Source organism: Schistocerca nitens, chromosome 8 (assembly GCF_023898315.1).
Source record: "Schistocerca nitens isolate TAMUIC-IGC-003100 chromosome 8, iqSchNite1.1, whole genome shotgun sequence".
Taxonomy (NCBI): Eukaryota; Metazoa; Arthropoda; class Insecta; order Orthoptera; family Acrididae; genus Schistocerca; species Schistocerca nitens.
In genome coordinates, this window is record NC_064621.1 from 396,781,896 (window position 1) to 396,926,074 (window position 144,179).

At 40.9% G+C, this 144,179-nt stretch overlaps 1 protein-coding gene across 5 annotated transcripts; it reads left to right on the forward strand.

Moving 5' to 3' along the window:
- Positions 1–5,333: 5,333 nt before the first annotated feature.
- Positions 5,334–117,131, forward strand: LOC126198437 (uncharacterized). 5 transcript variants are annotated; one of them, XM_049934752.1, is made up of 14 exons: positions 5,334–5,491; positions 9,987–10,062; positions 43,187–43,231; positions 44,528–44,574; positions 44,677–44,766; positions 47,235–47,441; positions 63,067–63,142; positions 80,208–80,318; positions 94,161–94,333; positions 94,407–94,508; positions 104,181–104,324; positions 107,384–108,190; positions 115,577–115,682; positions 116,969–117,131. In XM_049934752.1, exons 2-14 carry the CDS (start codon positions 9,999–10,001, stop codon positions 117,037–117,039), a joined length of 2,043 nt encoding a protein of 680 aa, XP_049790709.1. In that variant the 5' UTR covers positions 5,334–5,491; positions 9,987–9,998; the 3' UTR covers positions 117,040–117,131. The 5 variants fall into 5 exon arrangements, with proteins under 5 accessions (XP_049790709.1, XP_049790708.1, XP_049790710.1 ...); XM_049934751.1 differs by lacking the exon at positions 63,067–63,142 and adding an exon at positions 66,151–66,235; XM_049934753.1 differs by lacking the exon at positions 63,067–63,142 and adding an exon at positions 66,151–66,226.
- The last annotated feature ends 27,048 nt before the right edge of the window (positions 117,132–144,179 follow it).

Below are 144,179 nucleotides of genomic sequence, written 5' to 3' on the forward strand. Positions count from 1 at the left end.
TTTATATCGCGATGTTTAACATATTCCCAATTTTAATGAATTTTTCTTTACATAACGACTTTGTGAATATATCTGCAACATTTTCATTTGAATCTACTTTAACAATATCAATGAGTCCCTGTAAATAATACTCATTCACAAAATGGTAATGCACTTCTATGTACTTTGAATTCTTTGTAAAATTACCAAACTTCGCTATATTTAATGCTCCTGAATTATCTTCATATATGACAATAGATTTTTCAAATTTAACATTAAAAATGTCTAAAATATCATGTATAAGTTTCACCTCGCTTACAGCTTCAGACAATGCTACATATTCTGCGAAAGTTGAAGCCTTTGTAACACTCGCTTGTTTTCTTGACTTCCAAAATACAACATTACCAAATAATCTAATTACATAACCAGAAGTTGACTTTCTATCCACACTATCACCTGCCCAATCTGAATCCACAAAACAATCTAATATCTCAGCACTTTCATTCCTACAATAGTTTAATTTCAAATCTTTAGTTAAATATAAATATTTCAAAATTCTCAAAGCATATTTAAAATGAGTACTACTGTAACAACTTTGGAATCTGCTCAAGTAATTCACACTATAGCTAATATCTGGTCTAGTACCCGAACTTACGTACAAGAGTGCACCTATCAAGTTTCTATATCTAACGTCATTACAATCTTCATACGCTGGTTCTAACTTTAAATTTACTTCCATTGGAGTTTTGTACAAGATCGAATCTTCAATTTTATATTTTGCAGCTAACGAATCAATATACTTTTCTTGACTCAAACTCATAACTCTTGTTTCACAATCATAATTAATATCGATCCCAAGATATCTTTTTACCTCACCTAAATCTTTCATATTAAATCGTTTTGACAATAAGTTCTTAATCTTAACAATTTTTTCTTTTTTCACACAGCAAATGAGCAAATCGTCGACAAAAATAATCAAATAAATCAAGACATCTCCATCTCGCAATACAAACCTAAACTTCTTAAAAACTCATCAAGACAATTGTACCAAGCTCGTGAGCTTTCTCGCAAACCATACAATGCTTTATACAATTTACAGACTCTATCCGTACCATCATCATATCCTCTTGGCTGCTTTACATAAACTTCAGATAAAACTTTACAATTTAGAAACGCAGTCTCTACGTCCATTTGTTCTATAACCAAACCTTCTTGACAACAAAATCTTTAATGTTTGCATATTGGTTACTGGAGAATAAATATCCTCGACGACTTCTTTTTGTTGAAACCCCCTGACAACTAATCTTGCTTTGTAAACACTTTCAGATTTCTTTGTGAAAACCCACTTTACATCAATGGCTTCTTTATCAACTGGTTTATCTACTAATTCCCATGTTTTGTTTTTGTTCAAACAATCAATTTTCTTATTCATCGCTTTTTCCCAATAGTTTGATTCGGCGCTGTTAATCGCCTCCTCAAAGCTTTCCGGACTATTTGCACTGCAAAAGTTTACATAAATAAAGTTGCTGTAAACATAATCATTTAATATTTTTGGTTTTCTTTCTCTAGATGATCTCCTCAACCCAAGTACTTTCTCTGGTTCATGATTATCAGAAAGCTTTTCATTTTTCTCAATTTCCTTCTGTTTTTCTATTAGTTCAGTTTCATTTTCTATACTTTCGTGTTCAGAATCACTAAAATATTCACTTACTGAATCATAATCTTTAAACCCAATACATTTAACACCACTTTCAACAATGTCCACATGTCGAGCAACAACTATCTTATTATTTATTAGCACTGTGTAGCCTACTTCACAATAACTCATTAAAACCCCCAGATCGGCTTTCCTATCCCATTTTGACTTCCTCAGTTGCTCAGGTACTCTTACAAAAACTCTACTCCCATACAATTTCAAATGATTAACATTAGGTCTTTTCCCCAGTAATATCTCATAAGGAGTTTTCTTTTCAATGGTGTTAGCTAAAGTTCTGTTTTTGAGGTAAGCTGCTGCACAAACCACTTCAGGCCAAAATCTCTTGTCTACTCGCACTTCGGCTAGCAGACACCGAGACATGTCCATGATGGATCTGTTATACCTTTCAGCAGTACCATTAAGCTCATGCACATAAGGTGGACAAGCATTCAATACAATTCCTTTTTGTCTCACAAATTCATAGACATTTTGATTTAAATATTCCTTCCCATTGTCACATCTTATCTTTTTAACAGTTTTCCCAGTGAGATTCTCAACTTCATTAATATACTCTACAAAACAATTGTATACTTGATCTTTAGATTTTATGGTGTAAACACGAGCTGCCTTACTGCAATCATCAATGAAAGAATGAAAATATCTTTCCCCATGCATTCCAGTAGTTGAGTGAGGCCCATTTAGATCTGTGTGAACAATTTCTAAGATTTCTTTTGCTTTGGTTCTATTATTTTTAAAAGGAACATTATGCATTTTGTTTTCGATACAGATTTTACATTTCATAAATTCTGATTCTAGTTCTGAAGGAACCACATCTAACAATTGATGTTTACATAAAGTATTTAGATAATTGAAATTAACATGTCCCAAAATGCGATGCCATTTTTCCTTTGTTGTCATATTATTGTCTTTACTCATAACATTAACATTAACTTCTCCTTTATTAATAGTACTACTCATTTTATACAACCGACTCTCTTTCCATGCAATCGCAATCAATCCATTAGCTTTATCAAAAATTTTAGCATTATTCCCTCCCGATACAATTTTATGATTATCTGTGATTTTGGCATAACTGATCAAGTTTTTGTCTATGTCTTTTACAAAGAAAACATCTCGCATATTAATTGGAACCATTTTGATCATAGACAGGAAAATTACTAATTACATTACCAACTTTAGTAGCTTGCAAAATTTTTCCATCAGCAATTTTTACATTTATAGGTTTTTTTAAAGTTATACTCTTAGAAAAATATTCCTCATTATTAATAACATGATCAGTACAGCCACTGTCTAATAACCAATTGATTTGAATTTGATTGTTGTTACTTGACTCTACTGTTCTATTTTGACCTATCATAGAATTAACCTCTGTTATAAAACTACTCATACCATGATCACTCTGATGGTAACCTTGCTTGCTGTGATGCCGACCGCTGCTAAAACCATGCTGCTCTCCTCGACCACGTTGCCTGCTGCCATAACCTCCACGCTGCATGTTGCCGTAATTTCCACGCTGTACATTGCTATAGCCTCCACGCTGCATATTTCCATTACCTCTGTCGCTACTTTGAAAATGTACTCCACGATGCCATGTGCCTCTGTTACTTGTTCTTCCCTGGTTACAATCACGTTTGAAGTGACCTGCTTTGCCGCATCGATAACATACTTGCTCCTGATTTCTTGAATTCAATTTTCTTTCTGTGTGAAATACATTTGATTTTACCTCTTAATTTCCAGTTTTTGCATTCAATAATTGAATCTTACTTTTAACGTATTCAACTGTCTGGTCCTCTTCCTTCAAGACGTCCACTAAGTCCCCAATATAGCTCATTGACTCTGGTAACGTTCGCAGCATATAATTTAACTTCTCCTTTTCCGTTACTTTAGCGCCTGCAGATTTTAGCTCATTTACTGTTTTTTCAAATGCACTGAAAAATGTCCCCGTATCACTGTAATCACTTAACCTCAATTTGTCCAACTTGTTTCTGCATAATATTTGAAGGGCTGTAGACTCTTTCGAATATAATTCATCAAATTTCTTCATGATCTCGAAAGCACTTTCTCTGTCACTCACGAATTCTAGTTGCTTATTTGTGATTGCACCATAAATATAGTTGATAGCCTTCAAGTCCTCTTCATCCCACGTTTCGTTGTCTGAGCTCACTTTTGCCCTCGTAATCACTGTATGACATTTCTTCATTTTTAGGTACATGATTATCCGCTGCTTCCAGTTCCCATAGTCCTCGCCATCAAATACAGGAATAGTTATATCAGCCATGTCGAACTTTCTGAATAACACGCGACGGCCACAATATAATATTTAACTTCTACTTTTCTTTTCAACAACCACGCTCTGCTACCATGTTTTGAATCACGTTCACACTTTTACTTATAAAATACTTTATTAAAATATACATAGGTTCACTTCATAAAAGACACACGAAGACTATCTATTGCGCCTCATACTCACGCATATATACACAAACATAGCTGTCACCACAATCGATACTTCTCGAACATACTCGATATAACTTATTCTAGAACGATGTTCTGGAACTTTCTCATATCCGATATAAATGTATTACATAATTCCAACAAAAACTCACACTGTTGTATGATACTACAGTAATCTTAATAATCAGTGATCCTGAATTACTGCGACAGGGTTTGCATCTTACTGGCAACTTCATAGGAAAGTTGTTTAGCAAGAAAACTTCCTACTGAGATTTTGCACTATAAAACAGTGGGTTGAATTTTTAAAATACGGTATTTCATACATTGGCAAAAACTACATAAACAATGGTATTGTTTAGATCTTGCGCTAATAACAGATTCATTAATCTAACTAGCTTGAGTCACAATGACAGTTTCCGATTGTCTGCTCCAATGAAATACTTAATAAATACTTCTGTAACTCCAGGATCGTGAAACATGTTTACAAGTCCTTGTGTTACTGACAGATTCAACCCGCTGAAAGAAATGATTGATAAAAATACAAAGCTACTCATAAACTGCTGTGATTGGATCCGAACTTCTCGATAGAACTACATCAAGTTGCGCCACTTAAAGATCAAATTTAGCTGCAGGTTAATGAAAGGATCCAGTGTCCGCGACGTTTTGTGCAGCCTTTAGCGATAAATGCAATATTCAGGCCAATCTATCTGCATAGTCCTCTGCAGTCAGAAAGATATATATTATTAGTCAGTTAGGATAGTAAGAACTTGAATACTTCTTTCTTGAAAGATTACTCTTAACCTGGGGAGAACTTAACCATGCTTTTAGCTGTGGGATACATTTTCGAGGAATTTTTTGTGAACTCCTTCTTTACCGTAAACTTTAGGTCCTAAAAATGCATAAGCGGCCTAGGCATTTTGACACATTTTGATACGAAGACTGTGACAATGTACAGGAGATTACAAACTTCAGTAATTAACATACAGGTCTGAATTCGCCCGAAATGAATCAAACAGCTCCTTGTCCTAAAAGTGAACTACAACTAAGCTTTCACTGTCTGCCACCAGGAAGCGCTACGAGTTGCAAACCCAAAGTCCAGCAGAGCGCAACCGATCGGCACCTGGATTTGCTACCCCGGAATACAAGTGTAAATATATTCCAAAGTTGTCGCAGACTTTTACAAAGATATTTACTTGTCCGCAGCCGTGGTGCCGCTTGGTAGCCATGATGGCCGCGGTAATGTAACAGAGGAGTTTGGTTACAGTGACAAGTTGTGGTACCTATTTTCACTTGATTGTTGAGTGGAAAGATTTATTTAATTGGGACCATTTGTCAAAACAGGTAAGCCTTTGTTTCCAGAAATATACAGTGTTACTAAAATGCATTCATTTCTATGTATAACAATATTGAGATCAGTGAAAACAAACTTGTCAGTGTTATTGTTATCGTTCCATGCTTACTATACGTTAATTTTCCCGCATCATCCCACTTCTCAAATCTTTTTCTGTTATTAGAAAACGGAACTGGACCTATATGCTTCTGCAGAGGTCTGAAGCTACGTATTCAGTAAGAAATGTCATGCCGTCACGTTAATTAAGGATAGCTCCTATCTAGTAACATTCCAGAACCTATTCGGTCATGCTGTGTTGTGTGACCGAGCATTTCGTAATGACCTCTTCTGACACATCTATGTGGAGGTCTGTCCTTCAGCAGTACCCATTCTTTCCTAGACTCCGCCAAATGCATTTGTTTGGATTTACTTGCATTTCAATAAAATGGTCGTGGCTGGTTAACGTCGATGGAACTTCCCTGAAGCATTTTGGACAGCGTCATGCCCTTAACTAGTTTAGAGTTTGGTTGACACATTTAGTTTGTTCCTTTTAAAAAGCGGCAGATTCTACACATGCTTGTGGAAGAGCATTTGTCTAATGTGACCCTGAAGTATGGGTCAAGTGAAGTGTTCGAATCCAGTTGATATTGTTTTTGGTTGATTTTGGGAATGTTGTGGTCGTTTTATGTTATATTTTTTGTCATTTGGATTAGTGGCGTGTGTTTATTTTTAGTTTGTCCCCACCCAGAAACCCCCTATTTCCACCGCTTGTTTCGATAGTTTGATTATATTTTTGGAGGAATATGTGTTTGATGGTTTTACGATCTATTTTTGTGTTTGTTGTCTTGTTTATCTAATGATGTCATAGTCTCGATTTGGAGTTATTGTGAATGGTCGTTTCCGCCATATTGGTGACGTCATTAGTCAAACCAGACGGGTGGAATCGGACGTTTCCATTATCAGTATCTCTCTGTTGTGTAGTCCCAGGATTTTGCAATGAATGTCATTATTTTCTAAAATATACTGCACTGGCCGTCTGTGGTTTCATCTTGGCCTTGTAGGCCTGCTTCCAACACCGTTTAACAGTGATATTCAGCTGGCATGATTTTGGTGAATATTTGCCATGAGCATCCTTCGGATTGTGAAAAAAACTGTCATCAGTGAGTTGGACAGTTGACCGATCACTGTTTAATAGTGACTGGAGAACCATCTCCTATGTAAAAAGCTAGATATGAGTTGGTTGTAACAGTCCAGTATACATGCAGTCTTTTGAATCGTCCTGCATAAATTCTGCTTTCAGACTTTCCCTACATCTAAAAAGATTTCAGCTGTCGACATTCATACATTGAAGTTCCTAAGTGATATATTCAGTGTTCTTCAGTTGTCTTTATCAGCCAACCAGAAAATTTACCAAGTAAACTTACAGGTCATTGGTTTGTAGCATTCATGAGGTTACTCGTGACCTTCAGTATAAGTATCACCTTTCCTCCATTTCACTTGTCAGGGAAGTATTAGGTTAGTTAGCAAGCTTGTATATTCGAGTCGGGCTTGGTGTTCCAGTGCTAGTGCCCATGCCTGGAAACCAAAATGAAGCGGGATCAAATCCTGCTTGTGTAATGGAAATTTTTCATTCTGCATTTCAGTTATTCTTTCTTACACAATTGAATGAAGATCTACGAGGGAAGACAAATGGTTCAGCTTCCATGTTAAAACACCCATTGAAAGAAATGCACCAGTTGAGTCAAACGAAACATAATAATAATAATTATTGTTATTATTATTACAACCTACTGTTTATAGTAGCTTACCTGCACTCCTATTTTTTTATTCATTATTAAACCTACTGCTGCGTTACCCCTATTTGATTTTGTATTTATATCCCTGTATTCACCTGACCAAAAGTCTTGTTCCTCCTGCCGCCGAACTTCACTAATTCCCACTATATCTAACTTTAACCTATCCATTTCCCATTTTAAATTTTCGAACCTACCTGCCTGATTAAGGGATCTGACATTCCAAGCTCTAATTTGTAGAACGCCAGTTTACTTTCTCCTGATAACAGTGTCCACCTGAGTAGTCTCCGCCCGGAGATCCCAATGGGAGACTATTTTATCTCCTGAATATTTTACGCCATCATCATTTAACCATATAGCAAAGCTGCATGCCCTCGGGAAAAATTATGGCTGTAGTTCCTCCTTGCTTTCAGCCATCCGCAGTACCAGCACAGCAAGGCCATTTTGGTTAGTGTTACAAGGCCAGATCAGTCAATCATCCAGACTGTTGCCCCTGATACTACTAAAAAGGCTGCTGCCCCTCTTCAGGAACCACATGTTTGTCTGACCTCTCAACAGATACCCCTCTGTTGTTGTTGCACCTACGGTACAGCTATTTGTATCACTGAGGCACGCAAGCCTCCCCACCAATGGCAAGGCCCATGGTTCATGGGGGGGGGGGGGAGGAGGGGGGTGTACAATGGTTTTGGCAGGAAAAATGTTTGCTCACCCCAAAGTTGTGGTAAAGGTCTCTGCTTTACATAGTTCATCTGCTGACAGGCCTTGTGTTGTAGCATAGGGTTCCTATGTGTATTTCCAGTAAAAGTTAGGTATTGGACTCCTATCTGTGTAGTTCAGAGAAACAAGTGCTGAAACACATTATGCATGTTGCTTGCATAGTGAAGCAGCTGGTTTGAAATCACTTGTGTTGTTGTGCATAGCATGTTCGGCAACTGGATGCTCAAGTTTGTGGATTGCCACGATTTGGTGGTGGTCATTCCTGTGAACAGTTGGTTACTTGTCTTGCCCAAATGGAATACTGTATAGTAATTGCAAAATAGCTGATTTACAACATGGCTGCTTTCGCGCATGGCCCAGCCTTTTATAGGCTGGGAAATAGTTGTGACTGGACTGTGATAGGAAGTGGTGGGTGGGTGTATGGGACAGGACTATCACTTGTGTTGACCACAAGGGAATAATCCATGGGGTGCAGGATTACAATGGGAATAGGAAAGAATATTCTGATATTCTGGAGGTTGAGTGGGTGGCGGAGCACTAATTTGGGCGATGTGGGTAGGATTCTGGGTAGAATATGCCTCATCTCATGACATGATGAGAGTTAGTTGAAGTGCTTGTGAGTGGTGTGGTTGTGCTTTTCAAGTCAAGCTTGATACTGGATGATCAGAGGAACGGTGTTACGAGGCTGGTTAACAGGTTTATTGGTGTCAAGAGAAGGAGATGGCACAGGTGATCTGTTTATGGATGAGGTAGATAGGATATTATCTATCAGTAAAGGATCTGGTAAGATTATCAGTATATTTCAACAACTCCTGCTTTCCACTGCAGATGCAATGTCCATGGGTGGTGAGGCTGTAAGGAAGTAACTTTTTGACATGAAGTGGGTGGCAGCTGTCAAAGTGGAGGTACTGTTGGTGGTAGATGCACTTGATATGAACAGTGGATCTATAAATATGCCTCAGAATCCTCCTGCCCTAAGTCTCCACTAACCTGTTTCGTACTGCCTCACATTACCTTTTACAACCTCTCTTCTCTCCACACCACTCCTTACCTGTTCAGATTCTCCCTCTCCACCTCTCTCCCCCTTCCTCTCCCTTTCCCCCTCTACCCTCCCTCCCTATCCCCTCCCCATCCCCCCTCTCCCCCTCCATCTCCCTTTCCCCCTCTACCTTCCCTCCCTATCCCCCTCCCCATCCCCCCTCTCCCCCTCCGTCTCCCTTTCCCCCTCTACCCTCCCTCCCTATCCCCCTCCCCCTCCCCATCCCCCCTATCCCCCTCCCCATTCGTACCCCCTCCCCCTTTTCCTCCCCTCTTCTCTCCCTCCCTCCCCCTCCCTATCCCCCTTGCCCTCTCCCTCCACCTTGCCCTCGCCTCTTCTCTCCCTCCCTCGCCTCTTCTCTCCCTCCCTCGCCTTTTCTCTCCCTTTCTTCAGTTCTCTTCCCTCTTAACTCCTTTGTATTGTTGTGCAGCCACTGAGTCATCTGTCAAAAGACCTGCCTAACACCACCCCTCAACTCTCTCCTCGCTTCATATGTCGTTCCCCACTCCCTCCCCACCTCCATCCGAAAGGCAGCTGTTCTTAGTAATTGCTAATCAACAGTTAGTCTCACCTCAGGTCTGTACATTTGGGTGGCTGTGTGGTAGTATGAGAGAATGTGTGTACATTCATTAGAGAAAGAACAAGAATGCGAAAGCTACTGCAAATAATCTTTTCTGTTGCATGTGCTAGACTGGTACCTGAACTTGGTCTTTGTCTTGCCAGGCAATATTTTAACCAGATTATCTAAACACGGCTGATCTGGCATACAGTTTTGATTATTTTGGAAGTTTCAGTTTTGTTCTTATCTGTCAAAATATTGTTTGTAATCTAACTTGTCTATGCACTTAGAACCAAAACTAGGGATGTAAAATTGGAGGTCAGTTAATATTTGCCTTTATTGTCTTTTCTTCTTGATACTTGAATGTGTTGCATATTTATGGAATCATATTTTTGCAGTTTCAGCTTAGAATGGCTCTACCACCCAATTATAAACAAATTGCTGTTGTCTCTCCAGTCCAGTCTTCAGGGTCACGTAAGTACTGACTATGTGTTTAATGTTATCACATTGTGAAAGTGATTTGTTTTTAATTCACGATGATTGATACATTTAGAGGTACAATACTTAGCCTTCTTTTGAATTTCTATAGACCTTTGTCATACCATAGTATCAAACTTACAAACAATTAACAGGATTTAATGTGTTTTAAGGATGAGTTTATACTCCTGTAAATGTCTTAAGAAATATATACCCGTTTTTAATTCAGCAAACCTGCAACTTTAATAAAATTGGTTGCTTGCTCAGCATTTTCACTTCTTCAGGTGAATGTTTAATGTTTCATACATATTTGAACCCCCTGTGGGTCCGGGGGCTATAATAGGCCCTAGGTATTTCTGCCTGTCGTAAGAGGCGACTAAAAGGAGTCTCACACGTTTCGGTCTTTATGTGATGGTCCCCTGTAGGGTTTGACCTCCATTTTTTAAAATTTTCCCGAAGAGCGAGGCAATTGAGGAAGGATGCCTTACATTGTGCATCTTGTCCATCGTACGCTGAGACCTATCGCATCTTTCGTCGACGTGGGTCTGCACTTCTGCTCATTCTGCAACTGTTGGGTGAGGTCACCCTCCTGGGTGCATATATTTCCATCAATTGTGCAGGATTGTTTTCTATGCTTACGATGATAATGGACTTGTCTGCACCTAATATCCAGCACGGTAGCCAGTCCATTGTGGTTGGGCTGCCATGCACTTTGTTGGTTGTAGCTCCCTGACCACACAGGGATTGCTCTGCTGCGCCGTTAACTTCTCACGTATGCTGAGGAGTAGATGCCCGTCACCCTGGGGCATCAGGACTCCCACAAATGGCCATCCTGCCAGGTGGCCTTTGCTGCGGCTGGGTGGCACTTTTGGGGAGAGCCCCTGCTTGGAGTGGGTGGCATCAGGGCGGATGACACGTGATGAAGAGTAGTACATCATCTCTTGCTGGTGGTCAAACACCAGCAGTCTCTAAGCGTTCACGGGCTCAGTTCAACGCACAGAAGTATGACCCCAAATCGTTCTCCTCCCTGTCCACACCATGGGAGGAACTTCAGGCTAATATTTCACAATGACCTTATTTTGCAGTCTGACGATGAGCTGCACGCCAGTTTAGAGTGGCGAGGCGTACATTTCGTTCGGCGTGTTCACTGGGGTCCGAAGGATAATCACATTGCCACCGGTGCCTTCATCTTGGCCTTCGAGGGAGATACATTACCCGAGAAGGTCAAGGTGATGGTCTGCTGCTGTGATGTAAAGCCTTATATCCGTCCCCCAATGCGGTGCTTTACATGCTGGAATTTCGGCATTATGTCTCCCCGCTGTACTTCCAGTGTCACATGTGGAGATTGTGGACACCCATCACACCCCAATACTCCGTGTGCCCCGCCTCCCATCTGTGTCAATTGCGGAGAGCACCATTTGCCTTGCTTGCCTGACTGCAGGATTCTCCAGAAAGAAAGGGAAATCATGGAGTACAAGACCCTGGACAGACTGATCTACACTGAGGCTAAGAGGAAATTTGAACGCCTACATCCTGTACGTACGACATTGTCTTACACTGCTGCTACAGCAGTTCTAGCACCATCAGCTTCGCCAACCCCAGTCACTTCTCAGAGCTGAAAGACTACACCTGCCCCCTTGATGGTGGGGGCTCCTTCCTCCCCGTTGCTCCTGCACCACCTACTTCGGGAGCAACCCCCAACCATTGGGGATATCAGTCCCCACTTCTGCGCCAGAGAAGCGTAAGTCTTCTTTGGTTCCTCTCACTAGGAAAAGGTCCCTTGGGTCACTCCATTCCCAGGTTTCTGCTAGTGGGAGAGATGACACCCGCCAGTGTCTGAAGAGCCCAAAAGCAGTTGGTCATAGGGCTTTACGCTTACCCGCAGTCCCGGAGACTGAGCCAGTGAAGTCGTCCCAGCCAGGAAAACCCAAGGAGCAGCGAGAGAAATAAAAAAAGAAAATCCCCAAGACCAAGGGAACTGCGGTGGCACCCACACCACCGCTACCTACAAGCTCTGCGCCTGCGGATGAGGTGGAGATTCTGGAGTCTGCTAAGGACCTAGATCTCACCGGACCCTCAGACACAATGGATGTAGACTGCTCAGGCAATAAGTCTGTGGCAGCAGGTGACCCTGGGGCCTAAACTGCTTCATTGAATGTTCCATGCCTTCCCAGTCTCACGATAATATCATCCTCCAGTGGAATTGCAGCAGTTTTTTCCACTGCCTGGCTGAGCTATGACAACTGTTAAGCTTTACACCTGCTTTCTGCATTGCCCTCCAGGAATATTGGTTCCTGGCAGTGCGGACCCCTGCCCTCCGCACCTATATGGGATATTACAGGAACTGTAGCGACTATAATTGAGTGTCAGGTGGAGTTTGCGTTTATGTTCTAAACTCAGTCTGTAGTGAAACGCTGCCCCTTCAAACCCCTCTTCAAGCTGTGGCTGTCAGAATAAGGACGACGCATGAAATAACTGTCTGCAATGTATATTTTCCTCCAGATGGTGCAGTGCCTCTGAACGTATTTCCTGTACTGATTGATCAACTCCCTAAACCTTTCATACTTTTGGGAGATTATAATGCTCATAACCCGTTGTGGGGTGGCACCATGTTTACTGGCCGAGGCAGAGACATCGAAACTTCACTGTCTCAGTTCGACCTCTGCCTCTTAAATACTGGGGCCACCACACGTTTCAGTGTGGCTCATGGTAGTTACTCGGCCATTTATTTATCAATTTGCAGGCCAGAACTTCTCCCATCTATCCACTGGAGAGCACACGACGACCTGTGTGGTAGTGACCACTTCCCCATCTTCCTGTCACTGCCCCGGCATCAGGCCCATGGACACTTGCCCAAATGGGCTTTAAACCAGGTGGCCTGGGGAAACTTTCACCTCTGCTATCGCCATTGAATCTCGTCCACATGGGTACATCGATGTGATGGTTTGAGCAGGTGACTACAACAATCCTTTCTGCAGCAGAAAACGTGATCCCCACTCTTCAGGGGTGCCCCCGGCAAAAGGCAGTCCCTTGGTGGTAGCCGAAAGTTGCTGAAGCAATTACGGAGTGTCGGCGAGCTCTACAGCGGCTTAAGCGGCACCCTTCCGTGGAGCACCTCATAGCCTTTAAACGGATCCGTGCCCGCGTTTGTCAACTTATCAGACGACGGAAGCAGGAGTGTTGGGAGATTTTTGTCTCGACCATTGTGTGCCATACGTCACCTTCCCAAGTCTGGGCAAGGGTCAAACATGTTTTCAGGTACCAGAACGCAACAGGTGTTCCGAGCGTTAACATAAATGGCGTATTATCTACCGACACAAATGCGATTGCCGAGCACTATCCTCGAGCGTCTGCGTTGGAGAATTACCCTCCGGCCTTTCGCACTCTCGAACGGCGGCTGGAAGGGAAAGTCCTCGTGTTCACTACATGCCACAGTGAATAACGCTCCATATACAGAGTGGGAGCTCCTCAGTGCCTTTGCACATTGCCCCGATATTGCCTCTGGGCCAGATCGGATCCACAGTCAGACGATTTAACATCTCTCATCTGACTACAAGCAACATCTCGTCATCTTCAACTGGGTCTGGTGTGAAGGTATCTCTTCATCGCAATGTCGAGAGAGCACCACGATTCCAGTGCTCAAACCTGGTAAAAACCTGCTTGATGTGGATAGCTATCAGCCCATCAGGCTCACCAATGTTCTTTGTAAGCTGCTTGATAGTGTGATGTGTTGGCGGTTGGGTTGCGTCCTGGAGTCATGTGGCCTACTGGCTCAATGTCAGGGCAGCTTCCACCAGGGTAGCTCTACCACTGATAATCTTGTGTCCCTCGAGCCTACGATCCGAATAGCCTTTTCCAGATGCCAACATCTGGTTGCCGTCTTTTTCGATTTACGAAAAGTGTATGACACAACCTGGCGACATCATATCTTTGGCACATTATATGAGTGGGGTCTCAGAGTCCTGCTCCCAATTTTTATCCAAAATTTCCTGTCGCTTCGTATATTCCGTATCCAAGTTGGTGCCATGGCTTCCTCACCTCCGTCAGCTTAAGTGGAAGTGCTGGCAGCACCTCAATGCCCTCCACAGCCTGAGCAACACCAACTGGGCTGCAGATCGCTCTACGCTGCTGCAGCTCTACAGAGCCCTTGTTCAATCCCGTGTTGACTATGGGAATCTGGTTTATGGTTCAGCGGCACCCTCAGTGTTGCGTTTACTCGACCCAGTGCACCACTGTGGCATTAGCCTAACGACAGGAGCTTTTAGGATGAGTCTGGTGACCAGCGTCCTTGTGGAGGCCGGAGTCCCTCCATTGCAGGTTAGGAGTGCACAAGTGCTGGCCAGTTACGTTGCACACATTCATTAGTTCTCCTGTGCATCCGAATCACCGTCTCCTTCTCTCACCCACAGCGGTTCATCTCCCGCATCGGCAGCCAAGGTCAGGGCTTCCAATTGCAGTTTGTGTCGGATCCCTTCTTTCCGAACTGGAGTCCTTGCCTTTACCACCTATACTTGAGGTCCATTCATGTACACCTCCAAGATGTACACTTATGCCGTGGCTTCATTTGGACATTTCACTTGGCCCTAAGGACTCAGTTAACCCCCGGCTCTCCGCTGCCACTTCCTCTGGATTCTTGACGTGTACAGAGGTCAAGAAGTGGTTTACACTGACGACCCAATGGCTGATGCTCACTTCGGCTTCACGTATGTCCATGGAGGACATATTGAATAGCATTCCTTGCCTGCTGGCTGCAGTGTTTTCACTGCTGAGCTGGTGGCTATATCTCGTGCTCTTGAGCACATCCATTCATGCCCTGGGGAGTCGTTTCTTTTGTGTACTCACTCCTTGAGCAGCCTACAAGCTATCGACTAGTGATACCCTCTTAAGCCTTTGGTAGCGACCATCCAGGAGTCCATCTATGCCCTGGAACTGTCTAGTTATTCAGTGGTGTTTGTCTGGACCCCAGGTCACATCGGAACACCAGGTAACGAACTTGCCGATAGGCTGGCCAAACAGGCTACACGGAAACCGCTTATGGAGATTGGCATTCCACTAACTGACCTGCATTTGTTTTGACGCCGCCAGGTTTTTCGGCTTTGGGAGACGGAATTACACAGTCTCAGTATGCACAACAAACTGCGTGCCATTAAGGAGACTACAAATGTGTGGCAGTCCTCCACATGGGCCTCTCAGAGAGACTCTGTGGTTTTCTGCCACATTGGCCATGCTTGGGCAACCCACGGCTACCTCCTGCGCCATGAAGACCCGCCTGAGTGTCGATGTAGTACCTGGTTGACAGTGGCCCACGTTCTGGTGCGCTGTCTCACTTTGATTGCCCTGCGACGGAATATTCTGTTACCGGACTAGCTGCTGCTAATTTTATCTGACAACGCCTCATTGGCTGAGTTAGCTTTACATTTCATTTGTGAGGTTGGGTTTTATCATTTGATCTAAGTTTTAGCGTGTGTGCTTTGTCCCTGTGTCCTCCACCCTAGTGCTTTTAGGGTGGAGGTTTTAATGTGTTGCAGAGTAGCTGGCTTTTACTTTTTATTCTCATGGTCAACGAGCTATTGTAATTTGTTTTGTCGTTTTAATCTCTTCTACCTGTTTCTTGCAATTCTGTGCATTTCTTCTCGTATTTTGTCCATTTAAGTGTTTGTTACCCTTCCGTCATTCTTGTGGTTTTTTTTCTTTCCCTCCGTTTTGTGTTGTCAGTCTCGCTTATTTTATTGTCACCCTTGTGGCATTGTTTTATTCAGAACAATGGACCGATGACCTAGCAGTTTGGTCCCCCCCCTCCCTCGTCGCCGGCCGCTGGTGGCCGAGCGGTTCTGGCGCTACAGTCTGGAACCGCGCGACCGCCACGGTCGCAGGTTCGAATCCTGCCTTGGGCATGGATGTGTGTGTTGTCCTTAGGTTAGTTAGGTTTAAGTAGTTCTAAGTTCTAGGGGACTTATGACCTCATCAGTTGAGTCCCATAGTGCTCAGAGCCATTTGAACCCCCCCTCGTCGTCCTCTTCCTCCTCCTCCTTCTTCTTCTTCTTGTTTTTAAAGCCAACCAACCAACTTATTTGAATTGACAAAATTAAAATATGAGTCATTACAGAGCAACATTTACACACTTCAGATGTATGCTGCAGGAAACATTCCACTCTTGCGGTAACTAATACTTTTTGTGATGGTAAGGACATCTTGTAAAAGAGTTCAAGTGAAATAATTGCCAACTGTCAGTGGATGATTGCTTATTAGTAGTGGACCATATCATACTCAAGGCAAATGCTGAAGAAAAATAAAGGAAATTTCAACTAAGTATCAAAAGATCTTCTGACAAATCAAGGCAAAGAGGTATACCCATAATTTTTGTTGGTTGTGTTGCAAGTTAAAATTGTCCATGACTTTGTAATTAAAGGCAGTTGTCTGTGACTTAGTAATTAAAGACATTGCGATCCAAGAACTGTATGTTAACAAAAAAAGTTGTGAGCAGTCGAATTTGAGATAGTTTCTGTGTTGGGAAGAAGATTACTCCTATCACAAAGGTGAATGTAAAAATTTTTTTGGTCATGTGACGGAATGTCATCACACCTTGTACTAACAGTCACAGCCAAACATGTGCATTACAGCCAGATCTTGGGTATGTAAAGTCTAGGTCATGCCACATGCCAGTGACAAGGGCACTTGAATTTTTGTGTGCCGTAGCGTCAAGGTTTTATGGAATGTACCATATTTAAGGGAAACCATCACTATCATTTATTTATTCAGGGAAACTACATATTGATGGCACGGGTAATCATCAACTGTAACAGACTCTAACAGAGCCAGAAATATTGAATTTAATGGTACCACCACCGTGCTTTGACCAATGAGGCCATCAGAATGGAATTAAAGTATGTACTGCAACATGACTTAGTTATTTTCATTACATTACATTTGTTGGTTTTATCAGGTAAGTTACAGATAAGTATCCCATCGCCAAGTGATATGGGGTGGAATGAGCATGTGAGAACTGTGGTAGGGAAGGCGAATGGTCGACTTCGGTTTATTGGAAGAATTTTAGGAAAGAGTGGTTCACCTGCAAAGGAGATCGCATGTAGGACGCTGGTGTGGCCTATTCTGGAGTACTGCTCGAGTGTTTGGGATCCATACCATGTCAGATTAAAGGAAGACATTGAAGCAATTCAGAGGCAGGTTGCCAGTTTGTTACTGATAGGTTCGAACAATACGTGTTACTGAGATGCTCTGGGAAATCAAATGGGAATCCCTGGAGGGAAGGCAAAGTTCTTTTCGAGAAACACCATTGGGAAAAATTAGAGAACCGACATTTGAAGCTAACTCCCAAATATTTCTACTGCTGCCAACATACATTGCACATAAGGACCAAGAACACGCGGAATGAGAAATTTGTGGGTGGAACAGGAAAGGACAACCAGTTAATTAATGCTAAAGAGCAGCAAAATTTTCCCTCATGTACCATCATTTTCAATCATTTATTCTTTGGGGTGTTTTTGTGTGTCACACAAACAGTATATTTACTCCTGTTCTGAATAATTTTTTTCTAATTTTGGCTGATATCACTATCAGGTTGTGGAGGTGACTATAAGTTATGTCACTGATATTAATTTATGTAATAAGAAACAACAGACTTCAGTCATCAAATAGGTTCTCTCATGCAAATCTTCTTCCAGAAATTACTATCCCATCAATGAAATAATGTAATTGATATAATAGAGGGAAACATTCCACGTGGGAAAAATATGTCTGCTTGTGAGATGTCTGCTTGTGTCTGTATATGTGTGGATGGATATGTGTGTGTGTGTGCGAGTGTATACCCGTCCTTTTTTCCCCCTAAGGTAAGTCTTTCCACTCCCGGGATTGGAATGACTCCTTACCCTCTCCCTTAAAACCCACATCCTTTCGTCCTTCCCTCTCCTTCCCTCTTTCCTGATGAGGCAACAGTTTGTTGCAAAAGCTTGAATTTTGTGTGTGTGTTTGTGTTTGTTTGTGTGTCTATCGACCTGCCAGCGCTTTCGTTCGGTAAGAAATAATGTAATTGGATAGATACAGAAATCTACTAACCAAAGGGTGGCGGAGGAAACACACACAAAGGTTAAAGAAATGTGCAAGCTTTCGAAGCAAGTGGTTCCTTCTTCTGGCAGAAGGGTTGGACAGGAAGGAAGATGGATGAAGAAAAAGCCTGGCGAGGATTGGGAAGGGGGGGGGGGGGAATTCGTGAAAGTTGCCCATATTCCCTGGCGCGAAGTTCTGGGTGACTTTTCAAAACTCTCCCCCATTTCCTACACCTCAGAAGCCCTTTTCCTTCATCCCTCCTTCTTCTTCTTCTTCAACCCTTCTGCCAAAAGGAGCCACTGGCTCCGAAATCTTGCATGTTTCATTAACCATTGTTCCCCCTGTGGGTCCGGGGTTAGACTAGGTCCAAGGTATTCCTGCCTGTCGTAAGAGGTGACTAAAAGGAGTCCCTCCCCCTCAAGGGGGTAGTTTGCGCCTGCGTCCGGAGACGGACGGTTCAATGACTTACATTTGTGGTCATCTTGGTTTTTCGCTCATTCTGGTTTCTTCCTTCCTTTGTTTGTTTCCTTTCTTTGTCCTTCTCCCTCTCTCACTGTCTTCCTTATTTTTTACCTTGCCTTCTTCTGCTTGCCTTGTACACCCTATGGTCTCCGCCTTGGCATTTGGGACAATCTGTCCTTTCTCTCCCTCTTTCCCTTTTTCTTCCTATTCTTCTTTCCTCCCTGTGCGTGCCTGAAGGTCGATCCACGTGTTCGCACGCCTAGCCAGTGACTGGGTAAAGCGTAATTCCCCGCCCTGGGTAGACAAGTAGGGCCCTTTCGTACCCCCTGGTAAAGGCCAGGCCCAGGGAGGGGTGATTGCCCAAGCTGACACCTTCCGACCATGCCTATTGGTCCCTCCGTCCGTTTCTCGGGAGGTGTGACCTGAGGTGTAAACATTCACCTAAGGCGGGAGCACCCTCCGAGAGGGTCCCCACTAGGAAGGAGCGCGCCATCGGAGACGCTGGCAATCGTGGGGGATTCAACCGCAATGGATTTCTCTTCTTCTCTCTCGACTTTTGCCCAAAACCGGAATCTTGATCAGCCACCAGTGACAAAAGTACTACCGCCTGCCCCAAAGTTCCTCATAGTTTCTAGATCTGAGGACGGAAAGGATTTTTCATCTGTTAACCCTTTCGTTATTCAGAAGGGCGTAGATGCAATAGCCAGAGCTGTCAAGTCTTGTACCAGGATGCGTAACGATACCTTGTTGTTGGAAACTGAGAGTGCCTTTCAGGCACAGAAACTCCTTCGGGCCACACTCCTGCACACATTCCCTGTCCGGGTGGAGGCTCACCGCACTTTGAATTTGTCACGTGGTGTGGTATCTACTAGATCACTCGATGCATTGACTGAAGAGGAGATTCAGTCTTTCCTCGCTGAGCAGGGCGTGATGGCTGTCCGTAGGGTCATGAAAAAGGTCGACAATGACCTTGTACCGACCTTGGCACTTTTCTTGACCTTTGATAGTGTTCAGCTGCAGTCACGCGTCAAAGCAGGCTATGAGGTTATTTCTGTTCGCCCCTGTGTCCCGACACCTACGCGCTGCTACCAGTGTCAGTGTTTTAACCACACCCGCCAGTCTTGTTCTAATGCGGCTAAATGCGTCACTTGTGGCAGGGACACACATGAGGGTGACTGTCCACCTCCGTCTCCTCGTTGTGTGAACTGTCAGAGTGACCATGCAGCATCATCTCGCGACTTTTCCCATCTACAAAGATGAACACTGTATGCAGGAAATTCGGGTCAAAGAGAAAGTGTCCACCTCGGCTGCTCGCAAGCCTTTTGCTAGTAGGAAGCCCACACAGCTCCCAGCGGGGAAATACAGTACCGTCCTCGCCTCTCCTCGGCCTATCAGGGAGGTATTGACGCAGACATGCGATCTGACCTTTAGCGCTATGGTCGTCCGTTCAGCCAGTGCTAAAATCAATGTCTCCTCTTCCTCCCGTCACCCCTACGACACAAGCACCTTCATCAGCTTCTCCCAAGACTAAGACCCAGAAGTCAGATGCACAGGCCTTCAAGAAGGAACGGTCCCGTGAAGACTTCTTACGTACCCCGAACTCCCAGCCATCGACCAGTACTTCGACTAAACGACCTTCCAAGAAGGCTCGTAGGAAGAAAAGTTCTCCTTCTCCGCCATGGCGCGTTTCTTCTCCTGCGCCACCCAGTGGTTGCCGCCCCAGGCCATCATCCGTTTCGCCTGGCCGCAGCGCTGGTAGCCGAACATCTGGCCGTTCACCGGTGGAGGAAGCTCCCCCTCCTGACCATCTTAACATGGTGGCAGACGAACCTATTGAAAAAATGGACGATGACTCTCCGCCTATTGATAGCGGCAGCAGTGCTTGCTCGAAGCCAGGCCCTCAGTGGCCTTCGAGGTGACCCGTTCTTGCTTCTCCTTTTTCTTCTCACGATGGCACTTCTTCATTGGAATATTTGCGGCATTCGCTCCAACCGAGAGGACTTAAAGTTGCTGCTACGCTTGCACTGTCTGCTCGTAGTAGCTCTCCAGGAAATGAAGCTACGCCCATGCGGTCGTATTGACTTGGCACACTATAACTCTGTGCGTTTTGACCTACCCCCTATGGCAGATATTCCGGCTCATGGAGGGATTATGTTACTGGTCCGGGATGATATCTACTACGATCCCATCACATTGCACAACGATCTGCAGGCAGTTGCCGTCCGAATTACTCTCCCCACTTTCACATTTTCCATTTGTACTGTTTACACTTTGTCGTCGTCTGCCGTTACTAGGGCAGACATGATACAAATTATTGGTCAGCTACTGCACCATTTTTGTTGACTGGAGACTTCAACTCCCACCATCCCCTTTGGTGCTCTCCAGCATCCTGCCCGAGAGGCTTCCTGTTAGCAGTCCTTTTCAACCACCTCAATCTTGTCCGCCTCAATACTGGCGCCCCTACTTTTCTTTCGGACACAACTCACACCTATTTCCATTTAGACCTCTCTATATGTACTAACCAACTTGCACATCGGTTTGAGTGGTACGCTCTTTCTGATACGTATTCGAGCGCCCACTTCCCTTGTGTTATCCATCTCCTGCATCATACCTCATCTCCATGCTCAACTAGTCGGAACATCTCCAAAGCAGACTGGAGGCTCTTCTCTTCCAGGGCGACATTTCAGGATCAAAACTTAGCAAGCTGTGATAGTCAGGTCGCACACCTCATGGAAGTCATTCTCACTGCTGCTGAATCTTCCATCCCTCATACTACTTCTTATCCACGTCGCATACCGGTCCCCTGGTGGACCACAGCGTGTAGAGACACTATACATGCTCGTCGATGTACTTTACGCATGTTTAAACGATTTCGAATTTTTATTAATTACAAACGATTATGTGCACAGTGTCGTCGTGTTATTAAAGAAATCGGGAAAGCCAGCTGGGCTGCTTTCACACGCTCCTTAACAGTTTTACTCCTCCTCCTGTTGTCTTGGGTAGCCTGCGCCGGCTATATGGCACTAAGGTCCACTCACCAGTTTCTGGCTTGACGGTCGCGAATGACATCCTTGTGGCCCCTGAGGATGTCTCCAGTGCCTTCAGCCGATTTTTCGCAGAGGTTTTGAGCTCCACTCATTACCACCCTGCCTTCCTCCCCCGAAAATAAGGCCACCTAACTTTCGCTTCTCGAATCATGAGTTATAATGCCTCATTCACCATGCGGGAACTCGAAAGAGCACTTGCCTGGTCATGGTCCTCCACTCTGGGGCCTGATTCTATTCATATTCAGATGCTGAAGAACCTTTCTCCTGCAGGTAAAGGTTTTCTTCTTCGTACTTATAATCGAATCTGGATTGAGGGTCATGTTCCCACATGCTGGCGCGAATCTATTTTTGTCCTGATTCCTAACCCGGGGGAGGACAAGCACTTGCCTACCAATTATCGACCCATTTCCCTTACCAGCTCTGTCTGTAAGGTGATGGAACGAATGGTTAACTCTCGTTTGGTTTGGCTGCTCGAATCTCGACGCCTCCTTACCAATGTACAATGTGGATTTCTTAGGCGCTGCTCTGCTGTTGACCATCTGTTTACCTTGTCGACCTTCATTATGAATAACTTCTTGCGGAAGTGCCAGACAGTGGCTGTGTTCTTTGATTTGGAGAAGGCTTATGACACCTGTTGGAGGACGGGCATTCTCTGCACCATGTATACATGGGGCCTTCGCAGTCGCCTCCCTCTTTTTATTCATGTATTTTTAATGGATCGACAGTTCAGGGTACGTGTGGGTTCTGCCCTGTCCGTCGCCTTTCGCCAGGAGAATGGGGTGCCATAGCGATCAGTCCAATAATGAATTGCCTACCAGCTGATATATCAGGCTCCCTTTTTGTGTACGATTTTACCATCTACTGCAGTGCGCAGCATACATGTTTCCTGGACCGCTGTCTTCAGCGTTGTCTTGACCGTCTTTACTCCTGGAGTGTCGCCAATGGCTTCCGTTTTTCTGCCGAGAAGACGGTCTGTATTAACTACAAAGAGTTTCTCCCACCGTCCTTACATCTCGGTCCCATTGCTCTCCCATTCGTGGAGACAACAAAATTTTTACGTCTTACATTTAGCAGGAAACTTAGTTGGTCTCCACATGTCTCGTATTTGGCTGCCCGTTGTACCCATTCCCTAAATGTCCTCCGTGTTCCCAGCGGTACGTCGTGGGGAGTGGATCGAACCGCCCTACTTCGCCTATATTGGTCGATCGTCCGCTCAAAGCTGGATTATGGGAGCTTTGTATACTCCTTTGCATGGCCGTCCATCTTACGCCGCCTCAACTCTATACAACATCTGGGGTTACGTCAGAGCGTTCTATACTAGTCCCGTTGAGAGTCTTCATGCTGAAGCCGGTGAATTGCCACTAACCTACCGGCGCGATATACTGCTTTGTGGGCATGCCTGTCGGCTATTATCAATGCCCGACCACCCGTCTTATCGTTCCTTTTTTGACGACCATCAATACGGGTTGTATGTATCTGCCCTGCTACCCCCTGGAATTCACTTTTGTCGCCTCCTTCAGCAACTTGATTTTCCACTCCCTGCAACCTTTAGAGTGGGCGAGAGCCAAACGCCACCTTGGCTCCAGGCTCAGGTTCGCGTTCACCTTGACCTCTGCTCACTCCCAAAGGCGGCTACCCCAGCTTCGGTATACCGCTCGTGGTTTGTCGAACTTCGTTCGAAGTTCATTAATATGATCTTCATTTATACAGTTTGCTCTAAGACCAATGACGGTGCGGGTGTTCTTTTATTGTCGGGGCACACAGTTTCACGTACCGGCTCCATGGCCATTGTTCGGTCTTCACAGCTGAGCTATTCGCCCTCTATCAGGCTGTTCTTTACATCCGCCGCCACCGACATTCTGCTTATGCCATCTGCTCAGATTCCCTGAGCGCCATCCAGAGCCTCAGTGATCCGTATCCGGATCACCCTTTAGTGCACCGGATCCAACTCTGGCGGATGACGGTTCTCCGGTTACCTTTATGTGGGTTCCTGGCCATGTTGGTATCCCTGGGAACGAAGCTGCAGATGCCGCAGCCAAGGCTGCGGTCCTCCAGCCTCGGACAGCTTCTTGTTGTGTGCCTTCATCTGATTTTAGCAGGGTCATTTGTCAGCGCATTTTATCGCTGTGGCATGCCGATTGGTCTACACTTACTAAAACAAGATTCGGGCCTTGAAACCTCTCCCCATGGCTTGGATGACCTCTTCATGCCCTTCTCGGTGGGAGGAGGTCGATTTGGCCCGGTTACGGATTGGACACTGCCGGTTCAGCCACCGCCATCTGCTGACAGCTGCGCAGGCTGAGGGTACGCCACATTTTAATGTCCTGTCTGAATTTTAATACACTGCGCATTGATCTTGGCCTGCCTTGTACTCTGGATGAAATTTTAGCGGATGACCCAGGACCAGCTGCTCGCGTTCTTAGTTTTATCCACTTGACAAACCTGTCTAAGGACATTTGATTATGCTGTTTTCTTTTAATCCCTTGCCTGTTAATGTGCCTTTTATAGTGTTATCCTTTCTAGTTGCTGTTTTAACATTGTGCCTCGCAGTGCATTCATAATTTAGTCTGGGCGCTAATGACCCCTGTAGTTGTGCAGAAGAAAAAAGTGTATTTCCTCCTGTCCCCACCTGTTGATTAATTTTTTTATTTATCTGATTATATTCTCAAAAATTGATTGTTTTTGTTTTGTATCCTATCAGATTTGTATGGAAACAGATGGCAGTTATAAAGAGGTGAGGGATATGAAAGGTAAGCAGTGGCTGGGAAGGGAGTGAAATAGGGGTATAGCCTATCTCCGATGTTATTCAATCTGTGTGTGTTGAGCAAGCAGTAAAGGAAGCAAAAGAAAAATTTGGAGTAGGAATCAAAGTCCAGGGAGAAGAAATAAAAACCTTGATGTTTGCCGATGAATTGTAATTCTGTCAGACACAGCAAAGGACTTGGAAGAACAGCTTGCGGTGGCCCGGTGTAATGTTAAGCTCTCTCTATACAGCTTAAGTGTTTTCGTGGACTTACTTGTTGAAGAATGCTGGTACTGCTTTCTTGCAGTGCCGATGTCTTCTGCTAGCACAAGACACTTCTCCAAAGATTTCACTGCTAGGAAGAGGAAATTTTCACTCTCTCGCTCTCTCTCTTCTTATTTAAAAAATGCGCTACTCTTGGAATATCATTCAATGCACCAGAACATATTTATTTCCGCTTTGTACAAAAAAACAACTAAACTTTATGACGTAAGCCCACACATTACTGGGCACCCAGAATCAGTTAATTACACATTTTTGAACACAATTAATACATAAGCTTTTATTATGGCTGACTATCCACGTTCAGTCCACGTACTCTCAACAGCACGTTCAGTCCACGTACTCTCAACAGCAGTTCAACGTCTAATAAACATTCACTATTTCGAGTGTCTCCATTTGTTTTTTAACAGTACAATGCTACATTACTCTTTGCAGCCGGCCATGGAGCTTCCGGGCCGTATTTGCTTATTCTTGGCAGGTCGCGCTGAACGCTTGCCAGCGCCGACGAATGATCTCCCTTCCAGTTTCGCCTGCACAAACAATAAATGGGTGCAGTATCCCTTGCTCATTCTTACGCCCTGCTTTAAAATAACACGTGTTTGAAATGGCTGGAACACAAGTGTCTCCAGACTTCGTAAAATTCTGGAGGCACTACAAGTTGAAAGGAATGGACAGTGTCTTGAAAGGAAGATATAAGGTGAACATCAACGAAAGCAAAATGAGGTTAATGGAATGTAGTCAAATTAAATTTGTGATCCTGAGGGAATTAGTTTAGAGAATGAGACACTTAAATTAATAGATGAGTTTTACTGTTTGAGCAGCGAAATAACTGATGATGATCTGAGTAGAGGATATAAAATGTGGAGTGGCAATGGCAAGCAAAGCATTCCTGAAGAAGAGAAACTTGTTAACATCGAGTATAGATTTAAGTGTTAGGAAGGGTTTTCTGAAAGTGTTTGTATGGAACTGAAATATCGACAATAACAGTGTGGGCAAGAAGAGATAGAAGCTTTTGAAATGTGGTGCTACAGAATAATTCTGAAGATTAGATAGGTAGATCACGTAACTAATGAGGAGGTACTGAATAGAATTGAGGAGAAGAGAAATTTGTGGCATAACTTGACTGGAAAGAGGGATCGGTTGGTAGGACACAGTCTGAGGCATCAAGGGATCACCAATTCACTATTGGAGGGAAGCGTGTAGGGCAAAAATCATAGAGGGAGGCAAAGAGATGAATACGCTTAGCAAATTCAGAAGGGCGTAGGTGCATTAGTTACTCGGAGATTAAGAGCCTTGCACAGGATAGAGTAGCGTGGAGAGCTGCATCAAACCAGTCTTCGGACTGAAGATCACAACAACAAATGCAAATTATGAACTTGGCATTCAGATGAATGTTGCACATTGTTTGGAACAATATTTTACTGATGTTCTCTTTTTATTCTGCTGTTGCTGTCTACACTGTAAAACAAAGAGACTGAGGAAACGTCATTAAACTGTAATTGAAATACTCATCTCTTGTAAAGGTCCTTTAACGAGATGGATGAAATAGAATCATACTGTTGCACTAAGGATCTAAGAATCAAACAATGGAAAATCCAGGATGGAATGTAACAATATTGTGAAAAGGAGAGTTGCTACTCACCATATAGCGGAGATGCTAAATCTCAGATAAGTACAACAAAAAGACTGTCACAAGACCGAATCCTCAGTTGCCTGAGACTGCAGTCGTGTGTGTGTTAGTTTCGTGTGTGTGTGTGTGTGTGTGTGTGTGTGTGTGTGTGTGTGTGTCATCTAATTTTGATGAAGGCCTTACTGGCCGAAAGCTATGTTTGTGATAGTCTTCTTGTTGTGCCTATCTGCGACTCAGCATCTCTGCTATATGGTGAGTAGCAACTTTCCTTTTCACAATATTGTTGTAAGGATCTAAGAAGATATTCTTGATAGGTCTCTGTAATGTAAGAAGATTTTTTGTCAAGTTGTTATTTGGTATGAAGAAGCAGCATGTCAAATAAAAACAGTATGGAAAAGATAATTTAATGACATGCAGTATTGATACTATGAGTAAATAATACAGCATCTTGCATTAAGGATCTCAATTTGGATTTTATTTATTTGTTTGTGCCAGATGAAGTCACATTGATTACTCATTAAGCAAGCTGAAAAGGAAGGATTAGGCAGACAAGTTAAGTGAGGCTACAATTGTAGACTTGCAGGGTAGTAGATAAAATAGACAGCAACCTTCTTAGTTTCATATATATACTTTTTTTTTTTCCTGCCACAGTGATAAGTTTGTGAGGTTGCTTCAAAGGTTTACCGAGTTTCTCTTAAAGAGATAATCATCCAGGAGATGGGTCACCATTTAGTAGATAACAGTATTTTTAATTTAATAATTCTTCTGTTGAATGGCAGTGTGAGAACATCTTTTTACAGTAAATGTTATACTTAAACAGTATAACAAGTTACAATTTTTTATTCTCTCTCAACACGTGTTGAATTCTTTGCTTCATCATCAGAAGGCAATGATATTGCTGTTCAGAAAGTACACAACGAAGATGTTTGAAACTGCAGATATTTCAGTGGCTTTGGTTTCTTAGGAGTTGTTCGCCTGAGCTAAACACTGGAAATGCCTCCTGGTGAGGGAACAAATCCTCCAATATGCATCAGAAAATAGTGGCTAGTTGTATTCTGTCTTTATTTGTATTTTGAATGTTATGCAGTAATTGAGTGTATCTTCATGTAAATAAATTAGATGTTATATTTAGTGACAAAGAAACTGTATTCATCAGAACTATTTATATAATTTATTTAAATTTATGTATTGCAGGAGATCTAGGGGTTAAGTGATAGACGTAGTGTTGCCACTAATGTGTTATAAATGTCTTTTGGGATCATTACACTTTTAAAGTACTAAATCCAATATCTGAGTTTCAGCATAAAGTTGGAGTATAGGGTACAGCATAATCTTATGTGCTAAATTTTTTTATAGACTGTTTTATAATGTCTGAACTGGCTTTGGAAGATCATGTGTATAATTAGTGTATGGTAGAAAGCAGATGTGTTACTTCATTATACACCACTTATCACAATATTTGTTCCAGTTGATTTATATACTCTGACATTTAAACACTGCTCATCATGATGTATGGACTTACATATTATGCTTATGAACATCCATAATACAGTTCATATTTCAATAGAACATACACGTTTCACCATATTTAAGTTGTGATATTACATCATGATTTTAAATTCCAGATAAGGGAAGCAAAGGTAATATGCTGGGTGATTATTTGGTTTTGGCTGGTGTATTACATGTTGTTGTGATTCTGTACATGATAAATTGTGATAGTTTTATATGACAGCTGGTGCTCAAGTGCAACATATTTCTTCAGTACCAATATGATTTAGAATGCCCTAACATCAGTAAACAGCTCAAGTAATATACTTACCCAAAACGTGCTACACACACTGATAGTGTGATGTACAGAAAATCACTGCAGATGCGCACGCTTCAGACAATCCTACTGCTTAAAGGGAAGATCTAAAGAAGTGGAAATCCTTCAGTACAGTTGAATCAAAAACAATTAAAAAGGGCAAAATTACATCAGATATTAGAGGTTTCTGTTAAAAAATGAAAAAGGTTCTCCTTAGGTATCCAACATGTTTGCAAGAAAGTACTTTCCTCCATGGGTCTCACCACTCATCGGTGAATTCGCACTTGGCTACCACGGGGCCCCAGCCTGTGTAGCATCTCTTCCCTTTCCATGCTGCATGTCTATCCTTCTCCTATTCTTTTTCCCCTCCCTTGAGAAACATATCTGAGGTATTTTCAAGAATGATTTCTGAAGTGTTGGTAGCAAGGCATCAAAACAGTCCTTCGTCTGTTTTTTTTTGGTTGTTTCTTTGTTCTCCATCTCTTCCCCATCTGCTGATTCAGCTTCTGAGGTCTCTTTTTGTTTCTTCATCCTCTGTGTGTGCTCCTGAAGGTTTGCCAACACGTTTGACATGTAACGGGTGACTGGGTGGTATGTAATTCCGAGCCCTGGGTCGACAAGTTGGGAACACACATACCCCATGGTACAGACCAGGCCCAGGAAGGGGTGACTGCCTGAGCTGTTACCTTCCCAATTGCCGAAAGATCCCTTTGTCTGGAGTTAAAGATATATGGACTTAGTGTGAACAGTCATCTAAGGCAGGTGAGGCCCATCTAAGGAGGCCCCCCCCAGTCGGAAGGAGTGTGTCATTGAAGGTGCTGGCAGTCCTGGGAGATACTTTCACAATGAGCCAGTCATCTTCATCTCAGTTACATCTAATAAACACAAATGAAAATAAGCTAAAGATTCAGTGACTCCCAGCCTCACTTCGGTTCCTTGTGTGGGGTCATGTACCGAAGGAGGTCAGTCTTTTGCTACATTTAAACCTTTTATTATTCAAAAAGGTGTTGATGCAATTACAGGCCCTATGAAGTACTGCTATAACTTATATAATGAAACTTTGCTTATGGAGACCAATTGTAATTTTCAAGCCCAACGACTGCTAACAGCTTCACTCCTAACAGCTTCACTCCTAACAGCTTCACTCCTAACAGCTTCACTCCTAACAGCTTCACTCCTAACAGCTTCACTCCTAACAGCTTCACTCCTAACAGCTTCACTCCTAACAGCTTCACTCCTAACAGCTTCACTCCTAACAGCTTCACTCCTAACAGCTTCACTCCTTCTTAGATATCCTGTTCATGTCAAGGCCCATTTTGCACTGAATTATTCATCTAGTGTTATTTACACTTCACTGGTAGATGGTAAGACCAAGGGGGAGATCCAACATTATCTCTCTGGTCAGGACATCACTGCAGTCAATCGGCTAATGGAAAAGGTTGATAGAAACTGAGCGCTTACACACACTCTTTTTCTCACATTTGATTGAGTTGTGCTTACATTGGAGATAAGGCAGTCTATAAAGTCATCATAGTCTGACCATACATTCCGAACACAATGCTTTGCTACCAGTGTCAGTGTTATAACCACTCTTTCATGTCCTGTCAAAACAGTGCGAAATGTATTACTTGTTATAGAGGTGTTCATGGGGGCAACTGCCCCCACCCTTCTCCCCTCTGTATCAGTTGTAATGCCAACCATGCCACCTCATCCCATGAGTGTCCTGTGTATCTCGATGAGCAGTCTGTTCAGCAGATCTGGATGAAGAAAAAAGTACCTTACCCTTCATTCACAAGTTGTTTGCTAGTCCAAAGCCCAGCATTTTACCATCTGGCACTTTTAGTACCATTCTTGCTATGCCTCGCTCTACGAAGGACATGGCCGTGCATACTTGTGACCTCCAACTCAATACTGCAGTTGTGAAATCACCCAATATTATGGTAGTGTCCCTATCTCCTCCTCGTACAGCTGCACAACAGGCCACCAGATCTTCATGCCCAGTATTTCGTTTTAGGGGGGAGTCGTGCTGCTCATTCAGGATGAGGTCCATAGCCAGACCATCTCATTGAACATCTGGCTGCAAGCTGTTGCAGTCCGCATCTTCCTTCCTTGTTTCACCCTTTCTCTTTGTAACATATACATCCCTCCGTCACTTGGTGTCACCAGGGCAGACTTACTGCAGCTTATTGGTCAGCTCCCTCATCCCTTTTTGCTGCTTGGTGGCTTTAATGCCGACAGTCCCCTTTGGGACTCTTTGAGAACCTGTCTGTGGGGTTCCCTGTTAGTTGACCTTCTCAGTCAACTCAGCCTCATCTGTCTTAACACTGGAGCACCCAGGTTCCTGTCAGACTCCATTACACACACTTATTTCCATTTAGACCTCTCATTTTGCAGTGCCCAGCTTGCCTGTCATCTTGAAAAGTTTATTCTCTCCAACATATACTCGACCAAGCATTTTCCATGTGCTATCTGTTTGTTGACTCCTACCCCATCTGTGTGTTAACCCATTTGGGAACTTTCTAAGGGCACTGGAGATTTTACTCCTCCCGGGCGACCTTAGATGAATAATGATAATCAGGTAGAGTACCTTAACGAATGTTATCTTTCCTGCCACAGAATGTTAATACAACGCAGTTCTTGTTTACCACGGTGTGTCGCAGTCCCCTGGTGGACTGACATATGCTGTGACGCAGTTTGCGCATGGAGATGTGCCCTCCATGTTTTTAACTGTTGTCCTATGATGACGAACTGTATTCATTATAAAAAGTTGTGTGCACAGTGTCTTCGCATTTTTGAGGATATCAAAACGGGTAGCTGGCTTCCTGTACTAATTTTTTTAACAGTTTCACTCCCTCTTCTGTTGTCCTGGGCAACCTCTATTGGCTCTCTAGGACCAGGGTTTGTTCCCTGATTTCTGGCTGGACTGTAGCAGTCGATATCATTGTGGACCCTGTTGCTATCTCCAACACCTTGGGCCGCTATTTTGCGGAGATATTGAGCTCTATGGTATCATTCTCCCCTCAGAATCGTGAATTCTGCTGTGCCGTCTTTATTATGATGGAGCTTGACCATGCTCTTACCTCATCGTGATCTTTCACCCCAGTGCTGGGTGATGTTCAGTCAGATGTTGCAGAGCCTCTCATGTGGGCAAGCACTTTGTCCTTCATACATACAATCGCTTTTGGGCATATGGTATATTTCCCAGGCGCTGGCGTGAAACCACTGTCATACCCATGCCTAAGCCCGGTAAGGACAAACACCTTCCTTTTAGCTACCACCCCATTTCCTACACTGGCTGTTTTTTCAAAGCGATGGAACACATGATTCATGGGTGGCTAGTATGATAGCTCAAGTTTTGGAATCTACTAACCACTGCACAATGTGGATTTCGTGCACACCGTTCTGCAATTGACCATCTTGCAAATTTGTGAACCCATGTCACTACAGAAATACCAGACTGTGGCTGTATTTTTTGATTTGGAGGAAGCCTATGACACCTGCTGGAGGACTGGTATCATCTGTACTTTATGCACGTGGGGATTCAGAGGTCACCTGCTCCATTGCCTTCACGAATTAAAAAAAAAAAAGAGAAAAAAAAGAGGGAGTTTGGCCTTGTTGGGCACTTTTATTCAGGAGAATAGGGTGTCTCAAGACTCCATCATGTCATCATCCTCTTTGCTGTAGCTATTAACCTTATTGTGGTATTGTGGCCTGTCACCCAGCAGGCATTTCTGGCTCCCCTTTCATTGACGACTTTGTGGTCTGTTGCAGTTCTCCATGGACTAGTATCCATGAGCGGCATCTTCAGCAATGTTTTGATCTCTTGACTCGTGGAGCATCCGCAATGGCTTTCACTTTTCCCCTGAGAAAACCATTTGTTTGAATTTTTGGCGGAGAATGGGTTTTATCTACTGTCTTTACATTGTGAGCCTGTTACTCTTCCGTTCTCCGACACTACGAAGTTCATTGGGCTCATGCTTGATAGGAAGCTTTCTTGGTCTTTCCATGTGTCTTAACTGGCCACACGCTGTACCGGGTCCCTCAGTGTCTTACGTGTCCTAAGCGGTACTTTCTGGTGAGTGGATCCGACCACTCTCCTCTATTTATACCGATCCCTTGTCCGCAGTCCACCATTGTGGAATACGTTTAGTCAATGGAGGCGTTTACACAAGGCTGGTTGAGAGTCTTTATGCAGAAAATGCTGATCTAACACTGTCATACCGTCATGATATCCTCCTCAGCAGATCCACATGCCGTTTGTCTCCCATGCCTGACCACCTGTCTCATGCCATCTTTTTCGATGACTCCCTTGACCGCCAGTATGGGGCGCGCCCTTCTTCTCTGTTACCTCCCATAGTGGTTTGGCAGCTTAACTTCACGCTGCATGTCCCATTCTCAATAGGTGTGGATCCTGACTACCTTGGCTCCATGCAGCGGTCCATTTTCATCTTGGACATCATTCGCTTGCCAAGGATACTACTCTGGATTCGACCTCTTGCTGTAAGTTTCTTGAGCTTTGCACGCAACTTAGCACTAGCACCTCCGTGTACACTGGTGGCTCTCAAACTGACCATGGTGTTGGGTGTGCCTTCGGCATTGGCACCGACTGTTTTTGGTATTGGCTTCAATAACAGTGCTTGATTTTTACAGTAGAGTTCTTCGCCCTCATATCAGGCCACGCAATACATCCAACAACATGGGCTTTTTAATTGTGTTATATGCTCTGATTCTCTCAGTGCCCTTCCAGAGCCCCTCTGTGATGTACACTGACCATCCCGTAGTGAAGTGAGTCCCAGAAAGCTTCCACTTTCTCACCATTGAGGGAACACTGTAATATTCATGTGGCTTCCTGCCCATGCTCCAGTCTTCCTACCTCGGCCTGCTAGCGCTTCCATCCCTTCAAATTATCTCTGTGTTGCCACCTGTCAGCAGACTGTGTCAGTTTGGCATCACCACTGGTCTTCTCTTCATCGGAATAAGCTCCGGTGACTTAAACCTCTTCCCATGGCTTGACTGACACTCCCTTTTGGCCGTCATGTCACAAGATCGTTTTAAGTATGTTACGTATTGGGCACTATCTTTTTAACCATCTCCATTTGTTGAGTTGTGCTCCCCACCACTTGTCAACATTTGGTGGTTCAGCATTCCCTGACCCAGTGCCCTTTTTTTAACTGCTTATGTTACAGTGTATATTAGCCGTCTGATTTATTGGCTATTTCTTTGATTAGGGACCTCTGCTGTCTCTATGGTGTATTTTGTTGACTTCTCCAAGGGGAAAGTCCTTCTTTTTAGCTCTTGATCGTTTTATCAACTGGGCTTAGTGTATAGTCGCTTTTAACTTCTTTTACCTATTGGTGTTCTAAGATAATTCGCAGGTACATAACAGAAGAGATTCTATCTCCTCTCAAATTGTGTCAGAGTATATCACAAGGCCGTTCCGATCTATTGCAAGGCACGAGCAATCATCTGGGCCCTAAGACGGCAGCTGGTGAAACCAGCACAAGTACTGTTACATAGTCAATGAAGTGTGTTTCTGAGTTTCACAGATGCGTGTAGTACTGCACCTGCTAGGGCACCCTAGTCAGTTTGGAAATTTTGCGAACATACATACTTGGGGGAAAAAAGGTTCAGAGAACTGACTGAAGAAGGAAGACATCCAAAGGGTGAAGAGAATCACAGGACAACCTGTATCAACTGACGAAGAAATAAAAGTATGGCTCCTGTAGGAGTGGCAGCATTCCTGGACCAAAGCAACAGCGGAAAAATAACTTCACCGTTTCCACTTGAAGAAAGGGAAGTGGCCCAATTTAAAACACAAGCAGCCCACTTTGATAGTTAATTACTATTCAACAAACATGGAGCATACCTGTGCTGTCTCACAAGGATAAACCAGAGATCAACCAATATGCTCTGATGCCCTGTTATGCATGTGGCTGTAAGGGACTTCGGCTCATGTGATGTGGGTGTGTAATACAATCAGTGGAGACAGATGATGTCATGAATTTCTTCCCATATAAAACTGTGCTTTTGATGTTGGGAGGTGAAAAGTTATGGCACATATGCAGTCAAAGTCGTAGAGTTTCCTGGAATTGTCAGAAAATGACCTGGAAGAAACAAGTGGCAGCAGTTGTGGAAAAAACCAGGGCAGGTGCTGCAAGAGTTGGCCACAATGCAAATCGTAGAGTGAAGAGATGAAACAGTTGTGGGACTGATGTAGAATAAAAAGATTACCAACACAAGAGGTCACTGTGTTTGAGAGTACTTGGGCATAGTGCTTCTGCTGGCTACAGCAATTACCTCTTGTGGAATGCCACCGTATTACGGTTCTGGAGACTTCAAGTGGCTTTGGCATGTATGGTCACAGGGAGTGTTATGGAGTGGCAATGTAGAACTTTATTAAAGACAAGAGGGCTACACCAATCGCATATGTGGTAAGATGAAAGACATTAGCTTACCTGCATATAGATCAGACACAGTCTCTTGGACTCTACTTTTTGTGTGCCTGAAGGCAAGTTGGGGGGGATTGGCGAAGCCCTTAGATACCTTTTATAATAATACAGTAAAGTCCTGGTTAACCAAACTTAAGTCAATCGAAACTTGGGTTCTATATATATATAATAATTTTAAAAAAAAACTATACTGGCAGAAACAGTTCTAGGCAACCGTGTGCTGGGTGGTTGTTAACAAGGAGGGAATACACCTGGCCTTAAGTTGCTTCCCCAACCACCAACTTACCAGTCCAAACAAAGCTACACTGCCAACAATAGTGCAGTTTAGTGGTTGTTCCTTTCCATTGCATGTGTATTTTTGTGCTGTACTATAAAAAGTGATGTGCAGTATACTGTATATTAATGTTCTGTAATCATAAAACACTGTTTTTCACTTTAATAAATAACATTAGTATGCATGAGTAGGAAGTATCAAAAAGATAGACTATGGCAGATAGTGCCAAATGAATTGGCGTACAGTGAACAGGGGCCCATTATAGGTACTATAGAGCAAAAATGATCTCTTTCTTTGCTCACATTGTGAGGACATCAGAAACCAGATTACCAAGAAAAATCATAGAGAAACTTTGGGACATGAAGCAACAAGTAGGATGGATAAGGAAATTGGCGAAGATATTAAAGAGTTAGAATTAACCCTGGACAATTTTCAAAACAAAACGGAGAATTTAAGGAAACTGAAAAACATAAAATTAAGATTTAAACCAAAAATAGGCAAACAACAAACAATAAAAAGGACATTTACAGGTGAGGAACAACACAAAAGATCAGAGCAAATGAAAAGATACTGGGCAATACAGAAAGAAAGCCTATTGAAAAAGGTGACCAGGAAACTATTGACTGAAGTGGTCCAGTGAAGCTGGGAAAGCAGAATCAGAAGAAGAAAAAATATACGACCTCTCAACAAAGAGATTCTTTAAAATTTGTTTGATGTTCATAGCTTTCAAAAATACATACAGTACATACTATTGTGGTACATATTAGATATTCATAGCTTAACCAAAAAAAATTGGTATCAAAAATGGCTTCCATCACTTAATTTCAGTTAACTGGCGTTCAGGTGTGTGTGTGTGTGTGTGTGTGTGTGTGTGAGAGAGAGAGAGAGAGAGAGAGAGAGAGAGAGAGAACAGTAATTCTATTTTGGTAATCATAGTATCATCAGTTTTTATTGCACGTTTTCTAAAATTATTCCCCACTTAGCATTTATATTATTTTTCTTACATTTATTAATTTTATATTAACTGCTTATAAGTTGTCAGAAAAAAATTCTGGCTTTAAACATGTTTCTTGGGAACCAGGGAAGGTTTTTTTTCTATGAACAGAGGAAAATGTCTCATCTGTAATTAGTTTCCTGCCAAATCCAATAAAGCAAGTCTTCTTGTATGATGGAAACTACTTCTATTATCCGTTGTCGCAGGTCAGCTTTTCCCGGAAGCAGAGCAATGAACACTCTGTCTTTAAAACAACCCTGTACCCAGCAGTCCACTGAGTTAAATCAGGTGATCTTGGTGATCAGGGTGTTGTTCCACCATGTCTAATCCAAGTTGTCCAATCCCTAACCCACTGTCCTGTGGGATACACAGCCACTTTTGTTGAAGCAATTGTACAAATTATCAACAGTTTGTCTTTGAGGTAGTGACTTGTGACATTTAATCTTGAATTGTCTTTGAACTGTAGTAGCAAATTTGGATTCATGAAACCATAAAAAATGCAGTACACACTCTGCACCATTATTCGACTCCATGATGAGTGGAAATATCTGGAACTAGCTGTTTTCGGTGGGCGTAAAACTCAAAAAATGTATTGCATTCATTGCTGTGTCAAACCTTTGTGTAAATGATTTATCCTTTTCACAGATAAAGGTTACTTTTGTATATGTCATTTCGAAAAACACTGATTAGCCTGTTGGGTCCAGCATATAAAGTTGATAATGAAATATTGGAAAAAATGTAACGTTGGAATTGATATAATTTTGTTACATAAACATGATGTATTTCGAAAATATTAATGCTTTGCACATAATGGTTTCTTTTTGCACCAAATTTTGGTAAATCAGAAAATTTAGTTCGAGCTACTGATGTATGTGTTGATTTTGAAAAGGCTATACGGACTGCCCAAAGTTTTTATAGAAACTTGAACTTACAAATAATGCTAAATATGCATCAGTTAGAGGCACTAAAAGCTTATAATCTGTTACAAGCCCTTTCGTGACGTTATTTGACGGGCAATAGTATGCTATTAAATTAAATTGGAACAAGATATAAGAATGTAGGCTTCCGCAATCATAGGCAATCATATTAGAAGGCCAATTAAAAGTTTTACAACAGTGACGTCAGACATCGATAGTCTGTAATAAATAGAAGCACCAATCCCCATGCAAAACCAGTCATGCCCTGAGGAAGGCCATCGCGATTTGGCCGAAACGTCTGTTTTAGTTTATTATTGTTGTTAGTTTTTAGCAATGACACGGCATAATACCCAGAAGAATTTTAATCACTATAAATTGGAACAAGTATACCATCACTCTGATTTGAACAAATGTCCTCCAAATGTTGCGCTGTTAGCTGGATCTTGTATTTGATAATCAAAAGAACAAAAAGAAGAAAAATATATATCAGAACAAAAACCACAATCATAGCTTCCATAGTAGAGGACACTTAGGGAATCCCGTGATAGCCAGGTAGTTAAACAAGTGCCACATGGTCCTCTAGGATGTGAAGTAAATTGTTATTCGTGATAGATATAAAAAAAATGAATTCCATCCCCTTCAGTATAGATGCCAGACTGAGATTCAATGGAAGAATCTTAAGGAAATGCAACTGACCGATTCTTGAGTATTGTTCATCGATCTGCAACCTTTACTAGGTAGGACTGATGGGGTGTGTGTGTGGGGGGGGGGGGGGGGTCAGAGAGAGAGGGGGGGGAGAGACAGAGAGAGAGGGGGGGGGGAGACTCCAACAAAAAGTAGCCATTTCATTATGGGATCATCCAGTCAGCGCAAGAACGTTATGGAGAAGCTCAACGAACTCCAGTGCAGACCCTATGACAGAGGTGTTGTGCACCACAAAGAGTTTTACTATTGAAATTTCAAGAGATTACTTTCTGGAATGAGTTGTATAACATATTATTTCCTCCCATGTACATCTCACCAAATAATCATAACGAAAAAATTCGAGAAATTAGAGCAAATACAGAGGCTTACCAACATTCATTTTCCCCACATGAGTGGAACAGGGAAGAGGGGATCAGTTACTACTACCAGAAGTACCCTCCGCCACACGCCGTCAGGTGGCTTGCGTAATATTGATGTAGGTGTAAACGTATGTGCTGCAATACATTGCACACTATGAGTGGAAATCAAAAATTACTAAAATTCTGTAATATGATATACCATATGGATGTGAAAACTGAACCCTCTCTTCAGTGAAAAATTGAATATACAGACAGTGGGAAATGAAAAATTGCTCTGTGATACACACATAAGAACGACAGTATAAGAGCTTAATGTATTAATGCCAAATGATAAAAGGTTGGTATGGAACAATAAAATTTACTTCTACTATTTTATTTTAATTTGTAAGGAGATAGTTACTTCCTTTGGGTTAGAGGACTGTTCAAAAAATAGAAGACTGTTTGTTATATTACAGCTGTTTTTCTACACTTTCGATGAGCATTTGGTGCCCTATGTCTCAGTTAGTAAAAATAGGAGAGAATCAGTCCACTAGAGTTTTTTTTTATTCAGTAGCGGCCATTTGTACTGATCACATTATGTTCTGTACAGTAACATTAGGCGAGTCAGTGGTGATGCAGAATTTTACTGTGTGCTCAACTTTGTGTAAGGCATTTCCTTGACATCCAGCAAATTGAATGAGAGAGCTCAAGCTTTTCTTAAACTACGTTCCTGGTGAATAAAGTATTCAACACTCTAATGTTAGTCACTGCCCTCTTCCTGCCTCAGAGGGTTGGAACCTGTATCACATTGCAGGTATCTTTTTCTGTTTCATTTAATGCCTACAAGTGAAGCAGTGCATGATGACAGCTGAGTTGCTTGCCTACTTCAAATGAGTATAATGTTGACATTAGTAATTCCTTTGTTCTGCAATTTTCATAGGCTCTCCAACACATCACGTTCTACACTTGCAAGCAGTTACACACACACACACACACAACAGGCTGGATTGAATTTTTTATATGTATATGTTTCTGTGTTTTTATATGTATGTTTTCATCATATAGCCATATGTATACATGATGATATTGAAATCCCAACATTAGCCAAATCCGGGCATTGAAATAAATTCAGTGGCTACAAGTGGAAATTTGTGCTGAACCAGGACTTGAACCCGGATGTCATGAATTATGGAAGTGGTCGCCTTAACCACTTTGGCCATCTGAACACACTTCCTGTTCAACTCAAATTCCAAAGTTGTCGTGTACTTCATACGTAGCAATCCCTGTCCATTACCCTCATTGCTTGTAGCCTGATGCTGATTCCTGCAAGTAGGTGGATGAAGAGTGCATTTGTATTGCATGATCATTAATGCCATCAAGGCATATATATTTTTTTATAGTGTGATGTCTGTTCTTTCAGGTTTGAGTCCTGGTCTGGCAAGTTAAGTCCTGGTCCGCCACAAATCTTCAATTGTCACTATTCAATTTATTTCAGTGCATGGTTGTGGCCAATTCGGAATTTCATTCCTCATAGATTGTATTTAATGCAGCATTTCAGTTCTGTTAGAGAGATCTGTATACATTGGATGCCATATTATTGATGTGTTCTGTTGATGTTTCTGGAAATTGCTGTTGATCTTTCTGGAAATTGTGGTGGTGTATGTTGTGGTATAGTTCAGTAAGGAACCTTTGGTAAAATAAATTGCCTTTATATTGTATTTCCTTTTGCACAGTGTCATTTTCTTTAAGTGTGTGTTTTGCCTTTAACTTATTGATTTCAAACAGTGCTTTTATTAGTACTGTGAAAATTTTCATCTTAGCTGTCTGTCAGTTGTAACGTCTGAATCCTAGTTGTGCCCTTTGGGTCTCTTGTTCATGGTTTTGAGGAAGGAGTTCATCAAAATTATGAAAACTATAGCGAAAGGCATTTATTTTTTAATTGCGCATATGTAAGCTGTGTTCCAGGTATTAGTTTTAGAAGTAGGTGAGTATAAACTCCTATTTTGTCTCAAATGGGGTATCATTCTTTGTAGTGTACCTGTAGTAGTTTTTCACCTCAATTTACTGTAAAACCGTAACATGTTTTTGCGGAATTTATGTTCCTAACTAATTTACCAGAAGAATGTTCTGTGTTTGTTAGTGCTTACCTGTGGTTTGTTTTTGTGCTTTATAGTGTACAGGTAGCATGTCAAAACTGAACAAAATGTTCCATTGAATCATGTATTATTAGTCTTGCATACTTCTAGTTGCATTGTAGAATGGCATGCAGTGTAGTTTCATGGCATATCTAACAGCGCCAGCTTAATTAGTTCCAGTGTGGAAGGAATGTGTAGAATTTATCTGTTTTCTTCATGTACAGTCTATAAAAATAAGAAAATGTCAATTTGCAATTCAGTGCAACAGTGGTGTTGGATTCTTATTTTTAAATTAAAGTATATTATATCAGTGTGACCTGAAACAGGCCATTTTATTCACGTATCTGTGGAGCTCTGTGTCGCCCCCCTCCCCCCCCCTCCCCAACCCCACCCCCCCCACCCCCTCCGCATTTGTCCTGTTCATTTTCTAATTTCAGTATTTTAAAACTGAAACATTGACCATCGACAAGAATTTTGATAGTCACAGGCATTTGTCACTCCAGAGAGTGAATTTTCTTGTGTGCTGTGTTATCTACATCTCATTGATAACATACATGAAAATACATGAAAGCATGTCCCTATTTAAGGACACTACTGACCATTTGTGTTCATAATGCACTTTTATGAGGAAGTACACTGTGTGCATTAAAAACAATTTGGGCCGAAAAAATATGAAGTTTAGTCCTGGCTGGAATATCAACAATTGCGAAAGGATGACCCATTAAGCTGCAGACAAGCTCAACAAAAAGGCTTACAAACTAAGCATCTGGCCAACAAGGAAAGGACTTTTGAAGCCTTCTTCAAAAAAGAAAATGTGAAGTATTATTTATTAGTCTCTTTAAATACCGTGCACAGGTAATTAGATCTGCTGTACAGAAGACACGTCAAGTTGGAAAAGGTTATAAAGATTTAAAAAAGATCTTTTTACATTGTTATTAGAAAGTTACACTTTATAGATTAACAGTGATGCAAGTACATCTAATAAAAATACATGTAACACTACAACATTTATTACGACATTAGTTGTCTACATTTTTCTATTGTTTGAAGTGTAAAACTGTCTCAATGAGTTCTTCAGAGGTATAGTGGTGTGTTTCTCCTACAATATTATGGAGTAATATTTTCAAAGAACCAAGGTCCATGTTTAATATGTTCCTACCTTGTAGATTGTTATATATTTTTAGCCCTGTGTGCAGTGGTGTTTGAGCTTAAAGTTTTAAGTGATATGAGAGAAGTTGAAGTTCTCCTTGTGATGAGTACCATAGCTATGGTTAAAGCGGTACTTCTCAAGTTTTTATTGGTAACAAGGAAAACATACATGCATTCTCACGAGGAGGCACATCTCTTGCAAGCATGACCGCTTTATCCAGCTGCTCTGGCCAGACTGCAACTGTTGATTTAAGCAGCAATTGAGAGTGGGGCAGAGAAGGAGGGGAGGAATAGTAGAGTTCAGGCCATCTGGAGTCTTTCTCTGCCACCAGCTTTCCTGAATTGCACAGATGGGAGTTATCCTTACAACACATTCTCCGCACCCGAAATTATCCCATCCTCAGCCTATGATAACTTACTGTCCCTGCACCCTCCACCCAAAAATTTCCACTCCCTCTATCCTGTGACCTCCTCCTAAAGTCGTACCCCCTCATCCTCATTGTGTGACACTCTCTGCCAGTGCACCCGTTAATCTTTTTCCCTTCTCTGCTCCTCTCCTCTACCGCTCCTCGAAGTCTGCTGACATGGCACCAGACAGCCTTTTCCTGCCACCATATAGTCTCTGCATACTCCACATGACAACACTGACATCTCTGTCCCCAACCATACCCTGCTGTCTCACCCCTTCCCAGTCCCACTCCGAATTGCTGCTCCCGTTTGATGCAACACAGTTCCATTCTGGCTGGAGTGGCCGGAGATAGTGGTCGTGTGTGTATGTGGTGTGCCTGCTTGTGTGATGTGTGTATGTTTTTTCCTTTCTCTTCAGGAGAAGGCTTTAGCTGAAAGCTTATTTTGTAACAGTCTTTTTATTGTGCCTGTCTGCAACTTAATGCACATGCCATTTTTATGGTGGTAGTAATATATCCTTTTCACAATTGTTAATACATGATGTGTAATATACCTATCGCTGAAGTAAGCTGCTACATTGAGATGGTCAGGGTAATGGCAAGGTCCTCCTTTTCAAATACTCTTCTTAGATAATGCAGAGATGACTTGTATTCTTCTACACTTACTAACCATCTCCCTTTCTTCGTTTTTTGGAGGAGTGACCAGCCGCAGGACAGAAATGTTTGGAATAATTTAGCAGCCAACTATTTAGAATCCGTTAACCCCAGAATTTGCTCTCCACATTACAGGGCACAGAATAGCCAATGTTAAGGCTGGTCATTAATCAGCAGTTCTGGTATACCAAAACATATTGTAAGCAAAATTTCTACGTATATAATGGTTTCAGACACTCTGAAACTGTTACTCTTACTCAGCACTTTAACAGCCATAACATTTTTACAGTTTCTGTGAATGTTGCCCTCTTCCATCTTGTATGTATGTAAACACAAGTCTTTGCCAAACATTTGGTGAAAGTGTTTTCCTTTATTCATTATTTCTTTACGATTTAACTCGTGGTTCTGTGCACAGTACAAACAAAATTGGACGAAACATAGAGTTACAACTCATTTCACCAAAAATGGTGTGGAGAATGGTGTTTACCCAGGCTGCTTAGGGCTTTTGTAGTTCATTGCTACATTTTGAAACTACTAATCTTGTTAGTGCACAGCTGTGACTTATACAGTGTTTCATGTTGTTATGCAAGACTGGTTTTTCCTTTTTAATTATGCTTTGCTTGGGTTGAATCTTAGGCAAAAAAGCAAATATACAATTTTTAAGTACATTTGTACCTTAAAAATTACCAGTTTTGTTGAATATGAAGTGTTGCAGATAACTGGAGAGAGGGGGTCTAGGAATCTGTGAAATATGATAGCCATTGATTCATTACTGCCTTTAGTTTGTAAAGCCTGCATGAAAAAGATTTACAGCTTCTTCTTTCCCAATGTATTTAGTTATTTCATGAACACAGACCAGGTTTGCAAAAGAATGGCCCAGCCTATTGTATGTAGTTTGCATTGTATCATTAGGTGAGAATGATGTGCCCACTCATTACTTGTGAACTTAACATATTTCAAAAAGAGGCTTCTGCATCTGTACACACCTAACATTGTTTTCTTTAGCTAATGAATTACTTCCTTCCTGTAGCTCAGTTTGTTATGAAATGCTTTTTTGTATTTCTTAGATTTGCTGTCAGCTGGACCTCCTATGAATTTAAACATTTTGAGAGGTAAGTTTTGGTTTGCTGTTGCTTTTTCTTGTCAGTGAGAAAAATTAACCATTGCCAGTGGTAGTAATGGCTGCACTTTATGTTAATTTATTTGCAATTAATGTTTAACATGAAAATCTGTCAGCTATCATTACTCAATGAAAAAGGAAATGAAAAAATAAAAGGCTTCGGTGTTGGGTGTGAGTTTGTCTTCCAGTAAATAATGTTATGCCTGCATTAGGTGTGGTGTTGGGGATTTCTTTGCTTCCTTTCTTTCCTTTCTATGTATAACTGTACAAGGTGTAGAAAGTGTTTAACTTAAATGGGACATTGTATTATCATCATCTTCTCAAACTATTGTTTAGCACGTGCTGTTTCGTATGTTGTGATTGTCATATTTTTACATTAATTTGAAATTTGCACTTTGTGCGTTTTTCCAAAAACAGTAACTGAAAGAGATTGTTAATCTTGAAGAAATGAGGCAGTTTAGGTTTAGTTTCAATCTGTTGCTGAAAGATGCCAGTAATGTAAATGACTAGCAGTCATAATAATTACTATTCTTTTTTCACACTGACACATGCTTCACTGTTTCATTTACTTTACATGTTGCTAAAAAGTAACAAAAAAGTATGTTTACAGATGTATGAGGTAATCACTAACAGGTGGAAAGTTTCCTAATGTATTTCTCATACTGCTGCTGTTAAGAAGACGTGATATTATTGAAAAATATTTGATTGTTGTTATTAGTGACAAACGTACAGCATGTGCATATTAATGAAAACTGTGATAAGGTTATTTGTGGATTTCTGAGGGAGAAATATTGTCCTTGTTAGTATAGTACAGATAAAACTTATTCCGAAAGAGGCCAACACTGCAAGATTTCAATGATCAGGTAATAAACACATTTTCAGTTGAGAATTGCTGACATTCTCTCTGCATGTGCAAGAATGTTTTTAGTTTTTAACATCTGCATGTATCTTCTTTCTTCTAATGTGTAAATATGATGTAAGTTTGGACATTTAATTTCCCTGCAAGTATAATGTGATGAAAATTAAATTAAACTTATGGCCTTCATCTTAGATAAACTCCTCATGTACATTTGAAATGTTGTGACAGTGCATTGGAGTTCACCTATGAGAATAAATTGTTATTAAAAATGAATATAGTATTGTGCTATGTTAATTTCTGCAGGTATGTTACTATATTTTGGAGATCTAATGACAACATTGTTTTCTATTCAGGCATGTGTATCAGATTTTTGTAACATTTTCTAGAAACAAATGGTAATTGTCCATTTTCCTTTTTGTCTAATTACAGAGCGGCTGAGACCAACTAGTGCTTCAAATTCTTCATCTAGTTCTGGGGTAAGAAAGAAACTATAATACTTCAAATTAATGGAGCATTATTTTCTCTTATGGTGTGATTATCAATGAAGATGCTGTTTTAAATGGAAGTTACTTTTTCAGAAAGATGCATCTGCGAATCAGAGTCCATTCATCACAACACCTCATGGGCATCCAGGATTTAACCCACAGAAAGTTGGAAAAGGAGCTGGTGTAAGTGATCTGCAAGATTTCTTTTGGTTTATTGTTCAATTGCAGTATATAATGGAATACAGCTTGGTGTAAACATTTTATTACCAAACAATATGATGCTATGGGGACAAAGGAAGATTATAAGAGAATTTAAAACTCCAGTGTCTGTGTGCGTTAAAGTGCTTAGTTTTTTCCATAACTCATAGACAGAAGACCAGGTGATGTTGACACAGTGGTTAAGGTACCCCGTCGTCATAGCCAAGGCTACAAACATGCTTATGTGATAGCTTGTGTGATGCTTGACTCCGGGGTTACAGCTTTGAATCCTATAATTGGAATGGAGAGCAAAGATCTAGGTTTAAAGTTCTTGATCATCGGGCTATGTGGTAATGCCCTGCATTAAATTCTGAATCTCTCCATGGTGTCTCGTGAGTGTGGGTGCGTGTTGCTGTTGATAAATGATGACTGTGGTGGTGGTGGTGGTGGTGGTGGTGGTGGCGATGGCTTCTGTATCAGGTGGGGTAGTTTGCTTGGTTGCCCACTTGTGTTATTTGAGAGGTGTAAGATATATTCTCATGTTGAGATTCACCCTCTCTCTCATCTATTTCACAATCAAGAACGCAAATATGGTACTAGACTCCACGTACACTACATTCATCCATTCCCTGTGCTAAACAGACAAACCCAATGTGTGTGAATAAAGAAAGCCTTTCTGAGTTAGGCTACTGAACTCCAAGGGGTGTCATAGCCATCAAAACACATGAAATTCTCAGGTACATTCTATTGTTAAAACATTTAAACATTGTCTAGAGTTTCATTGAATTGTATCGAGCAGATGGGAGGCCAGTTTCTTTAGTAATGTAACAACAGTTTCCTTCCCTGTTTGTTCCTGTTGGCTTTCTGATTCTGTAAGGTCATCAGTGTTGATAGGACTTTAAACTATTAGTATTGCTTCCTGTTAGGCAAGTACTACAATCATTTTAGATCATCTTCGTTGCTCCTCCTCTTAAAACAAGTGTCCTGTTTTAAGTCGGTTTACAATCATTGGGACATTTAACATGAGGAGAAAAAGGAAATAAGTAAAAAGTTTTTGACTATCGCTATTTGTGTTTTCAGTTTTTATGCAAATTGCTGCAATAGAGACTTGTATTTATATTGCATTGCTTTACATTATTGAGTAATTAACATTGTCTTCTGGAGTAAAAAGAGCCAACCAATCAAACGAATTACTGGGTTGTAATTGTGTTATTTAAATTACAGGTTTCTTGATATTCATGGAGCATATACAGGACTAAAACATTTAAGATGAGTTAATTGAGTAATGCATTACCTGTAAAATGAACTAGTCTGGGTGTGAGATCTGCTCCAGAACCAAGTTTTAACTTGTCATATTTTTTCCAGTCTCATTGTTTGAGGTGTAGCAGTGTTCAGAGCTTTTATTCTGTCACAAGTTTATCAATGCTGGACAACAATGCAAAGATACAAAACCATTCACTGATAGGAGTGTGGTGACAGCCTGAAACACTAGTAAACAGTTTCTTTCTCCCCCCCCCCCTCCTCCTCCTCCTCCTCCTCCTCCTCCTCCTCCTCCTTTCCCCTTGAAAGCGGTATTGAGAATGTAGGCCATTGAAAAGCAATACATGACATGATCTTTCAGTCTTTCATATCAGGAAAGGAACAGTGGGGATTGGGAGATACATGTAGCAGGTTTTGACAGTTTTTGAATTGATGCAGTGAAATGAAATGGAAAGGAATATGGCAGAAATAGCTCAGGGATGCCTGAGCACCTCCAGATTGGCTTTGATTAGAAAATCCACTGAGCTGTAGAGGTGTTGAGCTCAAGGATCAAGTGAGAGGTGTTGGCAGGACCGAACAATGAGGAAAACTCAATTAGCGGGTAGGTGACATTGGGCGTGCAGGGTTGTTATGCTGGGTCCATTTGTATTATAATGAACTGTTTAATCATAGCTGTGGGGGTTGGCAGAGGAGTAATGATCCCGGTGGATTCTTACCAAGTGGCTGGGAATGATAGCTTTGTGACAAATGAGGGTGCTGGTGTCCACCATTGTTGATGAATCTGAAACAGAAGTTGGTTATACTTTGATTGGCTTTCATCTCAGAGTGGAATACTGAAGTCTACAAACATTTCTTATGTACACTGACACATTTTGTAAATATAATGATGACTGTAAGGTCACATACTAGAGGCACAAATGTTTGCCATGTGATTAAGAAATTTATAAATCAGAATGGAAATAACAACTGAGGCTTTCTACAAGACATTGATTAGAAAATTTACTGGCCATGTTTCAAAATGTTTATAGTTGAAAGAAAAATTAGATTTAATTCTTTGAATTGAATGGAAATAACGGCTGAGGCTTCCTACAAGACATTGTCTGCTTAGAAAACTTTTTGTTCATAGTTGAAAGAAAAATTAGATTTAATTCTTTGAATTGAAAACTTGTTTTATATGTCATCTTCTTTCTTAGGGTGACACAAGAGTACCAAAGCCACCTAAACCTCCAGAGAAGCCATTGATGCCATATATGAGGTACAGTCGAAAAGTATGGGATCAGGTAAAAGCTCAGAACCCTGAGCTGAAACTATGGGAGATCGGAAAAATTATTGGTCAGATGTGGCGAGACCTTCCAGAAGAGGAAAAAACTGAATTTGTTGAAGAATATGAGGCTGAGAAGGTACAGTATGCTTATTAATAGTTACCCACTGTGTGAAAACAGCCACATTGTCAGCATTGAGAAGTGGAAGTAGTACATTTTGCTTGTTAGTGGTAATTTTCTCAACTTCAGTGTTAGAGTAGTTAAAAATAAGTGGATTTACTAATTCAGTGAAGACCAGTCAGTTGCCATTCGTGCTATTGCTGTTACACAAGAATGGATATTAATTTCTATATATCTGCTATATTAATTGAGGGCTCAGGTGTAAAACATAGTAAATGACATTTTAATGTTTTGAAGTTATTAGCTATAAAATCTATGAAAAATATAATTTGCATTTGCACTGTTCCATTGTTTCTTCATATTTTATATCAAATATTTGAACATTAAAGAATTCACCTGTAAGGTTACAAAATCAAAACTTTTTTAAAATTAGAAAAAAGGAACAGTACACAAGATATTAACAAAAATTATATAGTTGATACCATCTTATTCATGGCCGTAAAATGTAGATACAGTATTTTTCATGATATTGCAAATATTCACTTACCACAGGAAAATTTGGCATTAAAAATTATGGATAATAATTTAAGATAACATATTAACTAGACAGTATAATGTAATTAAATTTACTAAGTTTGACTTGAAAACATTAATACTGGTATTCAGATTTCACTTTCATTGCTCTCATCATTTGCTTTGGATTTCTTAGCTACTTTCAATATCTTGTAAGTATTGGAAACAAGGCAAGAACATCATTCAGTTTGATTGCCTCAGTGGGTCATGGACCTCTGCATACCATGTATAACATGTTAACTACAGCAGATGTCATTGTGTACATGCGAGATTAGTGACACTTCTTACCTAATATTCCTCCTTACAACCACTTTCATGTCTTATTTTCTGTCTCTTGGCAAAATGGATTTTAATCAGAGTCATCAAACTCTTAATCAATGCTTAATAGCCGTTCTAACACTTCAGTATTGTTCACATTCATCTTCCCTCCAAACTTCAACTTCTTCCTAGTAGTCATTTTGGCGCACATACCATGTTATACATGCAGTGGTTTCTAGTTACCAGGAAAGGATAAACTGTATTCTTCTGCCATCTGCAGTTATTTTTGAAAACTTACTCTTATGTTTAACTCTAAATGCAAGATACTGCATCATTATCCTGCATAAGTCATTCTTGCCCAAAATGTCAGCTACATTTTACACCCGAGCCCCTCAGCTTAGACAGTTTAAATACAGGTAACAAAATTGGTAAAAACTGTACTACACACCAATTGATGGTCCAACCAGTGAAACTGTGTGTGTGTGTGTGTGTGTGTGTGTGTGTGTGTGTGTGTGTGTGTACAGAGGGGGAGAGAGCTGTTGTGTTTGGGAGAGGGTTGTTGTGTTTTATGTCATTCTTTTTCCCTTGGCAGTGTCACAGTAATGCATTTATTTGTTTCCATTTGGGAAAATTATTTCCAAGAATGGCTGTAGATATGAGGTGGAATCCAAAATTTTTGGGACTGGTACTGCCATCTGGAAAGTAGGAGTAGTAGATCTTTGCACCGCTAGGTGGCAAGAGCTGCACATGTGATGAGTCAGTGTGCAGAGTGGCATTCAGCTGCGTGTCCACAGTGATTTCCGTAATACTCTGTGTTTGGTGTGCAGCGATTTTCGATGGATCCATTCAAGACCTTGCGGATGGAGTGGGTATTGGTTATGGGACATGTCAATGAACGTTTACTGATGAATTCGGCATGCATCATGTCACCGCAAAATTTGTGCCAAGAATCTTGACTGCCAATCAGAAGGCACAGCGTGTTAAAGTGTGCATGGACTTTTGTCAGACCGCAACTGATGATCCAACCTTCTTGTCATTGGTTATCACCGTCAACGAGAGCTGGATTTACTGTTATGACCCAGAGACAAAGCAGCAATCATCCCATGGAGGAGCCCGGGCTCTCCAAGACCCAAAAAAGCGAGACAGATGAAGAACAAAGTGAAGACCATGATCATCGTTTTCTTTGATACCAAGGGAATTGTGCACAAAGAATTTGTCCCACCCAACCAAACAGTGAATTCTGCATACTACTGTGCTGTTTTGTGACGGCTCCTTGAAAACTTGCAGCGACGATGGCCCGAACTTTGGCGTCAAGGGAACTGGCTGTTGCATCACGACAACGCACCCTGTCACACGTCCTTGGTCACCAGGACCTTTCTGGCAAAAAACAACAGGGCGGTTGTACCCCACCCACCGTACTCGCCAGATTTGGCACCTTGCAACTTCGCTCTATTCACAAAACTGAAACTTCAGTTGAAAGGCAGCCGATTCAACACTCAAGAAAGGATTCAAGAAGCATCGCTGGCGGTGATAAACACCGTCAAAGAACCGGACTCCCAGACAACGTTGGACCAGTGGCAGAAGTACAAGGACCAGTGTGTACGTGCGGATTGGAACTACTTCAAGGGTGACGGTGACTGTTGTGTTGACAAGAGGTGCCGACACAGTGTTTTTTGAGGGGGCCGAACTGCACGCTATAAGCGCACGAAGGATGGCGTGAAGTCTGAAACAGGATACGTAATGAATGCTATAAAGAAAAGTACGTAGCTGCTATAATACTTAACTTTAATCCATCTTTTGTGGTACAGCGCTCTTGACGATACAAGTGAGACTCTTAAGATACATGCAATGTGACAAATGGCGCCTTGCTAGGTCGTAGCCATTAACTTAGCTGAAGGCTATTCTAACTGTCTCTCGGCAAATGAGAGAAAGGCTTCGTCAGTGTAGTCGCTAGCAACGTCGTCGTACAACTGGGCGAGTGCTAGTACGTCTCTCTAGACCTGCCGTGTGGTGGCGCTCGGTCTGATAACTGACAGTGGCGACACGCGGGTCTGACATGTTCCAATGGACCGCGGCCGATTTAAAGCTACCACCTAGCAAGTGTGGTGTCTGGCGGTGACACCACATTCCTCCCCCGCAAATCGGCGAACGGTCGTGTGATAAGGCTTCCGCCCGCCGTGGGGAGGACCCCATGTTGACGTATGCGATGAGGTGGGGAGCCTAACAACAGGCGAGGCTGTGCCACCCGCACCCGGCCATTCGGTCCGAGGGGAGCTAGGAAACGCCTGGAAACCTAGTCCAGGGTGCACGACAACATGCGGTGTATGCGCCCGTAATGAGACAGGAGGGGCCGAAGGGTCGACCTCCATTGCGTCGGGGGATCCGACGCGCGATGACGACATCTGGTCCGGAGCGGGCAAGAGTTCCATGGCGGAGGACAGCTGGTCACCGGAAGCGACCGGCGGCGCGTGACCCAGGGAGGCGCTCGGCGGCTGCAGCGAAGCGTCCACTGCGGGCGGCGCCGGCGGGAGAACAGGCGGTGGCGGCGGCGGCTGCGGCGCGTCGCCATGGGGCAAAATGGAAGGCAGCGTCGGTAACACCTGGGGATGAGGCGAGCCAGTAGATGGGTCCCCAGGGCGTTGACCGGAAGCACCGTCGCTGAAAGCAGACGGGGAGCGGCAGAACCCAGGCAACGACAGAGGTGCAGCTGATTGAGATGCCGACGCACCTCACCAGAGGCCCCCAAAACCAAATACATCGCGCGGCCGAGGCAGCGAAGAATGCGCTCTGCGAGCCAACGCCGTGAACCTCGATAGTTGCGATAGAAGACAACGGCGCCAGGAGCAAAAGCAGGAGTCTGCCGCTGCACAGGAACCTGATGCGGCTGATGCAGCAAAGACATCAAGGTTCGATGAGGACGACCGTGGAGCAACTCAGCTGGCGAGCGACCATCGCGGGGCTGAGAGCGATATGAGGACAAAAACAGCAATAACGCGTCCTCCCGAGAATGCGACCCTTTCAACTTCAACATCTGTGACTTGAAAGTCCGGACCAATCGTTCAGCGGCACCGTTCGACTGAGGCGAAAACGGCGCGGACGTCAGATGTTGAATACCTTTGGCCATGCAGAAGGACTGAAATTCTGCGGACATGAATTGTGGGCCATTGTCGGAAACAATAGTCTGTGGAAGACCTTCAATGCAAAAGATAGCAGGTAACCCTTGGATGGTGGCAGAAGACGTCGTGGAAGACATCCGGACAACAAAAGGAAAATTACTGAAAGAATCGACCACAACCAACCATTGAGCATTCCAGAAGGGACCAGCAAAATCGATGTGTAAGCGTTGCCAAGGGGAAGTGGCTTTCGGCCAAGCAAAGAATTTCCGCAGCGGTGCGGATTGTTGTTCGGCACACGCCATGCAAGAAGAGCACATATTCGTAATCGCAGCGTCGATTCCGAACCAAGTACAGTGCTGACGAGCAAGTTGTTTTGTTCGCACTATACCCCAATGTCCTTGGTGAAGAAGCCGTAAGACAGAGAACTGTAACGAACGTGGGACCACGACTCGGGACTGATCATTATCAGAACGCAACAACAAAACACCACGTCATACAAAAAGTCTCTCGTTGTGAGCAAAAAATCGGCGAACCAACGGATCCTCGATCCGTGACTTCGACAAGGGCCATTGCGTAGCAACAAAACGCAAAACGGTAGCAAGGACAGGGTCAGAAGCTGTGGCTGTAGCCACACGACGAAAATCAATCGGAAACGTTTCGACCACATTATCGGTTTCCGCATCAATGAACATGCAAGCAAGTTCGGAAGAATCGAATGCTTTATCCTCAGCAACAGGCAAACGGGACAACGCATCAGCGTTTCCGTGCTTAGCAGTGGACCGATACAAGATATTGTAGCAGTGGGCGACCTCATAATGCAATGCGTGGGAACATTGCGCTTGGAAAAAGTTCGGTTGCGCGTTTACCTTCAGTTCCAAAGGTGCTTTATAGTTCGTAGCGCAACCAAGGCCCGGTGCAAAAATGTCTGCAAATTCCTCACATAGACGAGAAACACTGGCGGAAGGCACAGTCTCGTTCACTGATAGGACCTGATTTACGATTGACAAGTTAAACAACTGAAATAAATCTAAACCAAACAAGTTCACTGCAGAAGAAGAACGAAGGACGTAAAATGACACAAGTTTTGTTTGTCCCTTGTATGTTGCAAGAAGAGTGCACTGTCCTAACACAGGGATCTGCTGTCCTGAATAACTAGTGAGCTGAACATTTGCGGCACGCAATGGCGGTTTGCCCAGTTGTTTGTAAGTGTCGCAATTGAGTAATGAAACTGCAGCTCCGGTATCGAGCTGGAATGGTATCACTTTGCCTTCAAAGTCCAAGTCTACAAAAAGTTTATTGTCCTGCTGACGACAAGAGCGACTTTCACGTGCAATTTGAACTGAGACAGGTACAGAAGCACTTGCGACTTGACGGGATTTCCGGCGATGTCGACGCACACTGTTTGTGGGACGAACACAGTCACTGTTAGAGAGAGTGGCACTGGGCAGAGTGGAATTAACTACATGAATGTCCATGGGCAAAGGTTCACGAGCCTGAGTATTCTTGGTTCGATTCCGATTCCGGCGCGAAGCAAAGGGCCTGGAATGGATGCGAGTGGCCGATCTGAGCTTTTTCTGGCGAACACTTTGAACATGTCCTTTCTTATGACAATAAAAGCAAATAGCTTGGCGTGACGGGCAATTGTCACGCGAATGTCTAGTTGCACACCGCGGGCATGATTTCACTGCATTTGCTTGCTTACGTGGCACACGTGTTTGAGAGCTAGGCCGCAGCTGCGCGGACGTGCGAGAGGGCTGTTTAGTGGTCCGTGCAGCACGCCCGACGGGCCGGTTAATGTGACACACTGCTGGCGAAGTTTCAAATGATTCCTGAGCAAAGTCAAGTGTGTCTTGCCTATCCAATATGTCTATCACTTGTTGAAGGGAGGGATTGACTAGTTTCAAAATCTGTTCCCGTATGCGAACATCAGAAACGTTCTGTGCTGTGGCATCACGTACCATTGTATCTGAATAAGGAAGTCCACATTCACACTCAAAAGCACACTCCCTAGTAAGTCCTTGCAATATTGCAACCCACTCCCTATCAGTCTGACCGGCCGTACGTTTTGTACGAAAGGACGTATACCTTTTTGCAACGACATTTACTGTTTCCTTGAAATAGGCATCTAAAGCAGACAAAATTTCGTCATAGGATAGAGGTGCTACGTCGCGTCGGGGAAACAATTTCACTATCACACGGTACGTTTGCACCCCTACACAAGACAATAAGTGAGGCTGCTGCTCGTTACCTTGAATTCTGTAGGCGGCGAGATGGAATCCAAATTGGCGTGACCACTCCGTCCAGGTTTCGTTGGCTGCATCATACGGTCGAAATGGGGGTGCAACTGCATGTTGTGGCTGCGGTAGCGATGAAGCGGTGGCGGCCGCATCGGTGTGCATTGCACGCTGACACTGGACGAGCTGTCCAAGGCCATCCAATAACGCCTGCGTCTGCTGATTCTGCAAGCGATAAAATTCGGACAGTACGTCGGGAGATTGCGGCGAAGCCATGACACAAGCAAATTAATACAAACACTAAATCCTCTTTTAAGCCTCGTCGCCACTTGTTGTGTCGACAAGAGGTGCCGACACAGTGTTTTTTGAGGGGGCCGAACTGCACGCTATAAGCGCACGAAGGATGGCGTGAAGTCTGAAACAGGATACGTAATGAATGCTATAAAGAAAAGTACGTAGCTGCTATAATACTTAACTTTAATCCATCTTTTGTGGTACAGCGCTCTTGACGATACAAGTGAGACTCTTAAGATACATGCAATGTGACAAATGGCGCCTTGCTAGGTCGTAGCCATTAACTTAGCTGAAGGCTATTCTAACTGTCTCTCGGCAAATGAGAGAAAGGCTTCGTCAGTGTAGTCGCTAGCAATGTCGTCGTACAACTGGGCGAGTGCTAGTACGTCTCTCTAGACCTGCCGTGTGGTGGCGCTCGGTCTGATAACTGACAGTGGCGACACGCGGGTCCGACATGTTCCAATGGACCGCGGCCGATTTAAAGCTACCACCTAGCAAGTGTGGTGTCTGGCGGTGACACCACAGTGACCATTAGTCCAAAGGTAAAGTTTCAACAGATGACAGCACCATTCCTGAAAATTTTGGATAGCACGTCGTATATTGATAAACTAGTAGATTTAAGAACAAACATTAGCCCCGTTGTTTACTTCCTCAGATGACATTCCAGAAATTTTTCCAAAATTTGTCGGTTTTGTACTGAATTAATCTCATGGTTTTCTTTGTTTGTGAGCTCAGCATGAAACCAAGTTACAATATGATAGTGCTTATGCCATGGGAGAGACGTGTTTTGCTTAACTACGGCTTGTGTGAAGATGTGTATAGGTACTGGAAATATTTAGCATCGATTTTGGGCAAAATTCATGTCTATTTTTGTGAATATTTGTTGCATTTATTTCCTTTTTGAATGATTAGATGCACAAATTTAAACAGTTGTCTCGCTACGTAAGTGAAGACAAACAAATTATTAGTTCTTTGGAATTGACTGTTTAAAAAAAATGCTGATTGGAAAATTGAATGTTCAGTTTTCCAAAAACTTCAACACTTTTTTCTTCCATAAAGGCCTTTGTTTTCTTCATTTGGCTGCACTTAAGCTTTCAAAAATGATTGGTCCGTTGGAAGGCAGCAGCATTTTCCCGCCAGTTAAGTGAATGCGTGTCCGATATATGGTGTTTCCAGACATTATTTGTCTTCTCCTGTCCAATTTGAAGATCAAAAACATCTGCAGACTACTAATTTCGACCTTTTGTGGGCATTCATAGACCTACGATCCATGCTTGGCAATGCTACAGATAGAACTGACAAGTCACTTAGTGTAGTAGCAGAACCGAGTGTACAGCAACTTGATTTTAATGTTACGGGAAGAATTTCGGCGCTGTCGAAAAATGTTACAGATTTTGTTTGCCAATTGCTGTTGTGTTGAGGGTGGGTGCTGTAGGCCGTTGTTGCGGATGGCCATGAGTGTAAACGGATGAGAATTTTGACCACCACAGAGGAAAGAGCAGTGCGGGAAAACAAACCCCCACCTCCATTTCACTGGGCAGTATCCTACAGCAGAACTGACACGTTGTAACAGGGATTGCCAATCTCTTCTGGTGTTGTAAGAATTGTAATCAAAATCCATGTTTGACCAGGATTAGTCGCTTCACTTATTTCAAAATAAGAAAAGAAAGCAGCACATAGCATTCGAGGACAGCTACGGTGCAATTGTTTGTTAATGTCAGCAGAGTTTTGTTAACGATGTACTTCAGGCCCTACCTCTAGCGGTATTCGATGCAACTACAGTTCAAAACATCAGCCACGTAATTTGCCACATTAAAATTGCCTGCATTATACTATCTTTTGAGCTTTAGCGAACAAACAAATGTACTCATGTCTTTCATTTAAAATGCTAAGTCCCATGGCTAAGTACCACGTTGCATTATGCAACGTGGAACTTAACCATACCATTCAACCGTCCACAGCTGGCATGGTACTGGGTCGTTGAATGCATTGATACATCTTTACGCCCGTACATTTTATTTTGCAAGTATGTTGCACACATTATGTTTCCAATTGATGTACAATGCCAGTAACTGCCTACATTTTCGATATTGTATGCGGAAGATAAAGCTATTTCAAACTATCTCTGATAAATAGCTGATTTGGATATAATTTGCTGTGAAACAATGTGTATTAAGTACTTTCGCGTTTTCGCATTTTGATGTAGAATTCACATCTATTTCGCATTTATTACAAAATGTGAATTTTTCTGGTCCCTAGTTATATAACTGGATGTTACTATTTTCCTTGGGGTGGGGGTGGGGGAAGTTCATATAAAGTCACATGTGTACCATATCTTACGTAGTTACTTTATATATTGATATGTCAAAAATGTGTGTTCAGTCAAGTTGACATGAATCAAAAAGATCCAAAACAAAGGACATTATTCTGTTATTAAGTGATATCATTTTCCGTAATAAAGTTGTGTTTCGTAGTCTACCACTTATTTGAAGGCTTATCTGACTGACTGACTGACTGACTGAAAATATTTCAGAGTTCAGAAGATAAACTTATCTTTAATTTTTCAAAGCCAAGACCATTATTCCATGTTTTATTATTTCTTTCAGCAAATATTCTAAGAAGGGACAAAAATCTTGAAAGAAAGTCTGTTACTCTTCAGTTGTCACCTGCTCCCCCGGAGTATCTAAGTTCATACACAACAGCTAAAAATTGTCATTCTTCAATCATCTCTATTCTTTTTATGATCAAAGTGGTTACAGGAAGTACTGACAAGAATATTCTATATTGCAGTGTAACTGTGAATAAGCCTGCTCCTTTATATGCTTCAAATCTCTGAAAGAAAGGTTGGAAGCTTTTATAAGGTCCAACTTATGCCACAACGTGTTCTTGTATATGATGAGATCTTCCAAATTGTCGCTGAACGTTCATAATTCGCATATTTTTGACTTGATGGTTCAGTGCCAAAGGTCCAAGATTAATTTCCCATTTAATTCTAGGATTTCTCTTGTCTTTTGCCTCTGTTGGTGATTTTCTGTATATGAAAAATATACTGTGCTCTGGGGTTCATGTTATAACAATAACTGTTTAGGTAAATGCGTTGAAAACATAACACTTCCAACAAGATCATGCCTAGTTAAGGCTCTGGGTATAAAAATCAGTCTTAGAATTGAGGATGTTGACTTGCATATAGCACTGCTGTCATTAATTTATCATCAAATTGAAGGGAAGAGAATTCTGTTGAAGTGTGTCACTGCTGTCAGCTAGAAGACGCTGAGCTTAAGGGCTTTTTGTCTTCCTTTATACTAACCATTTTCAGTGCTCATTTAGAAAGTCCATTCTTATTCAGTGAATCATCTTTAATAACAAAAAGCATTTCTTTATGTTTCGTCATTTGAAGAGACAGTCACATCTCAGAAATTTATTTCAGTGGTGTCATAAAGGATGTTAGGACCTATTTTGGACCTTCTATGTATACAGTGAACACTTACAGAGAGACCATGCAGCAATTGGATTTTTGTATTTTCTTATGTTTATGATACTTGAACCTCAGAACTCACATATCAGTCATCAACCAAGCGAGGTGGTGCAGTGGTTAGCACACTGGACTCTCATACGTGAGGCCGGCCGCGGTGGTCTAGCGGTTCTGGCGCTGCCGTCCGGAACCGCGGGACTGCTACGGTCGCAGGTTCGAGTCCTGCCTCGGGCATGGGTGTGTGTGATGTCCTTGGGTTAGTTAGGTTTAAGTAGTTCTAAGTTCTAGGGGACTTATGACCTAAGATGTTGAGTCCCATAGTGCTCAGAGCCATTTGAACCAACTCATACGTGAGGACGGGGTTCAAACTCATGTCTGACCATCCTGATTTGGGTTTTCTGTGATTCCCCTAAATTGCTTCAGGCAAATGCTGGGATGGTTCTTTTGAAAGGGCACAGCCAACTTCCTTCCCCCATCCAATGGGACTGATGACCTCACTGTTTGGTCCCCTCCCCCAATTCAACGAACCAGCCAATCAGTCGTCAAAAGCAGTTCAGTACAGGGAGAAATCTCAGACTGAGACTGACAAAGGGAAAACACCAACATTGTTGTTGTTGTTGTTGTTGTTGTTGTTGTTGTTGTTGTTTTTTTTTTTTTTTACTCGGTAATTGTTTGTGAGAAAGTGGATGGTCATTAGTGATTTATTTCTCCTCCTGAGCATATGAGAAAGAGCAGTGTAATTCAGATCGTAACAAAACCTTCACTTCGCGGAATTATTATGTACAAAGTTTTCTACTTTGTGTAGAGGATTAGAGGTGATTCTACATGTAACACGTATATGTCCAAATTAATGGAGCATGCTGAATGGAAGATCAGAAAACTAAGGAAAGATAATCTCTCACCTCGTAGGCAAAACATTGAATAGTAGGCCACATAAACTCGGTGATTGGACAGAGCATCTCTCTCTGGTTATCACTGTTAGCATTCAACCGCGATTCTTATACATATTTTAACAACGCGTATCAAGAGACAATGCTCTCATCATCAGGTTGTAAAATCTATGTCATGAAATTAAACGGACTAAAAAGACAAAATATCATCACCAATAGTTGGGAAGTCCATAGAGTAAAACAGAATTAAAAGTATATTGGACTGTGGGTCCTCGTCTTACATTGAAGTTGTTGACACAAGTCAATGGCCGTCCCTTAGCTACCAAATATGCTGTCGACTGCGGCGGCTCGGGAGCTGTTGTGGACTGACGTGCCTAGGTGTTGTGGTGTGGTTACAGCCGTGTGCTTGACGGTAACGCTATGCTATTGGGCGCCTCATTTCCTTATTGCATTGGTCTGCCATCGTTAGCCTCTCGCAACTCCGTCATTGACATGCTACAAGTTTAAAGTCGCATGCCTGCCCTAAAATAATTCTAAAAACCCGCTAAAAAATCTCATTTCTTTAAAGTTATCTTGTACATTTAGGATATTGCTTTGTTTCTTTTCATGGATAGCTATCTCGATTTCATATATATGGTTCGCAACAGCTGATTTGTCATAATTCCCTAACCTGAACACATCTTTATGTTCTTTATACCGGATCGCGAATGATCTTCCTGTCTGCCCTATATATTTTGCATCACAAATTCTGCACTGAATCTTATAAACTCCCGATCTTTCAAACTTATTTCTCTTCTCGCCAATATCGTGCTTAAGGCTATACCTCACTAGGTTATTAGTCTGAAAAGCTATTTTGACATTGTATGGCTTAAAAATATTTGCTATCTTTTGTGAGACTTTTCCATAGTATGGCATCGTGATATTTTTCACTTTCTCTCTCCATCAGGTTTATTCTTTTTGCGCTTATTACTTTTCCGTAACAGTTTTTTAACCATATCTATTCTGTAACCGTTATTCATCGCTATTCTCTTAACGGTATTAATTTCAGTCTCCCTATCTTTTTCACTCATAGGTATATTGACTGTCCTATGCACGAGACTACGGAAAGCAGCTTCTTTATAAGACTGCGGATGGCATGAATCATTCGGGATCACGGCATCAGTCGTAGTTTGTTTTCTATAAACGGAGAACGCATGTTTGTTGCCCTGCTTTTTTATATTCAGGTCCAGGAACTGTAAACAATTGTCAGTTTCATACTCCACGGTAAATTTTATTTTATTATGTGCGTCGTTGAACTTTTTTACTATTTCCTCAATGTCCAGCATATAAAATAACGAAAATGTTGGACCAAATTCTGAAAAAGACTTACGTGTATAATAATAATTATTTGGTGCGTGGTAGTATGACCATGATAGGGGAAATTAAAGATACGCCGGTCACTGACATTTCCCATTTGGTTTCGTTGGATGTTAAGAACTTATGCTCCAGTGTTCCGGTTAACGAAACTATAGAAATCATTAAGAGAAATTTCCTGAAATACGATAAAATTTCAACGCAAGTGACAATTGAATTTATTGAACTCCTACAGCTCATTACAAGTTTTAATTATTTTACGTTTAATAACAAATTTTATATTCAGGACGATGGGTTAGCCATGGGGTCCAGTATTTCAGGAACTATGTCAGACATTTTTATCAATGACCTTGAAGATAAAGTTGTAAATTCTGACGATAACATTATGGATAAAGTTGTTTATTACAAACGTTATGTAGACGACACTCTGTTACTTGTCGATGGTTCCCGTGAGGACATTGAGGAAATAGTAAAAAAGTTCAACGACGCACATAATAAAATAAAATTTACCGTGGAGTATGAAACTGACAATTGTTTACAGTTCCTGGACCTGAATATAAAAAAGCAGGGCAACAAACATGCATTCTCCGTTTATAGAAAACAAACTACGACTGATGCCGTGATCCCGAATGATTCATGCCATCCGCAGTCTTATAAAGAAGCTGCTTTCCGTAGTCTCGTGCATAGGGCAGTCAATATACCTCTGAGTGAAAAAGATAGGGAGACTGAAATTAATACCGTTAAGAGAATAGCGATGAATAACGGTTACAGAATAGATATGGTTAAAAAACTGTTACGGAAAAGTAATAAGTGCAAAAAGAATAAACCTGATGGAGAGAAAGTGAAAAATATCACGATGCCATACTATGGAAAAGTCTCACAAAAGATAGCAAATATTTTTAAGCCATACGATGTCAAAATAGCTTTTCAGACTAATAACCTAGTGAGGTATAGCCTTAAGCACGATATTGGCGAGAAGAGAAATAAGTTTGAAAGATCGGGAGTTTGTAAGATTCAGTGCAGAACTTGTGATGCAAAATATATAGGGCAGACAGGAAGATCATTCGTGATCCGGTATAAAGAACATAAAGATGTGTTCAGGTTAGGGAATTATGACAAATCAGCTGTTGCGAACCATATATATGAAACAGGCCATCCCCTTAATACCATAGAAGACAACGTAGAAATATTGCATGTAGAAAAGAAAGGGAGGAAACTTGATTTACTAGAGGAATTCGAGATAGCTATCCATGAAAAGAAACAAAGCAATATCCTAAATGTACAAGATAACTTTAAAGAAATGAGATTTTTTAGCGGGTTTTTAGAATTATTTTAGGGCAGGCATGCGACTTTAAACTTGTAGCATGTCAATGACGGAGTTGCGAGAGGCTAACGATGGCAGACCAATGCAATAAGGAAATGAGGCGCCCAATAGCATAGCGTTACCGTCAAGCACACGGCTGTAACCACGCCACAACACCTAGGCACGTCAGTCCACAACAGCTCCCGAGCCGCCGCAGTCGACAGCATATTTGGTAGCTATGGGACGGCCATTGACTTGTGTCAACAACTTCAATGTAAGACGAGGACCCACAGTCCAATATACTTTTAATTCTGTTTTACTCTATGGCAGGGCTTCACAACATACGTGCTCGCGGAGCAAGCTGTGAGCAGCAAGGCGCGAGCACGGAGCAGCGCGAGCACGCTACCCCCACTACCGGACCAGAGCGGAGAATGGGGAAAGTCATGTGGAGCCCACAACAGCTGCCGCCAGTCAATGTAAATCCGCGGGCACCTGCAGGGATATCACTCACGAATTATTACTGCGACAAATGAACAAATAAAGGAGAATGTACACGTGCCACATAATTTTATTAGCTTAGTGTATGCCTCTACATTCGCATTAATTTGTGAACTGTTACACAATAAAAGGTGTCACTGAAGTGTGGGATTCTCGGTTATCTTGTACTTTTTGCCCTTTACAATTGCGTCTATGTTCGGAGTAATTGTTCTTGTGCATTTTAGGCGCAGCGTGCAGTTTAAATTTCGATCAGACAATTCGTTTCCCAGGCGTGTCTTGTTACATTTCATTGCAGAGAACAGTTGTTCACAAACATACGTGGAACCGAACATTGATATGATTGTAGCCGCCAGTTTGTGCAAACGAGGAATTCTATCCTGAGGGAAGTGTCTGTAGAATTCCAAAATGTTTTTCTTGTTCTGAAATTTGTCTCTGTATTCTCTGTCACACTGCAGGTCAATAATTTCTTGCTGCAGCTCAGGATGAATCTCTTAAATATTCGCTGAATATGGAGAGAACAGATCAAAATCACTGTCTAGTGCTGTCAGATCTTGAAAGCGCTGATCAACTAAACTATGTGAAGAACGTTCACAGTCTTTGTGAACATCTTGCATGGATGATAATTTAGGAAAATGAGCTAGGTTTCCTGTTTCCAGCTGACTCAGCCAAAGTGTCAATTTCGTTTTGAAAGCTCGTATTCGATCTGTGAAATGAGTAATTAGCAGATCTTTACCTTGTAGTGAAATGTTCAAAGCATTCAGATGGCTAGTTAAATCTGCTAAGAATGCGAGATCACATTCAAACGTGCGCGCGCATTTCCCCTCCCTCCCTACTCCGCGACCTTGCACCTGCTCGCGAGCACGTGCCTGAGCAGACGCGAGTACTCGCGCTCAAAACCGGCCAGTTGTTAAGCCGTGCTCTATGGACTTCCCAACTATTGGTGATGGTATTTTGTCTTTTTAGTCCGTTTAATTTCATGACATAGATTTTACAACCTGATGATGAGAGCATTGTCTCTTGAAACGCGTTGTTAAAATATATATAAGAATCGCAGTTGAATGCTAACAGTGATAACCAGTATAACGACAACTGCTACCTCGACTCCATAATGGATTATATATATAATAATAAAAAAAAGCATCTCTCTCTCTCTCTCTCTCTCTCTCTCTCTCTCTCTGTGTGTGTGTGTGTGTGTGTGTGTGTGTGTGTGGGTGGGTGGGAGGGGGGTTGCTCTTAAATGAAGACTGCATGTTTACTAGTTGCAGTCACTTTTATATGTCCTGCTGAACCACTGCTCATTTCTTTCCGTATGTAGTTGCTCACTTACCGTAACTTGTTACTTCAGTCAGAAAACATGTTATCTTCCATGTTTGGTGTTGTTCTGTGTGCTGAAGGTAACCTTTTAGGTGAGGCAGCTTGTAACATATTAAAGCTTTTGTTTCCAGTATTAATCCTATTAATAGAGTAAATTAAATTCTGTTTGGTTATGACTTATGAATCTATTTTGTTGAACAGGGTCACAGTATGTTTAAAAGTAATTGCTTATTTAGGTCTTCAGATGATCCAGCACATGAATTCTTTTAATTTATATCCATTATTCTTAATATTGTTGATGTCTGGTGATATTGTTTTGTGTGTGAACCTATTTCCAGGTGTTATATAACGACGCAATGAAATCATATCACAGCTCTCCAGCATATGTGGCGTGGATGACTGCAAAGACGAAAGGTAGGCCACCAGAAGTTGATGGTGGGCCCTGGGCATACACACCTCATTTTGTCTTGACCCGCTCTGTCACTGCAGGGTGGCACATTCCCTTGTGTCTGTTGAACCCACTTTGTTATAAAAACCTGCTTCTTATGAAACCTTTGAACTGGCATACATATAAACCTCTGTGTAATGGTAAAAGGTGCTGGCCTTCATGTTTGTGTTGATGACTTTCTGCCTGTAAATAATGGTTGCTTCATAGCTAAGGGTATAATTAGTCATTCTTTAATAGTAATTTGCCAGTAAGAGTGTGGAATTGTAGCTCAGTTTCATAGCTTATGTGCCTCAGAAATCTGAAAGTCAATAATACCTGATTTCATGTAAACAAGATAAAAGGCCAGTTCCTAATATACTATGTAGGAATTGCTTCTACACTTTTCCAGCAAACTGAGTGCATTTGTAAGTGCTTGGATTGTGCCTTGATATAGTAGATCTTACTAGCGATCAGTTTGCCACTTACTCAGTTTATTGAATTCCACATTTTACAGAAATAGTGCATGAGGAGTCCCCTAATGGTTGACCCACTCTGCTTTAGCTGAAGATTGTGTGCACTAAGCAGATAACTAAAACTGATGCACGGAATCACAAAACTATGAAATATATACAGTTAATCAACTAATAAAAAATATATATATAAACTTTAAAGGCAAGCAGTAACACACTAAGCTTGCATGTGGAGGGAAAGAACAATTTAGAATAAATAATCTTTTCAGTTTTGTCCAGTTTTCCCAAATGCCATTATCAGCAGCTATTAGAAAACATATTAACACACTTTTATTTACAAGGTCTGCATTTTCAATAGCTTGTGAATCTGTTGCAAATCCATTTTTTTAATGTAACTGTTTGTGAGAAATACATGAAGAGAAAATTAAAAAAAGTAAGCCTTCATAAAATAGCGATTTCTGTCTTTCAGTTTTTACCCAATGTATGATCATTAAGTCACGTAAGTTCTGGATAATGGCTAGAATTGTTTCTGAGAAAATCTGAATTTTTAATAATTGGGGTAGTGTTCTCACACAGAAGACCTCCTTCAATATTCATTTTTCAAATAAAAGGTGACAGTCTGGTCCATTTAGGAATTCGTTCTTGATTGTATCTGATTTACAACATACAGTGTAAAATAGATGTTACTTAAAGTTCTGTACTGTCATTTTATACTGAACGAATTATGATATCTTCATTTTTTTGAAGTGTTAGTATTTTCTACAGTGTAATGGATGATCTTTAATAATGAATGAATGAAGTTAACATAATTTGAAATGTGCCATGTGAAGTCTCTCAATCAACTGCCGTCTTTACTGTCCTGTCATCAGTCTTTATTCATAGACAGTAGTTTGAAATCTGTAAGGTGTTTGAGATAATTAATCCCACTTCCCCAACTACAATTTTCACAGTAAATGAGACAATAGTTGGTGAACTCAGGTAATTATCTTTCTGCAGTCAGTAACTGTAGCAACAAATGTATCATTGATAGGGCCAGAAAAATTAAGCAGTTTGATAGTGGATGTATATTAACGAAGATTGTTTCGAATATTAATTGTTGGATACAAACAAGTATCTTTACTTTACTACATGATGGGCCACTTCCCATTTCCACAGTGTATGTGCTGTGTTAGAGAACCAACATTAATGTTTCTTAAAGTTAGTTTTGAACATTGATGCACATTATTGGCTGTTAACTTACTTTGTGTGGAATCTAGGGTAAAAGTGAGGGGATTTCTATAAAGAATCGTTGCCTTTCTTGTGGGGAAGGTAGATGTAATAAAACTAGTAATCGCTCATTTGAGGTTCACTCCAGTCGTATATTTGACATCAGCAAATCACTTAGAAATGATGATTATCTTAGCAGTGTTCATATTCAGGCACATAAGTTGCATGTGACATGTCCCCAGTCTAGCAACTGCGTTATTAGTTTCTGATATTCGCTGGTTTTGTTTTTAAAGGACTTATTATTTTTCTGTAATAGATTCCAACTGTCGATATTTATAACATGTTCTTTTGGTCCACTCTGCATGCAAAATAAAATTTCTGAAGATTTGGGACAGGAAAATAAAATAAACCAGTATTTGTGAATGCACTGTGCCTCAAATTGCTTTTGTGCATACATGTAATTTCAGTCTGCTGCAGTTGTGTATTATCACTTTTAAATAAAATGAAAGCTGTGTTCAGTGATGCATACGAGTTTGTGTTTGACTTTGAGAATATGTAAATAAATTTAAGAAACAATTTTGCCTTAATATTGCATGTCTTTTGGTGGGGCCCTAAGTTTCATATAATGACATTATTTCTATCTTTATTTTGTGTAGTGATAATATTGGAATTAAATCTCCCCCCCCCCCCCTCCAGGAAAAGAACTAGCTATGTGGACCAAAAGTGTGCTTATTATATGCAAGCAAGCAGTTGTGAAGAAACACATTCCACAGTCCTCACATACATGGAATTTGTGAGCTATTATTGACTACTACCAAAGTGGGTGCACTGGTTGTTACGCAGAATTTAGTTACATTATCATTGTGTGCACCAATCCATTAAAATCAGTCTGGATGTAATCAGTTCATCATCAAAGTGGTCTTCACTGTGGTGCTGAGATCTGCAACATGCTAGACAATGCATAAGTGATCCAGCAGGGTTGTGTTCGCTTGCTTTATGCACATCTGCACACAGTTATTCAAAAAGTTGCTGAGGCTTAGGATGATGTGTGTTCCTAACCCTGTGCTATAATTTGTTTATATCTGTAGAATGCTTCTTTGCACAGACTCAACAAACCACATAGATGTCCCACTTTGTGTGCCAGCGCAAGGGTTTCATTTAATGTCACTCATGCTTCTTCCTTTGACAGCATACTGACCTGGATATTCCCAGCAGATCCAAGGCCATAATTGACTTTTAATCTTCTTCATCAAAGAGACATAGTACACACTTGACATCTTCTTTTCCTTCCTTTCTTTTTTTTTCTTCTCATGTTTCAGTTAGAGTATGAGAAAAATTTGAAAGTGTATCACAATTCCCCGGCTTATGTGGCGTACATAGCAGCCAAGAATCGTGGTAAGTCCGGTAGGTCAAAAACCCATTTCACCAATTTCGATGGTCATTCATATCATACATGCTCGTGTTTTGTGTTTTAGAATATTTTACAAAGAAAAGCCAGTATGTAGCTTAGTGTATTTGTTATGCACTATCACTAGTCAGAAATCCTGTGCATAGTGGCTAAATGACAATTTCATTGTTTGTTATCTGCAGTGTTATATAGCAGACATTAATGGAATTGCTTTTTTTAAAAAAAGCGTCATAAGCCTCACTTGCCAGCACAGAACTGCTCTCAAAATTAGATTTCATGCGGAGAACTTCACATAAGCTGCACACCAAGCTGTGTAGCTGTTCCTTGTACTTCCCGTATTTCCAACACCACCCTGTCTCTTGCCTAGCCTCTCCTGCCCCACTCCATTGTTTCCCCCTCCGACTGTGCTGCCCTTCACCTCCCTTCCCACTATCCCAACCCTTCCAATACTTCTCCCTCCCCTCCCAATACTTCTCCCTTTTACTCTGTCTCTGACTGCGAGGTGGCGCAGTGGTTAGCACACTGTACTCGCATTTGGGAGGACGAAGGTTCAAAACCGTCACCGGCCTTCCTGAATTAGGTTTTCCGTGATTTCCCTAAATCGCTTCAGGCAAATGCTGGGATGGTTCCTTTGAAAGGTCACAGCTGATTTCCTTCCCTAATCCGAGCTTGTGCTCTGTCTCTAACGATCTCATTGTTGACGGGGCGTTAAATACTAATCTCCTCCTTCTCCCCTGCCCCTCCGTCTCTGATTGGCCCTCCATTTTGTAACTCACAGCATAAAAAACACAAGACAATTATATTTAATGATATCACAGGACAACAGCTCGCAGCAGGTAGTATGTATGGGCATGATGAGCGAGAGCAGACTGAGGCCGATAGCCGGCTGGCAATCACATATGTAGACGGTGTGTCGCAGTTGGTGCAGGGAGGTGCCTGCGCAGCCATTGTGTGCCGCTGCTTGGCCACAGTGTCTCAAACTGGCAACCATGCTTCGCAATGTGGACATGGAGTGACTGTCATATTGCGTGCGCCAGCAGTGGAGTGACAGCCGTCATTGGAGACATCGACTGGTGCCAGACGTGAAACTGGTAGCCCAGTGGGTTACCTCGTACCTTCTTCCATGGGGAAGCAGCAACTGTGTCATGCTGAGTTAATCCCCGCCTGGCCAGGTGTACAGGTAGTGCTCCAAACCAGGCTGCTGTCTTCGTAAGTGTTAGATGGCCTGGCAGTGCAGAAGGTCATGACCCAGCAGTGCAGTTGGATTCTTGGTACCTCTGAAACTGTTAGAAGAAACGACTCTACATCCATGTTAAGTTCTGGCGCGGTAGGGAGCTGCAGTGCTTGGGGCAGTGCTGGCAGACACAGTACAGCAGCCTGATCTTGTGTTGTCCGGTTCATCTCGGGCAGCCTATAAACAGAGGAAGACAAAGATTTGACCAGGACTGAGAACCAAGGGCAGAAACAGCCTGGGAGCAGAACGGGACATAGCAGAGGGCCCAGTGGAAGAGAAATGGAAGGGGGCTTTGCGTAATGTGTGTCTACCAGAGGGCCTAGAGGCAATGATGGCTAGGTCCCCTTCGGCAGACGGAGATGATTTTGATGACATGCCACCATTGAGTCCACCTTGGCCAGAGTGAACTCTTGATGTCAATACTACTGCCAGAATCCATTTGTTATGATGTCCCAAACCTCGCACCCACGTGTGGGTGCCCGGCTGGAAGTCTGGAGACAGTGCCATGGACAGCTCCACAGGCATTGGCAGAGAGAGATGGAGGGATGTGAAGAGCTGATGGCCTTGTAAGAGCTCCCCCAAACTATTTGCCCACATTGGGGCCAACCTGTAGGAACTATAAAAAGTTTTTGTGCGTCATCCTTAGGAGAGTTGACCACATATTTCTTCATCTGTGACTTAAATGTTTGCGTGAATCTTTCATACTCACCATTTATTTGGGGGCGGAAAGACAGAGATAATAGGTGTTCAGTGCCTTTCCTGTGGCAGAACTCCTCACAAACATGGCAGTGAAATTGTGGTCCATTGTCCAGCACCAGTATGAGAGGAAGTCCTTCAGTAATGAAAATTCTGCTGGATACTGTGACCATAACCTTTGCACTTGTAGACCAGCAATTGACTATGTACAGAAATGTCAAGTGTGAATCAAGGACAGTCGGCCAGAAAGGGGCTCATGAAGTTGACGTGAATCCACTCCCATTGACGTGAGGGCGTCAGCCAGGGTGAGAATGTTTGGCGGGGAGCCTCTTTGCTGTTGTTCACACTGATGACAGTTGCAGACTGGATGTTGCCTTGCTGGTCTATGCATGGCCAGTACACCTGGTGCCAGACGAGGAGTTAAGGTCATGAAGAACCCCGCCCTCCCCGGTGACTTTGGTTCGAAAGCCGTACATTGTTGGGCACAGGTTCCAACGGAACTATCAGTGGAGACCTTTGGTCCATGGTTAATAGGATAATTCCATCCATTAGGATTAGCCTGCGGCAGAGGTGGAAGTAATGCTACAACAGGTGGGAGTCCCAACCTGAAATGCAGTCCAGCCAGCCCTGTTGTTGTAAGCTGGTGTTCTTGACCATGGCCGTAGCCACACAGTTATAGGTGAAAAAGTGTCCACTGCCTGTTGAGCCTCTTCGTCCAACTGAAGCATAAGATCTTACTTTTGTCAACCTCTGAATTGGGGCTCATCAGGAGATGGGACAGGGCATCTGTGTTGGCGTGTTTAATGATATTGCAGAAGTGAATTTTGTAATTATACCTGCTGAGAACAAGTGCCCAGTGCTGGAGTTGGTGGACAGTCCTCTCAGGTAGCTTTGCTGCAGGACCAAAGAGTGAGATTAATAATGAAGTGAAATTGAAATTTCTTCAGTGCAAAGATCTCAATGGCCCCTATTTTCCATTTGCGAATATCTGTTTTACATGGTATTGAGCTTCTTTGATGCAAATGCAATTTGATACTCCGATACTTGTGTGTGTGTGTGTGTGTGTGTGTGTGTGTGTGTGTGTGTGTGTGTCACTGTGCCAGGACGACCCACAGCCACCACTCAGAGGTGTCTGGTGCCACCACTAGTTGTTTGCCCTGTTGAAATGTGGTGAGACAATGCCAACAGGAGCACCTGCTTCAGTGCCTTGAATGCCTGTTTGGCCATACAAAAGACATGCACTTCTTCTGCAGATTGTGAGTTGGTGCATAATAAACAGCACATCTGGGAGAAATTTTCCATAACACATTATGTTTCCCAAGGAGGAAAGGGACTCCTTCAAATTTGTGGGCCAAGGAAGTGCAAAGACTGCTTCAACCAGCTTGTGTGTGGGCTTAATACCTTCGTGAGAGATGATGAGTCCTAGGTGTTCCACCGACAGTTGAGAAAAGAGAAATTGTTTGAGATTGAAGCCTGCAAACTGGAGGGTGTATAACAGCCACTGCAACTTTCCAATGTGTTAGTCTGTTTTGGCTCCTGTCACCACAATGACACCTGGATACTTCCTAGAGCCCGCAATATCCTACAGCAGTTGTTCGAAGAACCTTTGAAAGAATGGTGGGGCACTGACCACCACGAAAACTAGGTATTGGGAATGACACAATCTGTGCAGCAAATTGACTGCCAGGACTTTCTGAAAATCCTCATCCAGATAGGTAAGTTATGGAAAGAACGACCTTTGAAAAAAAAAAAAAAACTGGCCTCCCATGAGCGCAGTGCGTGGGTTGTCAGGTTTTCAAATGTGTCAATCTCTGACTGAGAATTGTCCGTAACATTAGTCTCCACATACACACAGTTTCCCTGATGGTTTTTCATAATAACCAAAGATTTTGCCCACTTATTTGTAGACATGGATTCAATAATGTCCAAGGCTCTCAATGAATCTAGCTCATTCTTGACATCATCACATGATTTGAGTGGCACAGATCATCCACAGAAGAAGCAAGGTCACACTGATTTCTTTAATTTAAGTGGTGCTGTGAAGTTCTTCGCTTTTTGTAGAGCGCAAGAGAAAATGTCAGAGTAATCCTTACTGATGGGCTCCAATTCTCAAAACAGTCCTGTTTCTGTGCCCAGCTGGATTGAAAATGGGAAAAGAATCAAGGCCAGATAGATGGTCTGTATCCATGCTGTGAACCACAGGGAAGGTGTGGTGCTATATGACACTTTAGTATGTTGCTGCGATTGTGAATTGTCCTTTAAGTGGAACAGCTTCAAGCTGTGGATATAAGGGTGGCACTCCCAGTTGGAGATAAGTTTGAAAATTTAGTAGGCACTCCTGTGGAGGTGAGTGTTTTCCGTCCAGAGTGTGATAGACAAGATGCGAGATGTCCTTTCTTCTGGCGTGCCTTGCACTGTGACCAACTATCAGGGCAGTCTTCTCAGCCATGTGTTCGAAAACAGCCTTGGCATGACTGAAACCGGCACTAGTCAGGGGCTGAGACTTCTTTCGTTGCTAGCGATATGGAGCCAGAGTGTAGCAGCATGTGGATCCGTCTCTTTCAGGTCTGACATGACAGCCACCACCATGCCCCAGAAACCTAATTTATGGCCTGTGACCTGTGAAACTTTGAAGGGTTGGGCCATTTTTAGAATGTCCTCCAAAGTACAGTCCTCCTAATGTGGAGCTTTCAGAGAAAAGTCTTTTCCGGAGCCACCCCTAATGATCGCACCCTTAATCCTCACCTCTGTATAAGATTCCTTATTTAATAGTCACAAAATGTCATTTCCTACTGAACTACTGCACTTCAGCCCACCAGATGTGGTACAATTGATTAATCTGTTTAAGACACTGATAAAGTTCCACATAGGATGCAGTAACCTGCTAGTGTCTGTGAAAATAGGTAGTTAAGACAGCAGCACACATTTCGTCAAAGGTCAGTGGTGCCTGTTACATAGACAAGACGGTCTGCACAAAAGCTGGTACATATTGGGAGATCCAAGACAGAAAAATGATTTTATTATGGCTCGATCTGTTACCTGGAATGTGGCAAAGTCCTACGAAAGACACTTCTCCTACGCTTCCCACTCTTCCACCCTATTGTCATAAGGCGGGAACAGTAGTGGATTAGTAGCCAATGGCCAGGAGAGCAATATGGACGAGGTTTCCTGACATTTCTACCTCTATAACTGCTGTTGCCGAAATTACTGTACCATGACTTCCATTGACACACTTGGTATAGCATGATGAATGTAGTTTGTGATTATGTTATGAACACAAACAATGCCCAGCATTCTCACCAATTATGTTGAAACACACAACATAAAAAACAAATGGTGTCACCTCCAGAACAAGTATATTTAACAATATCACAGGACAGGCATTGGCAATGCTTACAACATACGGCATAGCCACACGCAAAATAGGTACAGTACAGTTCTAGCTACTGCAATAAGTAGTGTGGCAAGTGACAGAAGACAGAAGGTGCTTGCCGGACACAAATTGCATAGTTCATGAGTCACAGATGGCACTGGGACGCTTTCTGCAGCTACCGTGCATAGTACCGCCTCACTGCCCCCCTTGGCGTCCCCTCACTGCCCCCCTTGGCGTCCCCTCACTGCCCCCCTTGGCGTCCCCTCACTGCCCCCCTTGGCGTCCCCTCACTGCCCCCCTTGGCGTCCCCTCACTGCCCCCCTTGGCGTCCCCTCACTGCCCCCCTTGGCGTCCCCTCACTGCCCCCCTTGGCGTCCCCTCACTGCCCCCCTTGGCGTCCCCTCACTGCCCCCCTTGGCGCCCCCTCACTGCCCCCCTTGGCGCCCCCTCACTGCCCCCCTTGGCGCCCCCTCACTGCCCCCCTTGGCGCCCCCTCACTGCCCCCCTTGGCGCCCCCTCACTGCCCCCCTTGGCGCCCCCTCACTGCCCCCCTTGGCGCCCCCTCACTGCCCCCCTTGGCGCCCCCTAACTGCCCCTTCACTTCGATCCCTCGCCTACTCCTTTCGCTCCCTCACTGAGCCTCTGTCTCAAATCCAAATCTCTCTACACTCTCCTCTTCCCCCCCTCCACTCTCCGGCCCCCTCCTCTGGCCCCCTCTGCCCCCTCTCCGCACTCTGCCATATATACGATCACTTACTCATCCACAGCCAGACACAATGACATTTACCAAGTGAGGTGGCACAGTGGTTATCGCACTGGATTTGCATTTGGGAGGACGATGGTTCAAACCGGCGTCCAGCCATCCTGATTCAGGTTTTCCATAATTTCCCTAGATCGCTTCAGGCAAATGTTGGGATGGTTGCTTTGAAAGGGCAAGACAGATTTCCAGTGGCAGCTGCTGTGTAAGAGTGCAAGAGCATGGAACGCCCTAACTTTCAACACTTTGGTGACTTATTGGTTATTTTTCTTTGAAGGCTGTTAAGTGTAACATAGAAGTTGCAATCTGAATGATATGGCACTTAAATCTACCATGCTACTGCTCCTTTAGTCTCTGTGAAACGTGGCAACTTGGTCACGAGCACAACTTCATTTGTGCATGTTTTAAGAAGCTTTTGCTCATGCGCTACACATTTGACATAATTGCCTTATGGGCCAAATATGTATGGATTTGATAAACAATGTGCACAGTTCACTGTGTGCACAGCTAGCCCTTGCCAAGTTTACATCATTGCCACTAAGTGGTAGCACACTGCGGCAGGCCTTTATCCCCGTTCGCTTCACATAAATCCTGCTAGATTATAGCTCACGCCTCAGATATGCTAATTCACACATTGTGTAATAAAATTAGATTGGACATCAGTATACAGGATGGAGAAGAATTGTCATGAAATTTTAACACTGGATAGCCGATGCCAGTAGGAACAAAAATTACTAATGTTGTTAGGTCGACAATGCACAATTTTTAAACCACAGAAACTTTGCGCGATTGGCCATGGGATTGCCCTGTTGCCATTCGACATTTGACAGGCAGCGCTATGGTTGGCGGTTCACAGAAACAAACATCCCTTGCCCTTTCAAAGCCCCAATGTGATACGTACATGTGTCAAATAGGTCTTGCTGTTTGTGTCCACCTCATGTCAGAGGCATTCATATGTACACTTTGTTTTGGAGTGTGCATGCGCACACACATGCACGCGCGCGCCCACACACACACACACACACACACACACACACACACACACACACACACACAGAGCCTACGATTTTGTTATACAGTAAGCATGGTGGCACAGTGTTCGTTTGAAGAGGTTTTTATTTATGGACCAGCTGGCGGTAATGCGCATGAAGCTCGACGGTTGTATGAGGAACAGTACCCAGCAAAATGCCATGCCACCCACACCTGCAAATGTTTAGCGGGATATCATGGTTATGCCGGAATACCTCGAACACGGTGGGATGCTGCATTTGAAGAGACTGTTCTCAAGCACTTCGACAAGTACTAGAGTAGTTGGACACGACGTGGAGGTCACTCATCGGTTAGTCTAGGAGCTTTTGAGGGATGACAGCCAGCATTCATTTAGTTCCTAAATCCTGCGGTGGACTATGAACATAGGCTAGGGTTTCACCGGTGGTTTCTGTGACGTTTTGCACGAGTTCCTGACGGTACCTCATGTCGTTGCAGCATGATGGGGTGCATGCACGTAACAGTTGTGCTGTGCGTGGATATTTAAATGAACTCTTCCGTGGCCGGGTAATTGGCAGAGGTGCTCATAGGACATGGCCCCCATGATCACCAGACCTCACCCACCCGGATGCGAACCACCTACAAACAAAGAGGAATTAATGGATCAATGTCCTAGTGAAAAAAAGCCCCTTTTCAGGGCTGACACAATTTGTTAAAGGCTTTTTGTAAGCAAACTAACCGCTATTGCTGGGTTTGTTCCCGATACTTATTATCATGAAACTACAATGGATGTGTTGGGACCCTGTCTGATTCGCCTCCAGAGTGGAAGGCTGGCACGCTACCACCGAGCATGTGGGCCACCTTTGGTACATCGCTATCTCTAGCAGGCAAAGCATTCACGGTCATGCATTGTCCTGAGCATCCAGCAACAGGGAATACCACGGCCAATCGTAGCGCATGGCGCCAAGTTTCTGTAATTTAAAAATTGTGCGTTGTTAACCTACACAACATTAGTTATTTTGCTTCCTACTGGCACCAGGTATCCAGGGTTAGAAATTCATGACACAATTTTTCTCCCCCTGTATGTTAAAGTTGTACTGACAGTAAACCTATTTTGTGGCTTTCTAAATGAGTTATAGTATATTAAGTTTTGAATTTTGTCATACAATAATCCATTTGGTGTGCTGACAATAGTAAGGGCCTATAGTACATCGCCATCGATTGTGGGACTGTAGCATTTATTCATGTTTTTGAAATCTGTTTATCTTATGGTGAGTCAGGTTTATCTGTGATGTAGGCACAAATTATATGAATATTCACGAATAGCTGTATCACTGGTTTCTCTGATATTCACTTAAATGTGGGATCGGCGGTCGTGTGCTTCAGGCCCTTATGGATCTTAGTGCCTCATTTGTATTCTAGTTAAGTGACCATGTTGGTAGACATTACTGCTTGAGTTTAATCATTTCCACAAATTGCACTTTGTGTTTTGAGTTGGTTGTTTACTGTTCGGTAATTCTCTTTCATGTGCAGTGTAAAACTGAACTATGTTGAATCTATTTTAAATGCTAACAGCAAAGTGTAGCGATGAGGACGGGTCATGAGTCTTGCTTGGGTAGCTCAGACGGCACTTGCCTGTGAAAGGCAAAGGTCCCGAGTGTAAGTATCAGTCCAGCGCACAGTTTAATCTTCCAGGAAGTTTCATTTCAGTGCACACTCCACTGCAGAGTGAAAGTCTTATTCTGGGAACAGAAAAGTAAACTACCAGGAAAAGTTAGCCACAAAGGAACTAGGCCCTCTGAGAACAGATCCTTTGATTCTTTATTGAGAGAGTGACGAAATCAAATAACTGTGACCACAAGTGAACTAACCTCCTCCCCTTCCTCTTTCGAATAACATGTGCCTGCTCTCACTTCCAGGGATGTAGTTAATGTCAGTTTTTTCTTTGGCACTTTGGCAGGAATGTTTTGAGAGCAGCACAGAGAGTATGCAAACTCCCTTTAAGAAGTGGAATTATTGAAGTGGGAATCATCATCTTGCTCATGAAGTGTTTGCCAACTAGATATGTCGAGGATCCTTCTTGCAGAAAGCTCCTCACAGTTAATTCTTTTGTATAGAAAATGCCATAGTCTTTCTTCTGAAATGTCTGATATATTCTTTCATAAACTTCTAATTGCCAATAACCCAGTATTGTGTTGCACATTTTTACACATTGTCATCGGTGGTTGCAAGTTCGAAGCAATCATAAGAATCACCTTCAATATGAATACAGTATGAATAAATTCAGTCACTCAGCCATTTACTAACTATTTAAAATTAAGGAGCACACACTTACAAAACTCCAGCAAATTTCCTATGACAATCACCCACACAAAATAGATTTTAAAAAAATATATATTTATGGCAGAGTCCTTTGGTTGATACATTAGTGAATCACACTTACTTTAAATATGTGCCTAAACACAACTATTCTGCTGATTATCATGACACCTAACCATTCTGCAGTGTGTACCAATATAATGAAAACATGTCTTTTTACCTTAATACATTCCACATTGTTACACCTTCCATCCCCTCCTGCAATACTGTTAATAGCCATTTGTGCAGCTAATTGATTACTAGAGCACAATCAGGGTGTCATTCAACAGGTGCAATGATCTTGTTCAGAAAACATTATGTAATATTGTTGCTAATGAAACAAAACAGTAGTCTTTCTGAATTAACTAACAATCCCCTTTTCCTCACCACCGTCCCCCAAAGAAAATTATGCAGATGGGTATAACTGGATATGTGTACTAATTCAGTGTTGTAATTGTCAGAATGAAAGCTACACTTCATCATTGCTTAAGAACTATTTGTCTTACCATACAATTGTGCAAGTGTTCTTTGGCTTCAGACAATGTGGTTTACACTGTGACAAGTGTAACCGGAATCAGTTGTCTCGGTGACAGTGCTGCCAGAAAATGTCATGTATAAAGTATGCAAATTTGTGTACATCCCAAGTGTTTTCCATTATTGGTGGTTGTCTTCAAACAGATGTCCGTTTGAGATCACAGACAACTGTGTGTGTTCATTTCTCTGTTCAAAATGTTATTTGCCCTCTGTATTCCTTGAGAATGCATTTCTCCTTCTGACTAGTCATAAGATACTTTCTGCATTGAATTGTTTTTCAGCTGCGTAACTGGTATTGTGAAACGTGGCACATCTCGGGGCGCAATTAAGGATTGAAAAAGCCATGAACTTAAACACCACACTAGATAATTTCTGAATAATAGAAGCAGTCTTGTTTTTGTAACAAGCAAGTATTTTAGTGGATATTTGGCAAGATATTTTTTTAATAGGTAATTTGTTTGTTTGGTTTGTGGGGCTCTCAACTGCGCAGTCATCAACGCCCGTACAAAGCCCCCAACATTTACGCAGCCCAATTTTTTTTGTTTTTTACACAGTCCAATCTAGCCACTGCCATGAATGATGATAAAACACACACACACACACACACACGTCCCCAGGCAGAGAGAATCTTCAATCCAGCTGGGAATCAAACCCGTTAATAGATAGTGTCCATTGTTCCCTACGCATTTGGATTGTAGGTGAGTCACTTCATAGGTTTCGAATAGGTTAACATTAGGAAGAGTCGCAAGGAGGCTGTGAAGAAAATGCAACTTGTTGAAATTTGCAGAAAAAATTGTTTTCCACATTTTTTCCCTTAAACAGTTAAATAATAGACTTGTGCAGAACACACTTTCATGGACTTTAGATGACATGTAGTTTGTGCTGTGCAAAAATGTATGGCTTTCACCATATCATACAATATATTTAAACATATAATAGAGGGAAACATTCCACGTGGGAAAAATATATCTAAAAACACAGCTGATGTGACTTACCGAACGAAAGTGCTGGCAGGTCGATAGACACACAAACAAACACAAACATACACACAAAATTCAAGCTTTCGCAACAAACTGTTGCCTCGTCAGGAAAGAGGGAAGGAGAGGGAAAGACGAAAGGATGTGGGTTTTAAGGGAGAGGGTAAGGAGTCATTCCAATCTCGGGAGTGGAAAGACTTACCTAAGGGGGAAAAAAGGAAAAACAGAAAAAAGGACAGGTATACACTCGCGCGCGCACACACACACACACACACACACACACACACACACACACACACACACACATCCATCCACACATACACAGACACAAGCCGACATGTCTGCTTGTGTCTGTGTATGTGCGGATGGATGTGTGTGTGTGTGTGTGTGTGTGTGTGTGTGTGTGTGTGTGTGTGTGTGTGCGCGCGCGCGAGTGTATACATTTTCTTTTTTCCCCCTAAGGTAAGTCTTTCCGCTCCCGGGATTGGAATGATTCCTTACCCTCTCCCTTAAAACCCACATCCTTTCGTCTTTCCCTCTCCTTCCCTCTTTCCTGACGAGGCAACAGTTTGTTGCGAAAGCTTGAATTTTGTGTGTATGTTTGTGTGTGTTTGTGTGTCTATCGACCTGCCAGCACTTTCGTTCGGTAGGTCACATCAGCTGTGTTTTTAGATATAATATATTTAAACATTGTGATCGGATCATAATTGAGCACTGGTTTCAATATGAGACAAGTAGTGTGCCCATTTGCACAGAGTTAGTAATATTGCTTCCCCTAGTGGGAAAAACGTTTTAGTTTAGAAGACTTGATAACGTAGTGGCAATGCATTAAGTTCCAGGATTGAAAACTAGAACAATCCCCACCCACCTCCATTCCCTGACTCTTTAGTTTATTACTGGTATATGTCGTACATTGTAAATCAAATCTCAGTAATAACGAATATTACTTAGTTGCCAAAAAAGTAGATCATTGGTGTTATCTTTTATATAGAAATAATTTTGAGGTTTGAGAATAAGTGATTCTCTTGCACAAATAAAATATACACTAAGTTACCAATAGTTTCATACTGGCTTTCTCTTTTAGAAGAAAATTCTTTTCATTGACATATCCTTCATCATTCAGTTCTTTTTAAAGTAATGTGGTTTGGGTGTAGAAATTAAAAGTATTATTGAACATAATGTGCTTGAAATTGTAAGCTACTTGCTGCTTATGTACTGTTTAATAAGCTAACAGCTTTCTCTGTTTTGTGTACCTAATCCACATTTTTGCCTAATCATAAAATTCAGTGCAATGAAATACAGAAGTTAGTAACTTTTTGTTGTCAGGCAATCTGTGCAAAACAGAATTGTTTTGGCTGTATGGTAGTGCATAATTTTTGGAAACCTTCACTTCCTAATTTTTGTGGTATCTATTAAGGTTAACTAGTTTCACTCTGTTTGGATATATACAGTTGTAACAATTTTGTTTGCTGTGTGGTTTCTTGGCATGCTGTGTTGCATAATTTATATTACCTGGTATCTGTGTCGTACAATAATTCCATGTTTTAAGCAGTAAATTATTTAAATTATCATGTGTAGATATTGTTTACTTACAATTGCATGTAGACTTCTGCAGTCTCTTCAGTATGACACATAAAAAGTATCATATAGAAACAGCCTGAGACACAATTGTCTTCAACTCAAATACTAATTCATATGAAAAATTAAAGGTTCAATTGATTTTATCTGTGGCAGATATTTAGCAAAACATCCAAAATGCCAAAACAGTTAGAGAATCAACAAATAAATTTAAGATACAGATTTGCCACTTCTCATTTACACTGATGAGGATTTATGGACAAGAATCATTGTCTAATACTCCTGCTATCTTTGGTGGTTATGTTCTTGCACTAATATATTCCTGAAAGTTTTTAAGGACTGTTGCTCTGTACTTTGATGATTATTTCAGCTGTTGTACTCTACAAAGAGTGTGATTCACTAATAATCAGATATCGTGTATTGCAGATTTCACTGGTGTTTTTCAGGTATGACTTCTTCTCTGCACATCTCATACACTACAGTTGTGATTTTTGTCACACATTATAAGCAGAGTTTCAGAATAACAGTAAATCATCTTGCAGATAATGTTTGTTTGTTTGTTTTTTTTTTTTTTTTTTTTTTTTTTAAGTGACAAGTCCTTAGCCATACATAGTTAAAAGAAAAAGTCAACTGGATAAATGCATCATGAGAGTGCTTATTGAACTGCATAAGACATTTGATATGAAAGTGTGTCTTTCACTCTGCTTCAAAATGTAAAATGTTATGATTCTGCGCGGAACAGTTGTATGTGACATAAAAAATGTCACATGAAAATTGTAATCATTCTGTACATGCTGTGAATAACCTTCATTCAAAATAATTGAAACTGTCTGTATGCTTGCCAGAGTTTATTTTTCGTATTTGTTAATCCTGGAAATATTTCCACTGCTGGATTTCAGAAAATGCAACATAACAAACACAAATAACAACAGTTCAGAAGTCACAAGTACTACTCATAGTATTATAGTCTCATTCACATTGTACGTCTCTTTAACTGACAATATTTGTCAGAGGAATGATCAGCAGCTGTGGAAAAATTATTCAATTCATATCCTAAACAAGATACTCATAAAAGATTCATTACCCTCAGTGGCATACATTTATAGCATAAAACATATCTATTATGACCAATAACTGTCTTTTTTGCTTAGTTAGTGCTGTTCGAAAGGTCTCTGCCAATCAGTCATTTTGAATACAACAGTTACATACAAATAAATTGAATTAGCCCCAGAAAGTTTAGTTTTCTTGTCATCAGTTTAATGATATCTTAGTAAAGATACATATTAATAATGTTATTCCAGAGTGCCATAATAATTCTGTTTTTATAGCTAATGAAATGTTCTTTATCGTAATGTAACTTTCAGTGTTTTTCCCCTGCCTTGCATCTTAAGCAGGTATATCTTTAAATGGTTAAATTAGTAAACCTATATTTTGTAACTGGCAATGAACAAAATATTTTATTATGTAATTGCAGCCCAGCAAGCAGCAGAAGAAAGAGAGACACATGAACGAACGCCAGGCGGGCAGGCAAAACAAACTGCCGCTGACAGGCGCATTGATATTCAACCAGCAGAAGATGAAGAAGGTATATTATAGAACTGATATTGTTCAAGTTCATCCATTGTGATGATCCAAGATATTTTGACTATCTTCCTTGATTTTTTATCATCATATTTATGAATTAAGTGGAAATGTTTAAAATAATTATTGGATGAAGAATTTTATCGGGAATGGGTAACAGTGTCGAAAGGATCTGAAAAAACAGGTTTTGTTATTTGGAACATTTTTTAACATTTGGAACATTATGCTTTGCCTAGTGCTTCTACAACCCCTGTGCTTCAAAAAATATCCAACAATATTTTTAAAAAATATAATTGGATATGGTCAAGAGAAAACACACATAAAAGTTAAGGAAATTTGCAAGCTTTCAAAACCAGTGGCTGCTGCTGCTCCTGGCAGAAGTGTTAAGGGAAAATAAGAGGGATGAAGATAAAAGAACTGTCGAGGTTTAGGAAATCAGAAGAGTTACGGAAAAGTCACATGAATCTCGAGTAAGGCGAGAGTTATCAGCAAGTGTCCCCTGACCTGGAGTTATGTGTAATGTTTCTGTAACCCTTCCCATTTTGTATACCTTGCCAGTCCTTCTCTTTCACTCCTGTTCATCCCCTTCGATCCATGTGCCAGAATAAGGAGCCATTGGTACAAAGCTTGACATTTCCTTAACTTGTGTATTTTCTCCTACCATCAGTTGGTTGAGTACATTTTTTATCTATCCAGTTATACTTTCCAAAACTGATTATTTTCAACTGTATTACATTTCAGAATTTGTATAAACTCTCATTAAGTGTCCATGTGATGGCATTTCTAGCTATAGTTGCAGTCACGAACGACGGTGGTAAAGTTTAGGATCATTCTGCGCACCTATGTCACGCATTCTCCGACAGCCAAGGAGCATACAGCAGTGTTCTGAGCGCTGTGCTTTGAGTGTTGTATGCAGTGCAACTATTTAACGTGATGACAGTTAGTTATTTAGTGAATTTTTACCCAATTTGTTGCGAGTTGTCATGGCTGATGGTGACAGTAGGCGACAAATTCTACACAAGCAAGTGAGAGACATAATAAGTTGCAGGATGCACACTTACATAAAGTGCAAAGCATGCGTATGCGTGTACCTCAACTGTCGCTTGGAACCGGCAACATTGCATTCCCCATCCTTGTCTCGACCTGCACGAACTGCCGTCATTCGTGGATCTGACTATAGTTCAGATAGATGATACTATATTTCATGCAAAACTGGAATTATAGAGATAACTGACACAGTTTATTTGCATGAAAATTTTTCTAATTGTTATTGGTCTTCATGAGGGTCATCTGTAACACCAATATTTTCATAGATAATTTAAGGAGGGATGGCAACAACTCACAGAGCAATTCAGGTACTGAGTCATTGACAGGTACATAAATAAGACAGAACATTACCAGCTTTCGGATGAGTCCTTCATCAAAGTATTATTATTATTATTATTATTATTATTATTATTATTATTATTATTATACTACAGTAAGTGCAGCAAATGAGTTCAGTATGCTGGTTTTCATATTTTATCAGTATTTGGCCACTTCCCTAATGTCTAAGACTGTGTGGTGTATCAGCGGATAATTCGTGCAAATTCCAATAAAGTGGCTTTTTGTAGTTGGCAAATGGATATTTTATCCATGCCAATTGTTTTCAAGTGTCCACTAAGATCAACACAGCTCCCAGTGTATCAAACCAATGGGACACTTCCACTGTTTTGCACCAGAATTGCTGTCGTTTGATTTTCAAGTCATGTAATAAAGCAAGTTTAAGTTCTTCCTCGTCGATCCTCCTATCACTTGGGATGGTAGTGTTTATCATTATTGACATTATTATTGTTAAAAAATAATAATTATTGTTTAATAATAATAATAATTATTATTATTAAGAAAGTGGGTGGCAGTTGTTACAGCCATGAAGGCTTGTTTCTCTAGTACAGTATTAGGTGAGCGAGGGGAGTGTGTGTGTGTGTGTGTGTGTGTGTGTGTGTGTGTGTGTGTGTGAATTTGTTTGATTAATTTGTTCTGAGGAATTTAATTGAAGTTATTTGTTCATTGTTATCTGGAATATGCTAGCAATATTAGAGATAATGTCCTAAGTATTCAGGTAATTTCCTTGTAATTATCAGTGCATTCATTAAGAGGCACATCTATCTAGTAATTGCTCTCTGAAACTCTGCAAAATTATTCTTTTGATGCCCGATGTTCCACAACTAAGTTTGTCGTAGGCTATAACTCCAAAAGTAATTAGATTCCTTGTTACAGAATGTTTGGAAGTGGTCTGTGCAATGACACCACTCGAGACTGAAATCTGGTTGTATCATCCATCCAAGAAAAATCTCAAAAAGAAGGAAAACACTTTTGCGGTGAACAGAATTTCTCCCAGCGGTGTTCTGACTGTGTGGAGGCTTGTGGATTTTGTACCAAAGTCCACCTGTCTGAATGGGCACCACCTCAGAATTCATGTACACAGTATCACTTGAAAAAAAGAAATCATTATCACCTTTTCATATTAAGCAATGATGTATTTTTCCATACTCTTCTTATACATCAGTAATTAATGTTCATATTTAATGTATTTTGACTTCCTCCATTAATTCAGAAAATGGCTGACTTTCAGCAATAGACTCCATTACTGTCATACTGAATTCGATACATGTTCATCTAGTCAGGTAATTAACATCAGACTGCATTATTTCATTTCCTTCATAGTTTATTTGCAGTGTCCAGAGAGAAGCACTGGATGCCACATAGCACATAGCTTCTATCTGACAATCACAAATCAAAGATTGTCCATTATGTAACATTTTTTGGTTAAAATTTACACAAGATGCACGTCTCCGTGTATTCGCTAGATTTTTGAAACCTTCCCGTGGTGTCTCCGGAATTTCATTCATTCTAATGTAAGCACTTGCACCTGATACATGGAAGAAGTATAGAAATACGATGTTACACAGGGAGTTGTTCACCTGAATATTGCTCTAAGTACATTTAACGGCTTTTGCCTAACACCCAGTTATCAGATAAGTTAAAATTTTTGGTTATTCAGTTAAATTAATTTATAAGCAAGAAACTTCTTTCTGATGTTTCACCATATGAAACATACGAGGTGTATTCAAAAAGTAAGGTGACTTTATATTTTTATAAAAAAAAATTTATTTATTCATCAATATTCATGTTGTCCCCTTGAAAGTAATCCCCCTCAGATACAGTACACTTGGCCAACACTTCTTTCAATCCTCGAAAACACTTCTCATGAGCACATTTTGGTACAGTCTTGAGTACTTCCAGCGATGCAGTTTTTATTTCATAAATCACTGAAAATCTTTGTCCTTTCACAGGTCTCTTCAGTTTTGGGAACAGAAACAAGTCACAGGGGGCCAAATATGGTGAATATGGTGTCTGAGGCATGATTGTTGTGTTGTTTTTGGCCAAAAAATCTCTCTCAAGCAATGATGAATAAGCAGGTGCAAAAGTCGTGAATTGTTTTTCCACAATTCCTGACTTTTTTTTGCGTATTGCTTCTCGCGAGCAGCACGGAACTTCAGGGTAATACTTATTATTGATCGTAAAACCTTGAGCCAGAAATTCATGATGCACTACGCCATGGTAATTGAAAAAAACAGTGAGCAAAACTTTTGACATTTGATCGAACTTGGCATGCTTTTTCGGTCTTGGCTCTCTTGGATGCTTCCATTGGGACAACTGGCCTTTGGTTTCGACATGATAACCATAAACTCATGTTTCGTCACCAGTTATGACCATTTTGAGCAAATCAGGATCATTATTGACGTCATTGAAAAGCTCCTGAGCAGTGATCATAGGACGGTTCTTTTGATTAAAGTTGAGAAGTTTTGGAACAAAGTTCGCTGACACACATTTCATGCCCAAAACGTCTGAAAAAATTGCATGACATGAGCAGACCGATATGCCAACATCCTCAGCAACTTCTCCTACATTAATTCGACTATTTTCCAAAACAATTTTTTTCACAGCTTCAACATTATCATCTGTTGTTGATGTGCTGGTATGTTCAGAGCAAGGTTTGTCATTTGCATCTTCTCGGCCATCTTGGAAGAGCTTGTACCACGTGTAAACGTTTTTTTTTTATTTTTTAGAGCAAACTCACCATATGCCATTGTCAACATTTCAGGTGTTTTAGAGTACTTGATTCCATTATTCGCACAAAATTTGATGCAAATTCTTTGCTCAAATTTTTTTTTTAAATAATAATCAAAAATAGCAGAGTACACTAAAACACGTCTGACCTTTCTAACTGTCAAAAACAAACGAAATATGTTGTACACTTGAAACTGTGAACATATGTTCGGGACGTGTGTACCAACATAACAAAAAAAAAAAAAAGATCAATAATCAAATGTACATTGCCTGTGCAATTTGAAGTCACCTTAGTTTTTGAAAGCCCTCATGCATGCTCTGCTGTTCCTGGAAAAATAATTTAGTAATGAACTCGTTGTTGTTTTGGTGGTGGCGGCGGCGGCGGTGGTGGTGGTGGTGGTGGTGTATTAAAACTCTCACAGATTTGTATCACATTTCGGCATACTAAAGAAGTTGAAAGCATTCCACACTAATGAAATACACATTTTTCTTTAGTGTAATTTGGTGTTAGAGTGCAGTTTGCATGTTCTACTGCACTCTCTTCTCCCGAGAATACGTGGCTTGGAATCAAGTGAAAGTAAGCGGAAGTTCTGAAAAATGTTGGTAGGTGCCGCCACAACTAACTTCTGCCATCGAATATATGTAGCGCTACACAGACATGCTTTCCAGGCGCAAAGATAAATACTGGCGCCAAAACCTCTGTGTCAGTAAATAAATTGAAAGAAAAGGTAGAAGAATGTAAACATTATGCCATGTATTCTTTCGTGTTTGCTGCTATCGCATTTAAATCCTGTCTGCCCAATAAACTACGAAACTAGAGTGAGACAACAGCAAAAGCGGAAGAATATACATATCGTGTCATGTTTATATTCGTATTATTCTTAAGCTGAATAGTGACACAGTCAGAAATGAAGCACGGCAACTGACTAGATTTTTAAATCTAAGATGAATCTAATTCAGAATGTAATGTACTAAAGAGGCGTCTGCAAAGATTTTCAAATGGATAAAAATTTTTGCTAAACTCTTGTTCAGAACATCTTCTATCATACGCTGTCTTATTATTTGGTTCTTGTTGATCATTATCAAAGAAAGCAGCAGTGTAAGTAACAACAAATAGCAGTCTATTGCCATTGTTTTGCTTATGAGACAATTCCTATCTTTTTTATTGTAATCCGCAGTAGCACACACAAAAGCAAGCCATGCTGCAAGCGACGACAGGTTGTAAACACTCATTATCAGAAAGCGACAAACAATGCATGGCTCAGTACAATAATGCATTTTCAGCATAGGGTGACGTAAACACCTGTAACAAAGAGAACAGCTCTTATCAGATCAAAGTAAAATAAGCAATTGATTCAAACCAGACGAAGCACATGAAAAAGGAAGGGTACCTGTATAAATATGAACGGAGCACCTGACACATAGCAATGGCTACTTGGTAAGGCTTAACTGTTAATCTTAAGACTCGAACCAAACTACTGTAGCTGTATCTTCATCCATTCAACCTCAGTTGTGTTTCATGTTACAATGGACCAACTTTGTTTCGATTTCGAGGTGCGGTCTAAAACTTTTGTCTCCCCTTGAATTTCGAGTCTCAAATTTCAGGTGCGGCTTAGATTCGGGAAAATTTTTTCCCTTGATTTTGAGTTTTAACTTTTAGGAGGAATTAAGAACCTCCATGAAAAATAAATTCATGGCAAAATTGTGGTATTGCCAGAGCATAAGTGTGCTGTCATCTCTGTGGGTTTTAAAGCAAAACTGTATGATTAATTTTCTGAAATGCCAACATGTTTTTCTTGGCCTAAATTGTTCAGCAGTTCATGATTGTCAAGAGTTCTAGCAGTAATTTAATCAAGTGGTACTTAGCTGCAGATATTACTTCAGTTGGTGTCACAAATGATCTTTTCACATATGTGTGTGTGTTATTCTTTGGCTGTGAATCACAGGGAATTTCAGCAATGGCTGTTTGTGGGAAGTTTAAAATTACAAGAGTAAATCACACAGACAAATACTTACAATTAAACAAATCACATAGGTGTATCACTGTTAGATGCCCATCCATAGTATTGCAAATGTAAGATAAATTATAGTTTTTTGTTTAAAGGAATCTTAATTTTCAAAATTTTTCTCAAATTCTGTACCACTAGGTCTTCTAGAGTTAATCGCTTTGTTCATATTTTTGACGCTACTTGAAAGACAAAGTGGTCTCCATTTTCTCTGGAAATAGTATCTTGTAGCTCACAACAAAAGGACTGTTTCCTGTCATTTTCTTTTTATCATCTTCAATGGTCGCTGAGGAAACATTTTAAGCACCAGTTGATTCACCCCAGGATTCAGTGTTAAGTTGACTACCACTTTATGAATATTCACACACATTCCAATCGATATTGGCGTCCCTATTGGATTATATTGTTATTTATTTGTATTTATTTATTTCTTAATTTTTTAAATAGGAATTTTAGGATCGGAATATGTGGACTGCAAGACGTTTTAAGAGCATACATTATAAACATTCATGCTCATGAATTTAAATTTATTCAATTCTCAGACATAAAATATTGTCAACTTACACACAATATTATCAAAGTTTTTACTGAAATAATTAATACAATGGCCCTAAAAATATAGTAAATATGGTTTACCTCTATGTGAGCTCCTAGTTAATATCATAGTCGTGGAAATTTGCAACAAATTTTAAAACTCCCTTTTTCTCTCCAAAGAAACAGAAGCTGAAGTTGTCTTTCTATTTGATCATAGTCAACAAGACTCACATCCGCTGTCTCAGGATATTTGAACAGGAATCTGAAAGGGTCATAAAAATTGTTACTTTCTCTTCAACCCATTCATATGATGAATCTTTAGTGGATTACTGCCTGTCTTCATCCCCATCACTAGGATCCTGACATTCTGACTATTTTATTTTTGTGTTAGTTTCCATGACTTCTCTTCTGCTTCTACATCTACATGACACTCCGCAAGCCAGCATGCGGTGTGTCGTGGAGGGTACTCTGTACCACTGTTAGTCATTTCCTCCCCTGTTCCACTCGCAAATAGAACAAGGGAAAAAAATGACTGTCCATATGTCGCCTCCATATGAGCCCTAATTTCTTGTATCTTAATTTTTTTGTGGTTCTTACATGCAATGTATGTTGGCGACAGTGGAATCATTTGGCAGTCAGCTTCAAAATAGTGTTTCTTGAAAGGAACATCACCTTCCCTACAGGAATTCGCATTTCAGATCCTGAAGCATCTCCGTCTCCGTGACCGTCTTCAGACTTACTGGTAACGAATCTAGCAGCTCACTTCTGAATTGCTTTGATGTCTTTTTTCAATTTGATCTGTTACAGATCCCAAAAACTGAAGCAGTACTCAAGAATAGGTCATGCCAGTGTTCTATATGCAGTCTCCTTTTACAGGTGAACCAGTTTCCTAATATTCTCTCAATAAACCAAAGTCGATCATTTGCGTTTCCTACCACAGTTCTCACATGCTTGTTCCATTTCATATCACTTTGCAACATTACGTCCAGATATTTAAACAAGTTGGCTAGCAGGACAATAGTAATAGTGTATCTGAACATTACAGGTTTGTTCTTCCTACTCATCTGCATTATCTTACATATTTCCACATGTCTTTGTTTCTCAGTTGACACTGGATGAGAGATTTCTTCATTTGGATAAGATATTCTGCAGTCATTACTGGCACTGGGAACACTTCTTCTTGGCCCAGTTTCCCTGTTTCTTTGCCTTTTTCGGACACCTGGTGATTTTTCACGTCATGAATTGGAACAATTTTATGGTTCATTTTAGCGGTGCCAGTGCGGACAGAGATTCTGGAGACACTGCCATACCAGACTGTCATAATAATAGTTTATTAAGCACTTTTTTTTACTCAAATGGGAAATTGCACAGGCTCAGAATCCAGACTTTAAGTTGGCAGCTGCATCTAGATTGATGGTCTCTGTTAAGAGGAGCAGGGAAAATGTCTTTTGGTACTGAAGTCTGTCTTCTGTTTGCTTTCTGGTGCCATTTTGTCAGTATTGATCTCTATCCAATTTTAAAGGTCTGTAAAATGCCATGTCTAGAGGTTGCGGCAAATTTGTGGCATTCAGAGGGAGGTATATTTAATTTTGTGCTTCTTACACATTTTCTGCACCTCTAATGAAAAATGAGAAGACATTGTCTTCCAGCACTGCTTTCACTCCATATATCTGGTTCTTGAAGGTCCTCCTTGTGCCCAGGTATCCCACAGCTGTTCGAATTTCTAAATGACATATGCTGGCAGGCCTTTGACATTGGCTACACCAGCAAGCTTGATAGTGGTTGCTGATTTAGAAGGGTTCATTCTTCTCTCTGGATACTTGGTTCGTGGCTTGAAAATACAAACTTTCCTACCAGGTTCTTCAGCTAGATTGGTTTCATCATGATCTAGAATGTTAGGAGGCTGTGATAACCCTCTAGAGTCTCTTCAAGCTGTGCAAAATAGTTCTTTGTCAATCTGAAATATATATATATATTTTTAAAAAGTAATAATTTAAAACGGAGAAAATAAAAATTCCTTCATACAACATAAAATAAATTGTCACTGACTGTTTAAAACTGATACTTTTGCTCTCTTAGCAGAGATGTTTCTGGAAATTCTCATTGACAGCATGACATTTTGATGAATGAAACTGTCCACCCACTCTTCTCCAGGAAATTTGTTTCTGAACAGTTTTGCATTCTGTCCACTTCTGTAAGGATAATGTTTTGCTGTTACCCAAACATTTTTTCGTGTTTTCCCATTTGTCTTCCCGTTATAAGGTCTCCCAAGGTAGTTCATGGAATTCCATATTTCTTTGCAGTATTTCTGATTGATAATGCATTTGACTGACTGTATATCATCAATTGCTTCAGCAAAATCTGGATATTTAGAAGACATGTGTATGATGTACTGCATTGCTGAAAAGACTGACAATGAAAATATAGAAATTGCAGCAGACAATGGTTCCTGGTCAACTATGTACTGGAATACTATTTCTGCTTGTGATAAGTTTCAGTAACATGGGAAAAAATTATCGTAATATTTTGTTAATCTTAAAATCATGATTACAGAAATATGATTATTTTGTATTTCAGTACAGCTAAAAAGAGCTAAATTGATAAAAGTTACACACAGTACCTTTTTACTACTTTTCCTGTTGATGGCAGTAAGTTATAAATCATCAAGAACATACAGTATGTTTTGCACCACCTTGCGAGGTCAAAGGAGAGATCTTATCACAGCTAAAATGCAGAAGTGGCAACTATTAGCTAATTGTGTTTGCATAAACTCACAAATTTAGTAAGTGCACGCATTGGATGAATCTTGACATGCCAGGTTGGTTCTAAATGGTGCTATGGTATTTATTGAATGCTCAAATACAAGAGAAACTGTGTAAGAAATACACTGTCCAGTCACATCGATGTGACCGCCAATCAGAAGCCTGCATAACCACCATTTAGTATGGACTGCTGCGAGAAGAGAGTCCGTGAAGTTCTGGAAGGTAATAACAGGGATCTGGAGCCATGCCAACTCCAGTGCTGTGGCCATCTGTGCTATGTTTGGCGATTGAGTATCCATAGCGCGAACACCCCAATCGATGTGGCCCCACAGATTTTTGATAGGGTTTAAATCTGGGGAGCTTAGTGGCCAGAATAGTACAGTAAACTCAACCTGGGTGTTTTTTGAACCATGCATGTACACTGCAAGCTGTGTGACATGTTGCATTGTGCTGCTGGTAGACACTGCCATGCCAAGAAAAAAGAAACTGTATGTAGGTATGGACATGGTCTCCAAGTATAGTTGCATACTTTTGTTGATCTATTTTGCTGATCAGAATGATGAGATCACAAGGAGAATGCCACAAAAACACTCCCCAGACCATAATGCTCCCTCCTGTTGCTGGGTGTTTGCTTTCACACGTTTCATGTTGTACACATCAATGACTATTCGTCCCATGGAGCAATAAATGTGATTCATTGGAAAAAGCCACCTGTTGCTACACAGTGCTGTCTGGTTGTGATATTGATGTGCAAATTCCGGCTTCCATCACCGACGAACGGAAGTCAACATGGGTGCATGATCCAGGTGCATTCTGTGGAGGTCCATATACAGCAGCAACCACTGAATGGGCGTTGAGAAGACACTGTTGCCCCTTGGTTTGTCTGAGCGATCAGTTGCTCAGGAGTTGCAGGTCTATTTGCCCATACACGTCTGTGCAGCTGTTGTTGTTCACCCATCATCTATGGCATGTGGTGCACCACAGGTGCTTCAGCACTGGTTTTGGTTAGTGCCATTTTGCCATCCACGGTACACTTTAACCATGGCGGCACAAAAACTATTTCCAAACTTAGCCAGTTCGGAAATGCTTTCACTCTTAGGCCAAAAACCAATAATCATGCCGTTTTGAACGTTAGGTAATTGCTCCACTTCTGCATTATGATAAAGACAGCACTGTTTAATAATTAGCATTAGATTGTGCAATTAATAATGTGAATTTTAAGTATGCCACAAATTTTGTAATTTCAATTATTTTTAAAACAAGAGCAATTTTAACTGTTAGTACATATTGATTGTAACACATTAATTTCTTTTCTTATACATTTTAGCCTGAAATATGATACATCGTATACAAAATCATATGAATTCTTTCAGTGAAACAGCTGAGATTTAAAAAAAAACCTATGCAAGAATCAATAACATACATGGCAAACAAAGATGATGTGACTTACCAAATGAAAGTGCTGGCAGTCGACCTGCCAGCACTTTCATTTGGTAAGTCACATCATCTATGTTTTTAGAATAATTTTTCCTACGTGGAATGTTTCCCTCGAGAGAGAGAGAGAGAGAGAGAGGGGGGGGGGGGGGACATTCCACGTAGGAAAAATATATCTAAAAACAAAGATGATGTGACTTACCAAATGAAGGTGCTGGCAGGTCGACAGACACACAAACAAACAGTGTATGTTTGTGTGTCTGTCGACCTGCCAGCACCTTCATAAAGATGATGTGATTTACCAAATGAAAGTGCTGGCAGGTCGACAGACACACAAACACACACACACAAAATTCAAGCTTTTGCAACAAACTGTTGCCTCATCAGGAAAGAGGGGAAGGAGACGGAAAGACGAAAGGATGTGGGTTTTAAGGGAGAGGGTAAGGAGTAATTCCAATCCCGGGAGCGGAAAGATTTACCTTAGGGGGAAAAAAGGACAGGTATACACTCGCACACACACACATATATCCGTCCACACATATTTGGTACTTGATCGTCGGGAGTATGTGGCTGAGGGACTGCGTTAGCTTTCAGACAACACTACATACAAAGTTTGCCAAGGTAATCCCATTCCTGATGTCCAGGCGGAGCTTCAAGGAATCCTCAGAACCTTAGGCCCCCTACAAAACCTTTCACCTGACTCCATCAACCTCCTGACCCCACCGACACCCCGCACCCCTACCTTCTACCTAAAATTCACAAACCCAATCATCCCGGCCGCCCCATTGTAGCTGGTTACCAAGCCCCCACAGAACGTATCTCTGCCTACGTAGATCAACACCTTCAACCCATTACATGCAGTCTCCCATCCTTCATCAAAGACACCAACCACTTTCTCGAACGCCTGGAATCCTTACCCAATCCGTTACCCCCAGAAACTATCCTTGTAACCATTGATGCCACTTCCTTATACACAAATATCCCGCACGTCCAGGGCCTCGCTGCGATAGAGCACTTCCTTTCACGCCGATCACCTGCCACCCTACCTAAAACCTCTTTCCTCATTACCTTAGCCAGCTTCATCCTGACCCACAACTTCTTCACTTTTGAAGGCCAGACATACCAACAATTAAAGGGAACAGCCATGGGTACCAGGATGGCCCCTTCGTACGCCAACCTATTCATGGGTCGCTTAGAGGAAGCCTTCTTGGTTACCCAGGCCTGCCAACCCAAAGTTTGGTACAGATTTATTGATGACATCTTCATGATCTGGACTCACAGTGAAGAAGAACTCCAGAATTTCCTCTCCAACCTCGACTCCTTTGGTTCCATCAGATTCACCTGGTCCTACTCCAAATCCCATGCCACTTTCCTTGATGTTGACCTCCACCTGTCCAATGGCCAGTTTCACAAGTCCGTCCACATCAAACCCACCAACAAGCAACAATACCTCCATTACGACAGCTGCCACCCATTCCACATCAAACGGTCCCTTCCCTACAGCCTAGGTCTTCGTGGCAAACGAATCCGCTCCAGTCCGGAATCCCTGAAGCATTACACCAACAACCTGACAACAGCTTTCGCATCCCGCAACTACCCTCCCGACCTGGTAGAGAAACAAATAACCAGAGCCACTTCCTCATCCTCTCAAACCCAGAACCTCCCACAGAAGAACCACAAAAGTGCCCCACTTGTGACAGGATACTTTCCGGGACTGGATCAGATTCTGAATGTGGCTCTCCAGCAGGGATACGACTTTCTCAAATCCTGCCCTGAAATGAGATCCATCCTTCATGAAATCCTCCCCACTCCACCAAGAGTGTCTTTCCGCCATCCACCTAACCTTCGTAACCTCTTAGTTCATCCCTATGAAATCCCAAACCACCTTCCCTACCCTCTGGCTCCTACCCTTGTAACCGCCCCCGGTGTAAAACCTGTCCCATGCACCCTCCCACCACCACCTACTCCAGTCCTGTAACCCAGAAGGTGTACACAGTCAAACGCAGAGCCACGTGTGAAAGCACCCACGTGATCTACCAACTGACCTGCCTACACTGTGATGCATTCTATGTGGGAATGACCAGCAACAAACTGTCCATTCGCATGAATGGACACAGACAGACAGTGTTTGTTGGTAATGAGGATCACCCCGTGGCTAAACATGCCTTGGTGCACGGCCAGCACATCTTGGCGCAGTGTTACACCGTCCGGGTTATCTGGATACTTCCCACTAACACCAACCTATCCAAACTCCGGAGATGGGAACTTGCTCTTCAATATATCCTCTCTTCCCGTTATCCACCAGGCCTCAATCTCCGCTAATTTCAAGTTGCCGCCACTCACACCTCACCTGTCATTCAGCAACATCTTTGCCTCTGCACTTCTGCCTCGACTGACATCTCTGCCCAAACTCTTTGTCTTTAAATATGTCTGCTTGTGTCTGTATATGTGTGGATGGATATGTGTGTGTGTGCGAGTGTATACCCATCCTTTTTTCCCCCTAAGGTAAGTCTTTCCGCTCCCGGGATTGGAATGACTCCTTACCCTCTCCCTTAAAACCCACATCCTTTCGTCTTTCCCTCTCCTTCCCTCTTTCCTGATGAGGCAACAGTTTGTTGCGAAAGCTTGAATTTTGTGTGTATGTTTGTGTTTGTTTGTGTGTCTATCGACCTGCCAGCGCTTTCGTTCGGTAAGTCACATGAGGGTGACTCGTTATAAACTGCTAGTGCTGACATCTGTGTGTGTTTATTGCACATTGACCTCAGACAAAGGCGGTGGTCACAGTAATGTGACTGGACCACGTATATTCATCTATTTATTATTACAACCATTAGTCCTCCTACCTTCATTTTGATGTATTATTTATAATGCTGTTTTAGTTTTCAATCATTTACTTTAAATTTTTTGTTGCTTTTTTGATCAGAAATAAAATGATTAGTGTTTCATCAGGTATAGACAAGAAAACTCTGAAACATCTGTTTCTTTTTTTTTTTTTAGATCAAGATGATGGGTACTCAGTCAAACATGTAGCATATGCACGCTACCTTAGGAATCATCGCTTAATAAATGAAATTTTTTCTGATGCTGTTGTACCTGATGTACGCTCTGTTGTCACTACAGCTCGCATGCAAGTCCTAAAACGACAGGTTCAGTCCTTAACAATGCACCAGGTATGTGTGAATACTCCATAGAATCTGTCTTCATATTTTCATATAGTTATCTGATGTGATACATCTGTTCTAGAAAAAATTAGAGGCAGAACTTCAACAAATTGAAGAGAAGTTTGAAGCTAAGAAGAAGAAGTTTATTGAAAGCAGTGAGGCTTTTCAAGAGGAACTTAAGAAGGTAGAGTACAGTTTCAGCTGATGTAGTCCTAGCTCTAAATTTTCTTTCCGTTCATTCATTTTATTGTTTTGAGAGGGAACAAGGGAGGAAGGGGGAAGGAAGAATGGTTGGCATAGGTAGCAATGATAAAAGAAGTTGACATCGTAAGAGACTAAGTTCCAATCTGAAGAGATCTGAAAGGAGTGGTGCTGGAGGATAAAAGTATTTCAGGCAGGCATCAGTCTCGTGACTATTATGTTTTTCCACAGCTTGTGTTTCTGGTATCCCCTTTTTGGCAGAGCTAATTTATTTTCACTAATTGTGAGGTTCAGTGCTTTTGATAAAATATAGGGTTTACTAGGTCTTCGGCTGTAGTAGGTAGTGGTAGTGAAACACACACACACTATGTGATCAAAAGTATCCGGACACCCCAAAAACATATGTTTTTCATATTAGGTGCATTGTGGTGCTACATGCTGCCAGGTACTCCATATCAGCGACCTCTGTAGTCACTAGACACCATGAGAGAACAGAATGGGGTGCTTCGTGGAACTCATGGACTTCGAACATGGTCAGGTGATTGGGATGTCACTTGCGTCATATGTCTGTACACGAGATTTTCACACTCCTAAACATCCCTAGGTCCTCTGTTTCCAATGTGATATTGAAGTGGAAACTTGAAGGGACACGTACAGCACAAAAGTGTACAGGCCGACCTCGCCTGTTGACTGACAGAGACCGCCGACAGTTGAAGAGGGTCGTAATGTGTAATAGGTAGACATCTATCCAGACCATCACAGAGGAATTCCAAACTGCATCAGGATCCCCTGCAAGTACTATGACAGATAGGCGGGAGGTGAGAAAACTTGGATTTCATGGTCTAGCAGCTGCTTGTAAGTCGCATATCACGCCGGGAAATGCCAAACGACACCTCACTTGGTGTAAGGAGTGTAAACATTGGACAATTGAACAGTGGAAAAATGTTGTGTGGAGTGACGAATCATGTACACAGTGTGGCGATCCGATGGCAGGGTGTGGGTAAACACCATATTGAATTCCAGCATTACTGATGAAGGATGCCATGAACTTGTAAGTCATTTTCAGCCAGTTGCCCAGATACTTATGATCACATAGTGTAGTAGTAGTTTAACTTGAGGGCAGTCAAAGGTAAACTAAACATTTTGAGAGGAAGCAAGGTTACGAGAGACATAAGATCTAGCCATAATCTATGAGTGGCACTGAAATTCTACTGTTTCTAGGCTGAGGAAGAAAATTTTGGATGTGGAGAGTCTTGTTTCTTTACACAAGTTTTGAAACTTGTAGGCCAATTATTAAATAACTTCTTCACAAAACAGTATTCTACACAACGGGTAATCCAAATTATGTTGTACTATTTTAAACAGACTGGCCTTGTATCCGTGATGATGAAGGTTCCAATCTCTATATAACCATCTTGATTTTGGTTGTTTTCCATGGTTTCCATAAATTACTTCAAACTAATGTCAGGATGTTTCCTATTATAAGATCACAGTTAACTATCTGTTCAATCTTGTGTAACTAGTCCTGCAAATCAGGAGGACTGCACTGCACCATTTCAACAACGTGCTGAAAAGTAATACATCTGAATTTTTTATTTGAAGCCGTTTAAGCTTTTGAAGTAAAACAAACTTTACTGACATTCAACATCTTTATTCTTCATGCCTACATATTTATTTCTCAACATTATGACCATGGGGACAAAAACATCCAATGTGATACCAGTTTATTGATAATGCCACTGTAGAATGTTTGACTTTGTTGACAGAGCCACAACCCCACCTCTGCTTGCATTGCTTCATCACTAACAAAGTGAAGTTCCTTGAAGGTGTTCTGTAAGTTTTGGAAACAAATGAAAATCGGATTGTGCCATGTTGGGACTGTACGGAGGATGATCGAAGCCAGTGAAACCAGGACTTTGGGTTAGTGCAGATATCGCAGTGCTCTTGCATGGTCTTGGATTGTCATTCTGAAGGAGAGGGTGCCCCATATGTGAACGAACTCTTTGAATTTGTGCTTTCAGTTTTCTGATGGTCTTGCAGTGCCTTAGAATTTATGGTGGTGCCTTTAGGCATGACTTCCATATGCACCACACCTTGAAATCCCAGAACACTGTGAGCTTGATTTTGCATGATAACAGCATGGTCTTGAATTTTTTTGGAGTAGGTGATCCTTTGTGGTGGAACTCCATTGAAGCTTTCTTGTTCTTGGAATCAAAATGGTGACACCAGCTTTTATCACCTGTCACAATGTTGAACCCATCACCCAAAGGCTCAAAATGCAAAAGAAGTTGTTGACAGATGTTGTCCAATCTCCTCTGTTTCATGTTGGGATTGAGCGTTCGAGACACCTATCTTGTACGCAGTTTTCTGTGCTCCATTTCTGTGATTATGACCTGTACAAGCACTTTTGTTATGCCACACATGCCTAAAAGCTTTGTGTGTGTTATCCAGTGATGTTCTGTGACGAGTTCATCAGCCCGATTCCACTGAATCTCATTGATTGCCGTATACAATCTACTTTCCAGCGTTGTCACATGCGATGAGGCTGTCACCTATGATGAGGTTAGCAACACTGTTTCTTTGCTCGATTGCAGTACTCCGTTTCTTACACACTGACATAGTTACATTAAACATCGCCATTTTACGAACTACAATTCAGATCCCTCTAGCCGCAGAGGATTGAACTTATATCAGTGAAGTGGGAAAGTTGACCTAACGATATGCATAACATGTAATACCACAACCGATCTTGAGAACAGGATGAAAAATTCAGGGGAATTATTTTTCAGTATGCCCTCGTAGAATGAACTGATTTATAAGTACTCATTGACAACATCTTAAATAAGGTTGATTTAGAGATCTCTTAAATCTGCTTGGGGAATGAATTGCAAAATCTTGTGCTTCAAGAGAAAATTCTGTTTTGAGTTTTATGTTTATTGTGTCTTGGTAAATTTAAGTTCAGTCCAGATATTTTGTTCCATGAACAGAGCTGTTCGTTCAGTAATTATCGAGGTAATTTTTAATATGCTTTACTGATTTTTAAATGAATTCACATGGTGTAGCTTTAATCCCCAATGCTTTGAGCAGATTACAATGAGCACTTATTCAAAGACAAGAACTGAGTATACTCATGGATAGTATGCAACTAAAAGATGCTGACTGTTACTTAATGAAATTCTGTTTGCCAAGTATCTTTGTGTGTGACACTACATCAACCGAGAATAAATATTCATACCTAGAAATTCCATATTTACTACACAATCTGCAGAGGTACCATCTACATCTAATTTAACAATGTTGCTTTCTGTCTTCAACACAAAATTCATGGTATTTGTTTTCTTTATGTCCAGTGTAACTTCATTGCGTATAGACCAATTGTAAACTTCCTTGACAATTCTATTTGCACCCACTGCAAGGAGTTGCCTGTTTTCTCAATTAATGTAATATTGTCTCAACGAAGGTATTTTTTTCCCCTTGATTAACACAATTAAGAAGTATAGTGTGGAGAGTTTTAGCAGAATGTAAAAATAATGTGGGAGTAAAGTAGAGCACTGAGAATTTTTCATTGTTTTAGCTTTCTTAACAAAGGATATTACTGTATCCCGCTACTGCAGAATAATACTGCAGCAACAAAACATGAACGAGAGAAAAAAGAAAACTAAAATAAAACTTAAGTTGCAAAGGAAATGCACCGTTTACAACAACAAAACAGTGCTCATACGAGCGTCTGCCAACAGCAAAGTGTGTCGAAGGCTTTAGGAAGACTATGCAATGCTTTATAACAACAAACTGCCTCCGATGAACGTGATGTGACAACTGTTTAAATTTGATTCGTTTGAGCTGTTGCTGGCGGGCTCTTGAGCATGCGCAGTTGAGTTGTGTATGAGTTGTACCTTCTCCCGCTTCTGGTTACAGAAGTGTGGCTGGGCGCCACTGCTTAATATTGCCTCGGTTCGGAAATATAGTAAATCTGGGGATGATGCACAGAGCAGTCTGAGTTGTGGTGGGGAGGTGGGCAGCGTCCACGTGACCTGTGTTTACGTTCAGTGATTTTGTTGTTTCCTCTTCGTTTATTGCTCTCACGTTAAATGATAACAAAACTGATTTTTGTGGCCGGGAGCTATCAAGTGAATTAAAATTTGTTCGCATAATTACGGAAGGCTAAAATATGTTATTAGTTTCAGATTTTATTTCCACCTTCCTGACAGAACAATGAAGTTATTTTTGCCAGTTTGCTAAAGAGATTTGGCTTTTATTAAATCTTTTCTGCTGAGGCAGTCAGTTTATTTGAAACGAAGTGTTTAATTTCACACTATTAGCTAGTTTCAACTGTTCGCTGCTTTTCAAGTGCACATATGGCATTATGCCATAATAAAGAACCAAACATGAGATAATACAGTACTGGTACTCCAAGAAAATTTACATATGAATGTGCATTTTAAGCCGAATTATGTGTTTTAGTATGGTTCACGAAATTTCGATGCTCTTGACGTATCATCTTATGTATTGTTTCTTTTATGCCATACGTAAGATCTTTTAATGTTTTACACATACGAACATATGGGCTTCCTGCGTCATCGTAGCTGCACAAGCGCGGTGACGCCTGTTATTTGGCGTTCTCTTGCAACTGCTGAAACGAACCTAATTCTAACAGGTCGCGGGAAAATATTGCGAATTCTGGTTTGAAAAGCGTTACATTCAAAGCAGATTTCCTTTTTACGCAAGATAAACTATGTGCGAGAATGTACGATGAATTTCTTAAATCACAAAGCGTTTGACTCTCATTTAAAAATCAACTCTTTGAGGACGGCCATTTAGAAGACTTTCGAGCCCAAAAGATCAGACATTTACATCATTTTACTGGCACATTTGTGTGATGTATCTTAAAGTGTAACACGCGCAAAAAAGATCAACATTATATGTGGAAGCTTAGCTTCTTTTCCAGCTTATTAATCTTCGAGACCAATATTACATGTGAATGCTGTGTATATTAATTTAAACCATTAACTTTTCTTATTTGTGTGTTCGCGTTACTTAAGAGTGACCTTGTTATTGACTCACTACATCATGTGTCCTATGCTGCCGTCAGCTGGCAAGATCACGTGACAGGAGCTATGACTGTCTTACAAAAGCACATCGCAATCTCGACTTCAATGTTTCGGAAAGTAACATGCGGTGTTTGGTGGAATTCAAATTTATACCTTCGTAATACGAAAATATGCAGCGCACATGTTGCTGCACATCAAAGGTCTTTCAAAACGTGTTTTACCCCCTCTTGAGTTTCGTTTTCTAAATTACTGGAAAATTCCACTCCCGCATGTAAAACCATAGGCCTGATGAGTTTTACAGTGCCGAGTAGGAGTATACTGTCACTTAACACGGAAAAAGTGTATTTTCATCCGGGAAATCTGGGAAAAATCCGGGAGAGTACATACAAGTGCACCCTCCCCCCCCCCCCCCCCCCCACACACACACACACAAAATGAGGTAGTATGTTTGAATCTGAAGGTTGTGGGAAAGGCAGTGTTAGATTGCGGCAAGGCCAGGGGGGGGGGGGGGGGGGATGAGAGAGAGAGAGAGAGAGGCCTGTGCTCCTTCGTTGTACTGGTTGACTGGTCAGCAACACAAAGATGGGATTGCATTTCAGTATGTGGGGTGAGATGGGGTGTGGGTTGTGTCGGGTGGAGCTGGTAGACGGCGAGAGAGGTGGGAGGCAGGAAGTTGTGTTGGGGATGGGTAGCTAGTAGCTCAAAGGCAGGCAGCAGGTTTGCTGGACAAAAATGCAGGATGCAGGGGTGGCAGTTGTATGTGCTGAATGTGTAACGGGTGGGTACTGGCAACAGAACGTGAAGAACCTAGTAATTATCAACCAGCAATTTGAAGTGTGAAGCATGATGAAGATGATGTGCCACAGGGTGGTCAATGTTGTTCTTGGCCACAGTTTAGCAGTGGGCATTCATTCCGATGTATAGCTCATTGGTTATTATGTGGGCATGGAGAGCTGTACAGTGGTTGCAGCGGAGTTGGTTTATAAAATGGTTACTTTCATATATGGCCCTGCCTCCGATGGGATAGGATAAGTGTATGACAGGACTGGAGTAGGAAGTTTGGAGTGATGGATAGGGCAAGTCTTGTAACTAGGTACTCCATAGGGATTTGATCCCTGTGACAAGCGGTTGGAAGTGGGAGCGTCAGAGGGGTGGACCAGTATGTTGCATAGGTTAGGATGATGATGGAATACCACTTTTGGAGGGGTGTCAGAGATCTTGCGTAGGATGACTCATTTCCAGGCTTGATAGATAATCAAAGCCCTGACAAAGGACATGCTTAAATTCCTCTAGTCCAGGGTGATATGGTGTGATGATGGGGACCCTCCTTTGTAATTTTTTCTTAGAGGTGGTGGGAGTATTAGGGATGTGTGAGGATATGGCATGGATAAACTGTTTGCGAACTGTGTTTGGGGGGGGGGGGGGGTGGCTGCATGTGAAGTCCTTCACTAGCTTCAGCATACCGAGCATGCAAATACAATGTCCTCAAGTGGCCAGGCTATCTGGGAGTGATATTTGGTGTCAATGGGATGACAGCTGTCAAAATGCAGGTAGGATTTTAATGTGGAGAGAGAGGTGAATGCAGCCATCAGATGTGGAAGTCATCATTCAGAAAGGTTGCATGTTGGGTTGAGAGAGACCAGGTGAAGTGGATGGGGAACAAGATGTTGTTATGGAGAAATGAGCATAAGGTGTCTTGGTCGTAAGTCCAGATCATGAAGATATCATCAGTGAACTTGAATCCAAGGGCTCTCCCATTTTGAGAAGCTGGGAAGGTTTTCTATAGATGGCCCATAAAACTTCGGCATAGGAGGGTGCAATGCTGATGTGCAGGGCTGTGCTTCGATTTGTTTATATACCTTCCCCTCAAAGGAGAAGTGGTTGTGTTTAAGGAAATAATTTGTAAGGTGTACAACTAATGAGGTAGTATGTTTGAATCTGAAAGGTGTGGGAGAGGTAGCGTTAGATTGCGGCAAGGCCATGAGCGTAAGGGGTGTTGGTGTATAGGGATGTGGCATCAACAGTGAAGAGTAGGGGTCCAGGTGGTAAAAGTGTGAGTATGGTGGGGAGTCAGTGAAGGAAATGTTTAGTTTCTTTGATGTGAAGACTAGGCTTCGGGCAATTGGTTGGAGGTATTGGTGAACAAGAACAGAAATTCTTTATGTGGGAGCACAATAACCAGCTTCAATGTGGTGTCCAGGATTATTGGGTTTACGGATTTTGGGTAGCATTTAGAAGATGGAGTGTGGGTTGTGGTTGGGAAACCATCTGTCAGGTAGTCAGTGCGATTCATCGCAACAGTAGCAGAGACTTTATCTGCAGGAAGAATGATAGGTCAGAGTTTGTTTTGAGATGATGTATGGCTGTCCTTTCTCCCACCTTGGAGCATCACTATCCATCAACATGTATCCTACCCACAGTGAACCCCCTTGTCAACCATTTCAGTGCCCAGACCCTACCTAGCTGATCTTCACAATTTTCCATGTCCTCTAAAACTATCTTACCAACACTCCACAAAACTCATAACCCGAACAAACCCAAAACACTGCTGTTACTTTCCACCAAAAAACCTCAATCATATAGAAGTTTGTCTTGTCCAAAGGCTTTACATTCAGCTCTACACCCAAGTTTAACCAAGTTGCACTTGCTAAAGACCTATGCTCCTTCTACCATCCCCTACAGCAGAAACACTTCTTTGCTGCCAACCCCACCAACCAAAGCCAAACTAATCCTAACATTTAACCTTGCCTTTCCCAGTTCATATCACCATCCAGCTACGAACCCCCCACCCCACTGAATCATTCCTTGGTCACCTTTAACACCAATTTGGTCTCACCATCCTTCCTCAAGTCCCCTCCTGAGAACACTAACCTCTCAACAGAAGAAAGGACAGCTATTCATAATCCCAACATAGATGGTGATCTAACCATCCTCTCTGCATACAAAGGCTCCACCGCTGCCATGATGAATTGCAGTGGGTACCTGACAGAAGGCTTCCCCCTGCAAAATCCTCCATAATGGTACCATCACAGAACTACAACTTAACCTCCAATGCTTTGGTCCATCCCAGAACCTCTCCCCTGAGTCCATCTCCCTCTTCACCCTAACAACATTCCACACACACACACACACACACACACACACACACACACACACACACACACACACACGCACGCACGCACGCACCTTCTACATGCTACCCAAAATCAACAAACCCAATAATCCTGGATGCCTCATGGTAGCTGGTTAATGTGCTCCTACCAAAAGAATTTCAGCTCTTGTTAACCAACACCTCCAGTCAATTGAATAAAGTGCAGCCTCCCACATGATCTGGACTCAGGGCCAAGACACCCTATCCTCATTCCGCCATGACCTCGACACCTTCTCTTCCGCCTGCTTCGCATGGTCTTCCTCAACCCAACGTGCCTCCTTTCTGGACGTTGGCCTCCACCTCTCTGATGACTCCATCCATACCTTTGCCCATATTAAACCCTAGCTGCATTTTGACAGCTGTCACCCCTTCCACACCAAAAAGTCACTCCCGTATGGCCTGGCCACCAGAGGACAAAAAATGTTGGAATTATGTGAACAATATTCTCCACCAGTGCCTTATCTATCATAGTACATGGAAATGAGGGACATCCTCCCACCATGTCTAGAGTGGCATTCTATCACCCACCCAACTGACATAGCTTCCTAGCCAATCCCTATACCCCACTCCAAACCCCTTCCCACAAGGGTCATATTCTTATGGAAGACCCCGTGCAAGATCCGTTCATTCCAACCCTCACCATCATCACTTCCTACTCCAGTCCTGCCACAGACTTACCCTATCCCATCAGAGCGGGCCACATGTGAAAGCAAGCATGTCATATACCAACTCTTCTGCAATCACTGCACAGTGTTTTGTGTCTGTATGACAACAAACCAACTGTCCACCAGAATGAATGGCCACTGCCAAACTATGGCCAACAACTAACATGATCACCCTGCAGCATAACATGCAGCTGGACACAACATACTAGAGATAATGGCTGCTTTGCAACCAGTGCCACCTGGATCCTCCCCTCCACCATTACTTTTTCTGAACTATGCTAATGGGAATCACCCTCACAACACATCATTCGCTCCTGCAACCTTCGTGGCCAAAACCTCCACTACCCCACTGTCCCCACGCAATCCATTCAACAGTTTCCCTTTCTTCTGTCCTGTCATCCCCTTCTAATTCACACGTTCATGTCACCTGCATTGTGTGCTACATTGTTACATACTCCGATACCAGTGTATCACAAACCTGCTGACTCCCTCCACACTGTGAGCTACCCATCTCCAAACCCTCTTCCTACCTCCCATCTCCCTCTCCTTCTCCCTCTTTGCCTCCTGAATGAAACAATCTCTACTCCACCCCACCCCAGTACATCTGCCAAAATTCAATCCCGGCATTGTGCGCCCAGCCAGTACCATGTAGGGGTGCAGGTGTGTGTGTGTGTGTGTGTGTGTGTGTGTGTGTGTGTGTGTGTGGCTTTCTTGGCAACATGTAAAAATAAATAAATTATTGCAGATGAACTTTACTGATCTCAGTATTAAAAGTAGACATATTTTTGTAGCATTGTGTGCGTGCTGTGGATGATGAAACCTTCCAACGTATGGTGGAACGTCAGTATGAACAGCTGCGCAAGGAACGCATGAAGACGGAAGAGGCACCTCCAACTGCTGAAAGCACAACAGAAGATTCTCAGCCTAAACCTGAGGTAAATAATTGCTTTTAATTACGTGAAATAATTTTGCATTTTGAGTTGCAGTGCAAATTGTTGCATATTCTGTTTGCTAGTTGTCTTGTTTCGCTTTTGTTCTGAATTGCATCAGTTTATAATTTCTGTAGCTTCCATTTTCACAGTGTAGCATATAAAATACACACAATAATAATTTTTAATCTAGACAAATTTTGTGTGTAACTACTACCTTCAATGTCAGACATTGCTTGTTAAAGATGACATTGCCCAGAGCTGCAGTTTTATACTTCATGTTTTAGTGCATACCACAATGTTATGCATTTCACACCATATATTTCATTGATCTACCTGCACAGATTTCATGAATTGTTTTCTCTATCACTCTTAATTTTCTGCCATTTAAACTATTTTACTCGCGAAGATGTGAATTCAAATTTTTAAAAAGTTCAGGCATAAAGTAGTATTGAAAATAACACTATTGTGAAAAAGATAGTTTGCTACTCACCAGATAGAGAAGGCTTTGAGTTCTGGACAAGCACAATGAAAAAACCACTAAATATTTAAGCTTCTGGCCAAAAGGCCTTCTTTGGAAATAGAAACGCGCACACATTCACAGAACCATGCACAGGCACGGCCACTGCGTCTGGATACTGTGGCCAGACTGCGGGCTCTCTTAGAGTGCGTTTACACCTGTGCACCTTACAGCTAGTCACCGTGTGACTGTGCTTGCCCCACGTGCAAGTAAAGGCACGGGTTTATGTTCATGCCTCTTTCTCAACATGTGCATGCAAGTGGTACCATTCACACCTGTGTTTACACTGGGTGCCTCATCATCTGTGTGGAGCAAGCTAGCCATACAGCTAGCCGCAAGGCACACAGGTGTAAGCACACCTTTACTGTACCCCTCTTGCTGTACCCCAGTTATTGTAAGCTGTGTGCATGCTTTAGTAAGAACCATTATCTCCAACACTGGAAAATTGCACATTATAAAGAACTTTGAATTACGTTGTTTTTAAATTTATTGTTGCACCCATATAGTATGGGGAGGGGTGGGGGATGACTTGCCCCACCAATTTGTTTAGGCTGTTGTACAGCATCAGATGCCCCTCGGGCAACAAAGCACAAAGGTTAGCCTCCGTGATCACAAATAACTAATAGTTGATGGGGATATTCATAATAACTGAGTGTGACAAAATATAATGATACGTATAATGAGAGAAGGAAATAGTGAGAATCTGCCAGAATTCTACTTTCTTAATGGCATGTGTGTGGTTTCTAAATCTGATGAATGATGTGGTGAGTAGGATGTCATCCTACCATTTCTGATAGTTGTGCATTGTTTGACTATTAACAAAGAATGGCCGTTATTACTGCTCAACAGTAGATTGGCTGTACTATATCATGTCTGTTTAGAAGTGTGGTAGTGTATCATAACCTGTGGGCCTTGTATCCTGATCTAGCCATTCCAATTTATATCTTCAAAAATTGCTTTAAATGAATCTGGGGTAATGTCAGTGAGGTTTTCGATTTCCCTTGTTGCTAAAACTGTTGAGTCCTCAACGTCAATTGTGGGGCCCTGCCCACTTGTCGCATATAGGGTGCCTAAGGGATGCTGCATTCTTGGAATGCTATACAGTTCAAGCAAATAACATTAGTAGTTTTATTTCAATAAAGCAGACAGACAATACTTAACTTTGAAATAACAAGGGTCTCACAAGCGACGAGTGACATGCAAACAGAAATGTTCTCCCATGTAGACAACGCCCCAACAAGTAGTGGATATGGATCACTGATAACTGTTCTCGTAGTGCTCTGCTAGGCTGTGCTAATACTCTGCGAATACTATCCACTAATATCTGGCCAAGGCTGGCAGGAACGGTGCTTGTATTCACTTCCGCTAGATGCTGCTCCTGGTCAGCGCGCTATTGGCTGACAGCTTGTCTCCGCTTTCTATGGTCTTGCGTTCTTAATCTTCATTCCGGCACTCGTGGTTATGCCAGAACAAAAACTCGGCTAGAATTTTGCACAAAAGTTTTGCTGAAATTCTGTGTAAATGAAGAATATGTTGGAGGGGCGGGGGAGTAAGATACGATGTTCGTGAATGTGGTGTCACATTTCTTGCTTCTAAGTAAATTTGTTAATGACACTGAGAGCTTTTTTATTTCAGTTACAGATCCTGAATATTTGACTTTAATAGTGACAAAAGAATAAAGATCAAAGAGGGCATGTGTATATGAAAATACACCATTACTGTCTCAAACTTGTTTTTTCATTTGTAAGAAACAATTTTACATGTAGTTATTATTATAGTTAATCAGTGAATGTTCATCAGCATTACTCTGAAACTTAAAGAGAGTTACATTTTTGGAAACTGCTCACAGCATTTTGAATATTTGCAGTTGACAATGCTCTGAAACCTTTCTTTAATTACATTATTATCACAACCTTGAATTAGTGACAGGATCAGGACATTGTCTAAACATAAGTTAACACACATAGTGGAATCCAAAAGTGTGCTAATCTTGTGTTTTTATCATTTGTAAGTCATTTATCCTTTTAAGAAAGAAATTATCTCAAGTAGTCCAATTTTATTTTTCCAAAGAGACGAACTTTTATTTTAAAGTATAGAAATAGAAGTCAAATCTCTGGTACTTCAGTATCATTCATATGGATGCAACATAGATTATTCACTTATGTAACTGATTTAAGAGCACCACCTTTATAGTTTTGTTAGTATTATGTGCTGCATCATTATTGAATTCTTAGTATTTGGCTGGATGCATCTTACTTTTTATGATTTATTTTCAACGTGCTGTGCTACATGTTTCTGTTGTGACTCTGTCAGTCATCTTACTCCCAGCCCCAGATGGTTTAAGACTTTCTTTCCAGTGCTGAGTTTAGTACTTTTCTTGATTCTGTCTCTTAGTCTCATATGCTGTGTAAAGCATGTCACATAATTTTGCTTTTACTTCATTTTTCTGGTCTCTAGTCCGAAGAAATTTTGTGCACAAATCAATATATTAGTGATTTTGAAGAGAGTCTAAAGTAACATTAGTTTTATTGCTGTCATGTTGTAGCCAATGGATGTGCAGCCGAGCAATGAACCTGAACAACAGCAGCAAACAACACAGCCGCCACAACCACCACCACAACTGCCGCCACAGCAGCAGCAGCAGCAACCATTGCCACAGCAGCAGCAAACGTTGCCACAACAACAGCTGCAACAGCCACAGCTGCCACCACAACCCCAGCAGCAGCAGCAACCTCAGGCACAACAACAACAACAACAACATCCGCCACTGCAATTACAATCTCAGTTGCAACAGCAGATGCAGCATCCTCAACAGCAGCACATTCTTCAACAGCAGCAACAGTTGCAGCAGCAACAGCAGCCAGCACCGCAACAAACTGAACCTGGTCCTATGGCACCAACAAAGTTGCCCTCTGAAATTACTCAATCCCCAGCACTTCCCTCTGTACCACCACCACCTCGTAAAGTATCGACACCACCAACAGTAGGTTTACCACCGGCAATTGCAGCCCAGCAGCATACACCCCACATGCCTGCCAGTCATCCAGCAGGTCAGCCAGGGCTGCCTCCCCCTCATCAACAACCTGGAGGACCACCTGGACCACCATATCAAGGTTATCCTCCACCACCACCAGGACCAGCTGGTAATCCAAATGCACCACAGACAGTGCCAGTACCACCTCGCCCACCACACACTCACACTGGTTATCCCCCATACCCTCAGCAGCAACCTGCTTATCAGCCATACACTCAGTATCCTCCACATCCTCATACATATTATCCTCCTTATCAATACCATATACCTCCGAGACACTATCATCCTCAACAGCATCCAGATGTGGCATCACACCAGGTACAAAACATTTAATATTATTTTCTGTCATAAACATTGAATATCTTGGAGGAGTAAATAGTCTCCCTAAAATACTGCATACAGTGCAGCATTAATTCAACTGATGTATGTGTGACATAATAATGTTTGGCATAAACAGCAGATTCTTTATTTTATTATTATGTAGGGCCATAAATAATTGCAGATTAAGCTGCACACAGCCAGAGTAAAGGGTAATGGTGCACTCTATGCTAAGTATCTTTATATTCTCATTTCAATATACTTCAACACTACACGGAGAGCCTTTTATTTTGCAGTTGGCAGGATCTGTTTTTGTACTCTCATCATATAAAATTTGGTAACTTTTTATAATGTAATGATTACGGAATACCATTCATAAACCTCGTGATCTCGGTAGCAACAATTCCACTACTACCACCATCGCAACAACAACCACCACCACCGCCATAATTGACAATAGGTATTTAAAGTATACACACCTTCCATGTCGCATAAAAACATATACATGTTGTATTTTCTTCACTGTCACAAAATGTGAATTAATAAGAAGTGAACAGGTGTAAAAACTATTAGTAATAAACATCTTGTATATTTTCAATCTGTTTCTTTTTATTTCCTATTTATTAATTCTTTCAGGGCACTTTCAAATCCTTCTCATTTTAGACTATTATTATTATTATTATTATTATTATTATTATTATTTTTAATATATACTCAGTTTACTTCCTCCCTACATGTATTGAGGGGCAGTAATGTAATTTTTTTTCTACCTTTTATAGCTTTGAAAATGTGCCTCTTTTTAAGTTTTCTCTGTAAAACATTTTGGGTTCAAAATATTTAGTATAAGTTTTGATTCTGTAGGATCGACTGCCCCATTTGTATGTGTTGTTTGTTTTTGCGAATGTTACTTCTTCTGAACTGCAAAGAAAAACGAAGTAAATAAATTTATTGCTCTTTGTTTATAGACACTATCAGCAAAAAACAACAGTTGAGATAGATTCTGCCATTTTGTAGATGGCACTATGGTGACATGACCCAACAAAATGCACTAAAATTATATATGAAATAATTGCCCACAAAAGAATCACTTAAATTTTTTTCCAGCCTTAATCACGTTATAAATGAAACATTTTGCAGTAGCGAATGGTTCCTGTGCCTGTTGCTTCTCCCTCATATTAACTGCTTATTGAGCAAAGGAACTGAAGTGAAGAGCTGTATTTTAAAGTCGAGATAACCCAGAAAGAAGTGTGTCACATAATCAAAACACACTTCTTCCCCTTCCGACCAGGTATCAAAGTTTCATTGAGTGGTTGCAAATGTGTTTTTGCAATGTTTCTGTTTCCCTGGTGGTGCATCTCAAAATTAAAAAGACTTTTTCCTGAAACCATAACAATATCTTTAAAAAAAACTGCTTTCTCCCTAATTGTGCATGATTATTCATCAGCAACATTTTTGATTGAAAAGTTTTAAAACGAGGCCATTTCGACCAGATTTCAAGAATACTACAGGAGCAGACTATCACATTTTTTGTGACACTTTTGCCACCAGAAAACGTCAAATAAGACTGAACAGGAGAGTGGTGGCTTGTAGTAATTTTACACAATAATAGAGGAATGAACATTTTAGCAATATAAAAAATATTTAAACTCTTATAGCTAATAAATATGAGGTATGTGAGAAAAGTAATGATACAGACAGCACTGCGAGTGATCTGGCGACACTGTGTTCATCACTTCCAGATGCTCAGTCCATGTTTCAGCTCCATACAGCCATTACAAGATTTTTGAGAGTGCCATCAGTGAAATTGTGTTTTTGTTGTGTGTTAAAAAATGGAACATTGGAATTTAGAACAACGTTGTGCAATCAAGTTTTGTATTATACTTGTTGAAAAGTTAAAACTAGCATAAGGTGCACATTCCTTATCAAGAGCACAAGTTTTTCACTGGCACATGTCTCCTTTGAAAGGCCGAGAACACCTTGAAGATGAACCTCATTCAGAGAGACCTTCAACTTCAAAAACCAACGAAAATGTCAGATATGTGCATGCTCCTGCTGTTTAACAATAAGGATGATGGTTGTTAGAAACATGTCCTTGGAAGGCTCAGAAAAGGGTGAATTGAGTGAGATCAGATGTTGCAGATAAGTGGAGGCTGCATCATGACAATGACACTTCCACCAAGGAATTTCTGACCTCAAAAGGCATTCCTGTTGCTGCACAGCCGCCCTAGTCACCTGATCTGAGTTCTTGTGACTTTTTCCTCCCTTAAATCAAAAAATGTCTCAAAAGGGTGTCATTTTGGGACTCTGGAGAGTATTCAAAACAACATGACTGACATGTAAAGGCCAGATCAGTTGAAGCCCTTCAGTGCTGCTACCAAGTGGAAACGATGACTGAAAAGGAACTACTTTCAAGGGACAATATTGTTGTTTGAAAAAAATAGAAACTTTGATAGATAAAAAATCGGTCTCGTTACTTTTCTTGCACACCTTGCAAATACAACTATTAAAGGAAGCTTTCACTACTCCCAAGTGTGTATATAAGGTATTGTGGTTTCACCTTAGTACATTGATTAGCCCCGTGTTGTTAAAGGATGAAGGAGGGGAATCATAATCTGATCAGTTATGAAGTATTCATTTGGCTTTCAAAGCTAATCACAACTTATCTTAGTGAACGTCATTCTGCACAGGAAGTGATGAAAATAATTGTAGGAAAAATTATCTATATATGTTGCAAAATAACTGTATAACTATTCATTTTGTAACTTTGTTAACAAGTCCTAACTCTGTTCTAAACTACTGCAGGTGACACGTACACAGTGTTTTATGTAACTGTGTGTGTCTCTCTTCTTATTGTTACTGTTGTTAGGTAGGGGGCCTACCTTATACATCACACAGTTCAACACAGCCATTATTTGGCGTTATATTGTTTCCAGGTTAATCTCAATTTCCTTCTAATCTTTTTTTGGCTCTATATAATTAATCAAAGTTGTTACTTTCCTACTTGTAAGGCTTTTAAGAAATTGTGCTTGTGATGTTGTTATTGGACTCACAAGCTTAAACTTTAAAATGCCAACCATAAAAAACAGTAGCTTTATTTATTGCTTGATCTGTAGCTTCTCGCAGAAATAAAGCAATCACTATGTTTTATTTCACTCTAGATGAGCCAATAGATGAAAGATGTGTAAAATATGTGAAAGATTAAAACTAAATAACCAAATTGAAGTTTCAGGCAGGATGCTAAGGTAACCAAAGTGAATTTAAAAAATTACAACAAACATGTTATTCATTTTAGATATGACAGAAACTCTTGGTTCTTGTATGTCTTTCTATGTCAAGAGTGATCTGGAATACAATCCTGGCTCTGATTTACATTTTCACCCTATTGAAACAACAGTGCAAAGTTTGGTTGGAAAGGGGGAGGGGATAATTTGGTAACTAGATAATGTGTATCCCTTCCTTATTCTACTGATGAACACTGCACAGAATGGAATCGTTTATGGATCCCAGATACTTTAACATTACAAAAAGTGGAATGTGGGGAAAGCATACTGAGGGAGGGAAGATCTGTCCAGACTGTTTTCTGATAATACTAGAATATTTTAAAATGACCTTGCATGTGATGCACAGTTCCTTCTTTTTATTGCCTCCGTTTGTTATTGACATATGCTTGTTTTTTTAATGACTATTTTGTTTCAAACATATGCTCTCACCATGAATTACACAGGTATTATTTAAATCTCTGAACTTATTTTGACTTACCAAGGTGGCAATACTCATAAATGTATTGTAGGTATGTCCTATCGTAGATAATTTACAGACCCCCAATATAATCAGACAAATGCTCCTTTGGTTTTTGCCTTTCCAAGGCAGCAGTATTAGGGCCATGTTTTGCACTTCACACAAAAATGTCTGACTATTGTTATCATTTCAAGTCTTATGTAACTCATTTTGTGGTCAAACAGTAGGTCTGTGCACAATAAATTGCATTTGTACTTTTTTGGCACTAGAGATTACTGCGAGTTACTATTTGTCTTACATTGCTCCATGGTGAAAACAAGCGGTAGCCTTTAACTATAAAGCAGTATTTTCCCAGAAGTATGAAACAAACTACATTTTTTATCATGACACTACCAGATAATACTTTTTCATGGATAAAAATACTAACGAAGGTGATGCAAATATTTTACCGTGCTCATACACTACTGGCCATTAAAATTGCTAAACCGAGAAGAAATGCAGATGACAAACGGGTATTCATTGGACAAATATATTATACTGGATCTGACATGTGATTTGGGTGCTTAGATCGTGAGAAATCAGTACCCAGAACAACCACCTCTGGCCGTAATAAGGACCTTGATACGCGTAGGCATTGAATCAAACAGAGCTTGGATGGCGTATACAGGTACAGCTGCCCATGCAGTTTCAAGCCAATACTACAGTTCATCAAGAGTAGTGACTGGCATATTGTGACGAGCCAGTTGCTCAGCCACCATTAACCAGACATTTTCAGTTGGTGAGAGATCTGGAGAATGTGCTGGCCAGGGCAGCAGTCGAACATTTTCTGTATCCAGAAAGGCCCGTACAGGACCTGCAACATGAGGTCGTTCATTATCCTTCTGAAATGGAGGGTTTCACAGGGATAGAATGAAGGGTAGAGCCACGGGTCGTAACACATCTGAAATGTAACGTCCACTGTTCAAAGTGCCGTCAATGCGAACAAGAGGTGACAGAGATGTGTAACCAGTGGCACCCCCTACCATCACGCCAGGTGATACGCCAGTATGGCGATGACGAATACACGCTTCCAATGTACGTTCACCATGATGTCACCAAACACAGATGCGACCATTATGATGCTGTAAACAGAACCTGTATTCATCCGAAAAAATGACGTTTTGCCATTCGTGCACCCAGGTTTGTCGTTGAGTACACCATCGCAGTTGCTCCGGTCTGTGATGCAACGTCAAGGGTAACCGCAGCCATGGTCTCCGAGCTGATAGTCCATGCTGCTGCAAACGTCGTCGAACTGTTCGTGCAGATGGTTGTTGTCTTGCAAACGTCCCCATCTGTTGACTCAGGGATCGATCCGTGACCTTACGATTCGTTACAGCCATGCGGATAAGAGCCTGTAATCTCGACTGCTAGTGATACGAGGCCGTTGGGATCCAGCACGGCGTTCCATATTACCCTCCTGAACCCCACCTATTCCATATTCTGCTAACAGTCATTGGATCTTGACCAACGCGAGCAGCAGTGTCGGGATACGATAAACCGCAATTGCGATAGGCTACAATCCGACCTTTATCAATGTCGTAAACATGATGGTACACATTTTTCCTCCTTACACGAGGCATCACAACGTTTCACCAGGCAACGCCGGTCAACTGCTGTTTGTGTATGAGAAATCGGTTGGAAACTTTCCTCATGGCAGCACGTTGTAGGTGTCGCCACCAGTGCCAACCTTGTGTGAATGCTCTGAAAAGCTAATCATTTGCCTATCTCAGCATCTTCTTCTTGTTGGTTAAATTTCATGTCTGTAGCACGTCATCTTCATGGTGTAGCAATTTTAATGGTCAGTAGTGTAGTATCATATCTCTGTTTTCTATAGTCCATTTGGTTTCTGTATAAAATGGGAAAAACTATAATTTGCTTCTCGTTGGTGTGTGTGTTCCCAAAATATTGAATGTATTTTCAAAGAGCTGGGAGTTGCGTTTTAGCAGGAAATGTAGCATCACACAATATCCAGTTTAGTGAAGAAAAGAATGTCTTCTTGTGGTCCCCCCCCCCCCCCCCCCCCCTTGCTAAAATTCATCTGAATATACTTTTGGCAAATCATTGTGTGTATAGCTTTGCACACAAATGAAAACTCATTTTTCTTTCAAAAATTACTCTGTCTCATTTACAGGCTGTAAATAGTTGTCCCACCATATTATTATTATTATTATTATTATTTATTATTATTTATTATTATTATTATTATTATTATTATTATTATTCACCTTATAGTTGTCAATTAATTTAGTTTTGTACCAGTTTCAGTTGTTGTTGGAACACTTTGTGGAAGTCTGACAGATTTTGTAAGTTTTGTGCATTTAATTAATGTCGACATGTTTATGTGATAAAATACCACAAGCTTTTTTTTTCCCCACGAGGCGTAAATACAATAAAATTACAAGTAAATAATACTTATTGCTGAATATACAGATGTATCAAATTAATGACATCCATCTTACAACTGTCTCAAGGGATGATCTGTTACAGCTTGGACATTAACTCCAGTCTAAAGAGATGGACATCCACTTGGTTAGGTATAAAATACCTAAAATGGCATATTATAGATGCTATAAATTGAAGACATAACTGTAATAACTTTTGAATTTCTTTTCATGGCCCTTTATTAAGAAGCTCTATTTCATTACCAAAATGGGCTGTTAGCTACTTTTCCGTTTGGAGTTTAACATACTGTTTTCTTTGCTATATCAGACACACACGTCACCAGTTGTACTCCTTAGCAACATTGGTATATGTGCATGAAGTCAGAACATGCCTTGGTGATATGAACAGTTCAGTCTAGAGATTGAAATATGAAATTTGAATATGTCATAGATATGTTTGTTTTCTATTTTATTCAAGAAATTATGCTCTGCATAAATAGATAAATAGTAAAATTTTTCCACAATCGGTTGCTAGCATTGGCGTATGCAACGTCCTTAAATTGTAATGGTCAGTGTGTGTTGTACTACATCAAATTTTCTTATATATGGTTCTTTGATCAGCAACTGCTCTAAAAAAGTTGGCAACCTCTTTTTTAAAAGAGGAAGTAGTGTCTATCCTCTGATAACACTCAGATGCCCTGTTAATTTCCAGTGTAAGCAATGGCCCAGTGACCTGTGTTAAGAAGCAATCTGTTAATGACAAAAACCCTTTAGAGGCACACAGTGGAGAAGTATTTTGTACACATATAATTGCGTACTATCAGCATTATTTCTTCATTCAGAAATATTTACCCTGATAATTGATAGGCTCATACGTATAATAATTTCAAGAAATATTTAGACACATGTTCTCTTTTGTTAGTATGTAGATTTATTTTCCTTTGGGACATATTAAAAATGGAATGAACCAATTGTCATATTCTCTTCTAAATTTGATGGCAAATCATTTTTACTGCTCAACACCCTGACTGACTTACTGGATACCTCATCTGCTTTCACTATTCAGATGATATTGTAAGACCCTTAGTTGCAAAACTGTGATTTACCTTTTGTAATTGATTGTCAAAACTAGCTCGGCTGCAAAGAGTAATAAGTGCAGTATATGCAGTCAATATTTCTGCATTTTCAGATTTCGTCCTCCAGTTGGGTGCTTGTTGTTTTCTTACAGGGTGTTGATCCAAGTGTTAGTTATTCACCAATGGCTGAGGTTGACCGGCCTCCCATGGATGATGCTAATATCGATCGTGGAGCATCAGTGGAGCAGTCTGCTGATGGTAACATTCAGATTTGAGGAAATTTAAAGATGTTATCATTTAATGCTTCATTTTTGTACTCTTAATAGGCATGCATTTGACACTGCTTTGTATTATTATATTTCTTTTACTTTTACGTATTGTAATGCTTTTTCTGAAACAATGCTTTATAATTACGACACTGCTAAAAAGAAGTAATAATCTTAATATTTACCAGTAAACTTTGTGCACTTGTTTGAACCTTAATGGGATTCTTGTTAGTTGTCATTTCCTCTTTATTGACAGTGTGATGTGGAATACTTAAATACAAAGACAGGCTAAAAAAATGAATTTTTTCAAATTTTGATGTTGTCTGAAAAGTTTTCCTCCAACAATCTCAAAGGTTTTTGAAAATCATTGCAGTTACATGGATAAAAATTTTTCAGATAATAACAAATATGATTTGCTGTAATTAAGGATAATAATAATGGTGCGCGCGCGCGCACACACACACACACACACACACACACACACACACACAAATAATATTATTCCATATCATTGAGTGTTGACAATGGCACAGCACATTGCTGAACAAATGCTCAAGGTAATAACTGCAATTGATTGTAGATGTTTTTGCCCTGCAGATCATTGTCCTTATACCCTGTAAAAATAAAATACTGTGCAAGCAATGGCGTCCTCCTTATTAAGAAAACCACGGCTATTGGATATAAAATGCCTTTCAGTTTATATTCTGAGATTCAAAATACAATATTTGTTCTTTGTAGTACACTTACACGCACATAAATTTGTTAACAAGTATCTTACGTTGCAAAGATGCTTTTGTATGTGTGTGCATGACTGTGAAAAGAGCCAAACATTATTTTGCATGAAAGACTACTGAAAGCTTTGATGTATTGTACAGTATTTACAAGGAAACAACATTTAAGAAAATGTTTTCATATTTTATGAAAGAATAACGTCTGTTGAAACTGAGCAACAAAGATCTACACACATTTAAAGATGGAATTATTTTATCTTTGCTTTGATAGTAATAGAACAGTAATGCTTGCAGTATGTTAGCCTTTAGGAAGTAATTCCTCCTTGGTAGCTAATGTTGTATATTGAAATTAAACTGTAATGATATGAAAATCCCACTTGCCAGCTTCATGCAGAGATCTAATCTTTGATTGTTACTATGCTTTGTGGCTAGTGTAAGGTGGTGTTACAAGGAATGTGCATGGTCCTCATCCAGGCATTATCAAAGTTGAGCATGCTTGTAAGGAAGAGAAATTAATTGCATAAACAAAGAAATTTTGCTGTTTCAGATACTGTTGTAATGAAAGGAATGCCAAGTGACATTGACCATGCTTCTGATAAGAATAAAGATGGAGACTGAGCTAGGAAGGCTGTTGTATTAACAACAATTCACAGATTTCAAAATGAGTATCAATGTATTAAATAAAGGTTTGCTGCTTTAACACAAAGATAGTTCTCTGTGTTTTATCTACATATATCTATTTGTTACTGAGATCTGATGTATGAATGATAATTAACTATAAGAGTGGTCATTTAGTTATCATATTCTCACATGAGAGAAGAGAGATGGACATTTTTGTGAGATTTGTTGTGTGTGTATCTTGTAGATGTAATACAAAAGCAAATAATATTGATGTATTATACATGAACTTAAGGGCTACACTATGTCAGCTCATACAAATAAAATAGAACAAGGAAAATAAATTTATCTCAACAAATTCCATCTTGATAAAGTTCTGTGCATGTATCAGAATTGACAATTATACCAGTAGTGAAAGTAGGTGTTATTGATTTTCGGCTGATGAACTGCCAAAAACTTGACTTTAGTTTCTGATATTTATTCCATGGTCCATGAATGAATGTGGTCTTAGAAAGCTAGTTAGCAGCACACACATTTATTTAAATCCACTGGACACCTTAAGTACTGATGCAGATTTCAAGAAAAAAAAGAATATTTCTGATGTAAAGCACAATAATGAATATGTGGTATTAAATCTGCATTGTTTACTGTTATTGTTACTCTTTTTTAACAATTGTATAATTGTGTATTTTAGTTATTTTCTGCTGTGACATCACAATGATGGTTTCAAATCTCACCAACAAAATTTGCCACAGGCAAGAGGTCAGCTTTCTGCTTCTGTATAATGGCACACAAGAAATCGTTCCACGTTAGGGTACTCATCAAGGGATTTTTGTTGTGTGAGGTGACCAATATTTATGAGAATATGTTTACAGATGTAAAGATCTCTGAGCAAAAAGATGAAGCTGGTGCCTCTTTAAAAGTTTGCTGAAGGTGCTAATCCAGAGTCCTCCAGCATGTGAAACATTATTAAATATTTACACTTACAAGCTAGTAAAATTATACTTTAAATTCATGAATACATACTGCAACAACTTTTACTGGGGATGGGAATAAGCAAGCATACGTTCCAAATCTGTTATACTTTGAAAAGGACTGTCAACATTTTTGGACGTTATTTAGGGTAAACATACTAAAATCATTTGGGCCATTATGCCAATATTGCAGGATATTTTAACCATGATACCAGTGATTCCCAAAAAAATCAATGTTTGATCCCTAACTATGGAAGAGACCTCAGAGAGTACAGAAGCACATGACTTTGATGTACAGCCGATGCACTCTGTAGTGCACTACGAAGGTGCAGTTGCATTCCAGTTTACCCGTGCATAGGTAACTCAGTCCGGAAATTCAAATCAATATTACCATTACAGTTGGTATTGCCAGCACCTGAAACCTGATATATTCTAACCTCCTTATCATTATAGTTCACAATCTCTTATCATGTCTGTAAATCTTACTGTAGTGTCTACTTGTGGCTGCCATAGCACGATTCTTGTTCGGTATAATTTTGATTTCCCGGTTTCCAAACATATTTTCCTACTACTGATTTATTCCCCTTCTCCCTGTCTCCCCTTGCTCTTCTTTCTGTGGATGTTTTGTGTTTGTTTTCATTAGTCGACACACATTTTGCTGCCAGGAAATCTTAAAACGTGATAAAACTATAATATTGATAGATAAAAAGTCTACTGAACAAATGGTGGCAGGAGAAAATGCATAAAAGATGTTGAAACACTCAAGTTTTAAGGGCCCTTTCATCTGAGTGAAGGGTTGAAGGGCAAGGAACAGGAATGAAGGTAAAGGACGGGTGAAGTTTAGAAAGTGAGAATAGATATGGGAAATTTGCCCAGCCAGAATCCCAGGTCTTGGGAGACTTACTGGATGGGATGAGAAGGAAAGACTTGACTGTTGACGACTGCACCAGACAAGATTTGAAAACCTGAGAACTTAAAGGTCGAATGCAGAGGTAACTGGGTGAGTGGAAAAAAGAAACCTCCTGAAATAGTAAGAGTGGAAAACTAATTGCTGACAGTATCTAAACAATGTAGGAGCAAAGGAGACCCCTCACCAAACAGCAAAAGTTTTGAGTCATTCACAGACTTACAAAAAGATTAAGTTTATTTGTTAGCTTTCGAAATAAATCCTTTGTCAAGGTAGAGTTACTCAATCACTCATTCTTACACGTGTCCCGACATTGTGCTTATCTAGCTTGACAAAAAATTCATGTAGCCCGACCTAAACAAACAAATATACCTACTCTTTTGTGTGTGTATGTCGATGTTTCAATACTTTTGCTATTTAGTAAGTGGTCTCCTTTGCTCTTATTTACATTCTGTGGAAAGCTGTGTGTGCTGTACATTGTACACAGGTGTGGGGTTAGAGAGAAGAATAGTTACTTTGGAAATTCAAAAAATAAATAGAAAAATGAAAGGGATGAAGATGAGGAGTATTAAAAAAAATTTAGCACACGTTCTAAAGCCAGTTTCCAACTGTGTAGTTCAGAGAAACTGGTGTTGGGAGGGAGAATCCATATGGCACATGGTGAAATAGGCACTGAGGTCATGGCTGTCATGTTGAAGAGCATCCTTTGCGATAGGATATTGTGTGTGCCTAGTATGGACTGCCTGTCTATTTCCATTCGTCATAACTTATAACTTGGTGGTACTCACACCAACGTGGAAGGCCTAACAGTGTTTATGTAACAAGTGGAACTCAACTTGTATAGTTTTGCAGGTGGTTCACCTGTTGAAAGTTTTGGCGGTTTTAAGGTATGACCAGGATATTTCGGAGATTAAAGGGTGATGAAAAACTATTCTAGGTGGGGTTGGACCTCGCTTGTGGGCAGGAGTTAGGAAGTCAGCCCTGCTGAAATACATTTAAGTTTACTAAGACATTCATATGTATTATAAGTGATGTACCTTTTAGGTTGGTATGTGTTGCATTGGGCATGCATGCATGTGCCTACACACACACACACACACACACACACACACACACACACACACACACACACACAGTACCCTTGATAATGATGGTTTGTGAATACCATGGCAGGCTCCTCTTTTTCTTAAAATATATCACTGAAGGGAGACCTGCAACCAGCCACTCTATTTGAGTGCATGGTATGTTTCAGCTTAACTAGTTCAGTCCTTGGCACATTGTCAAGAGGACAGAGAGGGGTGTTCTTACACTAACTGCCTGAAACTATGCATAGTTATGGCAAAATAAACTGTTCATTCAGTGTAGCTGGTTGCACTTTTTTCTTAAGTGATTCTGTCATGGAACCATGAAGTCAATATACATGGTATCCCTGTTAATTTACAGTTTCCTCATGGTAGAAAGGTATCACCGTTTATACATTAATACGAAAATTAGTGATATTATCCAACACGCACCCTAAAAATGTTTGGAACGTTAGGACATGCCAAAATGCTGTCTTTTTCTCATATACAATGAGATACATTGTTTCTTACTACTCAGTTTCATCTCACTATCCACCTTCTTAGCATTGAATTTGCAGATGTAAAGTGAAAGATTTGAAAGCTTAGATCTTTTGTTTGCATGTGCAAGGCTAACCTAAGGCCAAAGTAGTTAATAGAACAGCCAAGATGTAATTGCAGGTACTTGAAGTCCTGTGGAATTTGCTTTAGTATCTAAATATAAATATAACATTTTTAAGGTTGAATAACAAACGCAATGTTAATCAGTAGAACAAAAACAGTGTACCTGTTATTTAGCTTAAATATGGAATTCTTCTCTCAAGAAGTAATGGACGAATCCATAAATAAAATAGTTCTTATAGAATGATTTATTATAGAATGGACATGTCCTTCTAATGATTAAGCAAGAAATTCAGTGGAGAAATGATTACATTGTAACAGAAGTTGTGGTATGTAAGCAGCCCCCTTTTTTTAAATACTTGTTCCGTAGATCATGAACATGACACTTTGTAACGCTGTGGATCATGTCAGTTTAACAAAAGGTTTCTTTATATGCCATAATTCAAAATTTTATTTTTAGTTCTAAGGTTACTAATTGATATCAAAAAAATTCATCGATTGAGAGTAGAAGGCATTCAGAAATTCGTTCACCTTGGGTCTTCTTCTTCTTCTTTTTTTTCTTTCTTTTCTCTTTTTTTTTTTTTTTTTTTTTTTTTTTTTGGCCAGCTAATTGTCAGAATTTTGATGCTATTTGGTAAGTGACCAAAGACTTGTCACAGCATAATTCACCCCTTTCTGTGCCTAAGTCAGATTTAGCCAAAAGTAGTGAAGATTCGCCTTTCTCCTAGTGTTGAAACCATGTACATTGCTATTGCTGTTGAATTGGGATTTGTTATTAATAATAAATTTACCTTTTTCTTTTTACTCTGATTACACGCTTTTGTGTAATGAACAATTCTTTCCTTAGTGATGAATTATCGCAAAATATGATGTGGTACAAAAGCAGTGAATGAAAATAGGCATAGTGAGCTAATTAATAAGAGACTTGAAAAAGTAATGGAGGAGAATCTTGGCAAGGAGCTGTTTGGCTTTAGATGGAATACTGGCACCACAGATGCAATAGGGCTCCTACGAATCTTGGGAGAAAGGTTTATTGAAAAAGGAAGAGACCTATATATGTGCTTCATCGATCTAGAAAAGGCATTTGACAATATGGTTTGGGACAAGCTGGCAACTGCACCCCTGGAAATGGAAAAAAGAACACATTGACACCGGTGTGTCAGACCCACCATACTTGCTCCGGACACTGCGAGAGGGCTGTACAAGCAATGATCACACGCACGGCACAGCGGACACACCAGGAACCGCGGTGTTGGCCGTCGAATGGCGCTAGCTGCGCAGCATTTGTGCACCGCCGCCGTCAGTGTCAGCCAGTTTGCCGTGGCATACGGAGCTCCATCGCAGTCTTTAACACTGGTAGCATGCCGCGACAGCGTGGACGTGAACCGTATGTGCAGTTGACGGACTTTGAGCGAGGGCGTATAGTGGGCATGCGGGAGGCCGGGTGGACGTACCGCCGAATTGCTCAACACGTGGGGCGTGAGGTCTCCACAGTACGTCGATGTTGTCGCCAGTGGTCGGCGGAAGGTGCACGTGCCCGTCGACCTGGGACCGGACCGCAGCGACGCACGGATGCACGCCAAGACCGTAGGATCCTACGCAGTGCCGTAGGGGACCGCACCGCCACTTCCCAGCAAATTAGGGACACTGTTGCTCCTGGGGTATCGGCGAGGACCATTCGCAACCGTCTCCATGAAGCTGGGCTACGGTCCCGCACACCGTTAGGCCGTCTTCCGCTCACGCCCCAACATCGTGCAGCCCGCCTCCAGTGGTGTCGCGACAGGCGTGAATGGAGGGACGAATGGAGACGTGTCGTCTTCAGCGATGAGAGTCGCTTCTGCCTTGATGCCAATGATGGTCATATGCGTGTTTGGCGCCGTGCAGGTGAGCGCCACAATCAGGACTGCATACGACCGAGGCACACAGGGCCAACACCCGGCATCATGGTGTGGGGAGCGATCTCCTACACTGGCCGTACACCACTGGTGATCGTCGAGGGGACACTGAATAGTGCACGGTACATCCAAACCGTCATCGAACCCATCGTTCTACCATTCCTAGACCGGCAAGGGAACTTGCTGTTCCAACAGGACAATGCACGTCCGCATGTATCCCGTGCCACCCAACGTGCTCTAGAAGGTGTAAGTCAACTACCCTGGCCAGCAAGATCTCCGGATCTGTCCCCCATTGAGCATGTTTGGGACTGGATGAAGCGTCGTCTCACGCGGTCTGCACGTCCAGCACGAACGCTGGTCCAACTGAGGCGCCAGGTGGAAATGGCATGGCAAGCCGTTCCACAGGACTACATCCAGCATCTCTACGATCGTCTCCATGGGAGAATAGCAGCCTGCATTGCTGCGAAAGGTGGATATACACTGTACTAGTGCCGACATTGTGCATGCTCTGTTGCCTGTGTCTATGTGCCTGTGGTTCTGTCAGTGTGATCATGTGATGTATCTGACCCCAGGAATGTGTCAATAAAGTTTCCCCTTCCTGGGACAATGAATTCACGGTGTTCTTATTTCAATTTCCAGGAGTGTATAATGAGGGAAAAGAGAGTGGACTGGAAAATCAGAAGACTTGTAAACTCGTTATATCTTAATCAAAATTTTTCAGTTAAAGTGAGAGGAGAAAGTACAAACTGGATCGGACTAGGAAAAGGAGTAAGACAAGGATGCTGTCTATCACCTACTCTTTTCAACCTCTACTTGGAAAATATGATTGACCAATGCTCATTAGATGACAAAGGCGTAGAAATTGGAGGAAAAAGAGTAGGATGTTTGAGGTTTGCTGATGACATGGTCCTTCTAGCCACAGGGGAAAAAATTACAGGATTTGGTGGACACCATTGAAACTAACGGAAAAAAATATGGAATGAAAATTAACACAAATAAAAGTATTGGCACTAGGAGGAAATAAGGAAATAAAAATTATGCTGAATGGAGAAATACTAGAACAGATGCAAAATTTTAAGTATCTTGGAAGCAGGATAGACACCGACTGGAAGTGCATTACAGAAATTAAAACAAGGATAGCAATGGCAAAAGAGGCGTTTTATAAGAAAAGGAGAATTTTCTGCAGCGGTCTGGACAGAGAACTTAGGAAGAGACTCATAAAATTTCTTGTGTGGAGTGTTCTTCTATATGGTGCTGAAACATGGACTATGAGGAAGAAAGACAGAGAAAGGCTGGAGGCTTTTGAGATCTGGACATGGCAGAAGATTTAAAGAATAAGTTGGATGGACAGAGTAAAAAATGAAGAGGTATTGAGAAGAGTGGGAGAGAAAAGACAGTTACTAGATGTAATAAAGAGAAGAAAAAGAAATTGGATTGGGCATATATCAAGAAAGAATGACGGACTGATAAAAACAGTTTTAGGAGGTTATGTAGAAGGGAAAGGAAGAGATTCCAGATACAGGATGACGTGATGGACGGTACAACATAAAGCAGCCTTAAGAAGGAAGCAATGGATCGCAGAAAATGGAGAGGCAAAGGACCTGCTAATATAGCAGATAACTGATGATGATGACGATGAGCTAATTTATGTATGTGTTTATTGCCAAAAATTTGCAGTAACCCTATTATGTTAAGTAGCTGAACTCAAAACGTTTCCGCAGATCGTTATCATTGTCTTTGTAGGTATGCAAGTGATTTGTGATATACATGTTTACCAAAAGTTATTTCTTTTATGTTTCATGTGTAGATATTTTATAACTTTCTGTAGGGGAAAAAAGAACTACGTATAAAACATTTTGTACTGCCTTGTAGTAACCCTCTTGGTCTTGTTGAAAAAGAGCATATATGCAGTTTTGAGCAGAATCTTTGGATCATTTTAATCAAACACCTTTAAAAATACACAGAAAATTTAGTCTTTGTTCTAAACACCTAGCATTGGCAGTTTCAGTATTTAAGCAAAGTTTTAAGTTGTTACCGAGAATTCTAAGTCACATCAAAAGACCTTAGTTATTAGAGCCTACAGATGACTTTTCACTAGCCATTGTATAGTTACATCGCATGGCGAGAGAAATGCTATCTTCTGTCAAAAGAAGAAAACTATTTTTGTCGATCTTTAAATTATGCTTTAAATGTTAGTCAAACATCTCAGTTTTCAAATTCTCAGTACACAAAATAATGCTTAAAATTATGTCCTTCAGTTTTCGGTGATTTACCTAAATTGCCTAAGACAAATACCTGTTGGTTCCTTTAAAAAGGTAAGCTGACTTGTTTTCTCCAATCCAAGCTTTTCTCTGTCTTTAATGATTATATCATCGATGGGACTTAAAACCCTAAACTTCCATCCTTCTTTCCATTGTTTTGGGGGAAATCTGGTAAACGTGTCATTCTGTAATGCCAATGCAGTATTATATCTAGATATCACAATGAAACTTTTGAAACTGGATGAATGGCCACTGCTAAGCAGTCCTCAAGAGTTGAGAAATAACATTATGACTACCAAGTAGCATTCTGTGTGAGCGTGAAAAACTGATTGTTCCTCAATTTAATGACCATTACAATCCGAAAGTTGCAGTAGGCAACCCACCTCTTGTAAACAGTAGAATAGGAATTGTCCTATTGCTGCACTGCTGTGCAGTCTACTAGGCACAAACCTGTCTAGTTTCATCCAGCCCACACTTGCTCCTCCATCCCTCTTCCTTTCTCATCTCAAAATTTTATTAATTCTTACTTTTTTACCACTTTATCTACTGTAGGCTTCTTTCTGTTCATTACATATGCTGCTTGTTATTTTTAAACTAGGCTTCTCATTGCTTCGTCTTCACTGTAGGAGGGTGGACCCAAAAGAAACCGGATTGTTGTCATAAAAAATTTATCGATGAACCTTTTTACAAAATTACTTCAGTCACCTTCGAAATACTCTCCATTACATGCAATGCACTTGTCAAGTCTCTTTTCCCACTGTTGGAAGCATGTTTGGAACTCTTCAAGTTTGATATTGTCCAGTGCCCTTTGAGAAGCTGTTTTTACCGCCTCGACATAGTCATAACGCTCCCCTTTTTAGCGTTTTTTTCATTTGTGGAAATAGGAAAAAGTCGCACGGGGCTAGGTCCAGCAAATATGGAGCATGGGGAACGACAGACCACCTCTGTGATGCCAAATAGTGGGTACTCGTAAGGCCGTGTGTGCTGAAGAGTTGTTGTGATGCAGAAACCAGTCACCTGATCGCCAAAGTTCCGAACATTTCCTCCTCACATCCTCTCGCAGACGCCTTAAAACATCCAAGTAAAAGTGCTGGTTAACAGTCTGGCCGGGGGGTACGAATTCCCAATGCACAATTCCACGAACATCAAAAAAGACAATGATCATCGTCTTCACATTTGACCTCACTTGCCTTGCTTTTTTTTTGTCTGGGAGAGTTCGGAGCCCTCCACTGGCTTGACGCTTGCTTGACTCTCCTCCCCTTTAATAACTTTGTTTAAGAAGTTTGGATCACATGCAATCTCTGTTTTCAAGTCCTGACACACATTCATGCGCACGGTTTATTGCTCCTGTGTGAGAAGGCGCGGAAAAAAATTTAGCACAACACGTCTCATGTGCAAATCCTCACTCAAAATCCACTGGCACGAGCTCCAACTGATTCCTGTCTCCGCTGAAATTTGGTCGATCGTTTGGTGAAGATCCTCGTTGATCTTTTGGCGAACCTTTTCAATGTTTTCCTCATTTCGTGATGTTGAAGGGCGTCCAGAACGAGCTTGGTCTTCAACACACCTCAACACGTTTTAAGTGCCCAAACCTCTCAAAAACCTGTGTGTGGCTGATAGCGTCCTCCTGGAAAGCTTCCTGAAGCATTTGGTGTGTCTCCGTTGCAGGTTTTTTAAGCAGGAAACAAATTTTCACACACACTCTTTGTTCTTTTAAAGTTGCGATAACGACTTCGCAGAGGTAACCCCCCAACAGTCTGAGAAACACAATACCACACTTGCACGTTCAGCTCTACACTGACGCTGTCTGCACAGCTGTTTCATGACGGTCTCTACTAACACCATCTAGCGTGAGAACCCTGCACTATGCCTACGATTGGCAGTGCCCTCGGTGTCCAGTTTCTTTTGGGTCCCCCCTCGTATTTAATGTAATGTACCTTCCTTCACTAACCTTTGGGGGCTCCCCCTGTATTCCATCATCTTGTTGTGCTCCTACACATGTTATGCAAGGTGTGAGAAGGGGGCAGGGAGGGGGGGGGGGAGATACAGAAAGACAGTGAGTGAGTGTTTGGATGGGTCACATCGCTTAAAGGAGCATCACTTTTTCGAACTGTGGAATGCATTATATTACCTTGGATTATGATTCAGGAAACTATACAGCTATTGTTTTAGGGCCTACCTGAGCTTTACATGGTAAGGCCATTGTTGTTCATTAATTACCTGCAAGATGATACTTATTATGCATTGGTCTGTCCCTTAGTGTGCATTTATTTATAGAAGGCCTCACAGAAAAATAATCTACCAGTCAGTGGGGAAATACATTATTATAAGGAAACTTTATTTATTTTTTGAAGTAAATAAAAGGGAAATTCTGTATAAAGACATTTTAAAACTGAAGTATCACATTGTAGAAATCTTTCTGTCATAGAAGGTTAGTAATAACTAGACAGCGGATTTTAGGTAAAAACCTAAGTTGTTCCTGAGTTCCTATTTGCATAAAAATTTGTACTTATGCGTTTCATGAGTATTTACACTTAATAGCGTTAATTCTATAGGACCTAAAGAAGCCTATTTCGTCGTTAGTGCCTATTTCATCATATAAGACAGTGGCTCCAAGTTTTTCCACACTATACGACAGATGGAAAAAAATATTTTCTGCCCAGCGTGCAGCAAGGCGGCTATTTGACATGCGCTCATGCTTCGTATTTGCCTAACACGTCGGTCTTTTTTTATTTTTTTATATCGCTATCCCTGTTAATACCAAATACTCTTTATAGGTGTTTTATTATTCATATGTAAAAAATAGATCACGGATCTTTAGGTTAAAACCTATTTTTTTTCCTAAGCTCCAATTTGCATATAAGTTGGTACTTATGCGTTTCATGACTAACCAAACTGAATACCGTTAGTTCTATATGACCTAAAATTGCGTATTTCGACGTTGACGCCTAATTTTGCCTATTTCGGCATCAAAATCCTAATCTGACATAGAGTTCTTGTGTTTTCAAAGATTAGAAAAAGGAAGTAAACTTAGGGCTTTACGTCTCGTCGAAGGCGAAGCTCGTTAGAGACTGTTTACAATTCCTTTGCTTGCCTTACTACCAACAGCACTCGGCACGGTTGAATGGTCATTCATCGTAGTACGCGCCGAGCGCGACAGTGCTTAACTTCGGTAAGCGAATGAGAACCGGTCAAAGATTTGAGTTACACATTAGAATCGAACTTGGGAGTACTAAATGTTGTATTTCAAAATATTTCGTTCGTAGGATTCTGGCCAGCTGTGTATTTTCGCAAAGAAACGGTTTCATAGGTCTTAAGCTGAGCACGGATTAAAAAATCACAATGTTAATCGTAGACGTCCTCTATAGCTAAATTACCGCCCTTCGCGCATTTTCTCGCTGCTGTCTACAGGCAGTCCTATCAAACTACTCTGTTTCGTGAAAGGTATTATACGTGAATTTTCCGGTTCGAAAAATAATTTGCCAGTAGTGACATGTTTTCATCTGAAGCACCGATAGATTCCATTCGCTTGTTCAGAAGGGGCGGCCATCTGTCAGGTGCCATATGTCCAGCAACGAGTACGGTACTTCCCCTACCGCTCCCATGTACCTCAGTAAAACGGAAAAAAAAGTCATCGTTCACTTTTTCCCAGCGAAAACAAATCAGTACATTGTGTAGCGACCGACGTGTTAAGTGTTACTGACGTTCCGAGTGCAAAATAAATACTAGTTTCTGTGTGAGAATACTACGCCATGCCGAAAACAGCTAGTTCAAAGACTACTCATAGAAGGCAGTGGCTGCAAGATTTTCCGCATTATACAACAGATGGGAAAATTGTTTTCTGCCAAGCATGCAACAAGGAGGTTAGTTGATGTTTTTCTTAGACTTCTTATTTTCCTGTCACTTAGGATTCTTTTTTATCGCTATCCTTTAGTAATACGAAATACTCTTTATATGCGATTCTAAACTGCATTTCCCTTTCCTCTCGTATTAGATTTCGAGTGTTAAGAAATCTCACTTAACTCAGCATGAAGATGGAATCGCACATAAATCTAATGAACGAAAGTCAAAATTGAACAAACTCTTTAATCAATAAATCTGGTGAATCCTCCGAAAAAAAAAACAAGTTCTGCAGTGATTTGTGTCATGCACTTGTGGCAGCAAGCATCCCCTTTCGGAAACTAGAAAACCCTATTTTCAGAGGTTTTCTTGAGAAGTACTGCCATCAGTCTATTCCTGCAGAGTCAACTTTACGTAAGAATTATGTGGATTCAGCTTACAAGGCAAGCTAGATCCAGATGCTCCATCCAGGGCTCATTTGATTTACTCAAAACAGCTTGCAAAAACTAACCAACAAACAATAGCACAGTTTGCGAACAATGGGCTTAAGGTGCTATACCCAAACGGAGTGGATGAGAATAAGGTGCTTCTGGCCGTCACTGATGCTGCTGCATATATGATAGCAGCGTTTTAACTATTAAAAGTATTCTACCCATTGATGCTGCACGTAACTTGTGTAGTGCATGGGATCAACCGCATAGCAGAGCAAGTAAGGCTACAATTTCCTAAAGTAATATCTATGGTGAAGAAAATTTTTGTTAAGGCACCATCAAGAATACAGGCATTCAAAGAACAGCTTCCAGATGTCCCATTGCCGCCAGAACCTGTTGTCACCTGCTGGGGCACATGGCTGATAGCAGCAGAATACTATAGTACGCATCTCTCAGCTGTCCAGAAGGTGGTTGAAAATCTACCGGAGGATACTGCATCCATAACTGCAGCAATGGAGTTACTCAAAGATTCTTTAAAACGGGACTTATATTAGGGCCCACTACACATTTATGGCAAGAATAATTTCACAATTAGAAGGCTCAGGGAGACCTATCTACTACAATATTTCTTTGCTTGAAGAAGTCAAAATGAAAATTAATGAAGCGCCAGGTGAAGTAGGGGAAAAAAGTACGGGCAAAAATGCAAACGGTTTTGCAGAAGAACACTGACCTGAAGGAGTTGTGTGCAGCTGCAGACATACTTAATGGAAAATCGAGCACTCCTGAGTGCAGCATTCCTGTCCAACATGTGCCGAAAACGAAGTACGCCCCTGTCACATCTGTTGATGTAGAACGTTCTTTTTCAGCGTATAAATTGATTCTGACTGACAAGCGCCACAGCTTTTCACTAGAAAACCTAGAAAAGATTTTGGTTATTTATTGTGTAGCCAACTATGGTCAGAATATGTGAAACTACGAATGTATTAATTAAACCATTGCCACATTTTTTTACGGAGATCTTTATCTTGCAGGAACTCAAAAATATGTGGAGTTATGTTCAACATTAATGTTGTAGATTGCTGTGCTCTGTAACTGTGTAAATATTCATTCTCCTTGTTTTAATGACTAATAAGATGTTCATACTGTCAACACTGTGTATTTTAATTTATTTTTATTTTCTCTGCATCATTTTTATTAGAGCCTATTTTAGGTTTTATATAGCCTAAATGAACTACTGAAGGAGCCTATTTTATGTGCCTAAAACACACTTTTTTACGACCTAAAAATCCGTGGTCTAGTAATAACATATGTAGGGGATAAAAAATTAATCATTAAAAGTCATATTTAAAAACTGAAAAGATACTTAACCAATGTTTTCCTTATTATTTGTTTACAATAAAGTGAAAGTGTCACATTATATCTTGCTCCTCCTCCTCCTCCTCCTCCTCCTCCTCCTCCTCCTCCTCCTCCTCCTCCTCCTCCTCCTCCATGCTAATACACACATGTGATCTTTCAAAGTTATGCCTCTGCGTTTCGACAGTGGTACGAGTCACCTCTTTTCCTTTTTGGTTTTGTTATGTGGCTCAGTATAATCTAAAAGCCAAAGATTTCTCTGTGTGACACCTGTACCAGTCTCCGTGCTACTAGCATATATTCTCACCAAGCATCAAGAACAGGTAAGTCCAAAGCTAAATCTTATAGTTAAATTAATATTTACATTGATGAGATGTGCTGTTTTTCCGTTCAAATGGCTTAACACGTCATTCCATCATATAATAAAATACATATCCTCTCAATAATACAGGGTGATTCAAAAAGAATACCACAACTTTAAAAATGTGTATTTAATGAAAGAAACATAATATAACCTTCTGTTATACATCATTACAAAGAGTATTTAAAAAGGTTTTTTTTCACTCAAAAACAAGTTCAGAGATGTTCAATATGGCCCCCTCCAGACACTCGAGCAATATCAACCCGATACTCCAACTTGTTCCACACACACTGTAGCATATCAGGCGTAACAGTTTGGATAGCTGCTGTTATTTCTCGTTTCAAATCGTCAATGGTGGCTGGGAGAGGTGGCCGAAACACCATATCCTTAACATACCCCGATAAGAAAAAATCGCAGGGGGTAAGATCAGCGCTTCTTGGCGGCCAGTGATGAAGTGCTCTGTCACGGGCTGCCCGGCGGCCGATCCATCGCCTCGGGTAGTTGACGTTACGGACAGATAAGTGCCAATGTGGTGGCGCTCCATCCTGCTGAAATATGAATTATTGTGCTTCTTGTTCGAGCTGAGGGAACAGCCAATTCTCTAACATCTCCAGATACTGTAGTCCAGTTACAGTAGCACCTTCGAAGAAAAAGGGACCAAAAACTTTATTGGCTGAAATGGCACAGAAAACGTTCACCTTAGGCGAGTCACGTTCATACTGAGTTGTTTCCCGCGGATTCTCAGTGCCCCATATACAGACATTGTGACGGTTGACTTTCCCGTTAGTGTGGAAAGTTGCTTCATCACTAAACACAATCTTTGAAACGAAAGATTCATCTGTATCCATTTGAGCAAGGATAAAGTCACAGAAATCGATTCTTTTAATCTTATCAGCTGCAGACAGTGCTTGAACCAATTTCAGACGATAAGGTTTCATAACTAACCTTTTTCGTAGGACTCTCCATACAGTTGATTGTGGAATTTGCAGCTCTCTGCTAGCTCTGCGAGTCGATTTTCCTGGCCTGCGAACAAATGCTTGCTGGATGCGTGCTACGTTTTCATCACTCGTTCTCGGCCGTCCAGAATTTTCCCTTTGCACAAACACCCATTCTCTGTAAACTGTTTATACCAACGTTTAATACACCACCTATCAGGAGGTTTAACACCATACTTCGTTCGAAATGCACGCTGAACAACTGTCGTCGATTCACTTCTGCCGTACTCAATAACACAAAAAGCTTTCTGTTGAGCGGTCGCCATCTTAGCATCAACTGACGCTGACGCCTAGTCAACAGCGCCTCAAGCGAACAAATGTACAACTAAATGAAACTTTATAGCTCCCTTAATTCGCCGACAGATAGTGCTTAGCTCTGCCTTTTGTCGTTGCAGAGTTTTAAATTCCTAAAGTTGTGGTATTCTTTTTGAATCACCCTGTATAATTAGGAAACACAAAATTTCTCCTCTAAGAAAGGAGACTGGGTGCCTTATTTTTTTCTTTACTTTGTAGTGATTAAGCATTATTCATCTTAAAAGGAGGATTCTTATGTACTTAATATTCTTGGTTATTCCTCCTGAAGAGATAGGCTATTATTAAACATTATTCCTCTTAAAAGTAGGTTTCTTATCTACTTACTTAATATTCTGGCTTATTCCTCCTGAAGAGATTAGCTATTATAGTTATCACCTACTCAGTTATTAATTGGCCTCGCAATACCCATTTTTTCTGTGACCTGATGGTAAATGCATGTCTTGTGCATGTGGACTCCGATTTAGATTTTGGGATATCTCCAGCTGACTTCTCCAAGGGAACCCTTGAAGAAAAGGCTGAGTATGAGTAGTGCTCAGATTCTTGAGAGATAGTACATTATGATAAAATGATGTAAAGTTTGCCAGATCTCGAAGATTGTCTGGTTGTTAATATGACACCTTGCCTCCAGACATATCATATGCAACCTCTATATTGCATATAATGCAGGCATATCTCATATGTACAAAATGAGCAGGAGAGCCTAAAATATGCCAATCTCACCAATGAAATGTTCAGTAATCAATGTTTTCAAGCGATAATGGGCAAAAAGATGAGTACACACATAAAGCTAAACAATGGGAAACAAGATTATTTCACAGATGAAGCGAAACAATGGGCAGCCACAAGGATCTTCTGTGGCCCCTCTCCTATTCATTTTGTACATATATATGCCTTAAACATAAGGGAAATTTGGGTATGCTGACGACGGGGCATTCACAATGAGACATAGAGATCTTAAGTTACAAGATGGGTACTGACCAATGACTGAACAAATATTGGTGAATATTTCTGCCCATACTTAATTGCATACCAGTTCCATCTCTGCTGGAAAAAGTGCACTTGCCTGGGACCACAGAAAACTCCTCACCTCCAACATGCACGCATTCCAACTGTTAGCAAAAAACGGCTTTGTTTTCATCACCCACCCTTCGAATCCAGAAGGATATTAGTTGACAACAGCTTTGATATTAATGAATGCTGCAGGAACACATGGTAGGTTAATGCTACTACTGAAAAACTAAAAATGCTGTGCATATCAACCAAGCCACCTGGCTTTGAATTGCCATGCAAGAGCAGGTTGATTGTTAACCAAATAAGAAACTACAGTGGAAGGTGTACCAGCTCTCTGTACAAGTGGAGGAAAGTAACTTCTCCAAATTGTGACTGGTGCTGAAAATCCTGTAGAAAGCAGACTCCCAGTGGATTGCACCAGGACTATGAACTGAATAGTACTTTACATCCATGCAGGTTATTCAAAAATTCATGTTACAAACTTCTAGGACTTGTAGAGGGGAGTGAGTACATAATATTTTGAATAGGAACTTGTGTCTGGAAATGTACCGTTTCCATTCTACAACGGTTTCAATCCATACGTGTAACATGTCCACGTATGGTGCACTAGAATTGGTCAGACATCAGCTGGGATGCCTCATAGGTACAAAGCCTGCAACAATGTTAGTGGTCACCACATCAAGCCACTGTTGTAACGCATCTGTACTGTTCTGTATGTATAGTATCTGGGTTCTATTTTTGTTTCAGAATAATGTAAACATGTACTGGAAAACTGGGAATTCTCAGGTAATTGCATTTTACTGGGAAAAATCAAGGAAATCTCAGGGGATTTTGTAAAATTGCAGGAGATTCTATGTTTTTAACCAAACATTGGAATTTAATTTTATTGAGGTTTGTAAATCACAAAATTTTGAAAGTGTGTTAATTATTTAAATATTAGATCACATAAGTTGCTGATGTTTAAAAAATTTTAGAATCGTTGTTATTGTAAGACTGCTGCTGCCACCATCACCTGCTCACCATTAATTTATCAGGAGATTCGTATGACATCATCTCCCTTCCCGTACCTGGAATTGACAGCGAAATTTTTTTTTAGTAGCCACCCTGTTATGTTCAGTTTCGAAATGTTGCCTAATAACTGTGCTATGTCATGCCTTCTTCAGTTCCTCAAGAAGAAGGGGATGTGAGTTAAACATCTGAATTGAACCCGTTGCAGACTGGGAATGGCACATCTCTGGACATGGCTTCCTATTCCCTCCCCTCTACTAGTGATGGGAAAATCTGAACATCCTCTATACTCCATTCACTACAGTGCCTTTTGAAAGCAATCCCAGAAATCTGTAGTCCTTGTTAACCTCTCATAAAATATACAAAATTTTATACAATTGCAGGATAACCTATTAACTTAGTCATACATACATTAAAATTTTCTAATAAGCTTGATAGATCTCTATATATAATCAACATCAAAAGACCCTTCACATTGTTCTGATCAACTAATGTTAGAAAGCTTATGTTATCATTCATCCAATAATTTTGAAAGTTTATTCGGAATTTCATGTACAAATGCTGTGATCCCTTTTGTAGGAGCCTTTTTTCATATTCATTACTGTACAACCGTTTAACCTTTCAGGTTACAATGTGCGTCAAAACTAATGCCTTGGACTGTGGCATCCCCAGAATGAATTTTCACTCTGCAGTATAATTTGCGTTTATTGGAAGTTTCTTGTCAGATTAAAACCGTATGCTTGACTAGGACTTGAACCTGGTATCTTTGCTTTTCATGGGAAAATGCTCTACCGTCTGAGCTATTGAAGCATGTCTCACAACCCACCCTCACAGCTCCACTTCTGCCAGCACCTCGAATCCTACATTCCAGATTCCACAAAAATTCTCCAGTGTACCTCTTGGAAAAAAGAGGAAACAATTTCGTCATAGACTTGGGGATTGTTTCCGGAATAGATTTTCACTCTGCAGTGGAATGTGCACTGATTTGAAACTTCCTGTCAGTCTAAAACTGTGTGCCAGGCTGGAACTTCAACCAAGGCCTTTGCCTTTCTCAGGCAAGTGCTGTTGTAACTGAGCCCAGGGTGTATATGATCCGGGAAAAACCCAGGAATTTATTCAACCCAGAGAAAACTGGGAATAGTTTAGAATTCCGGGAATTTTTCATTGTGTAATTTTCAGTTAAATTTTTGTGATTTTGGCTGGTAAGAACCGATACTCTAACAAAGGATATTACTGTATCCCACTACTGCAGAATAATTCTGCAGCAACAAAACATGAACGAGAGAAAAAAAGAAAACGGAAATGAAATATATGCCATATACAACAACAAAACACAGTGCTCAGACGAGCGTCTGCCAACAGCAAATTGTGGTAAAGGCTTTAGAAAGACTGTGCAATGCTTCATAACAACAAACTGCCTCCGATGAGCGTGACGTGACAACTGTTTAAATTAGATTCGTTTGAGCAGTTGCGGGCAAACTGTTGGGTATGCGCAGTTGCTTTTGGTTACAGAAATGTGGCTGGCTGCCTAGTATTGTCCCGGTTCCGAAATATCGTAGATCCGTGGCTGATGCACAGAGCAGTCTGAGTTGCGGTAGGGAGGAGGGTCGTCTCCACGTGACCTGTGTTTACGTTCAGTGGTTTTTTTGTTTCCTCCTTGTTTCTTGCTCTCACGTTAAATGAAAACAAAACGGATTTTTGTGGCCGGGAGCTATCAAATGAATTAAAATACGTTCGCATAATTACAGAAGGCTAAAATATGTTTTTAGTTTCAGATTTTATGTTCACCTCTCTGACAGTCAAGCATTAATCGCCTTGCAGAACAATGAAGTTATTTTTGTCGGTTTGCTAAAGAGATTTGGCTTTTATTAAATCTTTTCCGCTGAGGCAGTCAATTTATTTGAAACAAAGTGTTTAATTTCACACTGTTGGCTAGTTTCAACTGTTCGCTACGTTTCAAGTGTACGTATGGCATTATGCAATAATAAAGAACCAAACATGAGATAATACAGTACTGGTACTCCAAGAAAATTTGCATCCGAATCTGGACTCACGAATGTGCACTTTATGCCGAATTATGCATTTTGGTATGGTTCACGGAATTCCGATGCTCTTGACGTATCCTCTGATGTCTTGTTTCTTTTATGTCATAATGTAAAATCTTTTAAAAGTTTTACATGTATGAATAGTGATGGGCTAAACTGCGATTTTCCGATATCAGTGATTTCTGTGAATGCTATTTTCAGTATCTGTTATTCTTAACTGTGATTTGTTAACCTAGGTCGTGCATCCCTCCGCCACTGTAATTTCTGCTACTTCTGTGATTTCTGCGACTTACCACCGTATGAAAAAGTTACATCTGTCCACACGGAAAATTGCATCTCAACAAACCTGTCATTGGTAAGTATGTTTTACGTTTCTTCTTCCGTTGGCTTTAATTTTGTATTAAAGAAACAACTGTGAAAATATTAATAGTGTAATGAATATGTAAGTAGCCATACAGTACCGTAATAGTTCGTGTTTAGAAGATGAATTCTAACATATTGTTATGTTCACAGGTACCCGAACTACGTTTCAGTCACTCAGTAAAGTGATAACTCCAAACATCATTGTCAACAGATCTGGAGAAATTTCCACTGCGTCTTTAGACCGTTTTCGTCAGACGAGAGGTTAGTTTCTAAGTGTTAGATGGACTTAATTACTTCAGTGAGATCGTTCTTGCAAATGTGAAATATACCCCATTGAGTGGCTTTCATTACAGCAAATATTAGCAATCTACTCTGTCAATTATATTGCTTGTAATTAGTGACAGCAAAAATTGTTTAATAATCCTTGTTATTTTGCAGACACAGTGTGACTGATTATTGGTTGCTGTGCGCATCTGTCCACATCAAGGCTGTTGAGAGACACTCGTGAAGATTCAAGATAGCTCTTAGAGGATTTGCAGTTTAAAAGTGACATTATTGTGAAATAAGTGTGCAGATGAGTGATTAAACTGTGTTTTATTGAAGTTGTTGTGCGATTTTAAAGGAATAATAAATGTTAAATACAGTGAGTGAATAATGAAAATCTCATTTTCCACATGTTAAGCCCTCCTATACCCGTAATTTTCCGCCTCTTATTTATTGGTAAACACTTTTGTTGGAGAGTGACATGATGACCTGTTACAAGTCTACAATATGCATGTAGAGGCTGTTGATATGAAAGTAGGAAGTACAAATCTTCCAGTTAAATCAGGAATAGCTTAAGTGCATTATTTGAAAGTAACAGGAAAAGCTTACTTATGTAGGTAGTAGTAATGTCGGCAAAAAGGTCTTGTGTGTGTTTCCATGTAGAACATCAGATGTAAACTTTTCTCCCTAGTCTTGAACTGTGCCGGAACAAAAGTGAGGCATTCATATGACTCAATAATACTGTTTTCATTTCACTACACATATACAGATGTCTGAGTTCTGCTTTGTTAACATTGCAAAGTCCTGTAGGTGTGTGGAGTATTAACCAAAACTGTCATATTGGAAGCAGAATCAAACACATTTGTTACGTTACTTGATATTTTCAGGAGAAAAAGGTAATGTTGCTTCTTATTAATATAATACATTCAAAGTCACAGCTGTGTTTGACCAACCATAACTGATGCTGAATGTCTATAATTCTTCTGAAATTAATGATCCAAACAAACATAAATAAAGGTTCATCTCTAGCAAGAAGCCATATGCTTGAATATTTCTGGTATGAACTGCAGATTTTTCAACGCTCATTTAACTTAACGACTCTGTATCTCAAAATAAACAAAAATGGACTTGTACCACTATTGAAATAAGCCCTTCATATGCACACACAGCACATCGATCCCGTGTGGCACAAGGCTCTCATATAGTAATATCGAAGTACGTACGTCGGTCAACAGATGGCACTAGGAAAAGCATGTTAACTGTGCTTTTTAGTTGCTACTTGCGACTCTTAGTTGCGACTTGTCACGGAAATCGCAGTTGGACTCGATAGAGTGGCGCAGAGATGAGCGTAGTACGAACTTTGGCCAACAGATGGCACTGTTAACTGCGCTTTTTAGTTGCTACTTGCGACTTCCAGCCGCGACTTGTCACTGAAATCGCAGAAAGCAGTACGTAATTCGGCCAACAGATGGCTCACGGCGTTGAATGTGAAATGCTACTTGCGACTGCTAACTGTAACTGAAATCGCCGTTAGATTTTGTAAAGTTGTTATTGTGATATCTGTGACTTCTCAATCACTGTGATTTCTAACAGATACGCGATTTCCTGCCCACCACTACGTATGAAGATCGGGTTTCCTGTGTCATCGTAGTTGCACAAGCGCGGTGACGCCCGTTATCTGGCGCTCTCTGGCAACTGCTGAAACGAACCTATTTCTAACATGTAGCTACTGGTGGTTTGAAAGCGTTACATTCAAAGTAAATTTCCGTTTACGCTAGATGAACTATGTGCGAGAATGTACGATGAATTTCTTTTATCACAAAGCGTTTGACTCTCACTTAAAAACCAACTCTTCGAGGACTGCCATTTAGAAGAATTTCGAGCCCAGAAGATCAGACATTTACATCGTAATTAAAAAATTACTGGTACATTTGTATGATGCATCTTAAAGTGTAATATGCGCAAAAAAGATCAACATTATATGTGGAAGCTTAGCTTGTCTTCCAGTTTATTAATCTTTTTATGTGAGTGCTATGTATATTAATGTAAACCATTAACTTTCCTTACTTGTGTGTTCACGCTACTTAAGAATGATCTTGCTATTGACTGACTGCATCGCATGTCATATGCTGTCATCAGCTGGCGAGATCACGTGAGACTGGCTTACAAAAGCGGCATCGCAATCTCGATTTCAATGCTTCTGGAAGTGACTTGTGGTGTTTGCTGGAATTCAGATATATACCTTCGTAATAAGAAAATATGCAGCGTACATGTTGCTGCACATCAAAGGTCTTTCAAAACGCGTCCCCCCACCCCCCCCCCACCCCCCTGAGTTTCGTTTTTCTAAAGTTCCAGGAAATTCTACGTCAGTATGTAAAACCATAAACATTTAAACATTCAAAGAATTGATAGGTATTACAGTGCCGAGGAAGAGTATACTGTCACTTAACGCAGAAAAAGTGCATTTTCACCTGGGAGAAAGTGTATTTTTAACCGGGAAACCCGGAAATTTTTTTTCCTTGTCCGCGTATACACCCTGTGAGCCATCTATGTACAACCCACATTCACTGCTCTACTTCTGCCAGTAACTCTTATCCTATCATTCAGATTTCCAAAGAGTTGTGAAGGTGAATCATCCTTCGATAGGTCAGTCAATAGAGCACTTGAACCAACGAAAGGCAAAGGACCTAGGTTTGAATCCCGGTCCAGCATACAATTTTAATCCCCCATAAAAGGTATTCGCATGCCAAATGTGTGGCTCATTCAATACTTTTTCAAACTTTTGCACTGTTATCGGATGACCCCCTGTTTGGGCGTCCTGCTTCCTTGAATTACTTACTCTTAATCCAGTTTATCATGGTTCTAGCATTTGCTTTTGGGAAGGGGTGTACCGTCACCATCTTTGACTAGAATTCGAAGATTACTAACAGAGAGGCTACTGCAGTGCCTTGAGGTAATCAACCAAAAGGTGCATTGCCAATAAATTCCACAAATGGTTAGCATTAATTGGCTAGAGTTGTGTCATTGGATTAGTACTTTTGTTTTGCCCTTGAACTTGTTAATTTCCTTATAATTCTTTTCACTCCTCAAAACATGTTGTTAATGACAGATTCAGGCTGAATGACATATTCTCTGTTTACAAGTTGTGCTATTTCAAATAAAACATTCAAGCTTTCAACAGCTCTCTCTGCCATCATTTTCAGGACTGCTGGGGCTGGCATGGTGTTCCACTTATGTAGGTTTGATTGCACAGAGAGGCTGAAGTTACTCATGGATGGAAAGACGAGTTGGTCAGCTTTTAGCAGCTCTAGTGTATTACACAGTCGATAACAAGTGGAGCGAGGGCCTGTGCCATATTTGAAACTGCTGCTCGCATCTCCCTACAAGTGTTAAGCATCTGTCTTTGCTTTCGCTCAATCTCCAAACATCATCTTTCATGACTTACTAAGTGTTTACCATACCTTTATTAAAATTAGTATGGTTTATCCTGATCTCATCATCTCCTTTATATCAGAATCCCAATATCATAACACATCTTTCCAAATTGTATTTTGTGTCCAGTGATTTGTTCTTGTTTCAAATGAGAATGAATTGACCGCAGCATAGTGTAGTGACTCGAGAATTTTGGGGGAAATTCTAGAGAGCCTCGTATTTCCACCATCTCGAACACACATTATTTCAGAGATGAGTGTGGTAAAGTAGAACTGTATCTACTGCACCGCAATTACGTGTGTGCAGGACAGACGGATGATAGGCGCGGACAGGTAGTTGCCGAGCCCGCCTAACAAGTTACACATCCAGCACTAGGAGTAAACGAGACGGTGCGACGTCATACATTATTGTGCGAACATTTGAATGTTGTTGAAACAAGAGACAATTACTTATTCATTCTTTTTCTTACTTTTGTAAGGTCCAGACAGTTGTCTTGTTAAACTTGTAGAGATTTTTAGACTGTATTTATGGAAAAATGAATGTGATAGTTTCTGATGGACCGAAAGGTGCCGAGCTTACGAAAAATGTTTTAGTTGTACGAAAACTGTTATGTGTGATGAAAATAGTGAGATTGAGCTCAAAGTATTCTCGAGTGTACGAAGTTATTTTAAAATTAGAAAAAATTCTTCCAAAGTAGCATCTTATCTTTGGAGAAGAAATTGTGCAGCATATTGCAGCCAGATATCCTGAGAAGAAGATCGGCAAAGCAACTCCAAGTAAGTTCAATAGCCAAGTGGGAGTGGGAGTCTTGCACACCAGTACCTCACTGCCACCCTTAATCACCAGAAACCGCCAGAATACAATTTTTTTTTGCTGTACACTGAATAGTCTTAACAAATGTGGAAAGTTCAGAATCGAAGTAGTCTATTTACTGTACACTGAATAGTCTTAACAAATGTGGCAAGTTCAGAATCGAAGTGGTCTAAGACACTTCTTTTATGGAAATTACTTAACTCCATACATGGACATATGATCACGTTTTCTTATATGTGAAAAAGTGATCCAAATCAAATTCTGATTTTAGATCAACAGATGGCAGCATTATTTGCTGTGCTGAATGAAACCTAGAAATAGTTGATGTTAAAGTGGTGTAAGTCAGACATAGACTAATGTATTGTAAAAATCCAGTCTCAACAATCATGTCTAAAGAAAGATGTGTATCCCATGATGAATTATTGTACAAGAAGAAGCAGCAGTACCAGTACCAGTACCAGTGAAGAGTGCTGTGACAGTGACAAATATCAAGAGTATCACTCTCATGAAATCAACTCAGAAGGTAAGCTAATTTAAGCAATAGCATACTAAAGGAGATAACAGTGTAATAAATTTGTACAAAGTAAACTACTTTCTCCTTATTGATTGAACGTTATTTACTCTTCTGCTTTAGATTTGTGCCTATGTTAATGTTCTCATGCTTTGCTGTATGTGGCATACACATTTTGGACTGTTAGCAAAATTACTTGGACCAGTTAGCTGTCTAGTTTTTTGCCATGGGCGAAATTGAGGGATAATAGAACTGTATACTTTTTTTTACGTTTTTTAGCTGATTTATATGGTGATCACTTTTATGTTAAATGGATGACTAGTTACAACTTCGCTGTTCACCAAGACCTACATACATTGTATATTTATTTTTTATTGGTCCTGTGAATCATACACTGTACAGGGGTAAACAATGATATAGGACAAGTCAAATAATTTGCAATAAAGTTTAACAGAAAAACTGTTGTATGGTTTTCAGTATATAGCAATATAACTAACTCTAACATATGAGAATAACATTTCACAAATACACAAATCTATTTTATACGCGCACATTTCATACTTTTGGCCTTGATTATACAGATGCACACATATATGTAATAGACCACATATAACACACAGATAAATCTATATGTACACATTTCTTATTTTGGCTTTAATTATATAAACTATTTAAATTTTTCACATATTTACATTGTAGAGCAATCTTGCAATTTACTTCAACGATTTTCCTTATAAACATTATTGTTTCTAGGATATATAGGCATGGTAATGAAAGAATATGAAGCTTTTTAAATGAGGGTTTGCATGAAGATCGATTGTATTGTATTATATTCGTCACTGCTTTGTGTTTTGTGGCCTTTGAGACATTTTGTGCACAATTATGCACTTTTTTTAAAATGAAGAGAGGTGAAAAAAATTGAAAACATGTCTAGATACTTCGTTTCAGTATAATAATATGTATTTTGCCGCAAAATATATTTTCTCTAGCTTAAAATAGTTCAGGCTCAAATGGCTCTGAGCACTATAGCTCTTAACATCTATGATCATCAGTCCCCTAGAACTTAGAACTACTTAAACCTAACTAACCTAAGGACAGCACACAATACCCAGTCATCATGAGGCAGAGAAAATCCCTGGCCCCGCCGGGAATCGAACCCGGGCGCGGGAAGCGAGAACGCTACTACACGACCACGAGCTGCGGACAAAATAGTTCAGGTCTGAAGGGGTTAAGAAGAGGCTGATTTTTCTTTTGAGTGATAATATTCCCTTTATGTCTTTCTAAGTGTAAATGTTAAACAATGTTGGGAGCTCTCCTTGCAGTGTATCCTACATTTTCATTGCCCACCTGGCCTCAATCTAAGTTACCCAACTAGCCCCTAACTCTGCTTCCATTCCAGCACTACACAGCCCTCTATTTCACCAGCACACCCTCAATTTTTTTTACTTCCCTTCTTTTTCACTACCCCCACTCCCCCTCTCTCTTACTCTCCATCTAATCTCCCGATTGCACCTAGCTGGCCAACCCTCTCTCCACCTCATTCCCGTACACTCCCACAAGCAGCACTTGAGCATCCTCCACCCTTACCCTGCTATCCCTCCCCCTCCCTGCACCAACCTCCTCCTTTCCCATATGACGTGGTTGCCTGTCCCATCACGCACTGCTGCTTGCAGTCTGATTTCAGCAGTCAAAGACTGTGGTCACGTATGTGTGAATCGCATTTGCTTGAGTATGTATGTATATGTAGTTTATTTTCGATGAAATTCTTGTTGACCAAAAGCTCATTTTCTGACAGTCTTTTCGTTGTGCCTATCTGCGACTCAGCATCTCTGCTATATGGTGAGTGGCAACTGTTCTTTTCGTAATATTGTTAATTGTAAATGTTTATTCACAACCTTAGCATCATCATATTTAAAAGTAAATGAGATAAAGCATATTCTGACTTACATACAAGCACATCACTGTCATCTTTTTGTTACCACTCCTCACAATTTTCATTCTGCAACCACTCTTCATGGAACGAACTTAGATATCGTCTCTTAATTTCACTGTTATTAGTCACTATTCTCAATTATGGAAGCTAGTCTATTCATGCATGATCCAAGCATTCCAAAAGTTGCTGTAAACTGATAAGTTACAAACACGAAAAATAAACGTTGCCAGTTGACATGTTGCTGCGACTTAACAGCATTTCTTTATGTTAGTCGAATATTATAGACGCAAGAATGCAAAGTTGTCAGAATAAGAATAGAAACAAAATTATTTGTAATTATTAGAGAGTAAAGTCCTCTTCAAGCCTGCAGGTTTAAGTCATGGTGTATACATGGAGAATTCATTCCAAACCTGGACACTTTTGATAGCACCCAAAGATCTGGTAATCCCATCACTTTTAGTGCAGACAGCACATATGATCCTTGAATTTCAGATGGTGCACCCGGATCCACTTTGTCTTCACTGGTTTCTGAATTGCAAATCCTCTTGAAGTCTGTCTACTTGCGCTAAGTCGTCATATGCCTCCCATGTTCCACCTATCATTGCCAAGTTTTTACAGTTTGGAGCAGCCAATGGCAACGGTGACAGTACAGGCCCTGCTAACTTTATGTAGTGGTTGTACAATGTTGTGTATCAAGGTGAAGTGTGCAAGTCATACAGTGATTACACTATGATGTAATCTTTTTGACA

Bases quoted from the DNA above. Each gene is read 5' to 3' on its own strand.
- LOC126198437 (XM_049934751.1), top strand. From the start codon at position 9,999: ATGGCTCTACCACCCAATTATAAACAAATTGCTGTTGTCTCTCCAGTC. The intron at 108,191-115,576 runs GTACAAAACATT...GTTTTCTTACAG, and splicing joins CAGATGTGGCATCACACCAG to GGTGTTGATCCAAGTGTTAG. The intron at 115,683-116,968 runs GTAACATTCAGA...TTGCTGTTTCAG, and splicing joins AGTGGAGCAGTCTGCTGATG to ATACTGTTGTAATGAAAGGA.